The sequence below is a fragment of the Rhododendron vialii genome, chromosome 6a (assembly GCF_030253575.1).
Source record: "Rhododendron vialii isolate Sample 1 chromosome 6a, ASM3025357v1".
Taxonomy (NCBI): domain Eukaryota; kingdom Viridiplantae; phylum Streptophyta; class Magnoliopsida; order Ericales; family Ericaceae; genus Rhododendron; species Rhododendron vialii.
The window spans coordinates 37,411,712-37,552,803 of NC_080562.1; the positions used below are offsets into that span (position 1 = coordinate 37,411,712).

General features: G+C 38.6%; 10 protein-coding genes, 2 long non-coding RNA genes, 2 other non-coding genes and 1 pseudogene across 38 annotated transcripts; 9 read left to right on the forward strand and 6 right to left on the reverse strand.

Moving 5' to 3' along the window:
- Positions 1-5,596: 5,596 nt before the first annotated feature.
- Positions 5,597-45,342, forward strand: LOC131331506 (anaphase-promoting complex subunit 6). 3 transcript variants are annotated; one of them, XM_058365494.1, is made up of 16 exons: positions 5,597-5,969; positions 7,353-7,487; positions 8,187-8,260; positions 8,839-8,878; positions 9,491-9,536; positions 9,796-9,875; positions 10,064-10,233; positions 10,328-10,453; positions 10,738-10,812; positions 11,823-11,948; positions 13,521-13,590; positions 14,525-14,607; positions 43,210-43,323; positions 44,091-44,190; positions 44,617-44,652; positions 45,022-45,342. In XM_058365494.1, the coding sequence occupies exons 1-16, from the start codon at positions 5,724-5,726 to the stop codon at positions 45,046-45,048; spliced, it is 1,548 nt and encodes a 515-aa protein (XP_058221477.1). In that variant the 5' UTR covers positions 5,597-5,723; the 3' UTR covers positions 45,049-45,342. The 3 variants fall into 3 exon arrangements, with proteins under 3 accessions (XP_058221477.1, XP_058221476.1, XP_058221478.1); XM_058365493.1 differs by lacking the exons at positions 43,210-43,323; positions 44,091-44,190; positions 44,617-44,652; positions 45,022-45,342 and adding exons at positions 15,152-15,265; positions 16,066-16,165; positions 16,783-16,818; positions 17,173-17,549; XM_058365495.1 differs by lacking the exons at positions 43,210-43,323; positions 44,091-44,190; positions 44,617-44,652; positions 45,022-45,342 and adding exons at positions 15,152-15,265; positions 28,315-28,973.
- LOC131331510 (uncharacterized) lies at positions 17,755-24,036 on the reverse strand (annotated as a pseudogene).
- On the reverse strand, positions 30,151-36,569 carry LOC131331508 (uncharacterized). 7 transcript variants are annotated; one of them, XM_058365498.1, is made up of 9 exons: positions 36,403-36,561; positions 34,202-34,318; positions 33,350-33,414; positions 33,221-33,265; positions 33,009-33,114; positions 32,267-32,414; positions 31,956-32,125; positions 30,796-30,962; positions 30,151-30,719 (listed from the first exon to the last, which is right to left on the reverse strand). In XM_058365498.1, the coding sequence occupies exons 1-9, from the start codon at positions 36,461-36,463 to the stop codon at positions 30,426-30,428; spliced, it is 1,173 nt and encodes a 390-aa protein (XP_058221481.1). In that variant the 5' UTR covers positions 36,464-36,561; the 3' UTR covers positions 30,151-30,425. The 7 variants fall into 7 exon arrangements, with proteins under 7 accessions (XP_058221481.1, XP_058221480.1, XP_058221479.1 ...); XM_058365497.1 differs by having other exon boundaries at positions 31,989-32,125; positions 33,221-33,414; positions 36,403-36,569; XM_058365496.1 differs by having other exon boundaries at positions 33,221-33,414; positions 36,403-36,565.
- LOC131331511 (uncharacterized) lies at positions 37,125-38,744 on the forward strand. Of its 4 annotated transcripts, none has more exons than XR_009201398.1 (3): positions 37,163-37,319; positions 37,446-37,586; positions 38,726-38,744. It is a non-coding gene; the product is annotated as an uncharacterized LOC131331511 (long non-coding RNA). The 4 variants fall into 4 exon arrangements; XR_009201399.1 differs by lacking the exon at positions 38,726-38,744 and adding an exon at positions 38,029-38,047; XR_009201397.1 differs by lacking the exon at positions 38,726-38,744 and adding an exon at positions 37,864-37,921.
- A 218-nt stretch (positions 45,343-45,560) lies between the features above and the next one.
- On the reverse strand, positions 45,561-53,956 carry LOC131331509 (uncharacterized). 3 transcript variants are annotated; one of them, XM_058365505.1, is made up of 7 exons: positions 53,833-53,956; positions 50,940-51,133; positions 50,754-50,859; positions 47,748-47,895; positions 47,436-47,605; positions 47,253-47,298; positions 46,414-46,553 (listed from the first exon to the last, which is right to left on the reverse strand). In XM_058365505.1, the coding sequence occupies exons 1-7, from the start codon at positions 53,891-53,893 to the stop codon at positions 46,544-46,546; spliced, it is 735 nt and encodes a 244-aa protein (XP_058221488.1). In that variant the 5' UTR covers positions 53,894-53,956; the 3' UTR covers positions 46,414-46,543. The 3 variants fall into 3 exon arrangements, with proteins under 3 accessions (XP_058221487.1, XP_058221488.1, XP_058221489.1); XM_058365504.1 differs by lacking the exon at positions 47,253-47,298 and having other exon boundaries at positions 45,561-46,553; XM_058365506.1 differs by lacking the exons at positions 46,414-46,553; positions 47,253-47,298; positions 47,436-47,605; positions 47,748-47,895 and adding an exon at positions 49,766-50,329.
- Positions 53,957-59,071: 5,115 nt separating this feature from the next.
- Positions 59,072-59,994, forward strand: LOC131331513 (uncharacterized). The gene is made up of 2 exons (XR_009201400.1): positions 59,072-59,223; positions 59,706-59,994. It is a non-coding gene; the product is annotated as an uncharacterized LOC131331513 (long non-coding RNA).
- A 1,667-nt stretch (positions 59,995-61,661) lies between these two features.
- Positions 61,662-62,900, forward strand: LOC131331514 (protein DOG1-like 4). The gene is made up of 2 exons (XM_058365507.1): positions 61,662-62,146; positions 62,478-62,900. Exons 1-2 carry the CDS (start codon positions 61,694-61,696, stop codon positions 62,706-62,708), a joined length of 684 nt encoding a protein of 227 aa, XP_058221490.1. The 5' UTR covers positions 61,662-61,693; the 3' UTR covers positions 62,709-62,900.
- Positions 62,901-67,707: 4,807 nt separating this feature from the next.
- On the forward strand, positions 67,708-73,332 carry LOC131331515 (tubby-like F-box protein 7). The gene is made up of 4 exons (XM_058365509.1): positions 67,708-68,183; positions 70,549-70,636; positions 71,810-71,939; positions 72,533-73,332. The coding sequence occupies exons 1-4, from the start codon at positions 67,830-67,832 to the stop codon at positions 73,107-73,109; spliced, it is 1,149 nt and encodes a 382-aa protein (XP_058221492.1). The 5' UTR covers positions 67,708-67,829; the 3' UTR covers positions 73,110-73,332.
- Positions 73,333-74,885: 1,553 nt separating this feature from the next.
- On the reverse strand, positions 74,886-78,286 carry LOC131331516 (multiprotein-bridging factor 1b). The gene is made up of 4 exons (XM_058365510.1): positions 78,035-78,286; positions 76,745-76,828; positions 75,269-75,351; positions 74,886-75,189 (listed from the first exon to the last, which is right to left on the reverse strand). The coding sequence occupies exons 1-4, from the start codon at positions 78,174-78,176 to the stop codon at positions 75,070-75,072; spliced, it is 429 nt and encodes a 142-aa protein (XP_058221493.1). The 5' UTR covers positions 78,177-78,286; the 3' UTR covers positions 74,886-75,069.
- Positions 78,287-80,586: 2,300 nt separating this feature from the next.
- LOC131331517 (uncharacterized) lies at positions 80,587-83,527 on the reverse strand. 2 transcript variants are annotated; one of them, XM_058365512.1, is made up of 5 exons: positions 82,609-83,500; positions 82,278-82,475; positions 82,063-82,164; positions 81,625-81,726; positions 80,587-81,123 (listed from the first exon to the last, which is right to left on the reverse strand). In XM_058365512.1, the coding sequence occupies exons 1-5, from the start codon at positions 83,377-83,379 to the stop codon at positions 81,082-81,084; spliced, it is 1,215 nt and encodes a 404-aa protein (XP_058221495.1). In that variant the 5' UTR covers positions 83,380-83,500; the 3' UTR covers positions 80,587-81,081. The 2 variants fall into 2 exon arrangements, with proteins under 2 accessions (XP_058221495.1, XP_058221494.1); XM_058365511.1 differs by having other exon boundaries at positions 80,587-82,164; positions 82,609-83,527.
- Positions 83,528-90,308: 6,781 nt separating this feature from the next.
- Positions 90,309-105,027, forward strand: LOC131331519 (polynucleotide 3'-phosphatase ZDP). Of its 4 annotated transcripts, none has more exons than XM_058365515.1 (18): positions 90,312-90,807; positions 91,653-91,712; positions 92,620-92,649; positions 92,736-92,804; positions 93,968-94,030; positions 94,710-94,781; positions 94,939-95,145; positions 95,962-96,021; positions 99,825-99,887; positions 99,967-100,029; positions 101,776-101,847; positions 102,022-102,078; positions 102,431-102,507; positions 103,049-103,130; positions 103,320-103,436; positions 103,870-103,997; positions 104,151-104,220; positions 104,854-105,027. In XM_058365515.1, the coding sequence occupies exons 1-18, from the start codon at positions 90,478-90,480 to the stop codon at positions 104,899-104,901; spliced, it is 1,668 nt and encodes a 555-aa protein (XP_058221498.1). In that variant the 5' UTR covers positions 90,312-90,477; the 3' UTR covers positions 104,902-105,027. The 4 variants fall into 4 exon arrangements, with proteins under 4 accessions (XP_058221499.1, XP_058221500.1, XP_058221498.1 ...); XM_058365514.1 differs by lacking the exons at positions 94,710-94,781; positions 94,939-95,145; positions 95,962-96,021 and adding exons at positions 97,739-97,810; positions 97,955-98,161; positions 99,017-99,076; XM_058365516.1 differs by lacking the exons at positions 94,710-94,781; positions 94,939-95,145; positions 95,962-96,021; positions 99,967-100,029 and adding exons at positions 97,739-97,810; positions 97,955-98,161; positions 99,017-99,076 and having other exon boundaries at positions 90,309-90,807.
- A 66-nt stretch (positions 105,028-105,093) lies between these two features.
- LOC131331518 (uncharacterized) lies at positions 105,094-107,238 on the reverse strand. The gene has a single exon (XM_058365513.1). The coding sequence runs from the start codon at positions 107,173-107,175 to the stop codon at positions 105,415-105,417; it is 1,761 nt and encodes a 586-aa protein (XP_058221496.1). The 5' UTR covers positions 107,176-107,238; the 3' UTR covers positions 105,094-105,414.
- A 1,394-nt stretch (positions 107,239-108,632) lies between these two features.
- Positions 108,633-113,967, forward strand: LOC131331520 (vacuolar protein sorting-associated protein 25-like). Of its 8 annotated transcripts, none has more exons than XM_058365519.1 (7): positions 108,633-108,675; positions 109,042-109,142; positions 111,102-111,238; positions 111,981-112,034; positions 112,147-112,235; positions 112,340-112,415; positions 113,603-113,967. In XM_058365519.1, exons 2-7 carry the CDS (start codon positions 109,084-109,086, stop codon positions 113,722-113,724), a joined length of 537 nt encoding a protein of 178 aa, XP_058221502.1. In that variant the 5' UTR covers positions 108,633-108,675; positions 109,042-109,083; the 3' UTR covers positions 113,725-113,967. The 8 variants fall into 8 exon arrangements, with proteins under 8 accessions (XP_058221502.1, XP_058221505.1, XP_058221504.1 ...); XM_058365522.1 differs by lacking the exon at positions 108,633-108,675 and adding an exon at positions 113,318-113,390 and having other exon boundaries at positions 108,724-109,142; positions 113,603-113,752; XM_058365521.1 differs by lacking the exons at positions 108,633-108,675; positions 113,603-113,967 and adding exons at positions 113,318-113,390; positions 113,496-113,581 and having other exon boundaries at positions 108,724-109,142.
- An 8,226-nt stretch (positions 113,968-122,193) lies between these two features.
- On the forward strand, positions 122,194-122,301 carry LOC131331615 (small nucleolar RNA snoR100). The gene has a single exon (XR_009201426.1). It is a non-coding gene; the product is annotated as a small nucleolar RNA snoR100 (small nucleolar RNA).
- Positions 122,302-132,097: 9,796 nt separating this feature from the next.
- LOC131331616 (small nucleolar RNA snoR100) lies at positions 132,098-132,205 on the forward strand. The gene has a single exon (XR_009201427.1). It is a non-coding gene; the product is annotated as a small nucleolar RNA snoR100 (small nucleolar RNA).
- The last annotated feature ends 8,887 nt before the right edge of the window (positions 132,206-141,092 follow it).

Genomic DNA, 141,092 nt, shown 5'->3' on the forward strand with positions numbered 1-141,092 from the left:
GAGCGGCTTCGATCATCTTTGTGAGACCCGAGATGGGCACAAAAGCCATCTCTATGCAGCCGCTGCTCTGGTCATATAAATCTTCATGACCAACCATTTAGCTCACGAGTAATGCAACACACCCAACAAAAATGCACAGATTTATTGTAGGACCCATTACAGGTTTCACACAAACAATTTAAGCCGTTCATTAAATGTAAAATATTTTCTCAAGGGTTTCCGCGAGAAATAAGTTCAATCCAATGGTGAATCATCCAGGTTCATGTCCAAACTCAAGGTTTTTCTACATAGAAATCGCCATAGAATCGAATTTTGTCGGATTTCAAATCTCAATTTCATCAATTTTGAATCAACATCCTAGTTTATAGCATCTCATGGGGAAAAAAAATCCACCGTGGGGGATGGGGTCCGGAGGATATCCCTTTCTGTTGTTCCTGAACTGCTCCGATGCTTATAGGTGCTCGATTTAATCATGAATAATGAATAATGAAAAGTTAGATGATTGAATCGAGCATAGGTATCGGATTGAGCTGATCTTTTGCAATGGCCCTTGAAAAAATATTTTGCATTTAATAAACGGCTCGAATCATTTGTATGAGATCCAGAGTGGACCCTACACACGGACCTGTGAGCAATCTTTGTGGAAAAAACTATTAACGTGATAAGACACAAATATGTTACATGTTTGTGAATTTTATAGAGCATTCATGAAACTTTAGGACACTATATATGTTTGTCTGGTCGTTAGCTATTTCCAAATTATTGAGGCATGTGTAAATTAATCTGAATATACAACTGTTAAAAATTCAAGTGATAAGTGAGAGAAAATAAAAAAGCTTGGATTTAGAACCTTTTGCGTCCACCTAATGAGAGCATCATTCAAAGCTCAAAGAATGTGACTCGAATTGTTCACTTTGAAAAGCTTGATGGCTAGAATAGTAACTAAGTCAATTAGATATGTGTAAGAGCATCCATAGTGGAATAATTAAAAGTCAATAATTAAAAGTTGCTATATCATCTTTTGGTTATACATTTAAGGAATTGCTAAAGTTAGCAATATAGAGGTCCACATGCCACATCCCCTTTTCAATTTATAAAAATCTAAAAATTGTGAACATAGAAAATAATTTTTTAAAAATAGGTTATTAGAAAAAGAGAAGATATTTTTTTGACAATTTTGATTTAAAAAAAAAAGTTTTCAGGAAAAAGTTAAAAAAAAAAAACAGTTTTCGAATTAAAAAAAATTTGAATTTTTTTTAAAAGAACAGTTTTTGAAAAAAAAATTAATAAAACAACAGTTTTTGCAAAAAAAATAGAAACATTTTTTAAAAGTATTTTTCTTAGAAATATGTTGAAATGGAAAAAGAGAGAAGGTTTTTGTGTTATGACGGTGTACTTTATTGATAAAATGTGGGAACAACTAAGTTTGATTATTGGCAAAAAGTTGCTAGTTTTGATTATCCAAGAGTCAAAATTTGATGAGTTGCTAAGAGATTGCTAACTTTAATTATTCCACTGTGAGCTTTTTTTTGAGCAAATATTGCTAACCTTAACAACATTTTAATTTTAATTATACCACTGTAGCTCTAACCAAGTGAACAAATCGCTCATGTACATGGATGTTATCGATGCCCAAAAACGTGATTCATTCGTTGGGTTAATGACGTCTGATTGATTTGAATACACACGCTATTGTCCTATGCGTCCATCGCTACCAAGTGAACAATTCGAATCAAGTTTTTGGGTACGGGACAATGCCCCATTTAGTCGCACAATTTTCTCGCTTCAGCGAATGGAACATCAACAAGTGTGTAACAACTAACCTACCCATGTTAGTAAATAGATAAACGGCCTGTTTGGCTGTAGTATATGAGAGGCGGATATGGGACTTAGCCTGACAGAGAAATTTTGGTCGAGTATATCCTATGTCTGTGTGTTTCTTTTCGCCCCGGATATGATATCCTCGGAATTACATATCTCTTTGCAGGGGGATAAATTTTAGACACCCCTAAGGTTGTGTTTGGATGACAGGTATCTTAGGAGGGAAATGGAAATATGATTCCGAAACTCTAACATTCCTATGTTTGTGAAGATTGAGAATGAGATTACTGATCTCCTAATTCAGGAGGATTACTGAATATAGTAAGAATATGATCTCTCCTATTTCCCATGGGAATTTTGTATTCCTGACTCAATTAATATAAAAAAGGAAACGTTTGATTTTAGAATATTTCCAAAATAAATGATTCGTAGAAAAGATTACTTAATTAATCCAAATTGAGCCTAGTGGTGACCAAAACATATCTGAGTTTACCGAAACACCCCTAAGGTCATTCTTTAATCGTTGTCGTCCTCTTTGTTCTCTTCACCTCCTACAACATATTTTATTTGTGAAAATTTCTCTACAGAGGAACGCATCACTTTGGTAACACTAATAGTTGTTTCCGAATGCGTGAAAAAACAATGTGGTTATTTTCATGTTAAAGAAAGAGTTTTTAAACTGCGCTTGGAAATTGAAGTCGAAGAAGACTGCTACCAGTGATAACAGCTGGCCTGATAATTCGCTGAGAGAAACAGAAACACTACAGTCACCGACCGGGAGGGTTGGTGACCGGCCACCGATCCCGTGTGGGGTCCATTCCGGACCCCGCACGAATGATCCGAGCCGCTCAATAATTTAAAAAAAAAAAACTAAGTGGGCCGTGTGAGAAGTAAGCTCAATCCGATGTGTGTACGTACTCGATCCGAGCCGTTCCAAAATCAGATGATCCGAGCCATTCAAAAATAAAAGTTTGGAACGAGCACGTACACACATCGGATTGAGCTTATTTCCTTCACGGCCCACTCGGTTTTGTTTTTTTTAAATTATTGAACGGCTCGGATCATTCGTGCGGGGTCCGGAGTGGACCCCACATGGAGTCGGTGGCCGGTCACCGACCCCCGGTCAGTGACTGTAGCACTGCTGAGAGAGTTTTCAGAGGTCACTTTCGATTGGGATCACATCGATTCCGACAGCGCAGAAGGGGCGGCGAGGCTAGTTATCAAAAAAACGGTTGTGTTTGGTTGGAAGTTTAGTTTAGGGTAAATTTCACTGACCTCCCCTGAGGTTTCTGACATGAACAGAAACCTCAAGGGAGGTTTCTGAAATGACACTGCCCTCCCCTCCTTAACCTGACAATACTAAGGGACCTCCCGTCGTTACCTGTCCGTTAGAAAATGGATGGAGAAGATGATGTCATTGTACTATACTTTTTACAATACATATACTACTCTCACCAGACTCTTTACCTCTCTTATTTATAAAATATAAAATACAAACATCTCTACACTTTGTGTTTGTTTCACTTTGAGATTTTATCCTTATTTAAAAGGATTCATATTTGTTAATTTTCTGTCAAACTCTTGTGAATTATTGGTTCGTCTTGATAAGAGGAATTGAAAAAAGTAAAAAATTAAGACTTTTACCAAATATTTTGAGAAATTCAATATTTTAGGTAAAAGTAATAATTTTATACTCTTTTGATTCCTCTCGTTGAGACAAATCAATAATCCACAAAAACTTAACGCAAAACTAGCAAATACGAAAAAAATTCAAATATGAACAAAAATCAAAAAGCCTAAAAAATCCCACAAACAAGCCCGCACGAAAAAAAAATTTGTGGGTTTGTTTGTGAGATTTTTAGGCTTTTTAGTTTTTGTTCATATTCAATTTTTTCATGCAGGCTTGTTTATGAGATTTTTAGGCTTTTTGATTTTTGTTCATATTTGAATTTTTTTCGTTTTTGCTAGTTTTGCGTTAAATTTTATGGTTTATTAGTTTGTCTCAATGAGAGGAATCAAAAGAGTATAAAATTATTACTTTTACCCAAAATATTTGGTAAAGTCATTTTTTACTTTTTTTCAATTCCTCTTGTCGAGACGAATCAATAATTCACAAGAGTTTGACAGAAAATTAACAAATATGAATCCTTTTAAATAAGGACAAAATTTCAAAGTGAAACGAGCACAAAGTGTAGAGATGTTTGTATTTTATATTTTATAAATGAAAGGGGTAAAGAGTCTGGTGATGGTAGTATAAGTATTGTAAAAAGTATAGTACAATGACATCACCTTCTCCATTCATTTTCTAACGGGCAGGTAACGGGGGGGGGGTCCCTGGTATTGTCAAGTAAAGGAGGTTTCTGTTCGTGTCATTTCAGAAACCTCATGGGACTGAGGTTTCTGTTCGTGTCAGAAACCTTAGGGGAGGTCAGTGAAAATTGCCCTTTAGTTTAGTTTAATTTTGATAGTGAGTGGAGAGAGAAATAGAGTAATAATTGAAAATATGGGTAATGATTAGAGAGAGATAGAGAGAGATGAGAAAGTAATAATTAAAAAATAGGATAATAATTAAAAATATAGGATAATAATTAAAGAAAGAAATAGGGTAATGATTGAAAACAAAACAAAAACAAAAACTAAACGGTTAACCGAACAAAGCAAACTGTTGCTTAGTTTTCTAGTGTTTTGTAACTCAATAACTAGGAGAGGGTGGGAAAATGGAAAATTAGGGTTTGTTTGGGGACAAAATAGAAAATTTTACACTATCGCACTCTATCTATTGACTCATATCAACTACAAAACAAAACACGTAGCTTTTAATCTCCCTTTTGAAATAATACCATCTTCAATGATATCCACCTTGTTATCCATATATACCCCTTAGGCCTCATTTCTAAAAGGGAAATAAGTACTTATTTTTTATGAAAATAATTTCAAGCTCAAAAATTATGTGTTTACGTAAATAATTTTTCTATCAATACGGATCTTATTTGATAAATCTCATTGGGATCTTTTATACGGTACAAAAAAAATTGAACAAATATTTTTTATTTACATTATTTTTAAATTTGAAAATGTAAAATAAATACTTATTTTTTAAGAAGGTGTTCTAGAATAGAGCCTTATACATGTTAAAATTTTAACCTCAAACAAAAGAGCCGAAAGAGTGGCCACACATAGGGCTGCAAACGAACCGAGCCGCTCGCGTGACTCGGCTCGCTAACGGCTCGTTCGAGCTCAGTTCATCAAACAAATGAACGAGCTCGAGCCAACATTTTCAGCTCGTTTCATAAACGAGCCGAGCTCGAGCCACTTGATGCTCGGCTCGTTGAGCTTGCGAGCTGCCATATACAATACATACATATACCAAATGAGCCATTCGAGCCGAGCTCGAGCTTACATATACATACATATACCAATACCCATACATGTACCGAACGAGCCATTCGAGCCGAGCTCGAGCTTTTGAATATATGTTCGAGCCGAGTTCGAGCCCACATATTTCAGCTCGATTCAAGCTCGAGCTGAGGAAAACTAAGGCGAGCCGAGCTCGAGTAAGGCAAAACTCGGCTCGTTTGCAGCCCTAGCCACACATAGCAAAATAAGGCCGGAGAAATGGGAATGGGCTTTTCTTTGGGAAAAATGGATGGGCCTAGGAATGGGTTTTTTTCGGACAAATGGATGGGCCTAACCAGGAGACGTTTAAACCAGGCCCACATGTTTTGGCCGTCATTTTCCCATTTCCAATTGTTGCCTCTCTTTCCTCTACTTCACTTCTCCCCAATCTCCGTCTCTCTCCTCCAAAATTCAAAAACCCCGCAAAACCCCTCTCTCTCTCTCTCTCTCTCTCTCTCTCTCTCTATTACACTCTCACTTCCAAGCCTCCCAGTCCGACCGGAAGAATGAGGGAAGAAGAGATAGAGAAGCTGAGAGGAGTGGTTAGGGATTGCGTGAGCAAGCACCTCTACTCCTCGGCGATCTTCTTCGCCGACAAGGTCGCCGCGTTCACCTCCGACCCCGCCGACATCTACATGCAGGCCCAAGCGCTGTTCCTCGGCCGCCACTACCGCCGCGCCTTCCACCTCCTCAACGCCTCCCAGATCGTCCTCCGCGATCTCCGCTTCCGCTACCTCGCTGCCAAGTGTCTGGTTCGCCCTCAATTTCATCTGTCTTGTTTTCTTGTTCTTGTTTGTAGGGGCAATAAACGAGCCAACCAAGCCGAGCAGTTAATTGTTCAAGCTCCGTTTGAAAATTTATATGTTCTTGAGTAAATTTAGCTTGTTAATGAGACGAGCCGATCTCGATTACTTTCTGTTTATGATAACTTTCAAATTTTTTTGGCAAGATATTAGATATCAACGAGTTTTTTTAATTTTTGAAAAAAAGTTCAAATTTTTCTGGAAAAATATATTCTTTTAAAGTTCTTATTTTGCTGACCGGATATTCTTTTTGGGACGTGGGAGGACATCATGACTCATGAGCAGAGTTAGTTTGTTTGAGCTTGGTTTGAAAGCTTTACGAGCTTCATAAAAATGTTCAAGCTTGTTTATTTATGTAACAAACTGACCTTAGAAAGAACTTTTAACAAACAAATATGAGAGCGAACTCGAGTAGCTTGGTTGGTCCGTTTATCAGCCTTAATTGTTTGTGGAATTTTTATTGTTATGTCTCTGGCTTGCAATACTCTGTTTAATTGTCGCAGAGTAGCGTTCTTATTTCCTGTAATTTAAGATGTCCCAAAGATTTGCATCTCATTCTCATAAACTCACACCTACTTCATTCAGGTAAAAGAAATGTATTTGTTATGAGTTCAATCAATGATGCATTAGCTTATCCACAAATCAGCTCATTTGTTTTATTTTTCAGAGAGAACTTGAAATCATAATAAAATCCGTAATATATTTTTCCTGAAAGAAGTAGGTGTGAGTCTGTGACTTGTATCTAAAATGCACAACTTTGTGACATCTTGGCCTCTTGAGTTAAGTCAAGTCAGTTTTAAACAAATTAATATTTGAAGCTAATTGTCACCTCCCAGATTAATATGCTAAGTTAGAGCTAATAGGAAAATTGCAATTGATGCCAATTTTCACTGTTTTGTCATGTTGTAACATTGGCGTTACAGCTACAGAAGAAAGTTCCCTTCATTATAGTGGGCTGTTTACACTCACTCATCTTAAGTGCTCACACTCCCTTTCTTTGTCTCTCAAACTATCACAACGCATTGATCTTTGTACGCTAAAGTGTGCAAACATCCTATCCCTCTACGCAAGTATAAGCAAGAGGAGTGTGAATATCATTTCTCTTCGGTAAAATATTTCTATACAGAGTGTATGAAGTACCGCAGGCAATCCCGACCTGTATGTGTGGCATTTGGAACTCTGCTTGTTAGTGTTTTCTTTTTGTACTTATGCTGTCATGCAGTCTTGTCCTAGGTTTAGTAGTCGGGTGTTGTGTTTCCTGTGATTTTGTTCATTTATCTGTTTTTGTAGACGATGTCCTCTGTCCTCACATTCTTCCCCATGAACATGCAGGAGGAGTTGAAGGAGTGGGACCAATGTCTATTAATGCTTGGTGATGCTAAAGTAGATGAACATGGGAATGTGAATATCACGAAGGATTGCAGCGTCATGTACTTAGATAAAGACGGAGAAGATCGTGAGATCAATGTAATTTTCTTTCTTTATGCTACTTGTAAGAGGCTGCAATTTTTTATTCCTTCTATTGCATCTCTGTCGTTTCCCTGCTAGCTATTTATCAATGACAGAATTGGAATTCATAGCACTAAAATTCCTACTTCATAAATATCTACTTGGCATACAGTTTTTGTGTCTTGGAAAGGTAGAATACAATATTTTGTTTTGTCATATTGGCTAGAGAATAAGGGATTGCTTATGGCATAGTATTCTGTTGGAAGCTAGCATCTGACTAAAGGCACTGTAGAATTTTTTAGAATTCGAATGAGTATTCTGTTTTGCTGCTTTTGTTTTTCACCATCTTTGTGTTTGTGTGTGTGTGTGTGTGTGACTGCAAACCACTGACGCCTGCTGTGTGCATGTCGCATTTTCTCAATTTGGTATGTACAGCACAAGATTATTTGGCCACCCTGTTTATCAGGAGATGGTTATATCAAAAGAAGGAAATATGCTCTTTCACTTGGTCAATTTTAATATTCGTGTGATCGTTCACCTAGCTGCCTATTTGCTTGCCTCAAGAGTTTTTGAAGCTTTTGTTCTCCATCATTGGCTGCCAAATTGTTGTCAATACAACAAGTTCTGATTTTCTTGCTTTTGTAATGGGACCTAATGGCTGCCAACGAGTCTTGACTCTTGATATATGATTGTATGTTTGCATAAGTTTTTTTACAGATTTCATCCGCAATATGCTTTTTAAGAGGCAAGGCATATGAAGCTCTGGAAAATCGTGCCCAGGCTCGGCAATGGTGAGTGTCTTAGATATAACATAGGATGATCATGCAATATTGACACTCACTTTATGGTTTAGACTTTAAAGGTATAAAGATGCATTGATCATTCTTAATGCTTGAAATTAATGAAGTAGTAAAGCATAATGGATCGTTTGAAACTTCAATTATTATGCTTGGAATGAATGAAGCGCATGATATGTTCAGGAGGTCCATCTGGAAGTATCTTAAGGCTTGCTTTGGAAACACCACGAGAAGTTATAGCAATTTACTTTTGATGATATGGGATAATGGGTGACAATGATATGAATGGAATTTATCTGATTTTTTGATAACTTCCTATTATGGAACCATTTAGCATCTTAGGATGAAATGTGGGTCTATATTGCTATGTTTGGGTAGGATTGGTTGGAGGGTATGATCGGCTTTAAGGATTTTATCATGCCTATAAATAGGTTTCTTTGGGGGAGAAGAGTAGTGCATCTGGACATGGTGGAGAAGATTATAAATAGAAATAAAATTGATAGAAATTTACCTTTTATTCTTCGTTGTCTTTCCTAGCTCATCTCCATGTTTACTCTTCGTTATGCTTTAAGGTACAAAGCTGCTGTCAAAGCTGATCCTCTGTGTTATGAGGTATGGGTATCTGCTTGAAAATACTGCACATATTCTTTTGTTTGCTATGTTCATGTATTCAAAGTGAGGTTACTTTCTTATTGAGCTTTGGAGCAGGGAATGCTACTTAATGAAAAAACAAACCCGACCAATATAAAGTGGAGATTGAAGTGCTCTGATACTTTTGTCTTAGACCTTCTATGGTCACCTACTCACTATCATATGCAACCACTTCCAGTAAAATGTATTTGAGATTACCCTAAGGGGTTAGCTTGATGGTGAAGGCCTAGGACTTAGAGGTTTGCTTACTCCCTTGTAATGTCTTAGGTTCAACTCCCCTTGCTATCAACTCTTGATGCCACCTCACCCGCACATGTAAGCATTTTAGTGACTGTTGGGAGGAGTTGTAGTGACTTGTGGTGCGCCCAAGGACCAGAGACACCCTGCATTACCCCTAAAATAATGTATTGCAATACTGTTGCAATTGTGTGTAACCTTTTTCACTTTAATCCTGTTGGAAATGACATCACAGTTGGGCGCAACTACTTTTGAGAAGCATTTTCATTTTCTATAGATTTTCTTATGATTGTTTCTTTCATTGCATAAGTTTTTGCTATCTTGCTCCTTGTGCAGGCACTAGAGCGTCTAATTGAAAATCATATGCTTACATGCGAAGAAGGTGAGTTTTTTGATTACTTGGTCATGGATATATGTGGTATTTGAGATTGAAGAAGAACTTACGGTACTGAATATCTAATGCACGGCTTGTTTTTCTTGCTACCTTTTGTATTTCATAAAGTGCTTCAGAATCATCCGCCAAATTTTCTTGATTTTGCCCCTTATTATTTCAAATGCATCAGTTTTCCAGTAGGAAAACCTTTATGCATTGTGTACTTCAGTTGATTGTTTTGTAACTTAGTTCTGCCATAAAATCCCAGAAACAAGTCTACTTTCTTCATTGCAATTTGCTCCTGAAGACGGATGGATCTCGTCATTCTATTCATGTTTGATAAAGAAGGTAAGCATGTGTAATGGAATTTCATGTAATGAGGTCATATTTGATTTTCAGGTGGTCCGTGTCAAACATGGTATATCTATCAACTTCCCTCTTTGATCTTTCGCTTATGTTCCATTCTGTCTATTGCGTCACTCCTATGCCGTGTTTGCTTTTATGTCCAATTTATTTCTCTTTCTTGTAATACGCAGTATGATAAGGAAAATGTCGTAGAAGCCAAATTCAGAGAACTGGAACAAGAGGGTTGTAACATTAAATCCTCAGAGCAGTCCTTAGCAAACAACACTGACCTTTTGGCCTGCAAAGCAGAATACTACCATCAATGTGGTGAATATCAAAAATGCTTTGAGCTAACTTCCGTGTGAGTGCTTTGGTGAAGTGAATGATAATTTTTTTATTCTTAGTAATATACTTGCTTGACTGGAGCTTGTTTTCTGTCACACTATGTAATCCAGATTGCTTGAAAAGGATCCCTTCCATTTGAAATGTACGCTTGTGCATTTAGCAGCTGCTATGGAGCTTGGGCATTCAAATGAACTCTATCTTATGGCCTGCAACTTAGTAAAGGATTATCCTCAAAAGTGAGCATGCTTTTTGTTGTTTTACCTAGAATTCAGTTGCAGTGATGAACTTGTTAGTTGGAAGTTAGAATCTAGTTGTTGTTTTATCGGCAAATCTAGTTGTTCTTGGTGTATTTCCACTTTAATTTGTAAAAATTAATACATCTTATTCGTCTTGCTATTTATTTATGTCATGATGAAGCTGAAATGCAACCTAGATAGGGTTTTCTTCCCGTTCTTTCACCTGTACATTAAATCTTTTACATTGCATATTATGTTGTTTCTCATTGAGAATGGTCTTTTAGGGCTTTGTCTTGGTTTGCGGTTGGTTGCTACTACTATTGTATAAAAAAGTTTGATCAAGCACGACGGTACTTCAGGTAATTATTATCCACTTTTAATTGAATTCTATTTTTAATACTGCTGAATGCTGATATGGTTTATTTTAGGACTTAAATTTTCTGCTGTAGTAGTTAAATAGGTAGTTGGAAGTCAATATTTGTATTCTTAGAAGGTAAAAGTTTATTATGCTTTGAATCTAAACATTTATAAACTCCATGTTGAAATGAGCACAAGAGTTTCTGTTGTGGTTGTTTTTTGCATAAAGTTGCTGAAGAAATTCTTGAGAGAAGGAAAACTATCAAGCAGAGACTCGAGATGAAGCCATTTAGCATGTCAAGTCCGTTGAGCATGTGACTCGAGATGAAGCCATTTAGCATGTCATAATCAATTGAGCATGTTACAATGTGTAAATAAGGGCAACAGTTACTGCAGAAGTTTGGGATTCTTTTCAGCATCAGATTGGTATTGTCTCCAATAGGAAAGAGACGGTACTGCAATTATGATTGAGTAAACACTGTAGTATCAAGAGGGAGGATGTTGAAGTTTGTGATGGATTGATTCATCATCAGAATTTTTTGTGAAGAATGTACCGGGTAGTGGGTTCTACAAGGATTGCGTGAATGGTTTCTTTGGAGGAGAATGGGTAGAATTGGAGCTAATAGGAAAACGTAACACACCTTGTTCTCTTGCTCTATCCATGCACTAGTTTTTGGAAACATATAAAGGCTTCGCAATGGGACTGAGATTTTGTGGACTTTGGGGCAGTGCTTCCTATACGTTAGCCAGTCTCATTTTGGACTCCCGTTGATTTGGAAGTTACTAGGCGAACTGTTTCAGCTACTGCCGTATCTTATGATATTTCTTATTTCCTTTTTCTTTTTTCGTAGTTTTGAGTTTTGCATAAAATCCTGTTTTTCATGGATTACTTAGGTTAAGAAACATGTTAGGGATGGAAAACATGATATTCCAAATTTGTCCCCACTGTATTCATATTTCATATACATTGTGTAGTTCTGATTTGATTTATCATTCTTATCTGAATTGGCAGCAAGGCTACAAATCTAGACGGGACATTTCCGCCAGCTTGGATTGGTTACGGTAATGCTTATGCAGCTCAAGAAGAAGGCGACCAAGCAATGTCAGCTTATCGCACTGCTGCTCGTTTGTTTCCTGGGTATTGTTTTATTTTATCCTGCTGAAATCATTCACCAGTCTGGTAGGTAGATGGATTTTTCTTGTTTCTCACCTGACTGCTGACTGCTGAGTGAGTTTTTGTGTTTCCTTGTGTTTGTTGACATCATATGCTATTTCATAACTTCATCTACAGCTTGATTTTTTTTGTTTGGATAAGCAAGTTGTTTGCTTAACTTTGCACAGGAACATAGTTTGTGGGTAGGGATGGATATCGTGTCGTGTCGGTTTGGAGTCGTGTCATTTCGGGTTTGTGTGAAAACACCTATTACCTTAATCGTGTCATGTATCTTGACGCTAACCTGGCATGCTTGAACTCGCTGTGTGTTTGGGTTTACATTGTTGACCCCTTAAGTTAAAAATCTATAAAAGATGTACGTAAAATTATACACGCATCAATGTTCTATGTGAGCGTGTTTAATCTATAATAAAAATGAAGACATTTTCAATACCATCGTAATCACATAAATTATAAAACCAACAGAAAAATAACCAACATTTAACCAAATCATGGCGTATGGTTGGTGACGCCGCGTTGTGCCCTTTCATGTTCGACTCGTATAACTTTGGGTTAACGGGTCGGCACATAAAATTGACTCCAACCTGTATTCATCCCATTTAATTTTTGTGTTGTCGGGTCTTCTTTTATTCGTGTTCATGTCAAAAAGGAGTCGTCTAAACCCTCTAACTTCGTGTTGGGTTCTAGTTGTGTTAACGGGTTGTATCCGAAATTCCACCCCTGTTTGTGGGGGTCGTGTGACTCGTGTGTTTATGAGCATATTCTGGTGTCCCATAGTAGTACTTTCAACTTTTTTTGTGCATATTTTCGCACATTAATTCAACTTGTTTGGAGTCCATAACTTGGGCAGCTGATGAGGGTCTATGGGGAAAGCTTCTCCTCAATCTCCAACAAGGATTCTTCACACGCAGTCTCTCTCTCTCCCACCTCCAATGGGCCCTCAGAACTCAATTACACTTTGATGGAAAGCCATGTCTACCCACCTCTCGGTCTACTACGTAGACTTTCTATGATTTGCAGACAAAAAGGCACAATACAGCCAATGCAATTGTTAGAGTACTTCATTATACTGTCCAAGTTGTGTGTATTTAAGAATCTTCATTGTGTCAATGTAGCGGAGGGGTTAAGGGAAGGAAATGCTGCAATTCGCCGGAGTGTACTATAGAGGATATTGTACAATATGTTAAAGTTAAACAACAAATGGCAAGTTTGTTTACTTCCACACATTGTCCATTTTCAAAGTTTCATTGTTAGTTATCCGGTTATCCCTGTGTTTTGTTGTTGGTTGGTTCACTATTGCGAAGGTTTTGAGTCGTAGTGTGTCACTGCACCTCCCCTCCCTTGATGAAAACTGATATTGGGTATGTGTTGTTTGCAAGGTCAGGAATATATGATTGTAATTAGATGACCACTTCTAAATTTCTTTGTCAGAACTAGGCAGAAATTTAGTTTATTGGTCATTTGTTTAGCATGCATAGTGGAAATCCTCTTTACTTATGAATTGTCTTTTACAGGTTGATTATTCTCTTGTTCCAGGTGCCATTTACCAGCTCTATATATTGGGATGGAATACATGCGAACCCACAGCTTCAAACTTGCTGAGCAGGTAATATAGATGTCAACTTGTGAAAGTAACTTCATGAAGTTCTGGGTTTTGGTGGATTTGCTTACTTTAAAAGAATGGACAAGGAAAAGAAAAATATTGAAACACTCATCTCTGCATTTTGTTATCCAAATGCCGAGTTGTTGACAACTGCTTTTATTGATGGAGCAGTCAAAATTGATGTTCGATTGATAGTTGTTTGAGCATCCTGTTAGGTTGTTTTCGAGTGTAGAGTTGTATGACTTCATTCTGCATTTTTTGATAACAAACAAATGAAACAACATACCATCCTTGTAGCTTGGAGGTACGCTGCCCCCACTGCAAAAGCATGGGCCATCTTAGCTGAAGTAAAACGAGTGGGCTCTTAGGGTATCGCGAAGTGCTGTTTTATATTGAACGGTATAAAGTTGATGAGCATTTTAGAAAAGCATCTCAGACCCATTACCAAACTATATCAATTTGCTAACCAATTTTATCACCTTTCGAGTAATGTCAGGGGTGCAATGAATTGTTGACTCTTTTGTTCTGTCAGTTTATCTAAATGCTATTTTCTTTTCTCATAGGTGGAGTTTTAGAACCCATCTTGTGGCATGTTCCGTCACATTATTCTGATAAATAAATTGACCTGTCAAAATTGATAAATTTTAATACTAGCAGCTCATATAGCGTACAAAATGATAGGGTCAGCATGTTAACGGAGGATAAAATTATTAATGTCACTGTCTTTTTCAAGTATCATTCTTGCATTTCATGCTATACCTAGGCTGGTTTCTACAGTGACAGAAAATTTGTTGGAAATAGATGTATACTATCTTTGTTTTACGAGAACTACTTGTATTACTCCATTTTCTCTGTGTGCTTTTCCTTTTCGCTGCTTTACATTGACGTTCTGGTGGCCTTTTTTATGTTCAGTTTTGTGATAGGATTTTTGTTTCAGTTTTTCATGCAGGCAAAGACAGTATGTCCCTCGGATCCACATGTGTATAACGAACTTGGAGTTGTTGCTCATCATATGAAGGAGTAAGCAAAGTTTCTTTTCATGAAATTTTTACGATTGATATAGTTGGTGGGATGCATGTATCAAAAAGAGCCATGATTTTGTAGTTGCTGAAGTATTGTCAAAACAAATGAATCAGGCGGTCTGAACTGGTATTTTTTCATGTTCCATCATTTGTTTTGTCAATAGATCCTAATCTACACCAATGATAAGTGTGATTAACCACTAATGTTCTGGGAGAATCAGATAAAATCTTCGAACTCTCCTCTCTCTAATGTTCTTCTCCGCTGTTTCCGTCCTTTCACACCTGCTGGTGCTGCTTCAATCAGTGTGTTTTACTTACCAAAATACAATGTGCATCTAAGTAGCATTCTCAGTTGAACTTGTTATTTTGCTGGAGATATTGCTATTGCTAGTATAATATGGACATTTTTCTTCTGTTAGTTTTTCTCATGGAATGTGACGCATATCTTGGGTAGCTCTTCACAAAAATGTCCTCTGCATTTGTTTTGTTGATATTTAAGCAGCTGCTTTCATTATCATAATTGCCATTTAATGCTATTGCAGGTATAAAAAAGCAGTGCGGTGGTTTGAGAAGACTTTGGCTCACATTCCGTCATCGTTAAGTGAAATGTGGGAACCAACCGTGGTTAATCTGGCCCATTCATTGAGAAAATTAAAGTGCGTCTAATTGGCTTCCAATACCTATCAGAATCTGTATTCCATTGTGGTTCCCTTAAATTTATGCTTACTCTTTGAAACTAATAGGGTGTTGGATTGGTAGCAATACCAGCCAGCATTTTCTTCTTAACATTTATTGTGTGATGTTGGCCCATGAGGGAGCTCTTTCAGATGACACAATTCACCTGACTTGTTTTGTATTATCATCTTATAATCAAAAGTTTAGCTGGCTATAGATTACATTCTGGTTAGGTTTTGGCAACTCCATTCCTATTTAGTATTTACCTAGCCATGCTTTTTTTTAGACCAATTTATGTCCAAATATGTGATGGTTGTGCACATTGTCGTTTTGGTTTCACAACAGAAAAGGTAGTGAGAGTGGAGGGAGTTAACTGATTGCCTGCAAACTCTAGTGTGATGGTGGTTACAATGGTGAGGACGAGAGACAAAATTGCATCAGCAAAGAACTTTCTAGTTTGCTGAGGAAAAAAGAAAAAAGTACTTACTAGCGAAATTGTTTTGAAAATTTGGAGTTTGTGGGAGTCTGAAGATGTTGAGGATGCTGAGAACAATATGTCAGATCATTCCTTGACTTCTCTTTGTAACGTGTGATTTTTTTGGACATATTTGAAGATTAGGGATATTGAATAGCTTGAGTTTGAGCTTAAGCTAGAGCAAATTGATCATACTCATCCAGTTCTTTATTCTTCTTTATTTTGACAAAGTAGATGGCCTCTTCATGACATTCATGCTTTTGATGTCTTCTTCCAAGTTCGTTTACATAGTACTACTGTATTCAGGAGGTACCATGAGGCAATTACGTACTATGAGAAAGCACTTGCACTATCAACCAGAAGTTTGAGCACCTATGCAGGTCTTGCCTACACTTACCATTTGCAGGTACATATTATTTGCGCAGATTCTAATTATTTTTCGCATCTGGTGTTAATATGATACTGAAGAGGAAGTTCCACAAAAATATATCCTTGTGATATTCTGCAATTGACTTGATCAATTGCGTCAAGGAAACTAGTGTTTTTCGACAGGAAAGTACCCTTTTTCTTTCTATGGAAACTGAGAATCACCTGTTTCGTTGTTAACTAGAACAAAATGTTAGTTTTTGGCATGTTGTGAATCTGCATTTTATATTTCAGTGCTCTATGAGGGTTGTACATGTGACTTGTTTGGTTAGTTTGTTTCCAGGATGATCTGCTCTAGAGTGAAGTGATAAAAATCATATGGCCTGAAATAAATATGATGTTTCAATTACCAAATGAAAAAAAAAGGGTTATTCCCAGACTTTTTAGTCTTGGACTAATGTGGTTTGCTGTCTCTTAATGCATTGGATAATTCAGCTCTAAGTAACTTGTTTGGTTGGCTAAATGAGCTTTTAAGGGAATGCTAAGGTTTCATGTGAGAAGTGACCAAACTAGCCCGCCACCTCTATATTAAAGTCCTGGCTTTGTCTCCGCTTTTGTGATGAATTTGTCTTGCTGATGATTTCTGTGCCTCCGCAGGAAAATTTTACTGCAGCAATTACATACTATCACAAGGTTTGTTACTCCTAACTTGTTTGCTGGAATGATATACATCACATATTAAAATATTCTCTCCGTCCCATTTTGTGTCCTTTTTGGAAAAAAAATTATATGGTTTTCCCTTCTTCCCCTCCTCTCTTGACCCTTCAATTGAAGTGACAAGTCCAACTTGAATTGAAGGGCTTTTTGGAAAGTTCAAGTTTGTAAAGTGCAATAAGTTTTCTCAGCAGTCAGCATTAGCAAACACATTAGCATTTTGCAGGAAGATTTTTTTCCATAGTTTCCAATCTCAAAAGACGTCCCAACATAAAAGCACCCTATTATCTGTTAACGCATTCTAAATGTCCTGTTATCCTTTCTATTTATCAGGCTTTATGGCTGAAACCAGATGATGAGTTCTGCACAGAAATGTTGACATTAGCTCTGGTGGACGAATGCCGCCATGGTGTAGAGCCCAAAATGGATACTCATCAAAATGATTTATTTTTATATTGAGAACATGAAAATTACTGCCCATGTTGTATTTTATGTAGCCAATATATAAATTAGACATGATGAACTAGGTATATTTTTTTGTTGTACCAGTAGAAGAAATATCTGGCATTTTACTCGTTTTTTTTATTTTGAAACCTATTGGCATGTATTGAAGCCTTTGAACTGAATATTTTTCATCACCTTTGATTTATACAATGATCCTCTTAATCATATTTCATCACCTTTGATTTATACAATGATCCTCTTTCTCATATACTAGTAGTATTCTTTCCCCCAAAAGTTCTGGGATCTTTGTATTGGGTTGGCTGGTGATGGTTTGTGCAGCTTTTCTACAATCACACAGTTTTTTCTCTCTGCTTTAACATGAAATATGTTTCCGTTGTTGGGCACATATGCCATTGGTGGGGTTAAAGAGGAGAGAAAAACCATCACATGTTTTTGAGACCGAAACCGGTAGAATGATAAACGAACTTGGAATTACATGTAAACTAGTTGAGTTTGCAAAGCCACTTCTCGATTCAAGTGGTTAGGCTGGTAATTCTCTATCAGTTCACTAGCTTAATAAAGAAGATTTCAGAATACCAAGGAAAATGAGGAGCAATTCAGCGTTCTAAATTGAAGTGATGAATTGGTTCCAAACTTTCATCCAAACATTACCACCCCAAAAATGCTAGACACCCGGATGAAGAGAGGCCCACTGCAACAACCCACTAGCCATAGAGTACAACCTTACTTTCCGTTTTACCATAACCATGACACCCTATCTGCAAAATATATATTTTCCATGTAGTTTTCGATGTCTCAATCCTCCTTTTCCCGGGCTATATCAAGAAGAATTTGGTTCAGACGCTGGCCAAAAATCTTGGTAGAAAATGACTCAACAACATGTTGTCGAGCTTCAGAACCCATTCTCTCTGCCATTTGGGGGTCCCCTACGAACTTTTCCATCGCTGAAGAGAACTCACGAGGGCTAGGATCACAAAGGAACCCTGTCACATCATTCTTAATCGTCTCCACAGGACCCCCACTGTTGCATGCAATTACAGGTTTATAGGCTGCCATTGCCTCCAATGGAACGATTCCGAAATGTTCATCCTACAATCATTAAGCATTATTAGGCGACTTTGTTTCAAAATTACAATTTTGACAAGTAGGAGACTTCTTGTCAGTCGTACAGAATGGATCTGAGGATGATATTGGACTTTCACACACCTTTGGTGTATAAAGAACGCAGAGGCATTGCAAAAGCAACATATTTCTTTCAGCTGTTGAGCAAGAGGTCATGAACTTAAGTAACCATGTGAGACACCCCTTTCCTGTCTGCTAAGCTTTTCAGTTCCTCCAAATATTTGACATTCTCTCTTAGCCGTTTATCAAAGCCACCTGAAGAAAATACATAAGGTGGTCAAATTACTGAAAACATGTACCAAATTCTACATCTGAATGGGCAAAAGCATATCTTGCACGCACAGCAAAAAGTGTTCCCCCATCGCTCTGAAACATAAGCTGAATTATTTATGCAAGGTGTGATTAAGCACAATCTAGCATTGGTTCCTCGTGTAAATAGGTGGGGGCAAATGCTTTCTCAGATTGCCAAATGGCCCAAATCTGGTGTGATTAAGCACAATCTAACATTGGTTCCTAGAGTAAATAGGGGGGGAAGGGGAAATGCTTTTCCAGATTGCAAAATCCACCAACTACAGACAATTTGCAGAAAGAGTCAAATTATACTTTGCAGCCGGCAATAACTCCCAAATTAGAAAAGTTAAAAAAAAAAATCACAAGCAGTCCTTTTATGCTGCATCAAACAATAATGTCAAAGGAAGAAGAATAATCACAATGCAGGATACAAATTGAACCAAGATAATAGTGCATACTGCATACTCTTGATTGCTCATCAAACTGCTATTTATGTTGCATGGACTCTTCTAATTCCGTCAAGTGTGTGTATGCACTCTACATGTCTAGTTGGCCATAGTACCATCAAGCTGTCTAGTACTCCAAGCTTACCACATAATTGCACATGTAAAAAACACCACCGTTGACGCTTTTGATTCTTTCCTTGTTTTTTCATAAGTTCCAAGATTGATGCTTATGTTACATGAAAATATCTTTCATCTCAGGAAAAATAAAACAAAAATAGATCAAAAATGAATTTCCATCTGTACCCTAGAGTCCCTTGAACTTGTGTAATATATGATTCCAGCGCTAACACTGTACGCCAATGCAAGAAATATGGCACACAACTGATGAAGGAAGACGCATTTTGTGCAAGAGACAGATGGGGTAATGATACACAATTAAGAACTAGAAAGGATATATCTAAAACCAAGATGAATCAGTAACTGTACGTCTGTACTCAAGCTGGAAGTAGATAGACTTGCCTACAACTGTCAACGTAGCATCAGCAACATTAAGACCTTGGACATCACCTCCAAGGGTTTGCAGCAAGGTAAAAACACATATTGCTAATTCAACATTCTTTTTCCTTTCAAAGCGGTTGACAAAGAGAAAATTAAACCTGCAACAGATTATCCAAATAAACTCTTATCATCAATACGGAAAAGGGCAAGGGATAAAAACTGCTAAGCATAAACCATGCCCAAAACTAGAAAGATACCAAGAACAAGGATGTTTGTTAATTAAAAGCATGGGGTTTATCAAACTGCTCCACATTCACCGCAGGGTAAAGCACGACTGGTTTGATTCCTCTTGCATGAAGATGCTTAAATGTACCCGCAAAAGTAGATGCAGTAAATCTGCTGTTAACCATAATCAAATCCGCCACACCTGTAAATCCATAGGTCAGGTCAATTCATTAAGCTTGTTAAAAGCACATTACATTAATTCAACAAAGGCATAGAAGAGGTATGGAGGATGATTGAATCACATGTTTTTACATTGTCGTTTGGCATCACCTATTCAGATCATAGGATATTTGTTGGGTGGCATCACCTTCTTTCGCAAATTGCTTTTGGGTGATACTACCGAGTTTTTGAAACAAAAAAAGAGAAATGATTATAGTACTGTATCTTATTTTTACTTTGTTGGGCTATTTGATTTGGAAGTGGCTGCAAGAGGACAAGTTCGACAACATCGCTCATTATTAGCATAAAGTGTGCCGTTTGTCATCTTTGGGCCTCATGTTCTCTTCCGTTTAGGGACTCCTCTCTTTCTTTCTTTTTCCCTCAGATATTTGAGAGCAATGTGTGATTTGTAGTTTGTCTTTGATTAACCTTCTCCTTTGCACTTTATTTAAGTGGACATGTGTCCTCCTTTCTTGTATTTGGTTCATTTTTAGAGTAGACTTTCCGGTGGTGTGATGGAAAAGAAAAAATATGGAAGACAATTTACAGGACAATCACAAAGCCAGGATCCAGAGAGGTACCAATCGTTACTTCTTCTATAAAGTCTATGGGTTTCCGATGTATCTGCCGAAGAATGGTTGTGTTGAGCCAGCAACAAATCCGGAAAGTGGCAATAGAATACAACCTGGACAGGAAGCAGACAACGTGAGCCATCCATAAACCGCTAATGGTGAAATTTTTCTAAAATAAAGATAAGAATCACCTTAGTTGATTTCTTTAGTTTCATCACAGGAATGACTACATAGACTTGATCAGCGAGCACAACATCAAATGATGGCCACCTGAACAACACACAGATAGCGGCAAAAATGCACTTGAGATAGATACATACAGCATGTAGATGGTGGAAAGTATGCTAGGGTAGGAAAGCACCATATACAGTTATTCGAAAGGTTCCTGCACATTGCATTTACGTTAATGTCACATGTTGATCTATTACAAGGAAGAATAGATGTAGAGTACCAAAACAAAATTGTTTAAAGGGGAAAAAAAACATCCAGTAGCTATCACATGCAGATATTCAGAGAAGCTACAAAGAAGTTCTTTTTCAAGGCTTACACAAATGGAGGTGATTTTACACATGGGTTACTAATGAAACAGAATTGAGAAGAGTGAAGAGCCGGTTTAATTACTAAGTAGCCACTTCTCCTTTTGTTTCACAAGGACGGTAAACGTAGAATTTAGTATTGAACCAGTCCATCATCTTGGAAATTACCAATCATCAATACTGTACCAAAACTCACTTATATTTTGCCATGTCCTCGTGTGAAAATGCTTTTCACTAACCATTTCTGCAGTGGAACAGCATGGTTATACGAAATTTCTTCAGATTGTGTTACAGCCTATTTTACCTGGAGTTACAATTGTTCTAGTGCAAGTAAAATAAACTAGAACCTGGTCTAAAAATGCCACCGTTAAAATCTAAGGCACTTCCAAGCATGGAAGTAATTTTTTTTTTTTTGGGGGGGGGGGGGGGGGGGGGGGGGGGGGGGGGGCGGGGTGTGGTGGTTAAAATCCATCATTAACACCCATCAACCAAAGTATTTCAGGGAAACCATTTTTCCTTGGCTTAGATAGGGAAATGTGGCAACCTTATGCAACTCTCCGAGATATGATACAAATGTACGTGTGATAAACATTATACATGTAACCAGACCAAGTCAAGAAAAACATCTCAAAAACATAGCACTTCTTTTAATCTGAAAACCGCACGCAAGTTCAACCAAACAATACTAATTGATAGAGCAGTCCCATTGAACAACACATTAGATAAAAACAATACGAATTCCTCACCGGCAAGGGTCTCCTCAAAACATCGAGTTCTGTCAGGGTGAGCCGTAAAAATATGAACCTTGTGACCAAAGGATGCAAGTTCCGCGGCAGCATCAACAATTAATCGTTCAGCTCCCCCTATACATAACACAAGCCATGGTTTAGTTAGGGGTTTTAGAAAATTTGCATATAGTCCTACATATCTTAGAGTGCAGTAGCCTTTTTCTTTTAATTTTGCATTGTTTGCAAGGTACTAATACTTCTGCTTCTTTTCTTTCTTTCTTTTTTTACTGCTTGAAAGGTAAGACTCAATAAGTCCCCATTTCTATCTGTAATTTGTTTTTCGGAAAAAATTGTTTTTAATTATGAGGGTACACTCTTATCATCGGCCCAAATAAGTCCATTCCACCTAGACCGAAGCCATCACCTTTCACCTCCATCATCAATTTCTGGAGCAAAAATCATAGAAGTCAAAATATTGAAAAGTAGAATGTTAATTATATCCGAAGTCCTAAGCTCATAGCTGCACATCAACTAATAAGGTTTAAAAACTCAGTGCTACCCATTATCAAGAAACCTCATGAAATTAAATAAGCAATAATCACCCAAAAAACTGTCTCATCCAAAGATCAACCAATGTATAAAATTACACACCAAACCTCCAGAGATCTTCCCCATCAACCCCTATTCAAATCTAACTCAACAATTTCTTCACAAAAGCAGCTTCCAAAAGGTGGGTTGATTTCTAAACTAAAACAGACTTTTTGAAACAGAAAATTTGTCTTCTTAAGACCATTTTGTCAATGAAACTCTTCAAAAGCAAATGTAATGATTAGTTTCAGAGCACTTGAATTTCATGTATTCCTCTTAAAAAACCATCTTCTCGGAATGTCGTAAGAATTATAGATTCATCCTCTTGAGTCTTGATAGATTCAAACAGAAACAACAACAGAATGACAGAAAAGTTCAATCAAGATACCTCAAGAAAGTGAACGGCGTTAATGGAAAAAAAATCTCATTGAAGAAACAACCCATATATATGAAATTACACTCCAAACCTTCGAAGATCTTCCCCATCAACCCCGATTCAAATCCAAGCAAACAAATTCTTTACAGATGCAACACCCAAAAGGGTTGATCTCTAAACTAACACTAGACTTTTAATCAGATACTTTGTCATCTTAACATAACATCATTTTCACAATGAATCTCTTCAAAAGTGAATGCAATAACTAATTCTCAGAGCACTTGAATTTTATTCATTGCTTCAAAGAAAAAAAAAATCTTCACGGAATGCTGTTGTAAGAATTATAGATTCATCCTCTTGAGTATTGATACAATATGACCGAAACAAAAATAGAATGACGTGTTGGGATTTCACGGAAGTTGCCCACAACTCATATTGAGATCCAATACTTAATAAGTATTGTCACAAAGAAAAACAAGGTGACACGAGACATTTACGTGGTTCAACCCAAAACCGGCTTACTCCATGGGAGATAGATACTCCACTATATGAACAATATAGAGCTTTACAACACCAATACCCGAGCCCTGAAGTTATACACACTTCCCCGCTCACCCGATGTCCATGAGCCCCAAATCTCACGGGTTACCCGCTCATTAGTATTATTTCTTTACCCTCGCAGTGTATCCCCCACAGTACCAAAGGGTGCTGCCCCATCTCTCTAAATCTCCATCTCTATAGTACACAGTCTACACTGATTTTCCTCTCTCATTCATTCACACATACACATACACGAAATGGAAGGGCGAAAAACAAGACAACCATTAATGGTAATCATACTCCTTCGATTTTCCAGATTTGGGTCAAACAAGGCTGCCAACTTGTTTCCTTTCACAGATGGGCTGATTTCCAACATGACAGACAAGCGCGCACACACTGACACAAGAGAGGTATGGATTAAAAAGTAGTTACCGATTCCGTGATCAAGATGAATGAGGGCGATGTTGAGACCAGAGCTTCCCTTCTTCTCCATCCCTTTGTCGCCTCTTCTCTTTCTCTCTCTCGCTTCAGAAGAGTATTCTCTCTCCCTTTACGATCAATCAATCAGTTCATTGCTGTGGCCAAATTTAAAAAAAAAAAACTGGTAGTGAAGTCGTGTCGCCAGGATGCGAGACGGCAGCGCGTGGGTAGCATTATTCGGTTTGATCCTCTGTGACCAAATCTATTTTCGTGAAAATAATTTCACACAAATCATCTCCGATTACAAACTAATCAGAATTCAATTAATACGATAATCAACATGGTACATTTTCTTGACACGATCAACAACTTCAACAGTTTAGATCATAAAAATAAACCGGAATGAGTTCACAATTTACAAATTACATATTGCCAGAGAATCATAGTGATATTGGATTTGATCCAGTGAGGCCAAATCTATTTTATTAAAAATAAATTCATACAAATCAACTCCGATTATAAACTAATCAATATTCGATTAACGTAATCTTTATTAAGGTATATCTTATTGACAAGATCTACAACTTGAACAGTTTCGATTATGTAAATAAACCAGATTGAGTTCACAATTTACCAATTACGAAGTCTCAACATACTTCTCATGTTTAACCTGAGAAGTCTTAATGAACCCGGGCGACGTCGTTTTTATTGACCTCGCGTCTACTAAACGCGAGTTCGTGGCCTTCAGAAATGCAGGCCTTAATTATCTTCTGTTTCATTCCCCAAAAAATAGCGAGGAGAGAGAGAGAGAGATGACCGGAGAAGAGGTGGTGGGCCCCGCTGGCCCAAAGGTCGTTCGCCTGCTCTACTTCGTCGGCGCCGGATGTAATAATCTTCTTCTTCTTTAGCCACTACCATCGATCAATTCGTATTGATTTTTGTGTGTGTGGTTGGATTATGCTCATAGTATTCAGCATTGTTGTAATTAGAAACCCTTTTGGGCGATTTTGTTTCAGTCATGCACGGCGGCGACACGTTCAATTACCGGAGAAGCCGTCCATTGCGGTACTGAAAGCAGTCGAATAACAATCAATCGCCTCGTGTTTTAGGGTTTCGTCAAAGCTCAGTGAGTAATTAATACATGATTCAGTGGCTTCTTTGCTGCAGAAATTTGTATTTGGAGATTGAAATGCCAAGTAGTTTTTTTGTAGACAATTAGTGATCCAATGCAATTAAAGTCTGGACTTTTTTCTGGGATTTATACTTATCAGAAAAAAAAAAAGTCTGGCCTCTTTTCGATGCGCATATGTATATATATTTGCTCAAATTTTCAAAATGTTGATGAGGGTCGGAGAAAGTTAGTTTAGTTGGTGTGGATTTGGATGTTTCGATGATGTTTAGGTTATGTAAATCTAATGAGAACGAGGGAAGCGGTTGAATGTGAAGAATTTTGTGATGAAGTTGTGGAATTATGCTTGGTGACTACCTTGCGATGCTACTTATGGTTAGAATGACCCTAATTATTTGCTGAAATTATTAGGTGAGACTAACCAAAATAAAAATTTAGGCTTCGTTTTGATGGATCATGGATGGATGGATAGATGTGGAATTGTGGACCTATAGGTGGCTTGTGTGAAACAGTGGAAGATGGACTAGTGGTAGAAGTGGCGTATTTTATCGAAATCTTATGTAACTGCAATCCTTGTTTTTGTTTTGTTCTCAACATCACTGCAATCCTTAGCATGAATGGTTTTAATTCGCTCCTATTTGGTGGTCATTTCAAATCCAGATTCCAGAGCGATAAAGCTCCAAAACTCAATCTCTAATTGTCATTTTGAGCTATTCATACTGTCAAATCCCTCCAGTTGAAATCCACATTTATCAGAACAAGCCTTAAACTACATAATCTAGATCATTCTAACAAACGTGGATGTGCTCTCCACTACGGTCTTTTGTTCTTTTGGAGCTTGGGTTAGACTCACTTGTAACTTAGGCTTGAGGTGGAAGTGATTCCAAGACCTCTGGTGTCACCCTGGGGAAGCCCACCAAAGCTGTATCATATTTTGGGCACGGGTGGGAAATGCCTGAGTTAGTTCATGCGATGATTGATATCCTTTCGGTTCAATAGGGAAATGGACCCTTTTTTGTTGTTGCCCTTATAATATGATGTGTGCTAGAGCTATGTTCTTGTGCCAATATGAAATTTCAAATGTGGACTCCTAAATGTGTATGTATAGTGTAGTGTGTGATTGTGTGAGCATGCGTGAATGTGCACGCTTAGCTGGCTGTTCTCTAATGCGAGTCCAGATGAAAGAGAGATTCTTTGGAAATGTAATGCATACCAAGAACATATATGTATTGAGCAGAAAAATACCAGGATTACGAGATTCCTGTACAACTAAGATATGGCTTCATATACCATAGGAAAGACAAGACCATGAAAAATGGCTTCCCCATGAGTGCAATGTAAGTAAATATGTACACTTGCAGTCTTTTTTCATGAATCCCTCCTCTCTTAGGGTAATTTCCATAGAGCTAGATGAAGAGACTTCATTGTTTTGAAAACAAAGCTGCGTCTGACTCCACCAATAATTACCACAGCACTTGCACATCTTCACATGAGCATGATTTCACATCCTCATACAGAATACTCGGTCTCGAACTGAAAAAGAATTGATCAGACAGGAGGACGTATTCGGGTGCTACTCAAAAATTGCAATGGAAGGGAGAACCTATTTGAAATCACAACGCCAAGAATAAAATGTGTGGACGAATTATGCCACAACTCATGACTCCCTCTTTTTCGTTTGGTCTAGAACAACTTTTGCTTTCTGTTTATACACAGGAAACAACTTAAAGAGCTGAAAAAGCTTATTTTCGAGATGCTCCATTTAGATTCTTTTTTGCTTATAGTTTTGAATAATCAAGTAGAAGGAGACCTCTATGAGAAGACCTTTGGAGAAACAGATAGAAGAAATGATATCCAAAGGTCAAACAAAATCCAGCAAGGTCAAGCAATGTAGATGAAATAAGACAGAAGAGGTTTTGTGTCGCGTAAAACCAAAAGACAGACGATCCGAATCAACATGCACAGCATCGTTTGCTTGAATGCAGAGTAGGTGGTCTGCAAAAGGCAACATAATTGCTATTTAAGGCAAACTCGCCATCTCCTGGAATCAAGTAGTGAAATAAAGAGTTGAAAAAATCCCCAAAAAATCATAGCACTGTGACAAGTGTAGTACCTATATTTTTCCTCGCACAACTGGCAACTTAGCAATGCAGAGCCAGTTGCATCGCCACTCTGACATGTATTCCCACCAACCATGCCGCAAAACTTGCAAGAAGTCACCGGATGGAAACTTTTGCAATTCCCTTAAATTTATTCTTACTCTTTGAAACTAATTCGGTGTTGGACTGGTAGCAATACCAGCGAGCATTTTCTCCTTGACTTTTATTATGTGATGTTGGTCCATGAGGGAGCTCTTTCAGATGACACAATTCACCCGACTTATTTTGTATTAGCATCTTATAATCAAAAGTTTAGCTGGCTATAGATTACATTCTGGTTAGGTTTTGGCAACTCCGTTCCTATTTAGTATTTATCTGGCCATGTTTTTTTAGACCAATTTATGTCCAAATATGTGTGATGGTTGTGCACATTGTCGTTTTGGTTTCACAACAGAAAAGGTAGTGAGAGTGGAGGGAGTTATCTGAATGCCTGCAAACTCTAGTGTGATGGTGGTTGCATTGTTGAGATCGAGAGACAAAATTGCATAAGCAAAGAACTTTCTAGTTTGCTGAGAAAAAAGAAAAAAGTACTTGCGAAAGTGTTTCAAAAATTTGGAGTTCGTGGGAGTCTGAAGATGTTGAGGATGTTGAGAACACCATGTTCAGATCATTCCTTGACATAGTTGTCAAAGGCGCGCCAAGGCCCAAGGCGAGGCACACCCCCAGCGCCTTGCTAACCACCAGGTGAGGCGACTTGAAAAAGGCGAGCAAAAAGCGCAAAAAAGCGACAAGGTGAGAAAAGCGACCAGGCGCAAAAAAGCGTGCTTTATTCAGAAAAGCGCACAAAAAGCGAGCTTTTTTCAAAAAAAGCGCACATAACACAATTATTTTCAGAAATAATTATTTTTTTCATAGGTGCGCCTCTCTTCAAAACAGCGCTCACCTCTCCTTGCGCCTCCCGCCTCAGGCCAACAAAACTTTGCGCCTTTCGCCCTTGACAACTATGCCTTGACTTCTCTCTGTAACGTGTGATTTTTTTGGACATATTTGGAGATTAGGGATATTGAATAGCTTGAGTTTGAGCTTAAGCAAGAGCAAATTGATCATACTCATCCAGTTCTTCATTCTTCTTTATTTTGACAAAGTAGATGGCCTCTTCACGACGTTCATGCTTTTGATGTCTTCTTCCAAGTTCGTTTACATAGTACTACTGTATTTCAGGAGGTACCATGAGGCGATTACGTACTATGAGAAAGCACTTGCACTATCAACCAGAAGTTTGAGCACCTATGCAGGTCTTGCCTACACTTACCATTTGCAGGTACATATTATTTGCGCAGATTTTAATTATTTTCCGCATCTGGTGTTAATATGACACTGAAGAGGAAGTTCCACATAAATATATCCTTGTGATCTTCTGCAATTGGCTTTATCAATTGGATCAAGGAAACTAGTGTTTTTCAACAGGAAAGTACCCTTTTCTTTCTATGGGAACTGAGAATCACCTGTTTCATTGTTAACTAGAACAAAATTTTAGTTTTTGGCATGTTGTGAATCTGCATTTTATATTGCATTGCTCTATGAGGGTAATGCATGTGACTTGTTTGGTTAGTTTGTTTCCAGGATGATCTACACCAGAGTGAAGTGAGAAAAATCATATGGCCTGAAATAAATATGATGTTTCAATTACCAAATGAAAAAAAAAAGAGGTTATTCCCAGACTTTTTAGTCTTGGACTGACATGGTTTGTTGTCTCTTAATGCATGGGATAATTCAGCTCTAAGTAACTTGTATGTTTGGCTAAACGAGCTTTTAAGGGAATGCCAAGGTTTCAGAAAGTGACCAAACTATTAAGGCCCGCCAACTCTAGATTAAAGTCCTGGCTTTGTCTCTGCTTGCCTTTTGTGATTAATTAGTCTTGCTGATGATTTCTGTGCTTCTGCAGGATAATTTAACTGCAGCAATTACATCCTATCACAAGGTATGTTACTCCTAACTTGAGTGTCGGAATGAAAGACATCACATATTAAAACCTTCTATCCGTTCCATTTTGTGTCCTTTTTGGAAAAAAAATTATATGGTTTTGCCATCTTCCCCTCCTCTCTTGACCCTTCAATTGAAGTGACAAGTCCAACTTGGATTGAAGGGCTTTTTGGAAGTTCAAGTTTGTAAAGTGCAATAAGTTTTCTTAGCAGTCAGCATTAGCAAACACATTAGCATTTTGCAGGAAGATTTTTTTTCTGTAGTTTCCAATCTCAAAAGACGTCCCAACATAAAAGCACCCTATTATCTGTTGACGCATTCTAAATGTCCTGTTATCCTTTCTATTTATCAGGCTTTATGGCTGAAAGCAGATGATCAGTTCTACACAGAAATGTTGACATTAGCTCTGGTAGATGAATGCCGCCATGGTGTAGAGTCCAAAACGGATTCCCGTCAAAACAATTTTTTTATATATTGAGAACATGAAAATTACTGCCCATGTTGTATTTTATGTAGCCAATATATAAATTAGACACGATGAACTAGGTATATTTTCTGTTGTACCAGTAGAAGAAATATCTGGCATTTTACTCGTTTATTTATTTGCAACCTACTGGCATCACCATTGTTACAATGAATCCTCTTATTATATAGATTCTTTCCCCCAAAATTTATGGGATCTTTGTATTGGGTTGGCTGGTGATGGTTTGTGCAGCTCTTCTACAATAGATAGTTGGAATTTTAAGGCTGAACTTTATACAGTTGGAATTGTTCCATTGCCGCCTTAATGTAGCAGTATAAATGGTTATGACATGCAATTGCTAAATGTTCTATTAGTTGGAAATGAAAGAAACAGTGAATAAAGTTGCCCTCTTTTGAATTTTTTTTTCCTCCCAAAATGGTACGATAGTTTTATTGATACAAAAAAAGCCAATACATCAAAAAAGATGGCTAAAACATAAACTAAACATAGTATGGCAATGAGCCAGTTTCACGCTTTTTACTCAAAAAGGACAACGGACAAGTTAATCCAATCTTTGAACACTATCTTTAACGCAATGAAAAAATGCAATATTGACACTGTAACCATTTGTTGTATTGCCGTTGAGTTTCAGAACCTCGCAACTAATAGCAAAGCTCCACTACTGCTAGATAACTTAAAAAATATAGTATTATGGGTATAACTCGCTGATGGGGTAAAATCTCACGTAGGTTGTGTAATTTACCAGACTGCTATTCTAAAATAGTCAAAGGCAACACAACATACAAACACTGTAAGAATTGCATTTTTGCCATAACCATGACACCCTAACAGCAGAATACATATTTTCCATGTAGTTTTCGATGTCTCAATCCTCCTTCCCCCGAGCTATATCAAGAAGAATTTGGTTCAGATGCTGGCCAAAAATCTTGGTAGAAAATGACTCAACGACATGTTGTCGAGCTTCAGAACCCATTCTCTCTGCCATTTGCGGGTCCCTTATGAACTTTTCCATCGCTGAAGAGAACTCTTGAGGGCTAGGACCACAAAGGAACCCTGTCACGCCATTCTTAATCGTCTCCACAGGACCCCCACTATTGCATGCAATTACAGGTTTATAGGCTGCCATTGCCTCCAATGGAACGATTCCGAAATGTTCATCCTACAATTGTTAAGCATTATTAGGTGACTTTGTTTAAAAATTACAATTTTGAGGATGACATTGGATTTTCACACACCTTTGGTGTATAAAGAACACAGAGGCATTGCGAAAGTAGCATATTTCTTTCGGCTGTTGAGCAAGAGGTCATGAACTTAACCTTGTGAGACACCCCTTTCCGGTCTGCTAAGCCTTTCAATTCCTCCAAATATTCAACATTCTCTCTTAGCCGTTTATCAAAGCCACCTGAAGAAAATACATAAGGTGGTCAAATTACTGAAACATGTACCAAATTCTACATCCAAATGGGCAAAAGCATATCATGCATGTGCAGCAAAAAGTGTAACCCCATTGCTCTGAAACATAAGCTGAAGATTAAAAACATTCTAGCATGGTCCCTCGTGCAAACAGGTGGGGGCAAATGCTTTCTCAGATTGCCAAATTTGGTGTGATTAAGCACAATCTAACGTTGGTTCCTAGTTTGGGGGGGGGGGGGGGAGGGGGGAGGGGGGGGTGGTGGCGGCGGCGGCGGCGGGCAATGCTTTTCCAGATTGCCAAAAAAGCCAACTACAGACAATTGCAGAAAGAGTCAAAATTATACTCGCAGCCGGCGATTACTCCCAAATTAGAAGAGTTAACAAGGGAGGCACAAGCAGCCCTTTTATGCTGCATCAAACAATAATGTCAAAGGAAGAAGAATAATCACCATTCGCATTGACAATGCAAGATACAAATGGAACATAGATAATAGTGCATACTGCATACTGCATACTCCTGATTGCTCATCAAACTGCTATTTATGTTGCATGGACTCTTCTAAATCTGTCAAGTGTGTATATGCACTCTACGTGTCTAGTTGGCCATAGTACCATCAAGCTGTCTAGTACTCCAAGCTTACCACATAATTGCACATGTAAAAAACACCACCGTTGACGCTTTTGATTCTTTCCTTGTTTTTTCATAAGTTCCAAGATTGATGCTTATGTTACATGAAAATATCTTTCATCTCAGGAAAAATAAAACAAAAATAGATCAAAAATGAATTTCCATCTGTACCCTAGAGTCCCTTGAACTTGTGTAATATATGATTCCAGCGCTAACATTGTACGCCAATGCAAGAAATATGGCACACAACTGATGAAGGAAGACGCATTTTGTACAAGAGACAGACTGGGTAATGATATACAACTAAGAACTAGAAAGGATATATCTAAAACCAAGATGAATCAATGACTGTACATCTGTACTCAAGCTGGAAAGAGATAGACTTGCCTACAACTGTCAACGTAGCGTCGGCAACATTAAGACCTTGGACATCACCTCCAAGGGTTTGCAGCAAGGAAAAAGCACATATTGCTAATTCAACATTCTTTTTCCTTTCAAAGCGGTTGACAGAGAGAAAATTAAACCTGCAACAGATTAACCAAATAAACTCTTAACATCAGTGCGTGGAAGGGCAAGGGTAAAAACTGCTAAGCATATGTTTAAACACAAAAATTCTAAACCATGCCCAAAACTAGAAAGATACCAAGAACAAGGATGTTCGTTACTTAAAAGCATGGGGTTTATCAAACTGCTGTACATTCACCGCAGGGTAAAGCACGGCTGGTTTGATTCCTCTCGCATGAAGATGCTTAAATGTACCCGCAAAAGTAGATGCAGTAAATCTGCTGTTAACCAGAATCAAATCCGCCATACCTGTAAATCCATAGGTCAATCCATTAAGCTTGTGAAAAGCACATTACGTTAATTCAACAAAGGCATAGAAGAGGTATGGAGGATGATTGGATCACTTGTTCTTACATTGTCGTTTGGCATCACCTATTCAGATCATAGGATATTTGTTGGGTGGCATCACCTTCATTTGCAAAATTGCTTTTGATTGATACTATCAATTTTTTTGCAACAAAAAAGAGAGATGATTGTAGTACTGTATCTTATTTTCACTTTCTTGGGCTATTTGGTTTGGAAGTGGCTACTAGAGGACAAGTTCGACAACATCGTTCATTATTAGCATAAATCGTGCCGCTTGTCATCTTTGGGCCTCATGTTCTCTTCCGTTTAAGGAGTCCTCTCTTTCTTTCTTTTTCCCTCAGAATTTTTAGAGCAATGTGTGATTTGTAGTTTGTCTTTGATTAACCTTCTCCTTTACACTTTATTTAAGCGGACATGTGTCCTCCTTTCTTGTATTTGGCTGATTTTTAAAATAGAATTTCCTGTGGTGTGATGGAAAAGAAAAGATATGGAAGACAATTTACAGGACAATCACAAAGCTGGGATCCAGACAGGTACCAGTCGTTACTTCTTCTATAAAGTCTATGGGTTTCCGATATATCTGCCGAAGAATGGTTGTGTGTTGAGCCAGCAACAAATCCGGAAAGTGGCAATAGAATACAACCTGGACAGGAAGCAGACAACGTGAGATATCCATAAACCGCTAATGGTGAATTTTCTTTCTAAAATAAAGAAATGATTTTTTTTTCTAAAATAAAGGAAAGAATCACCTTAGTTGATTTCTTTAGTTTCATCAACGGAACGACTACAGAGACCTGATCAGCTAGCACAACATCGAATGATGGCCACATGAACAACACACAGACAGCAACAAAAATGCACCTGAGATAGGCACATACAGCATGTAGATGGTAGAAAATATGACGGGGTAGGAAAGCACCATATACAGTTACTTGAAAGGTTCCTGCACATTGTGTTTGCATTAATGTCACATATCGTTGATAGTTGATACATTACAAGGAAGAATAGATGCAGAGTACCAAAACAAAATTGTTTAAAGGGGAAGAAAAACATCTAGTAGCTATCACATGCAGATATTCAGAGAAGCTACAAAGAAGTTATTTTCAAGGCTTACACAAATGGAGGTGATTTTACACATGGGTTACTAATGAAACAGAATTGAGAAGAGTGAAGAGCCGGTTTAATTACTAAGTCGCCACTTCTTTTGTTTCATAAGGACAGCAAACATAGAAATTAGTATTCAACCAGCCCATCATCTTGGAAATTACCAATCATCAATACTGTACCAAAACTCACTTTTATTTTGCCATGTGCTCATGTGAAAATGCTTTTAACTAACCAATTCTGCAGTGAAACGGCATGGTTATACAAAATTTCTTCAGATTGTGTTACAGCCTATATTACCTGGGATTACAATTGTTCTAGTGCAAGTAAAATAAATCAGAACCTGGTCTATAAATGTCACTGTGCAAGTTTTAGGGAAACCTTTTTTGCCTTGGCTTAGACAGGGAAATGTGGCAACCTTATGCAACTCTCCAAGATATGATACAAATGTAAGTGTGATAAACATTATACATGTAAGTAACCAGACCAAGTCAAGAAAAACATCTCAAAAAGATACGACAGTTTCTTTAATCTGAAAAATGCATGCAAGTTCAACCAAAAAGTACTAATTGATAGAGCAGCCCAGTTGACCAACATATTAGATAAAAACAATACGAATTCCTCACCGGCAAGAGTCTCCTCAAAACATCGAGTTCTGTCGTGGTGAGCTGTAAAAATATGAACCTTGTGACCATGGGATGCAAGTCCCGCGGCAGCATCAACAATTAATCTTTCAGCTCCCCCTATACATAACACCAGCCATGGTTTAGTTAGGGGTTTTAGCAAATTTGCATTTAGTCCTACGTATCTTAGAGTGCAGTAGCCTTTTTCTTTTAATTTTGCATCGCTTGCAAGGTACTAATATTTTCTGCACGAATGCATTTTCTTTTCTTTTTTTTCCTGCTTGAAACGTAAGAGTCGTAAGACTCAATAAGTTCCCATCTCTATCTGTAATTTGTTTAGTGGAAAAATTTGTTGTTAATTAGGAGGGTACACTCTTATCATCAGCCCAAATAACTCCATTCCACCTAGACCGAAGCCATCACCTTTCACCTCCATCATCAATTTCTGGAGCCAAAATCATACGAGTCAAAAGATAGAAAAGTAAAATCTCAATTATACCCGAAGTCCTAAGCTCATAGCTGCACATCAACTAATAAAGGTGTTGGAGTTTGTCCCACATCGGTTAATTATCTCCTCCAAAATTAGTATATGAGCCTGTGCGGCCTCTCCACTCTCTGCCAATTAGTTTGGAGTTAGATGCTTTAACATGGTATCAGAGCTAGAGTTTCGGAGGTTTTTCCCCTTTGTTTGTGCCATAGTTGCACTTTCTTTTGTTGTGATCCGTGTGTTCCGAATCCTTTGTTTACCTCTCCACGTGCGATCGGGGGTCGCACGTGCGGGGGAGTGTTGGAGTTTGTCCCACATCGGTTAATGATCTCCTCCAAAACTAGTATATGAGCCTGGACGGCCTCTCCACTCTTTGCCAATTGGTTTGGAGTTGGATACTTTAACAAAAGGTTTAAAAACTCAGTGCTACCCATTATCAATAAACCTCATGAAATTGAATAAGCAATAATCACCCGAAAAATGTCTCATCCAAAGATCAACCGACGTATAAAATTACACTCCAAACCTCCAAAGATCTTCCCCATCAACCCCTATTCAAATCCAACTCAACAATTTCTTCACAAATGCAGCTTCCAAAAGGTGGGTTGATTTCTAAACTAAAAACAAACTCTTTCAAACAGAAAACTTGTCTTCTTAAGACCATTCTGTCAATGAAACTCTTCAAAAGCAAATGTAATGATTAATTCCAGAGCACTTGAATTTCATGTATTCCTCATAAAAAACCATCTTCTCAGAATGTCGTAAGATTCACCCTCTTCAGTCTTGATACATTCAAACAGAAACAACAATAGAATGACGGAAAAGTACAATCAATAAACCTCAAGAAAGTGAATGGCGTTAATGGAAAAAAAAAAATCTCTTCAAAAAAAAAAAAACCCATATGCACGAAATTACACTCCAAACCTTTGGAGATCTTCCCCATCAACCCCAATTCAAATCCAAGCAAACAAATTCTTCACAGATGCAGCATCCAAAAGGATTGATCTCTAAAATAAAATTAGACTTTTAAACAGATAATTTGGCATCTTAACACCATTTCAACAATGAAGCTCTTCAAAAGTGAATGCAATAACTAATTCTCAGAGCACTTGAATTTTATTCATTCCTTCAAAGGAAAAAAAAAAAACCCATATTCATGGAATGTTGTTGTAAAAATTATAGATTCATCCTCCTGAGTCTTGATACAATATGACCGAAACAAAAATAGAATCACATGTTGGGATTCCATTTCGCGGAAGTTTGCTGACAACCCACAAACACACTCATATTGAGATCCAATACTTAATAGGTGTTGTCACAAAGAGAAGCAAGAGTGACATGCAACCTACTCCACGGAGAGAGATACTCCACTATATGAACAATATAGAGCTTTACAACACCAATACCCATGCCCTGAAGTTACACACACTTCCCCGCTCACCCAGTGTCCATTATCCCAAAATCTCATGGGTTGCCCGCTCATTAGTATTTTTATCTTTGCCCTCACAGTGTATCACCACAGCACCAAAGGGTGCTGCCCCATCTCTCTAAATCTCCATCTCTATACTACATAGTCTACACTGGAATTCCTCTCTCATTCGTTCACATATACATACACGAAACGAAAGAGCAAAACACAAGGCTGCACAAATTGTTTGATTTCCAACATGACAGACAATTACACAAACAAGAGAGGTAAGTATAAAATAGTAGTTACCGATTCCGAGATCAGGATGAATGAGGGCGATGTTGAGACTGGAGCTTCCCTTCTTCTCCATCCCTTTGTCGTCTCCTCTCTCTCTCTCTCTCTCTCTCTCTTCAGTGTCGAAACCCCTCTCTCTCTCTCTCTCCCTCTCCAGAAGAGTATTCTTTCTTCCTTTACGATCAATCAATCAGTTTATGGCTGTGGCCAATTTTAAAGAACCCTGGTAGTTTAGGTCGTGTTCCCAGGATGCGAGACGGCGGTTGGTGGGTAACAATATTGGGTTTGATCCTCTGTGACCAAATCTATTTTCGTGAAAATAATTTCACACAAATCATCTCCGATTACAAACTAATCAGAGTTTGATTAATACGATAATATACATGGTACATTTTCTTGACACGATCAAAACTTCAACAGTTTAGATCATAAAAATAAACCTAAATGAGTTCACAATTTACAAATTACACATTGCTAGAGAACCATAGTGATATTGGGTTTGATCCAGTAAGGCCAAATCTATTTTATTAAAAATAAATTCATACAAATCAACTCCGATTATAAACTAATCAATATTCGATTAACTTAATCTTTATCGAGGTATATCTTATTGACAAGATCTACAACTTGAACAGTTTCGATTATGTAAATAAACCAGATTGAGTTCACAATTTACCAATTAGCAAATTTCAACATACTTCTCCTGTTCAACCTGAGAAGTCCTAATGAATCCGGGCGACGTCGTTTTATGTACCTCGCGTCTGATAAACACGAGTTCGTGTTGACTTCCTTGTCCTCGAAAAATGTAGGCCTTAATTATCTTCTGTTTTATTTCCCAAAAAATAGCGAGGAGAGAGAGATGACCGGAGAAGAGGTGGTGGGCCCCGCTGGCCCAAAGGTCGTTCGCCTGCTCTACTTCGTCGGCGCCGGATGTAATAATCTTCTTCTTCTTTAGCCACTACTATCGATCAATTCGTATAGATTTTTGTGTGTGTGGTTGGATTATGTTGATAGTATTCAGCATTGTTGTAATTAGAATTTGGGCAATTTTGTTTCAGTCATATGCACGGCGGCGATCAACAAGTGGAGAGATATTCAACGGAAGTCCGTTCAATTACCGGAGAAGCCGTCCAATGCGGTACAGAAAGCAGTCGAATGATAATCAATCGCCTCGTGTTTTAGGGTTCCATCAAAGCTCAGTGAGTAATTAATACATGATTCAGTGGCTTCTTTGCTGCAGAAATTTGTATTTGGAGATTGAAATACCTAGTAGTTTTTTTTTTTGTAGACATTTCGTGATCCAATGCAATTAAAGTCTGGACTTTTTTTCTGTGATTTATACTTATCAAAAAAAAAAAGTCTGGCCTTTTCAATGCGCATATGTATGTATATTTGCTCGAATTTTCAAAATGTTGATGAGGGTCAGGGGGAAGTTAGTTTAGTTGGTGTGGATTTTGATGTTTCGATGATGTTTAGGTAATGTAAATCTAATGAAACGAGGGAAGCGGTTGAATGTGAAGAATTTTGTCATGAAGTTGTGGAATTATGCTTGGTGTCCGCCTTGCGATGCTACTTATGGTTAGAATGACCCTAATTATCTGGTGAAATTATTAGGTGAGACTAACCAAAATAAACATATAGGCTTCGTTTTGATGGATCATGGATGGATGTGGAATTGTGGACCTATAGGTGGCTTGTGAGAAACAGTGGAAGATGGACTAGAGGTAGAAGTGGCGATAATTTATCAAAATCTTATGTAACTGCGATCCCTGTGTTTGTTTTGTTCAACATCACTGCAATCCTTAACATGAACGGTTTTAATTCACTCCTATTTGGTGGTCATTTCAAATCCAGATTACAGAGCGATAAAGCTCCAAAACTCAATCTCTAATTGTCAATTTGAGCTATTCATAATGTCAAATCCCTCCAGTTGAAATCCACATTTATCAAAACAAGCCTTAAACTACATAATCTAGATCATTCTAACAAACGTAGATGTGCTCTCCACTACGGTCTTTTGTTCATTTGGAGCTTGGGTTAGACTCACTTGTAACTTAGGCTTGAGGTGGAAGTGATTCCAAGACCTCTGGTGTCACCCTGGGGAAGCCCACCAAAGCTATATCATATTTTGGGCATGGGTGGGAAAATGCCTGAGTTAGTTCATGCGATGATTGATATCCTTTCGGTTGAATGGGGAAATGTATCCTTTTTCTGCTGCCCTTATAGATATGATGTGTGCAAGAGTTATGTTCTTGTGGGCCAAAATAAAACTTCAAATGTGGACTCCTAAATGTGTATGTATAGTGTAGTGCTTGATTGTGTGAGCATGCTTGCTTAGCTGGCTGTTCTCAAATGCGAGTCCGGATGAAAGAGAGATTCTTTGGGAATGTAATGCATACCAGGAACTTATATGTATTGAGCTGAAAAATACCAGGATTACCAGAGGAAAGACAAGACAAGACCATGAAAAATGGCTTCCCCATGAGTGTAATGCAAGTAAATATTTACACTTGCAGTCTTTTTTTCATGAATCCCTCCTCTCTTAGGGTAATTTCCATAGAGCTAGATGAAGAGACTTCTTGAAAACAAAGCTGCATCTGACTCCACCAGTAATTACCACAGCACTTGCACATCTTCACATGAGCATGATTTTACATCCTCATACAGAATATTTGGTCTCGAACTGAAAAAGAATTCATCAGACAGGATAAAATGTATTTGAAATGGAAGGGAGAACCTATTTGGAATCACAACGCCAAGATAAAATGTATGGATGAATTAAGCCGCAACTCATGGCTCCCTCTTTATCGTTTGGTCTAGAACAACTTTTGCTTTCTGTTTATATGCAGGAAACAACTTAAAGAGCTGAAAAAGCTTATTTTCGAGATGCTCCATTTAGAATCTTAGATGTTTTTTTCCCTATAATTTTGAATAATCAAGTACAAGGAGACCTCTATGAGAAGACCTTTGGAGAAACAGATGAAAGAAATGATATCCACAGGTCGAAAAAGAAGAAGAAGAAGAAGATTTCCTGCAAGGGCAAGCGATACAGATAAAATAAGACAGAAGAGGATTTGTGTCGAGTAAAGCCAAAAGACGGACGATCCGAATTTTCTGCAGAGTAGGTGGTCTGCAAAAGGCAACATAATCTGTATTTAAGATAAACCAGCCATCTCCTGGAATCAAATAGTGAAATACAGAGTTGAAAAAATCCCGAAATAATCATAGCACTGTGATAAGTGTAGTGCCTACATTTTTCCTCGGACATCCGGCAACTTAGCACTGCAGAGCCAGTTGCATCGCCAGTCTGACATGTATTCCCACCAACCATGCCACAAAACTTGCAATAAGTCACCGGAAGGGAACTTCTGCAATGCAAAGGAAAGAATGGTTATCAAAGGAAAGAATGGTTATCGCGTTGGCCGATAGAGAACCCTTGCACTTAAAGATTTTGATACATGCTAATCGAAATGAAATTTCTCTATCCGCACAGCAGCAGAGACATTACTTTGCCAAACAAGCACTTCAAAAACATTACATAAGTGAAACTGAACTGCTTTTTAGACAAAATTTGATTTGGATGCCCAGAAAAACTTTATCTGGAAACCTGTCTCCATAACATGGTCCAACACATTTCGTACATATTTTTTTAGTCTGCCGCCTGGAAGCTTTGGATTATTCGCGTTGGACTGCCTACAAATGAATAAGCCTAAGATTGCTACTGCGTAGAACACACAGACACGAATTTGTTGCATGTATCATCATTTGGATCTTCTTCTTTTTTATCGGCATCATCATTTGGATCACCGCCATCAACTTCGACAGGATGGGCTCGAGCGCATTCAGACCCATCATGTTTGCTCCACGAGTCTACTAGACACTGGAAAAGGGAACTTACCGGACTTGAGATAAACATTCTCAAATGGTTGTGTGGCTTTACTTCCAACATGAGAGACTCAAATTCTGCGAGAGCAAGGGTTTCTTTGCAGCAGTCGCATCGAATGCCATCTTTGGTTATCCTGCCCTTAAGCAATACTTGAGTCCTTCTATGGTTCATATATTACAAAGCCTTCACTGTCTGGATCCAATCCCTTTTCCGAGTGACGTCCCACCAGAGCATATCTCTTTTCATGTTCTCTCTCCCTCCGACATGATCTTTGCATTCCCCTCCGAGATGTATTAGCTGGAATGTCTTTCACTGTCTGACGATTTCTGTTTTGTTCCTCTGCCGGCATTGTTCTTTTTAAACTTCTTCTTTTGAGTAACTCCTTTGTGTTTCTTATTTGCACCCTCTGTTTCTCCCGTCAATCCCTTTTTGTAGTCCCATTTTCTTCTTTGTTGCTCTGAATAATTTGCTTAATTCCTCTTCTGGTATCGGAGTAATCAATTGTCCAGCCTGCACTCGTAAGCATATTATTCGATCTCTCAATACCTGCTTTTCTGTACTTCTTATGTGAACTCCCCCTTCCTTTTGCTTGCTCCCTTTTGACTGTTTTACAATGAATTTCTGGCCCGAACAACGTAACTTACGAGCTAACGACCTGGTGTGCCATTATCCAGGAACTTGGAACCACTAGTGACCTTTTTGGACTTCAGTAGATTGCCATTTTCCCTGAATCCCACCAACTTCTTTTGCTTTCTGTTTATACGCAAGGAACAACTTAAAGAGATGGAAAAGCTTATTTTCGAGAAGCTCCATTTGATGCTTTTTTTGCTTATAATACTCAAGTGCAGGGAGACCTCTATGAGAAAACATTTGGAAAAACATATGAAGGAAATGATATCCAAAAGTCGAAAAAGAAAAGATTTCCAGCAAGGGCAAGCAACGCAGATGAAAGAAGACAGAAGAGTCGAGTAAAACCAACTTGTCAGTATATGGCCATCGATGCAGAGAGATGATAACTCAAGGGGGGGCGGGCGGGGGGGAAATGAGAACATAGACTGAGAAAGTGCGTTTTCGGGGAGCCAAGTGCAGCTGATTCCAAAGCTTCTTCAAGGGGAATAAGAGGGATTGCAGCCATCCCATTAGGAGAAGTAGAGTGAATTTGGTCCAAGGTAGGTGAAAGGTTGGAAGGAAATTATAAAGGGTGGGTGTTGAATGACTTCTTTTGGCAGGGTTTTCATTATAATAGCCTTTGAACCCAAAAAAAAAAAAAAAATGGCCAAGTCTCCTTCGATACATAGTGAAAACTTGGTTGTTCATTGGATGTACTCAATTACTCGGTTGGAGAACCACGTAAAAGACTCTGTGTCTTGCGTTCTTTGTTTCTTTTCTTGATTGTTCTTCACGCGTTGTGTGTTTGTGGTATGGTCAATTTGTCAACACATGATTCAATCTGGAAAAAGAAGATCTAAGATAAGATATATCATCTGCATCTGTTGCGGGCTGGTAGCAATCTAATTCATGACATGTTCTCAAGGCATAGATTTTGCATTCTTGCGATCGTAAAATGCAAAAAAAAAGAGTAACTTCAAACTTTTGATAACTTCCCTGAAACAGAAAACATAAATTTCTATCTCAGACTTCTACAAGAACAAACCGCAGCTCATGCAATTATCAGACAACATTGGAAGAACAATGAAAGCTATATGAAATGAATTAAGGAAGAAACAGTTATGCTTAGTTAGGCAGGAGAGGGTAGAGAAAGAGCTGACTTCGAGCATTCTTCTGCCTTCAATGCTTAGTTGGAACTCAACGAGACTAAAAGTAAAAAATTACGATGAAAAACAAGAAAAAAAAAAACCTATCAATTGAATTTCTTTTATCTACAGTACCATCTTACATATATTTTTTAAACTTTGATCCATATATATATTTTTTTTTTTCGATTTCTCCCGTCGAACGAACAATTTATCCCAACAATTACAACGAAAAGTCAGCCTTGTTCCTCTGAAAGCTTTAGGGGCTTTTTGAGTTTTGTTTTTATTCAAAAAAAATTCGCATTGGTTAATTTTGTGTCAATCTTTTGTGGAGTATTTTTTTCGCATTGTTTCTAAAAATATTAGGGTAAAGGTAATTTTTTTAACTTTTTGGATTTCACTCTTGAGACCAATCAATAATTCACAAAAGTTTTGTGTGAAACTAATAAATGCGAAAAAAATTTGAATAAAAACAAAACTCAAAAAGTCCAAAAAGCCTCTAAAGCTCTTAGAGGAACAGAGCTGGCCGTAAAGAATTACTCTTAGCCACGAAGAATTACTCCTGTCCACAAAGAATTACCCTTGGCCGTGAAAAATTAATCTTGGCCGCAAAAAATTACTCTTGGCCATGAAGAAATACTCTTGGCCGCAAAAAATTACTTTTGGCCGCAATTCTTTGCGGCCAAGAGTAATTATTTGCGGCTAGAAGTAATTAGTCGCGGCCAAAAGTAATTCTTCACGGCCAAGAGTAATTCTTTTCGGCGAAGATTAATTCTTTGCGGCCAAGCGTAATTCTTTACGAGAGCAATTATAGTGTGATTAACCCCTAATGTTCTGGGAGAATCAGATAAAATCATCAAACTCTCCTCTCTCTCTCTCTCTCTAATGTTCTTCTCTGCTGTTTCCGTCCTTTCACACCTGCTGGTGCTGCTTCAATCAGTGTGTTTTACTTACCAAAATACAATGTGCATCGATCTAAGTAGCATTCTCAGTTGAACTTGTTATTTTGCTGGATATGTTGCTATTGCTAGTATAATATTGACATTTTTCTTCTTTTAGTTTTTCTCATGGAATGTGACGCATATCTTGGGTAGCTCTTCACAAAAATGTCCTCTGCATTTGTTCTGTTGATATTTTAGCAGCTGCTTTCATTATCACAATTGCCATTCAATGCTATTGCAGGTATAAAAAAGCCGTGCGGTGGTTTGAGAAGATTTTGGCTCACATTCCGTCATCTTTAAGTGAAATGTGGGAACCAACCGTGGTTAATCTGGTCCATTCATTGAGAAAATTAAAGTACGTTTATTTGGCTTCCAATACCTATCAGAATCAGTATTCCATTGTGGTTCCCTTAAATTTATGCTTACTCTTTGAAACTAATAGGCTGTTGGATTGGTAGCAATACCAGCCAGCATTTTCTTCTTAACTTTTGTTGTGTGATGTTGGTCCATGAGGGAGCTCTTTCAGATGACACAATTCACCCGACTTGTTTTGTATTATCATCTTATAATCAAAAGTTTAGCTGGCTATGGATAACATTCTGGTTTGGTTTTGGCAACTCCGTTCCTATTTAGTATTTACCTAACCATGCTTCTTCTTTTTTAGACCAATTTATGTCCAAATATGTGTGATGGTTGTGCACATTGTCGTTTTGGTTCACAACACAAACTCTAGTGTGATGGTGGTTACATTGGTGAGGATGAGAGACAAAATTGCATTAGCAAAGAACTTTCTAGTTTGCTGAGAAAAAAAGAAAAAAGTACTTACTAGCGAAATTGTTTCGAAAATTTGGAGTTCGTGGGAGTTTGAAGATGTTGAGGATGCTGAGAACACTATGTTCAGATCATTCCTTGACTTCTCTTTGTAACGTGTGATTTTTTTGGACATATTTGGAGATTAGGGATGTTGAATAGCTTGAGTTTGAGCTTAAGCTAGAGCAAATTGATCATACTCATCCAGTTCTTCATTCTTCTTTATTTTGACAAAGTAGATGGCCTATTCGCGACGTTCATGCTTTTGATGTCTTCTTCCAAGTTCGTTTACATAGTACTACTGTATTTCAGGAGGTACCATGAGGCGATTACGTACTATGAGAAAGCACTTGCACTGTCAACCAGAAGTTTGAGCACCTATGCAGGTCTTGCCTACACTTACCATTTGCAGGTACATATTATTTGCGCAGATTTTAATTATTTTTCGCATCTGGTGTTAATATGATGCTACTGAAGAGGAAGTTCCACATAAATATATCCTTGTGATCTTCTGCAATCGACTTGATCAATTGCATCAAGGAAAGTAGTGTTTTACGATAGGAAAGTACGCTTTTTCTTTCTATGGGAACTGAGAAAGAAAAAGGGTTATTCCTAGACTTTTTAGTCTACTAACGTGGTTTGAAGTCTCTTTATGCATTGGATAATTCAGCTCTAAGTAACTTGTATGGTCGGCTAAACGAGCTTTTAAGGGAATGCTAAGGTTTCATGCGAGAAAGTGACCAAACTAGCCTGCCACCTCTATATTAAAGTCCCGGCTTTGTCTCCGCTTGCCTTTTGTGATAAATTTGTCTTGCTGATGATTTCTATGCTTCTGCAGGATAATTTTATTGCCGCAATTACATACTATCACAAGGTATGTCACTCCTAACTTGAGTGCTGGAATGAAATACATCACATATTAAAACATTCTCTCTGTCCCATTTTGTGTCCTTTTTGGAAAAAAAAAATTATATGGTTTTCCCATCTTCCCCTCCTCTCTTGACCCTTCAAATGAAGTGACAAGTCCAACTTGAAATGAAGGGCTTTTTGGAAAGTTCAAGTTTGTAAAGTACAATAAGTTTAGCAGTCAACATTAGCTAACACATTAGCATTTTGCACGAAGATTTTTTTCCTTAGTTTCCAATCTCGAAAGACGTCCCAACTTAAAAGCACCCTATTATCTGTTGACGCATTCTAAATGCCTGTTATTCTTTCTATTTATCAGGCTTATGGCTGAAACCAGATGATAAGTTCTGCACAGAAATGTTGACATTAGCTCTGGTGGATGAATGCCGCCATGGTGTAGAGCCCAAAACGGATACTCGTCAAAACGATTTATTTATATATTGAGAACATGAAAATTACTGCCCATGTTGTATTTTATGTAGCCAATGTATAAATTAGACATGATGAACTAGGTATATTTTTTGTTGTACCAGTAGAAGAAATATCTGGCATTTTACTCTTTTATTTATTTTGAAACATGCTGGCATGTATTGAAGCCTTTGAACTGAATATTTTTCATCACCTTTGATTTATACAATGATCCTCTTTCTCATATACTAGTAGTCTTTCCCCCAAAAGTTATGGGATCTTTGTATTGGGTTGGCTGGTTATGGTTTGTGCAGCTCTTCTAGAATCGCACAGTTTTTACTCTCTCTGCTTTAACATGAAATATGTTTCTGTTGTTGGGCACATATGCGACCTTGGAATTACATGTAAACTGTTTGAGTTCGCAAAGCCACTTCTTAAATCTCGATTCAAGTGGTTAGGTGCATAACTTATATATGAACTTAGAATTACATGTAAACTGGTTGAGTTTGCAAAGCCACTTCTCGATTCAAGTGGTTAGGTTCGTAACTGATATATGAACTTGAAATTGCATGTAGACTGGTTGAGTTCTCAATGCCACTTCTCGATTCAAGTGGTTAGGTTGGTAATTCTCTATTTGCTAGCTTAATAAAGAAGATTCAGAATACCAAGGAAAATGAGGAGCAATTCAGCGTTCTAAACCGAAGTACTGAATTGGTTCCTAACTTTCATCCAAACATTACCACCCAGAAAATGCTAGACACCCGATCGAAGAGAGGCCCACTGTAACAATCTACTAGCAATAGAGCAGAACCTTACTTTCCGTTTTGCCATAACCATGACACCCTATCTGCAAAATGCATATTTTCCATGTAGTTTTCGATGTCTCAATCCTCCTTTCCTCGGGCTATATCAAGAAGAATTTGGTTCAGATGCTGGCCAAATATCTTAGTAGAAAATGACTCGACGACATGTTGTCGAGCTTCAGAACCCATTCTCTCTGCCATTTGGGGGTCCCTTATGAACTTTTCAATCGCGGAAGAGAACTCTTGAGGGCTAGGATCACAAAGGAACCCTGTCACACCATTCTTAATCATCTCCATAGGACCCCCACTGTTGCATGCAATTACAGGTTTATAGGCTGCCATTGCCACCAATGGAACGATTCCGAAATGTTCATCTTACAATCATTAACCATTATTAGGCGACTTTGTTTCAAAATTACAACTTTGATAAGTAGGAGACTTCTTGTCAGTTGTACAGAATGGACCTGAGGATGATATTGGACTTTTACACCCCTTTGGTGTATAAAGAACGCAGAGCATTGCGAAAGCAACATATTTCTTTCAGCTGTTGAGCAAGAGGTCATGAGTTTAACCTTGTGAGACACCCCTTTCCTGTCTGCTAAGCTTTTCAATTCTTCCAAATATTCAACATTCTCTCTTAGCCATTTATCAAAGCCACCTGAAGAAAATACATAAGGTGGTCAAATTACTGAAAACATGTACCAAATTCTACATCTGAATGGGCAAAAGCATATCTTGCACGTGCAGCAAAAAGTGTTCCCCCATCGCTCATAAACATAAGCTGAATTATTAATGAAGAGTGTGATTAAGCACCATCTAGCATTGGTTCCTCGTGTAAATAGGTGGGGGCAAATGCTTTCTCAGATTGCCAAATCCACCAACTACAGACAATTTGTAGAAAGAGTCAAAATTATACTTTCCAGCCGGCTATTACTCCCAAATTAGAAAAGTTAAAAAAGAGAGGCCCAAGCAGCCCTTTTATGCTACATCAAACAATAATGTCAAAGGAAGAAGAATAATCACCATTCACACTGACAATGCAGGATACAAATTGAACCAAGATAATAGTGCATATTGCGTACTCCTGATTGCTCATCAAACTGCTATTTATGTTGCATGGACTCTTCTAAATCTGTCAAGTGTGTGTATGCACTCTACATGTCTAGTTGGCCATAGTACCATCAAGCTGTCTAGTACTCCAAGTTTACCACATAATTGCACATGTAAAAAACACCACCGTTGACGCTTTTGATTCTTTCCTTGTTTTTTCGTAAGTTCCAAGATTGATGTTTATGAATATCTTTTATCTCAGGAAAAAAGAAACAAAAATAGATGAAAAATGAACTTCCATCTGTACGCTAGAGTCCCTTGAACTTGTGTAATAGATGATTCCAATGCTAACACTGTACGCCAAGGCAAGAAATATAGCAGACAACTGATGAAGGAAGACGCATTTTGTACAAGAGACAAACGGGGTAATGATGCACAATTAAGAACTAGAAAGGATATATCTAAAACCAAGATGAATCGGTAACTGTACGTCTGTACTCAAGCTGGAAGTAGATAGACTTGCCTACGCCTGTCAACGTAGCGTCAGCAACATTAAGACCTTGGACATCACCTCCAAGGGTTTGCAGCAAGGAAAAAGCACATATTGCTAACTCAACAGTCTTTTTCCTTTCAAAGTGGTTGACAGAGAGAAAATTAAACCTACAAAAGATTAACCAAATAAACTCTTAACATCAGTGCGGGAAAGGACAAGGGATTAAAACTGCTAAGCATATGTTTAAACACAAGAATTCTAAACCATGCCCAAAACTAGAAAGATACCAAGAACAAGGATGTTTGTTACTTAAAAGCATGGTGTTTATCAAACTGCTCTACATTCACCACAGGGTAAAGCACGGCTGGTTTGATTCCTCTTGCATGAAGATGCTTAAATGTACCCGCAAAAGTAGATGCAGTAAATCTGCTGTTAACCATAATCAAATCCCCCATACCTGTAAATCCATAGGTCAGGTCAATTCATTAAGCTTGTTAAAAGCACATTACATTAATTCAACGAAGGCATAGAAGAGGTACGGAGGATCATTGGATCACAAGTTCTTACATTGTAATTTGGCATCACCTATTCAAATCATAGGATATTTGTTGCATGGCATCGCCTTCTTTCGCAAAATTGCTTTTGTTGATACTATCGATTTTTTTGCAACAAAAAAGAGAATATATTATATTATTGTATCTTGTTTTTACTTTGTTGGGCTACTTGGTTTGGAAGTGGCTGCTAGAGGACAAGTTCGACAACATCGCTCATTATTAGCATAAAGTGTGCCGTTTGTCATCTTTGGGCCTCACGTTCTCTTCCGTTTAGGGAGTCCTCTCTTTCTTTCTTTTTCCCTCAGAAATTTGAGAGCAATGTGTGATTTGTAGTTTGTCTTTGATTAACCTTCTCCTTGGTACTTTATTTAAGTGGACATGTGTCCTCCTTTCTTGTATTTGGCAGGAGTAGGGAACTCCATATTGATCAATGCTCCACATTATTGTAATACAACTCCATTGCTTCAGTTTCTTAGCTCTTCAAACAAGCCAAGAAAGTAGCAGCTAAAAGTTACTGACTGTTGAAAGTCCTTCCTTCCACGAGTTCACGAGTCTGATAAACTTCAACGAAGAGCCGATCTCCACCACAATTTTCAGCGGGAAAGAGGCCATAACTACACGTGTATTATTCCTACTGTCTTGATCAAATGGCTCACAGTGTAACCATGCCACCATGCTACTGTCAAATATATCCATGGAATTCAGCAGAAAGAAAAATCAACAAAGTTTAAAAGGGGCAAACAAAAGACTGCCACGAAAACAAGCAAAAACACAGTAAAGAGTAGAGAACCTGAGCAGCGAACAGTGACCCCAGTGGGGATATGGGTGATTCGGACAGCATTTTCAACTTTATTCACATTCTGACCTCCTTTCCCACCTGCCCTTGAAAAACTGATGTCTAGGCCTTCTTCAGGTATTTCGACAACCATTGACTCATCAGGAAGAAGAGGCACAATTTCAACACCAGAAAAGCTTGTCTGTTGCAATTCAACATTCAAATATGCAGTTATATGAAGATCAGAAGAGAGTTTATTCAAAATAGAGCCTCAAGAACAGTAATTTGGTATAGTATATTGTACCCATATTCATGGCATATCTTCCATGTTGTGGGTAACATACTAATCTAGTGTTTCATACTGTTTCCACGTTCACGTCATATAACACTGTGTTCCTCGAACAAACAACTTCAAATGAAATTCCTCTTCTTTTTCTGGCATGTTAACTATTCATCCTCTCACCACATTTTTTATGGTTAGTCTATAAACAGAATTGGAAATGGGGAATGCTGAGTCTCCAAGACATCTGATCATCATTTATTTATATAAATAATAAATTTATTGAAAATACATCAAGGGGATGCCACCCATTTATAGAAGAAAACGAAGAACGAAATGCCAAAAAGCCATCAATAGAACATATCTGATCATCATTGTCATTGTTATTTTTAGTTTGCCAAAATGATCATCAGTACCTAAAAGGCTAAACCATATTCAACCAAACAATGGGAAAATAATCCAGGAATGAGAATGGACAAGGTTTTCCCTATTCCCCAGGCAAGCTCCCTGATTTCTATGTACGCGTTCTTAAAGAACAAAGATAGGCTCACCTTATTTTTGTTTGAACATCAGAAAAGCTCAAATCACTACAGTTTCTTCAGAATAACATTGTGCCATCACGAGGTTGTCCATAGTACCATTTCTATGATGGAAATTCGTCAAAAAGGGCGGGGTAAAAAACATACAGAAAAAATGTTGGATGCTTAATTAAAACTCATTTTCATGCTAGGTGAGTCCAACATGGATATGTCATGTCATCTTTAAGTCTAGATGAAACATAGCTGTGACACATACACATAGAACACCAGCAAAATATATGGACCAAATTCATCACAGACGACCAATCAAGTTGTTTGTCCAACTGGATCCATCTCTTAACAATTCATGGTCTCACCTTTTATGGAAACTTTCAGAATATGAAGAGACATGATTTCAGCCTCACCATCTCAAATCTTATAACTCCAAAAATCTAAGGCTTTCCTTTTAGACATCCAGGTACCAACCAATGAAACAGAAGAAGAAAAGGAAAGGAAAGGAAAGGGATAGCTTGGTGAAGTTTCCTGCCGAAGACCTTTGGCATTAAAAGGAGATAGTCGCATAATGTGGTGTGTTCCTTTCTCTCCAGAAAAATACCCATAGGCATATCGACCTTCAACTTCAACCGTTGCTGACTTAATCCCAGCTTCTTCTCCCGAGGACATTTCAACCACTTTTGTTTTGTATCGCTGCTTCTCTCCCCATCTCACATACATTCTGAGAAGCATGTCAGCCCAAACCTGCACTGGAAATTAGCGAACAATATTATATAAAGCAAGTAGATAATCACATGGACTTTGCAGTTCACCTTAGATATCTAGCAAGAAGTTTAGTTACAATATGAATGCAAGGCACGAGACTGTTGAACAGGACTGAGGGCATACAAATGCAACCAAGTTAACTCTTATCACAGAATCCACCCGGCATCCATAAGAGAGAATGAAACCAAGATAACAAGAAGCTCTAATGGAACATTCCTGGTAAACATTAACCTTTATGTTTGGAGGGCGAGGGTGAGTGTGTTTGGAGGGGGAGGTTGAAAAAGGGTGTGTGGATAGTCCCTTCTCGGTTAACTCTCTTAGAGTAGAATTTCCTGTGGTGTGATGGAAAAGAAAAGATATGGAAGACAGTTTAATGGACAATCACAAAGCAAGGATCCAGAGAGGTACCAGTTGTTACTTCTTCTATAAAGTCTATGGGTTTCCGATATATCTGCCGAAGAATGGTTGTGTGTTGAGCCAGCAACAAATCTGGAAAGTGGCAATAGAATCCAACCTGGACAGAAAGCAAACAACGTGAGCTATCCATAAACCGCTAATGGTGAATTTTTTTTCTAAAATAAAGAAAAGAATCACCTTAGTTGATTTCTTTAGTTTCATCAAAGGAATGACTGCAGAGACTTGATCAGCGAGCACAACATCGAATGATGGCCACATGAACAACACACAGACAGCGACAAAAATGCACCTGAGATAGGCACATACAGCATGTAGATGGTAGAAAATATGCCGGGGTAGGAAAGCACCATATACAGTTACTTGAAAGGTTCCTTCACATAGTGTTTACGTTAATGTCACATATTGATATATTACAAGGAAGAATAGATGCAGAGTACCAAAACAAAATTGTTTAAAGGGGGAAAAAAACATCCATAGGTACAAAGAAGTTCTTTTTCAAGGCTTACACAAATTACTAAGTCACCACTTCTCCTTTTGTTTCATCAGGACGGAAAACATAGAATTTAGTATTCAACCAGCCCATCATCTTGGAAATTACCAATCATCAATACTGTACCAAAACTCACTTTTATTTTGCCATGTCCTCATGTGAAAATGCTTTTAACTAACCATTTACGCAGTGAAACAGCATGGTTACACAAAATTCCTTAGAGTGTGTTACGGCCTATATTACCTGGAATTACAATTGTTCCAGTGCAAGTAAAATAAACCAGAACCTGGTCTATAAATGACACTGTTAAAATCTAAGGCATAACATTAAAGAAATTTTATGGGGGGGTGGGGGGGTGTTTGTGGTGGAGAGAGATTTAGAATCCATCAACAAAAGTAGCAAGTTTTAGGGAAACCTTTTTTCCTTGGCTTAGACAGGGAAATGTGGCAACCTTATGCAACTCTCCAAGAAATGATACAAATGTAAGTGAGATAAACATTATACATGTAACCAGACCAAGTCAAGAAAAACATCTCAAAAAACATACGACAGTTTTTTTAATCCGAAAAACGCACACAAGTTCAACCAAACAATACTAATTGATAGAGCAGCCCCATCGAACAACATATTAGATAAAAACAATATGAATTCCTCAGCGGCAAGAGTCTCCTCAAAACATCGAGTTTTGTCGTGGTGAGCTGTAAGAATATGAACCTTGTGACCATGGGATGCAAGTTCTGCGGCAGCATCAACAATTAATCTTCAGCTCCCCCTATACCAAACACCAGCCATTGTTTAGTTAGGCGTTTTAGCAAATTTGCATATAGTCCTACATTTCTTAGAGTGCTTCTTTTTCTTTTCATTTTGCATCACTTGCAAGGGACTAATATTTTCTGCATGAATCCATTTTCTTTTCTTTTTTTTCCTGCTTGAAAGGTAAGACTCAATAAGTCCCCATCTATATCTGTAATTTGTTTTGCAGAAAAATTTGTTGTTAATTATGAAGGTACACCGTACACTCTTATCATCAGCCCAAATAACTCCATTCCATCTAGACCAAAGCCATCACCTTTCACCTCCATTATCAATTTCTGGAGCCAAAATCATACAAGTCAAAAGATTGGAAAGTAAAATGTCAATTATATGCGAAGTCCTAAGCTCATAGCTGCACATCAACTAATAAGGTTTAACAACTCAGGGATACCCATTATCAAGAAACCTCATGAAATTGAATAAGCACACCCAAAAAAACGTCTCATCCAAAGATCAACCAATGTATAAAATCACACTCCAAACCTCCGGAGATCTTCCCCATCAACCCCTATTCAAATCCAACTCAACAATTTCTCACAAATGCAGCTTCCAAAAGGTGGGTTGATTTCTAAACTAAAACAGACTTTTTGAAACAGAAAATTTGTCTTCTTAAGACCATTTTGTCAATGAAACTCTTCAAAAGCAAATGTAATGATTAATTCCAGAGCACTTGAATTTCATGTACTCCTCTTACAAAACCATCTTCTCAGAATGTCGTAAGAATTATAGATTCATCCTCTTGAGTCTTGATACATTCAAACAGAAACAACAATAGAATGACAGGAAAAGTACAATCAAGAAAGTGAATGGCATTAATGGGAAAAAAATCTCATCGAAAAAAAATCCATATGAAATTACACTCCAAACCTCCGGAGATCTTCCCCATCAACCCCAATTCAACTCCAAGCAAACAAATTCTTCACAGATGTAGCATCCAAAAGGGTTGATCTCTAAACTAAAATTAGACTTTTACACAGATAATTTGTCATCTTAACACCATTTCGACAATGAATCTCTTCAAAAGTGAATGAAATAACTAATTCTCAGAACACTTGAATTTTATTCATTACTTCAAAGATGAAAAAAACCATCTTCACGGAATGTTGTTGTAAGAATTATAGATTCATCCTCTTGAGTCTTTATACAATGTGACCAAAACAAAAATAGAATGACAAGTTGGGATTTCGCAGAAGTTTGGTGATACCCACACTACACACATCTTGAGATCCATTACTTAATAAGTATTATCACAAAGAAAAACAAGAGTGAACACAAGAGATTTACGTGGTTCGACCCAAAACCGGCCTACTCCACAGGAGAGAGATACCCCACTATATGAACAATAGAGCTTTGCAACACCAATACCAGAGCCCTGAAGTTATACACACTTCCCCGCTCACCCGGTGTCCATGAGCATCAAATCTCAAGGGTTACCCGCTCATTGGTATTTTTTCTTTACCCTCACAGTGTATCCCCACAGCACCAAAGGGTGCTGCTCCATCTCTCTAAATCTCCATCTCTACACTACACAGTCTACACTGATTTTCCTCTCCCATTCATTCACACACACATACACGAAATGAAAGAGGAAAAAACAAGACAACCATTAATGGTAATCATCCCTGAGATTTTCCAGGTTTGGGCGTGGCTTCTTGGGTCAAACAAGGCTGTCAACTTGTTTCTTTTTAACAGATGGGCTGATTTCCAACATGACAGACAAGTGCACACGCTGACACAAGAGAGGTAAGTATTGTAAAAAGTAGTTACCGATTCCGAGATCAGGATGAATGAGGGCGATGTTGAGACCGGAGCTTCCCTTCTTCTCCATCCCTTTGTCGCCTCTTCTCTCTCTCTTTCTCTCTCCCTCTCAGAAGAGTATTCTTTCTCCCCTACAATCAATCGGTTTATTGGCTGCGGCCAATTTTAAAAAAAGAACTGGTAGTTAAGTCGTGTTCCCAGGATACGAGACGACGGCGCGTGGATACCAATATTGGGTTTGATCCTCTGTGTCCAAATCTATTTTCGTAAAAATAATTTTACACAAATCATCTCCGATTATAAATTAATCAGCATTCGATTAATATGATGTTCGATATGGTTTGTCTTCTTGACACGCTCTATAACTTGTACAGTTTTGATCTTGAAAATAAACCAGAATGAATTCACAATTTACAAATTACACATTGGAAAAACACTATATTGATATTGGATTTCATCAGGTGAGGCTAATTCTATTTTACCAAAATTAAATTCACCCAAATCATCTCCGATTATCAAAAAATCATTATTAGATTAACATAATTTTTATCATGGCATATATTATTGACAAGATCTGCAGCTTGAACAGTTTCGATTATATAAATAAACAAGATTGAGTTCGCAATTTACTAATTACAGAGTTTCAAGTGACTTCTCATGTTCCACCTGCGAAGTCTGAACGAACCCGGGCGACGTCGTTTTAAAACACCTAGCATTTTCAACTTACGAAGTATTAATAAGGACGACGTCGTTTTTTCAACCTCGCGTCTGTCAAAGGCGAGTTCGTGTTGACTTCCTTGTCCTCCAACAACGCAGGACAAAGTTCATTTCCCAAAAAATAGCGAGAGAGAGATGACCGGAGAAGAGTTGGTGGGCCCCGCCGGCCCAAAGCTCGTTCGCCTGCTCTACTTCGTCGGCGCCGGATGTAATGATCTTCTTCCTCTTCTTCCCCCTTACGCCTCTACTATCGATCAATTCGTATTGATTTTTGTGTGTGTGGTTGGATTATGTTGATGGTATTCAGCATTGTTGTAATTGGAAACCCTTTTGGGCGATTTTGTTTCAGTCATATGCACGGCGGCGATCAACAAGTGGAGAGATATTCAACGGAAGTCCTTTCAATTACCGGAGAAGCCGTCAAATGCGGTTCAGAAAGCAGTCGAATAACAATCAATCGCCTCGTGTTTTAGGGTTTCATCAAAGCTCAGTAAGTAATCAATACATGATTCAGTGGCTTCTTTGCTGCAGAAATTTGTATTTGGAGATTGAAATACCTAGAAGTTTTTTTTTAGACAATTCGTGATCTAATGCAACTAAAGTCTGGACTTTTTTTGTGATTTATACTTATCAAAAAAAAAAAAGTCTGACCTTTTTGATGCGCATATGTATATATATTTGCTCAAATTTTCAAAATGTCGATGAGGGTCGGGGGAAGTTAGTTTAGTTGGTGTGGATTTGGATTTGGATTTGGATTTTGGATGTTTCAATGAGGTTTAGGTAATGTAAATCTAATGAGAACAAGGGACGCGGTTGAATGTGAAGAATTTTGCGATGAAGTTGTGGAATTATCCTGCCCTCAAGCAATACTTGAGTCCTTCTATGGTTCATATATTTAACCACCCCACTAAGAGGGACAGTTCCCAAGTCGATCATCCATGAAAGAAGACTGCGCTTCCCTGTCATATAGTACAAAGCCTTCACTGTCTGGATCCAACCCCTTCTTCGGGTGACGACCCACCAGAGCATATGTCTTTCCGTGTTCTCTCTCCCTCCAATGTGATCGTTGCATTCCCCTCTGTGATGTATCAGCTGGAACATCTTGTTCACTGTCTGATGATTTCTGTTTTGTTCCTCTGCTGGCATTGTTCTTTTTAAACTTCTTCTTTTGAGTAAATCCTTTGTGTTTCTTATTTGCACCCTCTGTTTCTCCCTTCAATCCCTTTTTGTAGTCCCATTTTCTTCTTTGTTGTCCTGAATAATTTGCTTATTTCTTCTTCTGGTATAAGAGTAAATGCAGCAAGCGCCCCTACTATCAGCCTTGCCACTTTCAACTTGTTCTCTAAGAACATCGCAAGCCAAGGTAACTGACCGCGAACCATGTCCTGTGGGACTAACATATACTGCATCAAAGTACCTTCTGCCTATCTCTCTGCCTGACCTGTGCCTATAATCAATTGTCCAGCCTGCACTCGTTAGCGTAGCCATTATTTGATTTCTCGATATCTGCTTTTCTGTACTGCTTTTGTGAACTCCCCCGTCCTATTGCTTGCTCCCTTTTTACTGTTCTACAATGAATTTCTGGCCCGAACGACGTAATTTACTGGAACTTGGAACCCCGAGTGACCTTTTTGGACTTCAGTTGATCGCCATTTTCCCTGAATCCCACCAACTTCTTTTGCTCTCTGTTTATACGCAAGAAACATTTAAAGAGATGGAAATGCTTATTTTTGAGGAGCTCCATTTGATGCTTTTTTGCTTATAATACTCAAGTACTGGGAGAGTGAGACCTCTATGAGAAAGACTTTGAAGAAACATATGAAAGAAATGATATCCAAAAGTCGAAAAAGAAAAGATTTCCAGCAACGGCAAGCAACGCAGATGAAAGAAGACAGCAGAGGTTTTCGTGTTGAGTAAAACCAACTTGTCAGCAGTATATGGCCGTCGATGCAGAGAGATGATAACTCAAGGGGGGGAAAAAATGAGAACATAGACTGGCAAACTACGTTTTCGGGGAGCCAAGTGCGGCCAATTCCAAAGCTTCTTCAAGGGGAAGAAGAGGGATTGAAGCCATCCCATTAGGAGAAGTAGTGAATCTGGTCCAAGGTAGGTGAAAGGCTGGAAGGAAATTATAAAGGGTGGGTGTTGAATGACTTCTTTAGCAGGGTTTTCATTATAATAGCCTTTGAACCCCAAAAAAAATGGCCAAGTCTCCTTCGATACATAGTGAAAACTTGGCTGTTCGTTGGATGTACTCTATTACTCAGTTGGAGAACCATGTAAAAGACTCCGTGTCTTGCTTTCTTTGTTTCTTTTTCTCGATTGTTCTTCACGCGTTGTGTGTTTGTGGGACGGTTAATCTGTCAACACGTGATTCAATCTGGAAAAAGAAGATCGAAGATAAGACAAGACATATCATCTGCATCTGTTACAGGCTGGTGGCAATCTAGTTCGTGACATGTTCTCATGGTAGGGATTTGCATTCTCACTATTCGATCTAAACAATACAAAAGTGTAACTTCAAACTTTTGATAGCTTCTCTGAAACAGAAATTGACCGACTTAGAAATGATCAAAACAGCGGCAGTAACTTCAAACTTTTGCGTTCTTTGACAAGAAGGGCCCTCTTACAATGCAGTCCTGGAAATGATCAAAACAGCGGCAGTAACAGTAGAGTTGGCAACCTGCAGAGAAAGATCTCATCATCAAGAACTTTCATAGCAAAAACTCTGGGGATCCTTGGATGCACTCAATTACGCAATTGGGGGAGGGGGGGAGAACCACGTAAAAAAAACTCTATATCTTGCGTTCTTTGTTTCTTTTTTCAATTGTTTTCACTCGTTGTGTGTTTGTGGTAATCGATTTCTCAACACAATGCAACCACGAAAAAGAAGATTTAAGATGAGATATATCATCTGCATCTTTTACGGGGGCTGGTAGCAATCTAGTTCATGACATGTTCTCAAGGTTTAGATTGTTGGCTTCTTGCCAACTTTGGTTTGTTTTTCCCTCCCTTTGGGTCCTTATCGGCATATGATTGCTAGAGTTTGTTGTTTCCCCATGTGGGTTTTCTTTTTCTCCGACTTGATGCTGTTTAGGGTCCTTTTAATCTTTGTAATTTGTTTCCAAAGATTAATAAATTTTTTCGCCTTTCAAAAAAAAAATGCAAAAGAAAAGCGTAACTTCAAACTTTTGATACTTTCCCTGAAACAGAAAATCGATTGACCTAGGAAATTTCTATTTTAGACTTTTACAAGAACAAACCACAGCTCATGCAATTATCAGACAACATTGGAAGAACAATGAAAGCTATATATATGAAGTGATAGATGCTTCAAAGCTTGTGTTGTCCAATGGCTTCCGCTTGTCGTGCTTCGTAATTCACCATCAATTGGAGAAAAAAAACTTTTTATACTCAAGTTGGAACTGGATGAGACTAAAAGTAAAAAATTACGATGAAAAACAATAAAAAAGTTTAGTGCGAAACTAATAAATGTGAAAAAAAATTGAATAAAAAACAAAACTCAAAAAGTCCAAAAAGCCTCTAAAGCTCTTAGAGGAACAAGGCTAGCCGCAAAGAATTACTCTTGGCCGTGTATAATTACTCTTGGCCGCGAAAAATTACTCTTAGCCGCAAAGAATTACCCTTTGCCGCAAAGTATTACTCTTGGCCGCCAAAAATTTTGAATTGCAGCCAAGAGTAATTCTTCGCGGCCAAGAGTAATTTGTTACGGTAATTTGTTACGGCCAAGAGTAATTCTTTGCAGGAAAGATTAATTTTTGCGGCCAAGAGTAATTCTTTGCAGTTGGGAGTAATTTTTCGCGGCCAAGAGTATTTCTTTGCGGCCAGCCAGCTTTAGGGGCTTTTTGAGTTTTGTTTATATTCAAAAAAAAATCGCATTTATTAGTTTTGCACTAAAGTTTTGTGAATTATTGATTGGTTTCGACAAGTGAAAATCCAAAAAGTTGGGCACCTGATAAATTGTTCAAGAAAAGAAGACCTTTGGATATAAAAGATGAGCGTGGCCTTAGACTCCTTATGATACCCTCTTAAGTCCGGATATCTTGGATTAATGGTGGGTTAAGTTCTGGGAACCGAAACTCACCAAAAATCTTTGTCAACCAAAAAAAAAAAACTGTTTTGTGTTGAAACAGTTCAGTTACATGTGATTATGGATAGTTTTTCTCAATTGGGTGATCTTGAAAAAGAAACATTGGAATAGAGTACAACCTGACTACTAATGATTTCTGTGCATACATCAGGAATTTTGGTTATTGTTCGTCAGGGAGATCGAGTTTACTTCGACTACCGTCCACGTTACTAGACTTCTGATTTTCACCTGCCCCTGCATTCTCGATCTTTCCCGAGTTTCCAACGATATTTCTGCTCAAATCGGAACGTGTTCTGCTATATCAAATTGGATTAAACTCTCCCTTTCCTTTTCGTTTTGTTCATTATACGGCCCAATTATGCCTTTTCGATGTGCTTGTTTTATCATTTGACTTGAATTCTTTCGTCGGGTGCCAACCAGGGTCAATAACCCTGACAGGAAGGCCATTACAATTAATGGCGAAGAGGTCGGTGGCTGCCTAACGGAGGGCTAGCCAATTAAGGAGTCTTCCTCACTCCGTTCTGTATCTGCTAGTCAATCTCGATACGAGTAGTAGCAATTGCCTCTAGCTGGTAATTTTGCATTCGGCACTACAGTTGTTGTCTCTCTTATTTGTGCATGGTGGTACATCTTTTTGGTACGAACAGTCTCTTTGTTGTCTCTGCCTCTTTATATTTCTGAGTGCCGAATATGCTTGCATTGTTGTTTTATTTGATTCATTTTCAGAATGTAGGAAGAAATTTGAAGGGGTACTACTTCCCGATTTATCTTGGTAGAGGAGAAGTCCTTGAGAAGTCATACATCAAGTAGAGGAACACCCCCCCTAAAACGCGTGCCATCTATTTCTTCTTCTTTCTCCATGATAACTTTAAGACATGGAACCGGAGAAGAAACAGTCCGCCAGAGTAGTTTAAAAAATGCGATAGTCCTTCTGGGAAACAACTGAGTAATGGAGTTTCCAGGCTCTTTTCATCCAGTAGTGAATGCTATAAGCAAATGAGAAGCAAGCAGACAAGGCTCTGACTATTACTTCGGCTTTTGTTTTCTCTTCCAGGTTTATTTTGAGAGTGTATCCGGCATGAGTCATGACTTGGGGAAATGGCAATTGTACATAGTTTGCAATTTGCATACGCTAAATTCAGACCGATTGGTGTGACGGTGGCGTTTTTCAAATACAAACCACAACGGTGAACATTTTGATTCCCCATGTAGATATGTGAACAGTTTTTTTGTGAAAACCTTGATCGGGTAGGATTTGTTTGACTTGGTTAGTATAGCTGGTACGGATAGAGTTCGATCGACAATGTTCTAAACATCAGTAATGGGCTGTTTTGGGTTTTGTACAAGTTTTTTTCACTTCCTTCTGCAGAGAACATAAAGCGGCACCATTCTGATTACTTATACCATCAAGGATGGCTCCAATTCCTTCTTTCCAGCACCCAATGGATGCTGTTACGCGCCAACATTTACACGACGGCATTGGGCTGTTTTGGGTTTTGTACAAGTTTTTTTCACTTCCTTCTGCAGAGAACATAAAGCGGCACCATTCTGATTACTTATACCATCAATGATGGCTCCAATTCCTTCTTTCCAGCGCCCAATGGATGCTGTTACGCGCCAACATTTACACGACGGCATTCCATTTCTCGCCGTTTTCCTAATGCTTGATATTGAAATTACGACTTTTGCTCTCAATCTACATTAGAGCTATTTGTCTCCATTGGCAAGTTGAGTATTGCTAAATTGCATATAGGAGTTCGTTCATACTCTTTTGCCCGTATTTCTATCATGAACAGTTTTACTTGTGTTAGGATCAAGCACTTACCATCTTACCAAAACCCGCAGGTAGTGGTAAATGCGCAACTCTATTTCCTTATACTAAAGCGTAGTAAGCTCCAAGTATCACAGTTCGACCCGCGTAGGCCCGTGACCAACAACTTGCATTTATGATTCCCCTGGAAAACAACTCTCCCCTCTCACAACTCAGTGGCTGCACTTGCCAGTAGTTTTTGTTAAACTGTTGCTAGTATAGTTCTCGACTTCTTTAGTACTTTTTGACTTCACCGCAGTCGATTTGCTGTTCGGATCGTCCACGGTCCCAAATCAAAAAATCCTTTGAGCAAACCATATCTCATAATTTTCTAATATTTGAATAGGACCATTAATCCTAGATCGGGACTACAATGTATGGTTCGAATCGATCTGGTTTCGCAGTTCACCAGATTTTGTAACCCTAGTATGCAGACCCAAACAACACCGATTATAAAAAAAGAAAGAAGAGTTAACATTACGGTGCAGGTTTTCACAAATAAAAGTTGCCAAACATGGAAAACTACAATGCATAAGAGGGGTGCCTTGCACAAGATATGTCTTTTATGTTCTGAAGTTTTTGGCATTATAAAAATAGTTTTGGTATTATCACTCAAATGGGAATGCTGCCAAGCAGCACTCACAAAGCGGTGCAGAGCGGTCGTTCATTTCAGCAATCGACGGCTTGGATCTTAATCGAGCAATAAACGATTCAGATTTATATGCAATTTGTATGAGCTCAAATTTGATCTAATCTGTCCACGTTGAGATGAATGACCGAATCGATCGCTCTATATCCACTCGACAGGTAGCTCCTCAGCACATTCCGGGCATTATCACCACCCTAATTTCTACGTGGAAAGAATTTAGGCTCTGTTTGGAACTCAAGGAAAAGAAAGGAAAAGAAATGAAAATTAAAGAATTTTCCCTCCTATTGTTTGGTTGTAGAGAAAGAGAGAAGAAAATAAAGATTTTGAGTGTCGTTAACAGTAAATTTTTCCTCTCATTTTCGTCTCTTTTTTTTTCCTTTCCTTTTTTTTTCCTTTTCATGAGTTCCAAACATAGCCTTAAAGTCTAAACTGAAGAGGTGTCCTCTCCTATTCTCCCAAGTCTTCAGCACAAGCGCCTCTCACTCACCCCAGCTGTCCCTTTCCAAACCACCTCTCCTCTATAAAACCCACATAACTCTCTCTCTCTCTCTCTCTCTCTCTCTCTCTCTCCAGAGTCCAAACCATGGGCTTCCACCGCTTCTACGAAACCTGGTTCGACCACCTCCGCCTCCTGGTAGACCAACTCTCCCAAGCCCCGAAACCCCCCACCACCCAGGACCACCACCACGCCCTCCACCACCTGGTCCAGAAGGCCATGGCCCACTACGCCGAGTACTACCGCGTCAAGTCCCTCGCCGCCAAGCACGACGTCCTCTCCGTCTTCGCCGCCCCCTGGTCCACCTCCCTCGAGCGCTCCCTGCTCTGGATCGGCGGCTGGAGGCCCACCACCGTCTTCCACCTCATCTACACCGAGTCCAGTATAATGTTCGGGTCGCAGATTGTGGATATCCTGCGTGGGCTCCGGACCGGTGACCTTGGGGACCTTTCGCCGGCGCAGTTTCGACGGGTGAGTGAGTTGCAGTGTGATACTGTTCGCGAGGAGAATGCCATCACCGACGAGTTGTCTGAGTGGCAGGTATATATACATGCATGTATTTTAGGACGCGACAAAACTTATTCCCTCCATCCAATTTTGTTTGTTCATTTTCGTTTTTTGTGTCATTTTAAACGCTTTAAAAAATATTTATATGTCCCAATTTATAATATTTGTTATAGTTACGCCAAGGGGTCTTTTTCCTCGACGGTAATAAAGAGGTCAGGAGTTCAACCCCTCCCCCAATGTGCTAATCTAACTATTCCAATGCAAATTGACTTTCGCTAAAAAAAATGAATCAATTACCACGTCTCTTTCGTGATCTTTTCCGTTGTTTGATGGTTGTAACGCATTGGGTGGCATGCATGTATAGGATGGTTCAGGTGATATGCTGGGGCTGGTATGCGGAAATACAAATGGGAAAATGGAACGGCTTGGGAGGGTTCTGGAGAAGGCGGATGATCTAAGGCTGAGGACGGTGCGGAACGTGGTTGAAATGCTGACGCCGCAGCAAGCTGTCCAGTTCCTCACTGCGGCCGCCGAGTTGCAGTTCGGGGTCCACATTTGGGGTTTGAACCACGACCGTCGTCGCTCCGACAAATAATCAGTGACCGATCGGGATCCCTCTCTCCTATGCACCCTCAGTTTTGTTTTGTGTTTTTCATAACCGGATGTCCAGAACCGGATGTTCAGATCAAGTTGCGGACACCTCAACTAATTTCGGAGTCATAAAATTAACAATGCGACAATCCCTCCAATGGAATGTTTGGCCTCATAGAATTCAAATATGTGATTCCATAGAGGGCACGTAGTTACGAGCTTTTTCCCTTTCAGTTTTGTTTAGAGGTTGGTTTACGTGGCATTTGGACATTTCTACGAATTTTACAAATCTTATCTTTCTCGCAGTAGAAGATTTGCGTTGTGTTTGGAACTTGAAACTTTGAGGAAAGTGGAAGAAAATAAAATGGGAGGTTGAAACAATGAAACATGAGAGAGAAATAAGATTGTGCACAATTTTAGAATTTTTTTTTTATTTCTCTCCTAATCAAATAATGAGAGGGAATATTTTTTTTTTAAATTTTTCATTCATTTCTCTTTCTTTTTCACAGGTTCCAGTTTTTTGGTTCCGTCTAGGTGTCCACTCTCTTGGGCAATGGGCATCACATTTTGTCAAGAGTAAAGAAAAAAGAAAAAGACTAATAAATACAAAACCAGAGCGCATAGATTTTGAGAGTGATTTTGGCACTTTTCAAATTGATAACCGCACTTCTAAAAGGGAGTGTCAAAATCAATTTCTGGCTCTCCGTGGTTATCAATTTAGAAAGCGTCAAAATCAAAATCAATTTCTTAGATTATTAGATGTTTTCGGTGGGTTTTTTTTGTTTTTTGGGGTAAACGGGACTACGTGTCAGCTAAACTGCATGGGAACACCTGTCTCTTCGTAGGGCACGTGTCTTAGTGTAACCAATATGGATTGGAGTTTTAATTTTCTTCTATGCAAATGGAACCAAGTCCATAGTCAGTTTAAGGTCTATTATGTGTGTCATCATTTCCTGAAAAACAATGCCAAGAAGAGAAACAAAAGTTTATTGCCAAAAAGAGAAGAAGTACAAGTCCAAAACACAAATAGCCTTTTCTCATCTCAAAAAGTCTAGAACCACGTTCAAAACACGCTCAAATGCACAAGCACTTACATAAATGTGTACCCAACGAGGGTTGTTTTCGCTAGCCGCTTCTCACTATTTTCTGTGGGTATTGGTTCCCTGCGGTTGACTCTAATTGAAATATTAGTCTCATTCCGTTTGGCTATTGGAATACATCATGTGTTATCAAAAAAAAAAAACATAAATGTGTGGGACACACACTACACCACCGGTGCATGTGGTCCGCACATTTATTTGAATGTGCGTTTTTTGATATGATTGTTTAATTGTTATATCCAATCTTCTCTCGTTTTCTCCATAAGTATGATTTCTCTTCTTCCACACAAAAGAAAGGCCCAAAAAGTTAGAATTTGCATAATACAATAGAGAAAAAGTTCTCTTCGAATGATCCGAACAACCCCCATTGTTCGAAAACCAATGCGTAGCCGCCACATCATCTTTTTCTTCAGAAGTTGTCGGTTGCACAATACTAACAGTCCCTTTTAGACTAACAGTCCCTTTTAGTGTTGTACAACCGACAACTTCTGAAGAAAAAGATGACGTGGCAACTGTGGATTAATTTTCCGGACAATGAGGGTTGCTCGGCTCATCCGGAGAGAACCCTTTCTCATTACAATAACTGAAAGAAAACAGTACACTAGTAATTTGAAGAAAAACAGCAAAATCATATCTCATGTTGTCAGGGCTAACTCTCTGGGATTATTTTCCTTTAAAAGATACAGATAATTAAAAAGAACATACCCACAAATAATGCAGTTGTCCCTCATCAAACCAATCCTCGAAACTATTAGCCTTATAAAACGAAAATGCTACTCAACGTACGGAACACAACTCTGAACACAACATGCTGACGTTATCATGACGTCAGCAGAAACGACGTCATTTCGCTGAGAAACCCAGCGCGAGCCGTTTCAGAAAAAAAGACCCAACCTTTTTCCTTGTTTCCTCCATTTTTTTCTCTTTCCCATCTGTGAAGACTAAAATCACCCAGGTCCCTCCTTTTCCTCCATTTCCCACCGATTCATCTCAAGATTTACAGCAATCCCAATATCCCTTCTGCCTTCCTCCTCTGTACTAAAGGTATGTGTAAGTGTGTGTGATTTTTGTGGGTTTGTTTTGATTTGGGTAACATCTGTGTGGTTTGGATCTGAATTTGTGGGTTTTATGGCAGGGACGAAGGAGTAGAGAGAGGGAGTTAAAACGATGGCGCATAAGGTAGATCACGACTACGACTATTTGTTCAATATCGTGCTGATCGGGGACAGGGATGGTTGAGAAATCCAACACTCTCTCGAGGTTTACCCATAATGAGTTCTACTTGGAGTCCAAATCCACTGTCGGAGTTGAGTTTGCTACCAAAACTCTTTAGAGTTCTTTGCAATTCGCCGGTGGTGGCGGATGGGAGGCCCCTCTCTCTCTATCTCTTCTCTATATTTTAATCGTGAAAGTGGAGAAAACCTGTTTCTCGCGTTGTTCTTTTCATTTTTTTCTCTTCTTGGCAAAACTTTAACCGTGAAAGTGGAGACAACCTGTTTCTCGCGTTGTTCTTTTCATTTTTTTCTCTTCTTCTTGGCAAAACGACGACGTTTTCACGCTGACGTTATGATAACGTCAACACATTGTGTTCCTAGTCGTTGTGTTCCGTACGTTGTGCGAGTAGCATTTTCGTTTATAAAACTCATTTGACTTTTTAAGTTTTTATTTCTATTTCTGGGATTTTATATTCGACAGAGGTTCTTAGAATCTTCACTGTAGGAACGCTATTTTGGCAACGTAGTCCATAGGGCAAATCGGCTGTGTTTCTCACGTCAATTTCAAGACTTTAGTGAAAGTGACTTTGACATTTTTGTATTTTTTGCAGGGTCAAACATGCCAACATTAACACTCATTCAAAATACTACTACAATTTTTTTTTTCAGAGGAGTAGATGGGGTCAAATGAATGTACGCCCACTTGACCGGCTTATTCGTTTGGGGGTTTCGAAATTTATGGACACGATCTCTAATAAAAATTTTTTGTTTATCGCTCTTCACTCATACTCTCAAAAACCTTCCCCAAACGAACAGGGACATGCATGGCTTCGGACAAGTTTGTAAAGTTTATTAAAGATGGCTACAATTAGAGCTACAAACGATCTGAGCTGCTCATGAGTAGTTTGAGGCTCGACTCTTTTAGTAATCGAGCGAGTTGGAGCTCGAGTTTTAGGTTTGTTTAATTAAACAAATCGAGCTCGAAACTCAAAATCTTTTCTCGGCTCACAAAAACTTGGCACGTCTAAAGAGGCTCGTTTACAAAGAAGTTGAGCTTAAGTTTTAGGCTCGTTTAGTAAACAAGCCGAGCTTGATCACTACAAAGCTTGGCTTGGCTCGGCTCAACTCATGTACACCCTTAGCTACAATCAGCTTCCTTGTATTCTTTGACTTGTTACACCCTACGAGATCCAATGATGCTGCCAAGCACTCTACCGAGTACATCCGGGCCGTCCATCTCGGCAATCAATTGTCCTAATTGAAAACAAATTCTTTCAGGAAAGAGTTTAATTCTTTCCTAGAAGGATTCGTTTTTTAATCCGGACCGCTAAAAATACTTTTGAACGGTCCGAATGTGCCCTACACTCACTCGACAGGGTGCTTGATGGGGACCGCTTGGCAACGTTCTCGGATCCCACACTGCGTATGATGGTTCAATGGGTACTAATTTGTAATTCTCTCTCAATATTTGGGTTCAATTAAGGGTCATCATCAGGCCGGGCCGAGCCAGCCTGCCAAGTCGTTGCCCAAGCCCGCTCACGGGCCGGGTCGACCGGGCTTTTTCTTTTTGACGGGCTAGGCTACCTATCATAAATTGAAAGGAAAATGACGGCACAGGACGTGTTTTGATAATTAATACCCGCCAAGGACATGCTGAGAACATTTGGTAATGCTAAAAATGTCCTTGGCGGGTATTAATTAGCAAACACGTCCTTGGCCATCATTTTCCCTAAATTGAAGCCCAAACCTGGCCCACGGGCTAGCCCAATTGGCGGGCCGGCGGGCCAAAAACCAGGCGGGGCAACAGGTGGGTTTAAATTTCTTTGGGCAAAACTAAATCAAGGGAAAAAAAAAAGGGTTTTGTGGGATTTTGGGCTAATTGGCGGGCTTTTGGGCTGGCTCACGGGTCGGGCCTACTGGAGGGCAAAGTAAAAATTCATAGGCCTGAGCCCGCCCATTACAAACTAAGGGTCGGGCTAGCCCGCCCGTTTTACGGGCTCCGGCCGGGTAAAAGTCCGGCAGGCCGATCGGGCTTTGGACGGGCCGCACGCCTTCGGGCAAAATGATGAACCTTAGGTTCAATACACGCAAAAAAAAAAAAACTTAGTTCAAGTCTATGTATCCACTTTAGTGGAGTTAAAAATAAAAATATTGTTATTTAATTCTCATATCACGCGGTTATACTTTGATTAATTCTTCCCTTGGTTCCATGCGATTCTATCCCTTGAAACGGCTATACGGTAGTTAAAAATACAAAAAATGCTACTTGCAGCTCTTTAAAAAAAAAAATCCTACCCCCAAATCGACATCCCTGCAAAGCAATGCCAAGTTGTCAATCTGATCGTTTATCTCTGCACGAACGGCTTGAATTAAATCGGAGCGCATTTAAATCTGAACAGTATATTACTCAACAAAGATCAGAACTGTTAATTGATCTGCACCCGCTTTGAGGGGATGCTGCGTGCCCCCCAATCACTGCTATTTCCTTTTTTTCTTTATAAATTAAAGTTTGTAGACCCAGTCAAAAAAAGTAGGACGAGTCCTCTCTGTCTTTGTTGCTTTCTTTTGCCCAAAAATAAAAAAACAAAACAAACTGAACCGTAAAAAGCCCACCGTTCCCGTCACACACCGACACGTGTCCAAACATCAACCTCAGCAAGACAGCAACATTTTCAAATTCCCACACAGCCCGTCACTCTATCACCTCTCCCGTTCCCAACATTTTCCCGAGGAAAATTTTCTCTCTCATTCTCTCGCTCGATCCCCTTTCCCTCTCTCTATCTCTCTCTAGATGAGACCTCACCAATAACGATGTCCGCAACGAGACGATCCTACCTCTCGCGCAGGATCAGCAGCCGCTCATTCCTCTCCAAATCGTTCAAGGAATCCAGAACCCGAGAAACCGAATCGAAACGGGATGGCGACGGTAAAGAAGACGGCGCCGTTTCGGGCGAAACCGGAGGAGGCTCGTCGTGGTCGACGATGCTGCCCGAGTTGCTCGGGGAGATCATACAGCGGGTCGAGGCGAGCGAGGACCGGTGGCCCGTCCGGCAAAACGTCGTCGCTTGCGCCTGCGTGTGCAAGAGATGGAGAGAGATGACGAGGGAGATCGTTAGGGGTTTGCCTCAGAGCGGGAAGATCACATTCCCGTCTTCGCTTAAACAGGTCTGATCTTTGAATGCTAATTCTTGAATTTCTTTTATTTAATGCGGGGTGTCCCAGTTTGCGTGCTCCTCGGGCTAATCCCTACAGCCCCTCCCACAGCCGTTTCACACGCTTTCGTGTGGGGTGAGGTGGCCCAAGAGTTGTTGGCAATGAGAATCGAACTTAGGATGGAGCAAGCAGTCCTAAGTCAAGAACACCATAATTTGATTTGCATACGTAATTAGGGTTTGGGATCTTTAATGGTAATTGTATAGTTTGTTTTTTGTCATGATTTGAATTGCATAAGTAAATTAGGGTTTGGGTAGGTAAAAGGTCTGATCTTTAATGGTAATTCTTTAATTTGGTTTGGTTGATAAATTGATTTGCACAAGTAATTAGGGTTTGGGTTTCCTTTTCTATGATTTGTCTAATTGGAAGGTTTAGGGAGAATTGTGTAATTTGAGTTTTTGATTGGTTCTGTTGTGTGTGTTCTAATTTATTTCGTTTAAAGGTTTGTAATTTTCGTTTATGATGCATAATGCGCTAGTGTTAATAATTTTGGGGAGTCTTGTTTAATTTGAGTTATGATTGGTTCTGTTGTATTTTTAATTTATTTCATTTGGAAGTTTGTAATTTTCGTTTATGATGCATCGTGAGCTTGTGTTATTATTTGAAGAATTTGTGGGTATTTCTGCATAATGAGACTTCGATTTTTTTCTTTCTTGATAAGTAAACAGTTGTAGTGTCGAGATGTAGCTCACATAAGCAATTAGCGGTTACCAACAATGGACACCCCCAAGATATTTTTCAACCTCTTTCGTTCCTTTGCTGGACATTCAACGGTTTGCAATGAGACTTGTATGCGGATCAGATAACTCAGGATTCAATGTTTAAGATTTTTACAGGTGTGAAAGAAAAACCCACCAATGATGCTATGAAAGAAGTACTGCATTTGCCTTTCTGATTAGTTTATTTTGTTGTTTTGAGGTGGGTGGGTGTTGTGGGATGATTAGGAAGGCGGCTGTTCAGAAATCGGAGAGGTGAATGTCATCTCTTTGTGGGAAACTATGTGAGATCTGTCTTTTAGCTGGTTGGGTAATGCTTTGAGACTTTTTTCTCTCTTTTTGAGCGTTGTGTGATTGTGAATAGTGGAGGGTGAACAGGCTGTTTGGAGAAAGAGAGAGGAGAGAAAGACGAGTAGCAGTAATGGTGGTTTTGGAGTCGAATTAGAAACTCCAAGGTAGTTACTGGAGAGTATGAAGGCGGAGGACATAAGGTAGTGGGAGAGGCAGTCTCTTAAGCAGGTGGAGGTTATGCATGGAGGGGATATGCCGTGGAGGTGGGTGCTTCATCTTGGCTTAGCATCTCTTAGTGGAGCTAGTCTAGCAGCCTAACAGGTAATGGGTATGTTATTCTGAAGACTCAGATTCAGATATTAACTGGCATCTTCATTGCCATGGAAAAGAGTAGAGCATGCCCTATGCCTTCGTCTTGGCTTGGAGCTGCAATCTGTGTCTAAGATTGGTGGTTTCCTGTCACAGGGTAACACCCAAGTTACCCATGAATACATTTGGACCCATGAGGATGTTATAGGCCTTACTACCAAGCTAGACTGCTGTCATGAGATGTGGGCAAGGCAGTCTCCTAGGAGATGGAGGAGGCCACTATACAAGTAGGGGTAGGCCATGGAGGTCAGTTCAGGTCAGCTTTGGCATGCCGCATGCCGAAGCCATTGTTCAAGTAGTGAAGTAGGTGGCAAGGAGGTGGGTGATTCATCCTCACTTGATGTCCTGTGAGTGAATAGCTCGTCGAACAGGTAGGGTGAATGGTATCCTCTGAAGACTCAGTTTTGAGTGATAGTTTGGCATCTCCTTAGGCAGGGAAGAGTATTTTTGTTTGCTTATGTTATCTTAGACAGGGAAGAGTGTATAGCATGCCACGTGCCTTTGTCTTATTTTGGAGTTGCCATCTGGTTGTGATATATCTCTTAGATTGGTAGAAATATTTGTCTCCTAAGAGAGGATGGGAAGAGTACTTTGACAACCCTTAAATCTCGGCATCTAGTAGCCCCTCATAGATCTTGCACGAGGGTCACATGGTAACCCTCAAGTGGCCCATGACCGCAATAACACACATAAGTTTGTTCATAGGCCTTGAATAAAGCTTGCTTTCAAGAGGTTGCTTTGGTTGCTGTTCAGACCATGGAAGGTGAATTCTGGGTCGGCCATTTATTGTCACAGTGGAAGGTGGAAAGTTTTTTGAGTGGATGGTTCTTAGCTGTTCATTTGACATTTTGTCCTTGACTTATATGCAGAGGGTATCGTTGTTTTATCATCATGGTTGCTGGTCTAACTTTTTCTTTCTTTTTTCCTTTCTTTTTTTGCAGCCGGGTCCACGTGAGTCTCCTCTTCAGTGTCTTATAAGACGGGACAAGAAGAGTTCGACTTTTTACTTATATCTTGGTCTTACCCCAAGTAAGCAGCTTACAGAATGTTATATTGGATATCAGCTTTGATATGTAAAGTGATTACATTTTTAGATGTTTCAAAATTTGCTTGTTCAGGTGCTGAAATAGCTGCCTGGATAAAACTTGATGCGTAATTTGCAAAAGATATTGTTAAAAGAACATTCATCTCTTTTTGAATCTCTTTATCATTATTTTCTTACCTTAATTTTCTTTGAGGACACAACCATGGATGTTTTCTTAGTTGAAGTATCTGAATTTGACAGTCTACTGACTGAGTATGCAAAATGATTCATTTACATGTTTAACATGGGATTTACTACTTCAATGTCTTGCATGATAATGTTGGCTGTTTCACAATTCGAAGTGATATGTGGTAGGTTTGGTTTGTTTCATGTTCGTAGACTTTCTTTAAGCATTATTGCTGTGTAAAACCTCTAGAGATCCTCCATAGTAGCCACATATTATTTTGACGTTTTTTATGCAAGACATTTAAGAGTTTTTGGTCAAGGTGTATGAATTTGTTAGAAAGGTGTGTTTTGCGAAGAATAAACCTCTTACGAAATTTGAGGTGCCAATTGTTTTGTTTTCCAGTCATGAAGTGTATTTTTCTTTGATATTTACCAAATTGGGAAACATGATATAGACCCGCTTGTGGTGATTAATGGATGGATTTGTTTATGCTTGAAGTGCATCTTTGATAGGAAATATCCTCTGGTAACGCTGATAGGCTGCCTTTCATTACGACATGTACAGAGATGCAGTTTCTCGTGTGTGTATTAAGGGATCCCTCATTTTGTTAAAATGTGGACTTCCCATTTCCGGGTCATATTATGATGATCCAAACTGTTCAAGTTGACCGGAAAATGCTTGATCCAAACAATTTTTCGTAAAGCTTGACAGAAACTGGTCTATGTAAAAAATGTTTGGATCAAGCACTTTCCAGTTATATTTTGAGCCAATTTTTCGCGGGTACCCTTAAAAACATGTTTTAAACAAGTTGAACGGTTTGGATCATCAAAATATGATTCAGAAGATTCCAAACTATGAGGTCTGCATTTAGCTAGCAAAATAAAAATTTGCCAATAATAGTCGCATTAAACTGTATATGGTTTAAGCATATCTCAAGTCATTTGATCATCTGAAGCTCCCGACTACTAAGATTGTGACATATTTGTTGTAGCATTTACGGACAAGGGAAAGTTTCTCCTAGCAGCACGAAGGTGTAGACATAATGCTCATACCGAGTACATTATTTCCCTTGATGCGGATGACCTCTCCCAAGGAAGTAATGCCTATGTTGGAAAGCTAAGGTAAGGCATCATCCCTGTGGAACAACTAAATAAAATAAAAGAACAGAAGTACTAAATTTGATACAGGTGAACCAGTGTCCTTTCTTTTGTTTGAACACAGCTAATGGTAGAATTCATGTGATTCATAAAACCTCTCTCTAGTGATGTCATATTACACATCATGAGAAATTAAAACCGTGCCTCTTATTTGGTTTAGGAACAATTTTAGACTGTATTGACTCGTAAAGGGCTAAATGCTTGTTAAGTTGCTGGTTGTTCTTAAGGTGTGAACATAGTTTTTTCTGTAGAAGTTATGAGAGAGTGGTTAGTTTGTGATTTTTTTATTTTATTATTATTATTAGATGCGAGTATTTTGAGTTTCTTAGGACTTATTATTTTCTCAAAAGGAATCAAAATACTTTTCTGGTTAATTGCTTCACTTCATACATGGACACAAGTGCTGACATATCTCCACAGACCTATACGTGATCTACTGAAGATATCATCGGCTGAACGGTTTTGATGGGTCCCATCAATGTCATTTGATCAATGACTTCTCAATTCTATCTTTGTTTGTGCTACTATGTTCAACTACAAAATCCTGTCCTTTGCAGTTCGGATTTCCTTGGCACCAAATTCACAATATACGATAGCCAACCCCCACACAGCGGTGCCAAACCCTCCAGCAGCAGAAGCGGCCGCCGCTTCGCAAGCAAGCAAATAAGTCCCCAGGTTCCAGCAGGCAACTTTGAGGTTGGACAGGTCTCCTACAAGTTCAACCTCTTAAAATCAAGAGGTCCAAGGAGGATGATATGTTCATTAAAATGCCCCTGGTCTGCGGAAACCCAACCTGATAAACCTCAGGACGATTCTGGGACTAAAAGTCCCGAGTCATCTTCCTATGGATACACAATTTTGAGGAACAAAGCTCCAAGGTGGCACGATCACTTACAGTGCTGGTGCTTGAATTTCCATGGTCGGGTGACAGTAGCATCTGTGAAAAATTTCCAACTGGTTGCGACACTGGATCAGAGCCAGCCAGGAGGAAAAGGTGATGAGGAAACAGTTCTCCTCCAGTTTGGAAAAGTGGGAGATGATACTTTCACCATGGATTTTAGGCAGCCCTTGTCGGCGTTCCAGGCATTTGCCATTTGTCTCACGAGCTTTGGTACGAAACTGGCGTGCGAGTAAAATAAATTTTTCTGTTGATCTCTCTGTTCCTCTTCTTCTTCTTCTTCTTTTTTTCTTTCCGAAACCGCTCTGTTCAAGTAACTGGTGTTCTGGTATATGTTTTTCATTTATGGTTTCTCCCTCTGGGATTGAGGAATTATATTATGTATATGTGGCTGTTGTACTATGATATTTGTATGAATTCGGCTTTGATTTATTCGAACACAATCTCTTTTAACAGCAAGTGCATTTGACCGGGTGCTTATCTAAACGTGGATAAAAATAAAAGTAATGCTGGTAACACATATTCACCACCCCAACCCCTATCCCCGGAAGTCATGACTTATAAGCTTTATCGTAGTTTGTAAGCTTCATATGCCGAGCTCCTGTTTGGTTGGCAATTTCTTGACACAACACACAAATGTTTTCCCCTTTTACTGAGTTGTACTTTCTTTTTGATATTCTTTAGGGTGTCTGTATAGGTTTGTGGAATGGAATTAATATATTTTGTAATGAGCAAATGAGAGTAGGTGTTGACCAAGAGATTTGACAATCAAAGGCAAGTGTGCAAGTTTTCCAGAAAGTGGCTCGAGCCACTGTCTGGCTCATCATGTCAAGCCCACGGTTCTAATTAGCAAGTGGCACGATGATTGGCTCAAACTATTGCTGTGCGATTCTGCAAACCCTATTTAAAGAACGATTAGGTCAGAACGTCTAAAAGCAATAGAGAGCAGCTGCACTTTGGCTTTGGGAGAAAAGAAACTTTTGAGAGGATCTCTTGCTTTGAATCTTGGAGTATCTATGCAATCTTTGGATCATTGAAGTTTCAATCTAACTCCGAGAGGTGTCTACAACTTTGTTTCAATAAGTTTCAACTTATTTCAAGTTGTTCTTCGGTGGATTTTTGAAGGGTTTTGGAAGGCTTGTGAATTCAAAACGGTGGCGGTCAAACATTTGGTGCAGTGAATGAGGAGTCGACAAATTAGTCTCGGGTCAATAGGCGAGGAGTCAATATTGTTTTAGGGAGGTCGTTTTATAATCACACAACGGGCATTATTAGTATTTGATTCTTTTCCGTAGTTTTTACCCATCTAAGGGTTTTCTACGTATATCTTGTAGTTCTCTGCTTGTTGCTGCTTTCTGCTCCTTGTTTAGTTTGATGCTTACAATTTTGATTGGTGGGTTGATTGTTAGAAGAGGTTCAAATCACGTAAATTTATATCTCTAGGCGAAGTAGGGCTTTTTCATAATTTTATGCCAGACATTGAGATGCTTTATCGAAGTCATAGTATGGTTCCATAAGAATACACTCCATCGGGACTTTGAGCTTCAATTAAATACGTACCTAATCGGAGGTTCACTGGGAGAGATTTTCGGTCCTAGCTTCATGCGCCTCGTGCTAACCTAACTTGCCAAGCTACTAATATGACACCGTTACATTCCTTCTGTTGCAATGCATTTACATAATCCCCAATAGAGACATACAGACCTGCCTAAGGCAATGAGAGAGTCTTTTGACTTCCTCCGGGCCGTGTGAAGCTTAGCTTTCTTCACTGGAACCATGCAGTGTGATTGGATCCCTCCACCTATGCGCAGCTTAGCTTTCTTCACCGGAACCATGCAGTGTGATTGGATCCCTCCACCTATGCGCGTTAAGTATGCGAAAGTCTAATAGAGCAAGCATCAGCACGAGACAAGGATGTACACGTATTGTCTTCTCACCATCACATATAAGCTGGAAGTTAAAACATTTTTGTAAGTATAAGCTGCAAGTTAACCATTCTCAGAAAACAAAAATAAGGGACACGAGACAAAGGGAATCCGCATTCATCAGCCAGAGTTTCTTACAGAGGAGCCATGACAATGGTTTAATTTCAAAAGGGGAAAAAAAAAGAAGGGTTCATGTACACCACCACAACTAAGACTCAAAGACACTGACGGCATTACAAGTTGACTTTCCATTGGTCGCTATGCTCTTTCTCTACTTCTTCCCTCGCAGCTTTGCACCGAGAGCCCTCTCCAATTTCCCGATTATCTGCTGATTTGGAATGGCTTTTCCAGATTCATACTCTTGTATCACTTGTGGTTTCTCATTGATCAGCTGAAAAACAAACAAAGCCAGTCAATACTATTGCACCTTAAAATGTGTATGTAGTCATGAGACAGAGAGAGAGAGAGACTTGAGCAAGTTGAGCCTGTGTGAGTTTCTTATCCTGCCGAGCTTGCATGATGGCTTTCTTCAGTTCAGTTGGCACCCTATCATCTGAAAAGAATAAAAACCAATATCACAACTGGTCAAGCATCATAACCAATGGCAAACCCAGTTCAAACAATCGAGACTGAAGACATTAAAACTTTTCGCAAGAAACCAACAATATCGCTACTTCCCCCATGTAGTTTTTGTCGTTTCTTCCCCAAACCCAAATTCCTCCCAGTGGGTCATGATACAAACTAGGGCACCAATGTGTCAACTCAGTATTCTAGTAAGAAAAGTTGTGGCACGCAACCCAGCTAGGGACCAATAAATACATTGAGTACTAGTCTGTATCATAACGGACTTGAATGGTTGGTTCCAATTTCGACACAAAGCATTTCAGCATTGTTGAGAAAGGAAACAGAAACTCACATGTTACTATGCATAATTCCACGATTGAATTTGAGTCATTGATTCATAAATATGAATCTGAGAAGATAAAACAATTATTTCCAGACTCAAACTAAGTGGATGATGAAAAGTTCAGTGATGGTTATACTTCGGATGAGAACAGAACATACTTAGGCTTTTTAACAAGATCAAGCATGTGAAAGAATGGAGAAAGAAAAAGTAACAAAATGTCTTATGGTGTAGGAAGTTCAGTCATTTTATCTGGATAAACAAAACTTCATGTATTTACTCCAAATAAAAGAATCTGCAAAAATAGTACAGAAATGTTTGAAGGGATTTATTCCACTGAACACCCAAATAAAAAATACTGTTCATCCACCTTCTCTAGTATCACATAGGAAATTGCTTGCACATGACGCTAAAATATAAGAAATGTCAGTAGCGAGAACTACGCCGCTAAGGGCAAGCTGATTGTATCGACATCCAACATTGAAACCAAGTTCCATTCAGTGCACATGAAAGACACCACTAAAGGAAGAGGACCACACCAGAATCTTATGATCCTACCTGGCACACCCTCAAATCAACGATTCCACGGGACCTGGAAGTGATATCACAGTTCAAGGTGCATAAACAGACATCCCTTAATAGTCACAAGTCACATTTTGAATACTACCATTGGCATTTTTGCCTCAAGTACGTCAATGTGGATGTTATCAAACTTATCCTATTGATGCAGACAAATAGTGTGAAAAATCAGCAGAACCATCACCTCGAAAAAGAAAAAGAAAAATAAAAATGGTGCTGCTCCTAGGAAAGCTTAAACATAAACATAAGTATGAATACAAGCTCTATGTGTAGTTACAAAAAGTCCTAAATAATGAAGGCGAAAAAACTCATACCACTGAACCCCCAAAAAAAAAAGTTGAAGCGGTAGCCTAAAAAATTTCATCTCCATGTGGAGATAAGTTCAAGTGAGTTTGACCAAAAGAGTACAACAATTTCCAGGAAAGTAAGATAATATGCAATTGGATATAAAACATGAACTTACGAGAAAGATTCTCCGTCTCTTCGTCAAGCTTCCTAGTGTTCAAAGAAGTGCTGCTAGAGGCAGCTTTGTTTGAGCCCCCAGTCGCTGTAGGACAAAGTATAATAAGCACAGGCAGTTCAAACAACTAACAATAATACAACAGTAAACATGAAATGAGAAGTCATAAGCCATGTAAATTCATATAACATACCATCAAGAGAACTAGAGAAGTCACAAGCAATGAGAAGTTCTATTGAAGAAAAAGATATACATCAAAACACTATCAGTTAGGGCATCTCTCAGCCCTTACCCAAATCATGAATCAAATTTAAATTTGAGTTGGGAAAAAAAAGAACCTCAAATCCCACTCCACTCTTTACTCAAACTCGTAAAACTCAGATTTACCAAATCAAGGATGACTGGATGACTTTCTTCTATCTCGAGTTTTCCAAGGCAATTTAGTCATGTTTACCACTCTACCATTAATAAACTTATACTCAGACTTCTTCAATCAATATTTGACTGGAGTGTTTCACCTCAAATGAGGTTTTTAGTTTTTACTCACTTTTGAGTTACCGTTTTGAGTAAAGGACTCAATAGTCATACAAACGATTTCCGGAAAGTCCTATAGACAAAAAATAAACAGCAAACTTCCAATCCTAATGGATTAGAGTGGGCAGAGTTAGGAATGACAAACGAGCAGAACAAGTTGAGCGGTTGGTTGATCAAGGTTGGTTTCAAAATTTAACGAGCTTCATAAATATTTTCAACCCTGGCTTGATAATGAGATGAGATGATCTCAATGAGCTTTAATCGAGTCGATCTGAAATAGCCTGAATTCTTTTATACATAATAAACTGAACAAGCCGAGTAGTATTTCGTTCAGACACTTCAACGAGCTTTGAAAAGGTGTTCAAGTTTGACTTGTTTATGTAACCAACTGACCTTGAACTAGCTTTTGACGAGAGAACAGGAGCTCAAACTCTTGGTTCGTTTAGCAGCCCTAGGTAGAGTTTCAAACGGAAACCCTAAACTAAAATCGTTTCAAAAGACAATCCACACTTCACAGCACATATCCAAAACGTGGATAACACTACGAGGTTAAAATACGATTATCGTATTTCACTCGATTACACGTGAAGTGAGATAAACAAAATAATAGAGCATATAACACGCAAAATCAAATCGCTTATCAGGAATAATCGCATATAAGAGCCAAGGGATCAAAGATAAATGAACTAAACGACGATACGAAGCAATCAGAAACCCTAATCACGGAAAAAGTAGGAAGAAAGAGAGAGAGAGATTGACATTTTTTGATGGTTTCGATCTCAGCTCCAGCGCGGCGGGCGGCGTTGACGGCTTTCTCATCTTTCCGGGCGGCGGCGGTCGGAGCCTTCTTCCGGATCACCACGGGCTCCCAGTCTTGTGAGATCGGACCAATTCCTGCCATTCTTCTCTCTCGCTCTTTTCTCTCTCCCTGTGTGGAAAAATATCTACCCTGTTTGCCGTGTGTCTTGATTCATCATTTTCTGACAGCCTATTTACACATAGGGTTTTGGGCGGTGTTTGGATGCAGAGTTATTTTATCCAAAATGATTAGTACTTGGGGAATTGATTTGGGAACTCCATTTTGTTACATCCACACTCTTATTTTTGTTTTTTAGTAAAAAAATGCATACACTTTCAACATAAAAAGGACAAAAAAGAGAGTGTAGATATAAAAAGAGAGTGTGAAAATTAATTCTCTTTGTGTTGTTTCTCTTAGTTTTTTTTAGGAGCTTTTTGAGTTTTTCTTTTAATCTAATTCATGTTTGTTATCTCATGTCAAAATTTTATTGGTTCGTCTCTACCCAAATATTTTTGAAAATGTCCAAGATACAACCCAACAACTTCGGGTGCAAAAAACTTCTTAATTTTTTTATTCCTTTCATTAAGACGAATTAATAACCCGTAAAAATTTGGCGCAAAACTAATGAACGCAATTTTTTTTCAATAACGACAAAATGCCAAAAAAACCCAAAAAGCTAAGAGAAATAACACCTTTATCTGATTTTTTTTTTTTTTAAAGAAGAACACCTTTATCTGTTTGGCAATTTTGGAAAGAAAAGAAGGGAAAATAATTAAGAAAAAAAAGGCAGAGAAAGTTAAGAGGGAAATTAACTATTTGCTCTTCCCTACATTTTCACGTTTCTTCTCTCTTTCCACTGTCGACTAAAAGAGAAGGAATCCTTCTTTTTAGCTTCCCCTTTTTTTTTTTCCAGGAGTAATTGTTGGATGACAAGGAGAGCACTAGGACAAACGACCGGATCCGGAGGCTCTGCTGCCCAAGGGCACAGGAGTCCCTACCCACACGACTAAAAGGGCAACGTTTTGGTTAAAAAAAAAATTTATCATAAATTTACAATTTTATGGAGCAGAAACGTGATTATAAGAGTTTTAGAGACAAAATTTGATTATATCTCTTTAGAATACTATGATCAGAATAATAAAATCTTCACATCAGTTCAAACGGATTAAAAATTAGATCACTTAATTTTTTAACCATATTTTTTAATATATAAACGGTCTCAAAAAATTAAGTGCTCAAGTTTTCACTCTATTTGAATCGGTACACAGATCTTGTTATTCTTATCATATTATTCTAAAGGGTCGTAATTTATTTTTATCTCTAGGGCTTTCATATTAAGTATATATTCTTTATTTAGGACCCTATGAAGCAGAAATGTGATTATGAGAGCCCTATAAATAAAAATTAATTATGACCCTTTAGAATACTATGATGAGAATAACAAGATATTTGTACTGATTTAAACGGAGTGAAAATTTTGGGCATTTAATTCTTTGAGACCATTTATATATTAAAAATATGGTTAAAAAATTAAGTGTTTCAATTTTTAATCCGTTTGAACGGGTGTGAAGATCTTATTATTCTGATCATATTATTCTGAAGAGACATAGTCAAATTTTGTCTCTAAAGCTTTCATAATCACGTTTCTGCTCCATAGAATTACAAATTGATGATAAGTATATTTTTTTAACCAAAACGTTGCCGTTTTAGTCGTGTGGGCAGGGGCTGCTGTGCCCTTTGGGCAGCAGAGCCCCCGGTCCCAAACGACCGTATTGCTGTACAAGTCTCGTGGCAAATTAAACCACAAATTTGTTAGAGAATCAAGGTTAGTTTTGAAGCATTGGAGCTCGAGTCGTTCAAAATTAGTTTAGCTCAAGCTTAGCTCGTTTGGTGGTCAAGGTGCTTTAGTTCGGATTATTTACTAAACGAGCTATCATAAACGAGCCGAGCTGAGCTGAATTTTTACAAACAAGTCGAGCTACAACTAACTTGAACTCGACTAATTTACTAAATGAATTTAAAACTCGAGTTTGAGCCGAATTTTTACAAACAAGTCGAGCTCGACTAGTTTACTAAATGAATTTAAAATTCGAGTTTAAGCTTGACTAATTCACCGACGAGCCGAACCTTACCCGTAAGAACAAAGCCTCAAGCTACTCACAAACCCCCAGAGATATTCTATCAAATCCGTTCATCAGTAGTCCCGATAAGCAAAGGAGCATACGTTTATCTTGACAAATTTGCAAGTAACCCATAGTGGAAACCAATAAGTATGGCTCAACTAACCTGTTTGGAAAATCCCTTTTCTAACCTGGAAGTTGGAGAGAGAGAGAGAGAGGGCTCAACTAACCTGTTTGGAAAATCCCTTTTCTATCCTGGAAGTTGGAGAGAGAGAGAGAGAGAGAGAGAGAGAGAGAGAGAGAGAGAGAGAGAGAGATGCTTACATCAATTATGCAACAAAATACAACCACAGAACAAAATTTTCAACATGCCGAAAGAAAAAGAACACATAGGAACACCAACTCAGTACAGTTACTTGCAGAAATGAACTTGGTTAAGTATACATTAGTACAAGCGTTAGAATGACCTCAACATGAGAATTCTGAAGTTAGCACATTTACAACCAGTTATTCTACGACTACACCGATAAACACGGGAAGTAATCACTGTACATATGCATTCCAACAGCATTTGTGAAGATGTTCCGCCCGTACCGTACCCAATCTGTTTCCAAGCAGAAATTGTAAATCCTTTTTGAAGATCAAAGAATGACCATCAATGATCACAACTACCAAATGGTTCCACACATTGTCAGTGACAATATCGAAAAACCAGACGATCAACAATCTGTAGACAAGAAGGATCATCTCAACAAGCAAACCATTGCGTGGAGTACTTCTTAGTAATACTTGCCAGTTGCCACCATCTCTACAACTTTATCGTCGATTCTGATTCTCGGTATTGCTTGACAGATCATTATGAACTACAATCCCCATCGGATTGTTCTTCATGTTGCGTCCAAGACCACTGTCCTTGAAAGGCTCCTACACTGCATTATAGAGGGAAAAACTGTAATGGAAAGAGAAAACTTATTAATCATGTACGGAAAATATTAGATTTCCCACCAAAGATAAAATAACTTTCAGAAGTTCTCCGGTTGGCACACAGTTATGCCTTTTATAATTTCTATCCAACAAGAAAGAAAATGCAAACACGTGTTATTATGTGTTGTGAATATAATTATTCCAAGACATGACAGACAACTTGACAATTTCCCATAGAATTATGATTGGACATGATTCTACAGAATAGCATTAGAACTATTTTTTAGAAAATATCAGATCACATGTAGAAAGAATTACCGAAGTGCCACCATGGAACCGACTTGTACATCAACAAATTGCTGTTGTTAGCCATCACAATGTAAAAATCAAATAGCTTCAGATTACTAGCTCTCATTAGCAGCCATAAGAGGTCGACTCTTATAAACTTGAAACTACCAAAAAAGGGAAAAACAATTGAAAAGACATACTCAGACCACAAATCTTACCAGGCAATTAACCAGTCCCTCTGTCTTCCCATCTGCCATAGTCAAATCCTCACAGTCATGATTTTCCATACACATATTGGCATCCCCAACCTTCAAGTAACTCTAAAGCTCAGAAAAGAAGGGACAATTGAAGCATACATTGTTTCAAATTACCGTACAAAAAACAAGACCTACATTTACACCTAAAAATCAAGAAAATAGATAACCAACTGAGCAATGCAAAAGAAAAACAAGCTAGTAGTTAAACGAGCTATCGAGTTAACACCATGGCACCAATTGGTTCATCAAATAGAGGTCAGGAATCCTTGAAAAAGATAAAAAATGAAGTAGAGAAGATTTTGGTAGTTTTGGTTCATTCTTGCTTTTTGTGATATTATCTTTGTAATGCCTTCGGGCTTGGAAAATAAAAAAGAAATTGTACCAGAACAGAAATCTCACCAGGCAATTGACCACTACCTCTGTCTTCCCATCCATGGTACTCAAATACCCACTGTCAAGATTTTCCATACACGTATCGGCATCATCACAATTCAAATGACTCTGCAAAACAATATGTATGCATAAATAGCATTTCGATTGAACTATCAATATTATTAGCCCAAATCTCCATATATACTCCTAGAGGATAGAAATCATGAGAAAAGCTAACTGACCTCGATAAACATCACATACTGCTCAGCACCAATTGACACAGCAGGAACAGTTGAAATCCGTAACTCCTTCTGATCAACATTCTCCTTCTGATCAACATTTGAAACCTCCTTCAAAACCATGCCAGCATTAATACCGTTTTCCATCACCGGATTTTGATTAAGCATGTTCATTCCCTCCATACCAACCTCAGCACTGCCCTGTATGTCACAAATTAAGTGGATAAACAAACTTTAAACACGACTATTACCAAATGTCAACCAACCAAATACTAGCTAGTTTTTCATAACTCGGCATCCTGCCCAACAGAAGGACAAACAAAAGGCTAGTTACCTGACACTCGCCGGATTTAGCTGATGACAAACCACTAGTGGGCAGCCTATCAATATCCCAACCAAGAACTTTACAAACCACCTGAGCAAAAGCTCTATGAGCTCTCCTCTTCTTCGTCTTTGCAATCCCGTTTGAATGCTGAACCAAAGCCACACAACCCTTAAACCTCTTCCCCACCTTCTTCCCAATCCCACCACAAACCAAGCAACAAAATTCCCCACTCTCACAATTCCTCTCATAAAAACCCCTCAGCTCCCCATCCTCCTCAAAAACTTTCACAAAAAACTTGTACTCTTCGCTCTCATCTTCTTCGTCCATGAAATCATCTTCATCATCATCGCTACCACCACCACCACCATCACAATCATCATCATCGCTCCCACTGTCTACAAAAAACTCTTGGGCAGCTCTCAAGGCCTTTTGCTGGACTTGGGTCGCGGCGAACCGGGCTTGCTCTTCCGCCGTGGGCAGCCGGGTTGCCGGAGCTGGGTTGAGCTTCAGGACGGGCCATTCGAAGGCCGACGACGGCGGGTCGGGAAAACTGGGGCAGGGCCATTCGGGGCCCGAATCCAGAGGTGGGTCGGGTTGGGGCGAGATCTTCTTGAGTTTTTTGGGCTTGGGCCTCTTTTTCTTCTGTTTCTTGAATTTTGTGGGGTTGGGTTTGGGAGTTTGGAGCAGGGTTGGTGGGTTGTGGGTAGGTTTTGTGTGGTGCCAGTGGGAGTGGACGTAGATTACCTCGTCTCTTAGTATGTGTTCGTAATGTGGATCCATCGAATTTAGGGTTCTGGAAATGAAAGAAACAAGAGTTGGAGACGATGATGGCGATGTGGGTTTGAGCAACTGAAAATAGGGGGTGATTCTATTTTATTTTATTTTGATCAGAGGGGGTGATTCTATTTGCACGCGAGTTTTGTCTTCGTAGACCCACAAATCCACAATGGATCTTTCCCATATAGTTTGTGGACTTCTGTATGGATAATGGTGTAACGGATTCGGGTAAGCAATCCACTTTCGAGTTTATTCCTCATTGTTTCCATGTCGAAGATGTTTCCCATAGAGTTTTGTGGACCTTCTGTATGGATAGTGAGTGTAACAGATTCGGACAAACAATCTACTTTCGAGTTTATGTCCGAACATCTACATCTACGACACTGCTATAATTATATCTGTTGATGACGTTATCAAAATAATTTCATTGTTTTCATGTCAAACTTTAGGTTCTGTTCGGAACTTATAGAAAAAAAAAATGAAAGGAAAAGAAAAATGGAAAATAGGAAAGAAAATTCACTATTTATTGAACTTAAAATTTTTATTTTCTTCTATTTTTCTCTTCCAACCAAACAATAAAAGGGAAATTTTTTTAATTTTCTTTTCCTTTCCTTTCCTTTTCTTTCCATAAGTTTCAAACATAGCGTTAATCTCGAATTGCTGTAACCATCTTTCACCAATTCCCTTTGCCTGCCACACCACCTCCAACCCCTTGCCACACTGTGCCTCAAATTCGTTCTCTATTTTGCTCATTGTGGCCGCATCTCCGCCACCCCCAACAACTTCGCTCATCCTGTGGAGCCACCAATTAATCTCTAGCCCAACCCTTTAAACCATAGCCACTCCCCCATGCCCCAGCTCTTCAAAGCACCATTTGTATATGGATGCGAGATTCTCGTCTTGGGATGCCAAGTAAGATGACGTGCATTTTATCTTTTAGAATAATGGATATTACGTTTGTTTAGAACAACAACGAACTCACAATTTGAAACAATCTATTTTACTGCTACTATTAGTGGAGGACTTATTGGATGCTGGGAGCGTGCTGTGCGGCCGCTGGTGCCGCCTTGCCGGCATCGGCCCGATGATCGGAGACGTCCACTGCGTAGAGCTCGTCGAGTACTACAAGTGTACCAAAAATCAACCCGATCAAATATAGTTAAATACCTCATCGGAACACATATAATTTGAAAAGAATGGATTCAGTGGTTTTGATCCAGTGTTTTGTATCCATTAGGATTCATTTTTTTCCAAGTTATATGTATTCCGATGAAGTATTTAACGATATTTGATCGGGTTGATTTTTGGTATACTTGTAATACTTGACGAGCTCTATGCAGTAGACGTTTCCGATCGTCGGGCCGATGCCGGCAAGGCGGCACTGGCAGCCGCGCAGCACGCTCCTAGCATCCGGACTTATTGCTTCTACTAATCCTCTTTTCCATCATCAGTAATCTCTAAATCACAGCCTCTATAAGATTAGGATTTTCGAATGTTCAACAAAACGCATTATTGGGGGAAAAAAATGGAACTTAGTCAAGATAAATCAACGTTATCCTCAAATTTCAATGGTGTACACTAAAATTCTCGGACGCGGGGGGACAGCAGCGTGCTGCTGTGCCCATTTATGGGCTCACTCCGGTCTCGCTCCGATGATCGAAATCGTTCACTTTGTAGAACTCGTCGAGTAGAACAATTATGCAAAAAATCAGCTTAATTGGATATCATTAAATGCTTGATCGGAGCCCATATAACTCCCAGTCCATGGGTTACAGTGGATTTGATCCAGTGTTTCGGATCCATTATTTTCAAAATAAAAAGGTTCCGATCAGGTACTTAATGATATCCAATTACGCTTATTTTTTGCATAATTGTTCTACTTAACGAGCTCTACAAAAGTGAACGATTCCAATCATCGGAGCGAGACCGGAGTGGGCCCATAAATGGGCACAGCAGCCCCCGCTTCCAAAATTCTCCTAGATTGAGTGATTTTTAGTAAGAAAGTAAAAGAAATGACTATGCTTTTCACGAAATCACTCATTAGGTCCGAGAGATTTAGTAAAAAATGGAGAGAAAAATACAAATATACTAACACATTTTTTGATCTACTACATATCCAACAAAAATGGTGAAATTTGATAAGAAATGACTCCATTTTCTTATCATACTTTTTTTCACCGTCCAAAGGGCTAAACGTGAACGAAGGCGTATTTATTCAGAATTGTGGATCCTGTAGGGTGAGCTGCATTACAGGGTTATAGGGCGACCGATCCAGCCGTTTATTTCGACAATGAACGACTCAGATTTTAATCGAAGCAATGGACGGAGCTCAGATTAAAATTCGAGCCGTCGGCATCAGAATGGACAACTGAATCAGTTGCCCTGTAGTGCCTGCACTACATGAATTGGAACCGGAAATTCTGTAGGGCAGGCTGGCGTAGGGCCATTTTGGCAATGTGTGCAAATAGGCTCCGGCTCCCATGCCCCAATCCGGTTTTGGGGCATCATGCCCCCCTTTGTTTTCAATCTCAGCCCTTGATCAATTCCCCCCTCTCTCTCTCCTCTTAACCTTCTAAACCAGTTACTCCTCTGACTCTCACTCTCTCTCTATCTTCTGCGTCTTCTCTTCTTTTCACGCCCACAGCATCTCTTCTCACGCCAGAGCAGGACTCCGCCATAACAGTCCCTCCACAACAACTCCTCCACAGCATTTTCGGACGCTTCTCCACAACATCACTCAAGGTACCTGCCCTCTCCCTCTCTCTGGCCAAAACACACACACGGCACACACACATTGTGCCCGCCCCCCCTTTCTCTCTCTGCCGAACACACACATGGCGTGGGTTGCTTGGGAAAATGGGGGAAGATTTAGGATTTTGTGAAAATCAGGGCAGATTTGGGGTTTTCTGAAAATCAGGACAGATTTAGGGTTTTGTGAAAATAGAAACTTTTGGGGCATTCTCAATACCCAACAACTAGCAAATCGTGAATCCAAGTTCGGCATTGAATACCCAACAGCTACAGGGTTCTGTAGTTGGTTCTGTAGTTTTATTTTGTGCAAGTAGTCTCGGCATTAAAGCCTTTGTGCCCAGTAAATGGTTATCAAATCAATGATTGTCATTTTTATTGTAAGGTTTCAGGGCTGGACTGTGCGTGCATTTGTTAATTTGTTGGTTGAGAAATTTCCTTAACTTGGAAAGAAAGTTGAGTTTCTTTATTTGGAAATTTTTTGAAAAGGAGTCAGGTAGTGATAAGTTCATATAGTGATCAATAAGTAACTCTCTAATGTGATCTGAACAAAAGAAAAATCACTTTGGTCTCTAGTGAATGATGCGCTTGCATTGGTCTGAAGCAAAAGAAAAATCACTTTGTTCTCTTTTACAGTTTTATATTTTTTGTGCAATCATTTGTATTGTTTTGTAGTGTTGTGGCTCCACCAAAAAAGAAAACTAAGGGGAATGTGGTAGCTGTAGATTGCTGTAATGAAGTGTTGAAAGAAATGGATGAAAAATGCCATAATGAAGTTCCGAAGCACCCTCGTAATGCATGGATTGTGGCGTGCACACCGCCAAGTATTTTAATTTGGAGCAATTTATTTAAGATGAATTGATTATGGTAAGAAACTAGTTTTACATATAATGTCATTTCTATCGGTTTATATACTCAACACTTGTTCCTAATTTTTGATTTAATTTCTTAATTGTAGCTGAAGTTCAGTTCTGCAGAAGGTAGGATTGGCTTAGTTTTGGACTTGATCATGTTTGACGGGAACAATGTGAAAGAAAAGATTATGGAGAAGGCTAAAAAGAAATATCCCAACCCTAAAGGGAAAAACTGATGATATTGTGGAGGAAAAATTGACCATATTGATGCTGACTGTGTAGTGTTTTGGATGTAAATGCAGCTGTTTTTTTGTTAGTTAACATAGCTGCTGCCTTTTGGATGTATATTATGGCTCATGTAGATTTTTGACTTTTTTATAGTTAACATACAGCTGCCTTTTTGTTTGTTAACATAGCTGCTGACTGATGATATTGTGGTTGCCTTTTGTTATTTAGAATAGCTAAAAATTTATGATATGTATTCAATGATATCGAAGTCTTTCCTTGTTTTGATAAATGTTGAGAAATTTTATGCCTGCTTGTGGTGAATGAAGGGATACCCTACCATTTTAGTGGCCATGTCATCAAACTGGAGGTGCTTACCATGTCAAATAACGTACTTACCATGAATATAAGATGTACATAACTAAACTGGACATTCTTACCACAGATTTTGGAAGGAAAAAAACTCTACCGAAGGTGCTTACCATGACAAATAACACACTTACCATGACAAAGAACACACTTACCACGAATACAAGATGTACTTAACTAAAATTGGACATTCTTACCACAGATTTTGGAAGGAAAAATAGTGATTGGAAGTACTTATCATGAAAAAGAACATACTTACCACGAATACAGGATGTACTTAACTAAAGCTGGACATTCTTACCACAGATTTTGAAAGGGAAAAACATTACCACAGATTTTGGAAGGAAAAAATAGTGACTGGAGGAGCTTACCATGAAAAAGAAAGTACTTACCACGAATACAGAATGTACTTAACTAAAGCTGGACATTCTTACCACAGATTTTGATGGGAAAAATATTACCACAGATTTTGGAAGGAAAAAATAGTGTCTGGAGGTACTTACCATGAAACATAACTAAAACTGGATATTCTTACCACAGATTTTGGAAGGAAAAAAACTCTACTGAAGGTACTTACTATGAAAAAGAACCTACTTGCCACGAATGAAAGATGTTTATAACTAAAAACTGGACATTGTTTCCACGAATATTGGATGTTTTTACGATTACAAATGAAAGACATTACATGAAACAAAGGTTACGATTACATTTTCAAAATGCATACTACATTTTCAAACTGCATGCGATTACATTTACCCTTCAAAACCGTTGCCGGGAATTGTTGACCATCCTCCAAAGTTGCTGCCTAGAATCTGAGCCTGAACACTATTTGGATTTGTTGACCATCCAGCAGCCTGTATAGTTTAAAAGTTATAATAATTAGTGAATGGACAAATGGATATTAGTTTAAAAGTTATAATAAATTATGTTCAATATCTTAGAATAACAACTAAATAAAGACTACAGAATGAGGATAAACTTACTTGGTCAAATTTTTCAATTTATTGTTCTTGAAAGTTAGAGAGGTTCTTCAATATTCATTTCCTGAGACAAGAAGGAATATGTGTGAAAAAGTGAAAAATCAGATGGATAAATTTGAGGAGTTTAAGGTAGGTAGGGAGGAATTTCGTATCTTTAATGACATAATGTGGGGTAGGTAAGCATTTATTTCACAAGTTTGACAATAAGTGAATCATTTTCAAAAGTAAGTAAAGCCTTTAAATAAGGTAAGTACCAGCAAAAATTGTGGTATGTACACATATACCGTGAACAACCGAATATTGTCATGGTAACTAAATCCAGCCGTGGTGGTATAAATAGCCTAATTTTGTGGCAAGTATGACATTAATGACAGGTTTGTGCAAATTTATGTAACATAACTAATGCACCATAATGAGGGTAGTTAATACGGTAACTACCACAATAAAATGTGATGTTAGTTAGTTCTACTTAATTTGTATTACCTTATAATTAAAGCATAATACCTTAATGATTAATAAAACTAAATGACGTATTGAATGGGTCATTAGAGATCAATAGTTAGTGGTTACTCTTACATTAGCCAATTGTATCAATCACTTATTGATTGCAACTAAGACTACTGTTTACTACTACTTCTACTAATAACATTGATCACTATTAACCTACATTAACCAATTCATTTTAGCCAAGTATATTAATGCTCAATCATCACAATATCATCACTTATTGAATATGATCAATCAATTAAGCTTTCAGTCAAATGATTTTGACTACTATAGTAGATTATAGAGATTAATCGCTACCCTATCACTAATTGAATAGTCTAATGTCAATTATAACTACTAATTGTTATAATATCACGTTAAACGATTGCTTACATCATTTCAAATAAATTATTTAAATTTAATTAGGATATTATTACAATTATATGGTTTATATTTATTATTTTTTAAAATTTGTTATAAGAAACATATAAACACAAAGTAAAATTTTAATAGAATATATTAACAACATTAATTGTAAGTTATTCAAAACAACAAATGAATAAATATTTTCTCAATAATATTTGTAAAGTACTTTTTAATTAAAAATAATTTAATGAAATATATTAACAACATGAATCTAAAATCAAGGCAATTTTTTGGCTTAAATATCTAGTTTGAAAATTTGTTATAAAAAATTTGTTTACAAATTAAGTATTATTAAAAATTCATATTTTCACCCAATATTTGATAATCTATTACACAAATGATTAGAAAAATGACAAAAGATAGGGTAAATAGGACAAAAGTGGTGTGAACTTATAAATTTTCAATAATTAAAAAAATTCTTGCAAAAAGATACATTTTTCTGCCAATTTTTTTTTTCCGCCAAAAACCGGCTACCTAGAGAACAAGTTAGAGAGAGAAAAGGCAAAAACGTTGAAGTGTAGTCTTTTGTTGTGGTATGTATACAATATTTTGTGGTAAGTGTCAACATAAACTGTGGTAAGTAGAATCAGTGTTCATGGTAAGTATAATAACGTTTTTTCTGAAAAAATGGGCAAAACCACCCTACTCTTTGGGAGTGGTTTTCATCCAACGGCTGAGATTCATCCAAAATGTAATCTAAAGACCCAGATTAAATGGGGGCATGATGCCCCAATACCACATTGGGGCATCATAGAAAATTTGGTGCAAATAAGCTCCCTCCCAAGTTACTGTACTGTACCAAGCGGATAAAAAAAAAAAAAAAAGTTACTGTACCAAATTGACAAATAACTTGTGTGCACGCGCTCACAGATCACAATTCACAACCTACATCTCTCCGGTCTCTACTGCACCAAAAAATGGCGGGAAAACGGTGACCCTTCTGTCCGTCCCATTCCACCCAAAACCCTTCAGAAAAACCCTAAAAAATCCTCCACCAGTACCATGACCCACTCATGCAAATAATCCCCAATTTCAGAATTCTCCTCATAAACCCCACCCTTTCGAACCTATTCCTCGTCTGTCAAAACCCTAGCTTCTTACTCCGTCTGGCGTCTTTGATAATGGAACCTTCGAAGGTCGTCGCGGAGTACGCGAAATCGGCGCGGTCCTCATGCAAGAAATGCGACAAGAAGATCGACGCCAACGCTCTGAGGTTGGGTTCGGTGACCAAAGACAAAAGGCGAGGGTTTGATATGACCAAATGGCACCACTTGGACTGCTTTCCTATGGATTCGGAGTCGGTTGCTTCGGCTGAGGATATCGACGGGTTCTCGTCGCTGAAGGTAAACTTGGGTTGGTTTTCGATAAGAAAGGGAAGCCCTTTCTCATCTTTGGTGAGATTTGATAAGAAAGAGGAAGGGCCAATCAAAAACTTCCTTTTGTACTTTTTTCCCTCCATTTGTCACCAAAATGCAGTCCAAATGAGTGTTTTCACAAGAAACCATATCCCTGTCCTTTCCTCGTGAAACCCCTCCATCCAAAGGGGTTCGTCTTTTTGTTAGTCAGACTCAAAATTTGAGTGTAAAAGTCCCCTTAAACTCACTATACACTCTTTGACACACGCTTACTTCAAATTTTGTTTTACTCAAATTTTTACGCAAATCAAGGAAGACTCAATTTTTTACCCAAATTTGTAGGGCTGTTTTTCCATCATAAATTTACAACAAAGCCATTAATGAAGCTCATACTCACATTTGTGCTTAGCTTGGGGTTGCTCATTGGAGTGATTCATACTAGATGAAGCTTTTACTCCAATCTTTAAAAAATGAGTAAGAGTACGAGTAAGGGCTGATGAGATCATCTCCGGTCCTTTACTCAAACTCTTACTAGATTTGGGTAAAAGCTATTTTTGCATTGAAGTGCTCAATGGGTAAACTCAAAGCTAATAGAAAGTTTGAATAAAAGCTTCATTAATGGCGTAGTTATAAATTCTGAAAGTCACGGATAGTCTTGCACAATGTGGATGGACTTTTCAAGATTCGCCATTCGGTATAGGTTTGACTTCTGAGTCAAGAAGTGGGGTTAGTTTCAAGGCATTTTACTCAATTTGGAGTGTGAGTGAGAAAAGAGTAAGGGCTGGAGATGTTCTAAAAGACCCCATTTTACTTGTTGTTTGTGACTTTTGCAGAGTAGTGATCAAGAAACTTTGACGAAATTGCTCGACGAAAGTGGTCGTCCTGGAGAAAAGGTTTGTGATATTATTCTGCATTGCTTTGCTGCACATTGGTGAGGAACAGTTGAATTTGAAGTTTCACCTGGGAATAAATGGAACTGTGACTTTTGGAGGGGAGAGAATTATGTTCGTGGCTAAGAATTACTGCTAAACAGATACCTCTGCTCTGTGTTTGTAAAATTGATTTTCTTGAATTGTCAGAGTAAGTCTTGATTCACAAACCTTGATTTTCTTGAACTGTACACCAACTTTTTCCACAAAAATAGGAAACGGAGAATTTGAATTTTGAACCTCAATTCTTCAATTTCTATGCTTATACCATCAAGAATAAAAGTTCATTGTGGCCTATTCTATATTGGGATTCATAAACTATCTATCTATCTATCAATATCCTATAGAAATGTATTGAGCCCTCAATAACCTCCAAACCCCATTCCTTATTTCCTGAATTTTCTATTTTTTTAAACAGTAAAAAAGCCACCACTCTACATGTGTCCCACCCAAAGGCAAAACAATTAAAAACAAAAACAAAAACAAAAACAAAAACAAAAACATAAACAAAAACAAAAATAACCCCACGTCCTATCCCACCCATTGGCTAAACGGGAAAAACCCCACGTCCACGTTCAAATACTCAGAGGACAGTTATGAACGGAAAAACCCGGAAACAAAACATAAACAAAAAACCAACCACCCACGTCCACACTTTCCCCACTTCCTCATTCTCCCCACTTTTTCTCTTCTTCCACTATTTAATGTTTTAAACTCTTCTCATGCACCTTCTCCTCACTTTTCCTCTTCTCCCATAATTTTAATCCTCATAATTGTTATCGTAATTGTGTTCAATGTTCACATAGGTACTGGGTGAATATTAATTCTGCATTTTCTGTCTTTTGTTAACATCTAGATTTGATTTTCTCAGGAATCAAAGGATAACCTTGTAGATTCTGATGTAAGCTTATGGACTTATCACCTTAGTAATTTTTTTAATTTGTTTGTTTCAGTTGAGTCCTTATTTTGTGGTAAACTGTTTTCCAGGCTGAGGATGCTGATGCTGACGATGATGATGATGTTGATGACACGAAGGATGCCGATGAGGCTGCACATGTTAGGATTCTCCCTACTTAAGTTGTTTTGATTCAATTCTGTATTATAGATCAATGATTTTAATTTCTGTCCACGGGTAGTTTAATGCACCATAAAAAATGGTTTTTGAATAGGGCATATTCGGTTTAGGAAAAATCCATACAGCTTCTTTTTTTGGGTGACACCAAAGGGTGCTCTCCCTTTATTAGAATCCGTTTTTGAAATGGTTTTTGAATATGGCATTTTTGGTATAGGAAAAATCCATACAGCTTCATTTTTTGGGTGACACTAAAGGGTGCTCTCCCTTTACTTATCAGAATCTGTTTTTGTTCCACTAGCATTACCAAAGTGCTTTCCCCAAGTGCTTTCCTTTCCTTACACTTACTTATCTGACTATACCAGAATTGCTTTTATTGTTTTTTGTTTAGTGAACCAATGCTACTCTTTGAAGATTGTAAAAATTAGTGTTTTAATAAATAAAAAAGATAAATAAAACTATACTTTTTTTGTTTTTGTTTGTTTAATTCATAACAGTAGATATAAGTGTCCCGTGCATACATCGAACACGCGATATCAACTAGCGTTGGGCCCGTTCGATACACGGAGTAGGAAAAAACACCAATGCAATCATTTTTTGTCCCGTGCATCGAACGGGCACAACGCTAGTTCAAAGTATTACAATGGTTATAATTGGTAGAGCTGAAATTATTAAATCTAGTTATGATTTATTGCTAAGGTTATCTTGGTAATGTGTGTACTAGTTAGCACTTAAGTGATTGAGCTCTAAACTTTACTATTAGGGGCCAGAGAACCACACACGGAAACCACTGGATATGAGAACCACTTGATTCTAATAGCTTTGCTAGCAAATTTTATTTTATTTACTTCGCACTGGTACATTATAGGTATAGGAGGATGCCTTGGAAAATCAATATCATGGAATTGTTAGACAATCTATGTCTTCAGTTTTGTGAGCACCTGTAACTATAATGATGTTGCTAGTTCATCAGAATCCATATAAACGCAAACTTGTCACGATGCAGGGTGCTATTGGAGATGAAGATGCTGTTAAAGGAACCGAAGAGAGAATTACTAAGAGATCGAAGGCAAACACTAGTCAATACCAAGCTATTAACTGTGTATTTAATTCGGTATGTTGATATCTGTACATTATCCATTAACAGGTCAGAGAAAAGGTTGATGATGGAAATAATGACCTGGAGGATAGGAAGTCAAAGAAAGGAAAGGTACGCAGGCACTTGTGCCTTGGCTTAAGAATTTGGTTGATAAGGCTTGAAGTATGGTGCTGGCTAGATGCGATTACGTGATATTCAGCGTCCAAACAGAGGATAACACTACTAAATTTCATGGAAGTTTGTTATGTTTATTCCTTGAAGAGACACCTTAGTTGTGGGGTAGTTGGGCTTTGGATCCACCTGTGTTTTGTTTGTGGTAAGTTCTTGGATCCCTACCGGACAATTAAACTACTAGTGAAGATTGATAGGATAATGGGGACATTTAAGTGTTGTTTTTGAAACTCCAAATAGTAAACACGCTGCGAAAGTGTAAATCCGTTACATGCACTGTTTCTATTTTGACAAACCATAAATTGTGGTGATTTATAGATTACTCTGTGGTGGTGTTATAATGCATAGCCTTCCTGTTCATTGTTCCATTATTTAAATAATGGCCTCATTTGCCTGGGATGCTACATTATGCTTCAGGATTTGAACTCACGAATCCCCATGACCAGCATTTTGTCCAGTAGTTTAGCTTTTGGTGAAACGGTTCTCTCTATATTACGGCCATGTCATACATTGCGCAGTATTCTCAATGTCCTTAGTGAACCATTTTACTATCATGTTTGACCTATAGTTGCTTAACTTTTTATTTTTTATTTTTTATTTCGCATTTAATTGTACCTAGTTGTCTACAACTGCTGAAGGAGCCGAGCTAGACGTATCATTTTCAACTTCTGATATCCAGTTAAAGTATAAGGTATACACATCCTGCAACAATTTTTGTCTTAATCTCTATGATAGTATCACATGTGTTGGCATTTGTTATCAAAGTAAAATTCCAAAACAGTAGTGCAACACATTGACGCTATTGACTTTGTCATAGCACCCTTATACTCGTCTCTCTTTACTTACAGGTTGTCGCGGAGTACGCAAAATCGGCACGGTCCTCGTGCAAGAAATGCGACAAGAAGATTGAAAACGCCGCCTTGAGGTTGGGTTCAGTGACCAGAGACGAAAGGCGAGGGTTTGATGTGACCAAATGGCATCACTTGGACTGCTTTCCTATGGATTTGGAGTCAGTTGCTTCGGCTGAGGATATCGGCGGGTTCTCGTCACTGAAGGTAACTTGGGTTGGTTTTCGACAAGAAAGGGGAGAAGAAAAGGGAAGAGCCAATAAAAAACTTCCTTTTTTGTACCTTTTTTTCTCCATTTGTCACCAAAATGCACAGTTCAAATGAGTGATTTCACAAGAAAGCATAACCCTTTTCTTCTTTGCTCAGGAAACCCCTCCATTCAAAGGGGTTTGTCTTTTTGTTAGTCAAACTCAAAATTTGAGAGTAAAAGTCCCCTAAAACTCACAAGACACTCATTGACTAACACTTGTATCAAATTGAGTTTTACTCAAATTTTTACGCAAATCAAGAAGACGCAATTTTTTACGCAAATTTGTAGGGCTGTTTTTCCATCATAAATTGACAACATGGCATTAATGAAGCTCATACTCAAATTTGTGCTTAGCTTGGGTTTGCTCGCTGGAGTTATTCATTGTAGATGAAGCTTTTACTCCAATTTAAAAAAATGAGTACGAGTAAGAGTAAGGGCCGGAGATGAGTCATCTCCGGTCTGTTACTCAAACTCTTACATAGATTTGGGTAAAAGCTTTTTTTGCATTGAAGTGCTCAATGGGTAAACTCAAAGCTAATAGAAAGTTTGAATAAAAGCTTCATTAATGGCGTAGTTATAAATTTTGAAAGTCACCAATAGTCTTCAACAATGTGGATGGACTTTTCTAGATTCGGTATAGGTTTGACTTTTGAGTAAAGAAGTGGGGTTAGTTTGAAGGCATTTTACTCAATTTGGAGTGTGTGTGAGAAAAGAGTAAGGGCTGGAGATGTTCTAAAAGACCCCTTTTTACTTATTGTTTGTGACTTTTGCAGATTAGTGATCAAGAAACTTTGTCGAAATTGCTTGACGAAAGTGGTCGTCCTGGAGAAAAGGTTCGTGATATTATTCTGCATTGCTTTGCTGCACATTGGTGAAGAACAGTTGAATTTGATGTTTCACCTGTGGATAACTGGAACTTTGACTTGTGGAGGGTAGAAAATTGTGTAGGTGTGCATGGCTAAGAATTACTGCTAAATAGATACCTCTGCCGTGTTTATAAAATTGATTTTCTTGATTTGTACGAATTAGTCTTGATTCAAAAACCATGATTTTCTTCAACTGTACAACTTTTTCCACAAAAACCAGAAACTGAGAATTTGAACCTCAATTCTTCAATTTCTATTTCTATGCTTATACCATCAAGAATAAAAGTTGATCGTGTCCTATTCTATATTGGGATTCATAAACTATTCAAAGTATTACTATGGTTATAATTGGTAGATCTGAAATTATTAAATCTAGTTATGATTTAATGCTAAGGTTATCTTATGATAATTGGTAGATCTGAAATTATTAAATCTAGTTATGATTTAATGCTAAGGTTATCTTATGATTTAATGCTAAGGTTATCTTATGATTTAATGCTAAGGTTATCTTGGTAATGTGTGTACTAGTTAGCACTTAAGTCATTAAGCTCTAAACTTTACTGTTAGGGGCCAGAGAACCACTCACCGAAACCACTGGATATGAGAACCACTTGATTCTAATAGCTTTGCTAGCAAATTTTATTTTATTTACGTCGCACTGGTACATGATAGGTATAGGAGGATGCCTTGGAAAATCAATATCATGGAATTGTTAGACAAACTATGTCTTCAGTTTTGCGAGCACCTGTAACTATAATGATGTTGCTAGTTCATCAGAATCCATATAAACGCAAACTTGTCACGATGCAGGGTGCTATTGGAGATGAAGATGCTGTTAAAGGAACCGAAGAGAGAATTACTAAGAGATCGAAGGCAAACACTAGTCAATACCAAGCTATTAACTGTGTATTTAATTCGGTATGTTGATATCTGTACATTATCCATTAACAGGTCAGAGAAAAGGTTGATGATGGAAATAATGACCTGGAGGATAGGAAGTCAAAGAAAGGAAAGGTACGCAGGCACTTGTGCCTTGGCTTAAGAATTTGGTTGATAAGGCTTGAAGTATGGTGCTGGCTAGATGCGATTACGTGATATTCAGCGTTCAAACAGAGGATAACACTACTAAATTTCATGGAAGTTTGTTATGTTTATTCCTTGAAGAGACACCTTAGTTGTGGGGTAGTTTGGCTTTGGATCCACCTGTGTTTTGTTTGTGGTAAGTTCTTGGATCCCTACCGGACAATTAAACTACTAGTGAAGATTGATAGGATAATGGGGACATTTAAGTGTTGTTTTTGAAACTCCAAATAGTAAACACGCTGCGAAAGTGTAAATCCGTTACATGCACTGTTTCTATTTTGACAAACCATAAATTGTGGTGATTTATAGATTACTCTGTGGTGGTGTTATAATGCATAGCCTTCCTGTTCATTGTTCCATTATTTAAATAATGGCCTCATTTGCCTGGGATGCTACATTATGCTTCAGGATTTGAACTCACGAATCCCCATGACCAGCATTTTGTCCAGTAGTTTAGCTTTAGGTGAAATGATTCTCTCTATATCACGGTCATGTCATGCATTGTGCAGTATTTCTCAATGTCCTTAGTGAACCATTTTACTATCAGGTTTGACCTATAGTTGCTTAACTTCTTTTTTATTTCGCATTTAATTGTTCCTAGCTGTCTACAACTACTGAAGGAGCCAAGCTAGACGCATCCTTTTCAACTTCTGATATCCAGTTAAAGTATAAGGTATGCCTATCCTGCAACAATTTTTGTCCTAATCTCTGAGTATCACATGTATTGGCATTTGTTATCAAAGTAAATTTCCAAAACGGTAGTGCGACACATTGACTTTCTCATTGAACCCTTATATTCGTCACTCTTTACTTACAGGTCATCGCAGAGTACGCTAAATCGGCGCGGTCCTCGTGCAAGAAATGTGACAAGAAGATTGACGCCAACGTCTTGAGGTTGGGTTCGGTGACCAGAGACAAAAGGCGAGGGTTTGATATGACCAAATGGCATCACTTGGACTGCTTTCCTATGGATTCGGAGGTGGTTGCTTCGGCTGAGGATATCGGCGGGTTCTCGTCGCTGAAGGTAACTTGGGTTGGTTTTCGATAAGAAATGGGAGCCCTTTCTCATTTTTGGTGAGATTTGATGAGAAAAGGGAGGGGCCAATCAAAAACTTCCTTTTTTGTACTTTTTTTTTTTCTCCATTTGTCACCAAAATGCAGAGTCCAAATGAGTGCTTTCACAAGAAACCATAACCCTTTCCTTCTTTCCTCATGAAACCTCTCCATCCAAAGGGGTTTGTCTTTTTGTTAGTCAAACCCAAAAATTGAGTGTAAAAGTCCCCTATAACTCACAAGACACTCTTTGACTCACACTTGTATCAAATTGATTTTTACTCAAATTTTTACGCAAATCAAGGAAGACTTAATTTTTTACCCAAATTTGTAGGGCTGTTTTTCCATCATAAATTGACAACAATGCCATTAATGAAGCTCATACTCAAATTTGTGCGTAGCTTGGGTTTGCTCATTAGAGTGATTCATACTAGATGAAGCTTTTACTCCAATTTAAAAAATTGAGTACGAGTACGAATAAGAGTAAGGGCCGGAGATGAGTCATCTCCAGTCTTTTACTCAAACTCTTACATAGATTTGGGTAAAAGCTTTTTTTGCATTGAAGTGCTCAATGGGTAAACTCAAAGCTAATAGAAAGTTTGAATAAAAGCTTCATTAATGGCGTAGTTATAAATTTTGAAAGTCACCAATAGTCTTCAACAATGTGGATGGACTTTTCTAGATTCGGTATAGGTTTGACTTTTGAGTAAAGAAGTGGGGTTAGTTTGAAGGCATTTTACTCAATTTGGAGTGTGAGTGAGAAAAGAGTAAGGGCTGGAGATGTTCTAAAAGACCCCTTTTTACTTATTGTTTGTGACTTTTGCAGATTAGTGATCAAGAAAGTTTGGCGAAATTGCTTGACGAAAGTGCTTGTCCTGGAGAAAAGGTTCGTGATATTATTCTGCATTGCTTTGCTGCACATTGGTGAGGAACGGTTCAATTTTAAGTTTCACCTGTGGATAACTGGAACTTTGACTTGTGGAGGGTAGAAAATTGTGTAGGTGTGCATGGCTAAGAATTACTGCTAAATAGATACCTCTGCTGTGTTTATAAAATTGATTTTCTTGATTTGTACGAATTAGTCTTGATTCAAAAACCTTGATTTTCTTGAACTGCACCAACTTTTTCCACAAAAACCGGAAATTGAGAATTTGGACCTCAATTCTTCAATTTCTATTTTCTATGCTTATACCATGAAGAATAAAAGTTTATTGTGGCCTATTCTATATTGGGATTCAATAAACTATTTGAAGTATTACTATGGTTATAATTGGTAGAGCTTAAATTATTAAATCTAGTTATAATTTATTGCTAAGGTTAGCTTGGTAATGTGTATACTAGTTAGCACTTAGTGATTAAGCGCTAAACTTTACTACTAGGGGCTAGAAGAACCACACACGGAAACCACTGGATATGAGAACCACTTGATTCTAATAGCTTTGCTAGCAAATTTTATTTGATTTGCTTCGAACCGGTACAGGATAGGTATAGAAGGATGCCTTGGAAAAGCAATATCTTGGAATTGTTAGACAAACTGTGTCTTCAGTTAAGGTTTTATATGCAAGCACCTGTAACTATAATGATGTTGTCTAGTTCATCAGAATCCATATAAAAACAAACTTGTCATGATGCAGGGTGCTATTGGAGACAAAGATGCAGTTAAAGGAACCAAAGAGAGAATTCCTAAGAGATCGAAGGTAAAAACTAGTCAATACCAATCTATTAACTATGTATTTATTTGGGTTATGTTGATAGCTGTGCATTATCCATTAACAGGTCAGAGAAAAGGATCATGATAAAAATAATGACCTGGAGGATAGGAATTCAAAGAAAGGAAAGGTGTGCAGGCACTTGTGTCTTGGCTTAAGAATTTGGTTGATAAGGCTTGATGTATGGTGCTGGCTAGATGCGTCTCCATGATATTCAGTGTCTAAACAGAGGATAACACAACTAAATTTCATGGAAGTTTGTTATGTTTATTCCTTGGAGAGACACCTTAATTGTGGGGTAGTTTGGCTTTGGATCCATGTTGTGAAATTTTAATGTACTTGCAAGTGCACAAATCGTATCGAAGTATAGTTATGCAAGTGCAAGGTCGAACCCACAGGGACTTGTGTATTTTTCTAGGAAAACTAAATAAACTTAAACCCTAAACTAGTTGACAAAAGTTGTGATTTGTATTTTAACTATGAACTAAAAATAACAATAGTGAAAACAAACACATAAGTTGACGATTGAATGAACTTGATGAAAGGAAAGTGACTAAGGTTTCAGAATCCACACTCACGTATTCATAGAAGTTACTAACAAACTCTTATTTATTTCCCTCCTTTCTTCATAGTAAATTGGTAGCTAAACTCTATTACCGTGGAAAATATCATCATTACTACTTTTTAGAAAAACAACTTATGTACGCTCTTCCTCGCCTTAATTTTCAAGACAAAAAATCATATGTATCCATTCGAAAACAAATCACAAAAGCTATCCTGTGCTGGAAATCAAGAGTTGCATAACAGGGCTAAATAATTAGTTAGCAATCCCAAATCATGGAAAAAACGTGATTGAATCCATATCCAAAATTACTAACTTAATTAAAATGAGATAAGATTGATTATTCATAGAGGATTTTTCTCTTTTTCCACCCATGGCCTTTGTTCTCGGAATGGTGTTGTGCGTGGTGATCAAGCTGTCAATCCTCCCAAACTCTTCTTCCTTTGCCATTTATAAAGCTGGCTGAGGTTCCTTAATAGGAAAACAAATCCTTTGTTGATTGTGCTTCCCTAATAATGTCAACCACTACCCCAATAAAAATTTGTACATTTCCTAATTGTATAATATTATTAGGTATATATGGTGGTGATCAAACTCTAGTATCTAGTCCTAGCACACAAGTGCAATCCGTCCAAACATTAGCTGCCTTTCATACTTCCTTCCAAAACCCAACTCAAAATCCTCTTTTTAAGTCTCGGACGAAGCCTTTTTTGCGACAAGTCCAAAATACCCACAAAACATGAATAAATAATAATAAGTCATCAATAACTATTAAGTGTTGACTAAAAATGAGAGTCTTTTTAATACTATATTTTGTGTTCAACAATCTACCTGTGTTTTGTGTGTGGTAAGTTCTTGAATCCCTACTGTGCAATTAAACTACTAGTGCAGATTGATAGGATAATGGGGACATTTAAGTGTTGTTTTTGAAACTCCAAATAGTAAACACGCTATGGAAGTGTAAATCTGTTACATGCATTGTTCTATTTTGACAAAGCATAAATCTTGGTGATTTATAAATTACTCTGAACTTGCAGTGGTGGAGTTATAATGGATAGCCTTCCTGTTCATTGTTCCATTATTTTCATGAAGTCCTCATTTGCCTGGGAGGCTACATCATGCTTTAGGATTTGAACTCACGAATCCCATGACCAGCATTTTGTCCAGTAGTTTAGCTTTTGGTCAAAAGGTGTTATCTATATTACAGCCATGTCATACATTGTGCAGTATTTCTCAATGTCCTTAGTGAACCATTTTATTGTCAGGTTTGACATATAGTCGCTTAACTTTTATTTCGCATTTAATTGTATGTAGTTATCTACAACTACTGAAGGAGCCGAGCTAGACGTATCCTTTTCAATTTCTGATATCCAGTTAAAGTATAAGGTATGCATATCCTGGAACAATTTTTGTCCTGATTTCTATGATAGTATCACATGTATTGGCATTTGTTATCAAAGTAAAATTCCAAAATGGCAGTGCCACACATTGACTTTGTGATAGCACCCTTATATTCATTGCTCTTTACTTACACGTCTGTACAAATCTTTCTTGATCCAGGATGCTACACTATTACCGAAATGGAAGGCATTTCGCACAGTGATATTCCTTGAACAGGTGAGATGTATAACAAATGAATGGTACCTCACGCTTCAGGTTGTTATTGGACTAGTCAAGCATAAGGTTTAGAAGTGCATCTTGTTTTGCGAACAATATCATAACGGTATGATTTTGGGCAAAAAGCCAAGAATCCTGACGAGAACCCAAATTTTGCATCCTGATTGATACTGTTGATGACTCAAGCTACCGTGTTGATAACATCATAAGGGCTTTTCAGCTTCATAGTATTGTTGACACATATCACATAATTCTCGTATGTGTGTTGATGGGAAGTTCATATGGTAATGTTCGCTACTGACATGACATTTGACATTGGTTGCGGGTTGTTGATATGTTTTACTTCATGCAGGATGAGGGCCTTCAAGATTCCGGAAAAATTGCTGCGTTTGATTTTGATGGGTGTCTTGTGAATACAAATGTGAAGAAGTATGACAGTTTGTACTAATACCTTAGTTGCTCAAATATACCATGTATATGAATTGATAGTGCGTAGAAAATATCAAGCATTTTAGAAGGCTGGTTTTCAGATGGGCATCTTAGGTGATATGAAATTGAACCAAGTAAAGAAGAAGGTTGATACTGTTCTCATTTTTATCTTTGATTACCCCTAATTTAACATCAAATTATTAGTGTGAACTAAAATTGGCAAGGGAAGATGTTTTTTCTCACTTTAGTATTAGTTGGATTTTTTTATATTTTTTGGGGTAATTAGTTGGAAAACTTATTTACTTTTATACAAGAAACTATGATATGAGATAACAACACAGCTACATTATTTTTCACATGGTTGATACAATGATACATATTGCTAATACCTTGTCGTGCCTGTTTCCCTATGTGAACCATCCACTGAAAATGATTGAAATTTTCTGTTTTGCTGTAATTCCAGTGCGGGAATATTTTCTAGTCATTTGAGCAGCGCGCTACTAGAAAAATTTACTGATGATTGTTTTTACTTTAAATTCAGAGTTGGTCCAGATGCTTGGTCCCTGATGTATCCTTCAATCCCAGAGAAGCTCCAGAGCTTATACAATGAAGGCTACAAGCTGGTAGACTCTTGTTTCTCATAAATAGTCTCTGGGAATTTATAGTGGCTATAAGAAAAAGAGGATTGTGACTTGTTATTAGGTGTTGTGGTCCTTTAGTTGCTTGTATAGTGCAAGTATGTTTTGCTTGTATAGATATTTTTATTTCGTGTTTCTCTTGGTCATACTCATCATCGTTGTTGTGATTAATAGGTGATCTTTACCAATGAATCCAACATTGATCGCTGGAAGAATAAGAGACAGGTAGCAGTGGACTCGAAAATTGGACGCCTTACCAATTTCATTAAGCATGTGAACGTCCCAATGCAGGTGGGTCAATTCAGGCACTATATTATGCCTTTTTGATGGAACAGTACTTTAACAGGTTTTGTTGACTTTAAGGACTTGTATAATCATGTATACCCCATCCATCTTTCAAAGAAACTCTACATGAATCCTGGATTGATTAGATCATTCAGGCAAGGACCATCTAGTCAATGGTGTTTGTTACTTTTCCTTGCTAATGGGATTACATCATGCATCATTTTTGCTCACATGAAGGCAATACCTGTTAGGGCAAGATTACAATTAGTACCATACGCAGTTTTTCCAGTTAGTCGAGGTTGTAAACTTTTGGAGTTATTTCGAAGTTTGTTGAATTCAATTCAAATGCTTCTGAAGTATTTTCTCCTTTGGCTCTATGGATTTCCCCTCATATATCTCTATGCCATCTAAATTGACTGGATTATACATTCTTGTGCAGGTTTTCATAGCTTGTGGAATAGGCAAATCTGGTGGCCAAACTGAGGATCCCTTCAGAAAACCTAATCCTGGGATGTGGCATCTTATGGATTGGCACTTCAACTCTGGCATTTCAATCGATATGGATCAGTTATTTTCTTTCTCTCTGCTAATTGATGTTTATGCTATTATCCCTGTTTAAGACATTTTTCTACTACTTCCTCGAACATATATTACCTACCATGGAAGATGGAAAAGATGGGTTCAGTCTTCTGCTATAAACTCTCCGTCTTTACCTTTCAGATCTTTCTATGTCGGTGATGCGGCTGGGAGAGAAAATGATCATAGCGATGCTGACATCAAATTTGCAGAGGTATTACTAAAATCCTTCTTAAGGTCATATTACAATATGTATCCTTGATATGAGTACAGTTTTGGGAGGAGGTTGAAATAAGGGTCATAGAATGACAATAGTTCATGTTACAAGATTGTTTTCGTACTTTTATGGAAGACCTCATTGCTTAAAATCAGTACAAGTATGAACATGCATTCTCTGGGATATAGATAGCTTCTAAGCGTAAATGAGGCTGGTCTAACTTTGTTTATTCTAGAGCATCTGATCAGCACTGACTAAGATTTCTCTGTCCTTGTCCTGAATAAGGATGACAAAGATCAACATGACACAGCGGTGAAACTATCACTTGGTTTTGAGTAGAACTCAACCACAACCTAAAAAGCTAGCTACCCTCACTTCAATATATTTCATGTTACTTAGGTAACTTAGAAATGTCGGACTTTGTGCATTGGCTTTTTTTTTTTTTGAAACGGTAAATTTTTTATTAAGCTTTGTGCATTGCCTTTGCTTCACAGAAACATCTTCCTTTGTTTATTGGCGACACTATTTTCTTTGACTTGTTCTATTGATGTTGAAATTCAAGTCTTATTGCTATTATCTTTATCAGGTCCAACAAATAGTGATGACTAAACAATTCTTTTCTGGTTTCAGGCCGTTGGGTTGAAGTTCTACGTTCCTGAGGAATACTTCGAAGTGTAGAGCATCTGGTTCCTGGATTCTAGTTCATGAAATTCCAGTCCAATTTAAGTAATGCTCATTTAGGAGGGATGTAATTCAGATACATTGGTGGTTTTGGGAATCAATGGAAAACCTAAAGCTTGCACATACTCGTTTATTCAACTCATCTGCATCAACATTTCAAAAATTGAAGAGAAATTTTGGAACACAAGAGAAGAAAAAACTAGTATATTTCAGCTACCGTCCATATGAAGCTGGGAAAATCATTACATTGAACTCATAGCCAGTTATTTGTTGTTGCCAGTTGGCACAAGTTCAAAACTTCTGCAACAAAACAGGTTTACAATTGAAGAGGGAGCTGAGACTGGAAAGCTGGGAGTCATCCGCATCAAATACGAAATGTCCTCACCTACATTGCATTTCAGCATACAGGCTTAACATTTGGCACATTTTTTTATGGCCCCATGGTGCAAATAAGATGATCAGGGTGCAAATGCACTCATAGCAAGCCAGGTTCTGCACCCAAAAGATGCATCATTTCTTCCCACGAATCTCACCCTCCAATATTGCGTGTCTCATCAAAACAATCTCCTTTACAAGATTTCGGTAAGTAAACGGTCTCACAGCCGCTCGCAGGAACAGCTCAGGAGGGATTCTACTCTTCTTGATCCTCCTCCTGAATGGACCATACCCAACACGTCGCCATTCTTCTGGAGTCACTTTTGCCCTAACACCCCTCATTGCCAATTCATCCCCATCATCATTTCCCCTTTCTCTTCCCTTTTCTGTAATCCCCAATTGCTGCCTGTACAACTTGTTAGACGCTTCCATACTTTGTTTTGCAATATTTTCCATTGCTTCGTTGCTACTCAGTGCCTTCTTGAACTCCTCATCCCAATCCTTCTCATCCTCATCTGAACTCAAGTCCTCCTCGTCGTCTGCATTAGCCAATTCATCATCTCCATCCCCATCCATGTCCATGACAACATCATCAGCACCGTCATCATCCCCATCATCCTCTATCCAATCAACGACCTCCTCACCCACATCGCCACCACCACGATCATCATCATCAGGAGCATCACAACCTAACTCCATCTCCTCTAGCTTAGCCTTCCACTCCTTTGTATACGGATGCAACAGCTCCACCGGATGATTACCCAGCAAAAACTCCAAACACTTGGACTTCTTCTCATCACTCAACTTCTCAAACCCCTTGACAACATCATCCACAAACGCCTTGGGATTCACCTTCACAATCTTACACAATCCACCAAAATAAGTATACAACTCAACCCTCCCATCATCATCTTCCAATTCACACAAGAAATCTCTTTCAGTATCCGGATCGAGCAACGGTGTCAACCCTTTGAAGAACTCATCTTGAGGCTCAAACCTACACTGGTAAACCGGCCTCTTCACATATATCAAATCCGGTCTCCTCCACGCCGCGCACTGTGTAATCAATGCCCTCGTTTTGTTCCCAAGCCTACCCATCAAGTTCCACTTATCCAACCTCTGTTTTCCTGCCTCAACCACAACTTCACAAACCAGAGTCCACTGCTGCCACGGCAAATCCGAAATTCTCCACTTCGGATGCCTAACAAAAACCCAGAAATACTTCAACCCCACATCCCTATTCAATGTGCTCAACCTATTGTTAAAATCTTGAACCATTTCAAACTGCTCAATCCTTTCCCACTCCTCGTGGTCCTTAACTTCCCCGATAATGGTCACACGCTCGTCGGTGAAATCGCCTCGGATGGGTTCCCCCAAAACCACTCCCCGCCACGAGTACGGCCCGAACTGGCCGTACTTGTACCAGTCGTGTGGGTGGCGGAGGTTAGGATCGTCTTTCTCCATGAACCTGACCATTCTATCGTACCCTAAACCGATAGTCTGGAGCTCTTCTTCGGTGAAATTATCTGGGTAGTTCTTACTATTAGGGTTTTTCAGCCTGTAGAAGAGGTTCTCGGCCATTCGCCGGCTCCGTTTACGGGCGTTGCGCTTTGCCTCGCGGCGGACCTCGGCGTTTCCTTCGAGACGACCGGAGGAGCGGCTGCCTCCGGCGGGATCCTTCTTGCTCCGGCCAGCGAAGGAGCGGAAGTCTCGAGCATTTTGGCGGGGAAATGGAGGTGTGGGGTTTTGAGATTGACAGCGAATGGGGAAGGGTTTAGAGTAGCTTCTTGAGGAGATATGAATTTGGGTTAGGGATCTGTGGAGAAGAGGTGGGAATTGGAAAGGGGAGAGAGAAGGGTTTAGGGTTTTAGAGAGAGAAGGGTTTTGAGTCGGCATTTGGAGAGACAGTGTGGAGGCGAAAGAACGGTTGCAATTTGGAGAAAGATAACGAAGTAAACACTTCTGACCCTTAAAAAGTCGTATTTTTGGTTGAATGATAATAAATTCTTTATACTGCCGATATAAATATATATTTTTTCAAATCAATTATATTGCATCATATTATAAAATAGTGGTTTCAATCAATAAAATATAATGATGTGGTACAATATAATTGATTTGAAAAAAATAAATATTTACACTGACAGTGTAAAGAATTTAATTTATATTTGAATTTCGCCCTTAAACAATTAATACTAATTTCATTTATCGTCATTGAATTTGTTTTTGGTGGAAGGGCAATGAATTCATTAATACTACCTCCATCTCCGTTCTTTTGTTTCTTTTGATTTTTAGGAGTTTGTGCCACTTTTTAATTGATTATATCTTGCAATCTATAATATTTTAAGTGATTTTGAAAATATCATTTAAAAGAATTCATTGAGACCTATTAAACAAGACTTATATTGCATATTAACGGTATTATCAATTAAAAGTTTTAATTAATTTTTTATCCAGTCAGGATTGGACAAGGGACAATAGAATGAGGATGGAGGGAGTAACAACTACTCCGTATTACTCTCATTCGTCCCCATTTTTTAGTCCTTTATTCCATCCTAACTGGATTTTAAATTGGTTATATTATCCGTTGATAATACTTTTTATATACACTATGGATCTTGGTTGATAGCTCTCAACTTGTACTATAACAAAGTTTTCAAAATCAGCTAAAATATTATACTAGATTGTAAGATATACTCCCTCCGTCCTAATTTAATAGTCCATTTTGAAAGTTCGGGTCATTTTTTAATTGATTATATCTTGTAATTTATAATGTCTTAAGTGATTTTAAAAATATTGAATTATAGAATTAATCGAGATCTATCAAATAAAATCCATTTTGAATATAAAATTTATTACCAATTTAAATATGTAACTAGTTTTTTTATTCGATTAGAATAGAACGAGTGATTATTAAATTGATATGGAATGAGTAAATAATTGAAACACAGACTCTTAAAAAAGATTAGTTTTAAAAAAAGACTAAATAATTAGAACAGAGAGTACACCCACTGTGTACATTTAATAGAATTGATAAAAGATGTATTGCACACGAGTGAGATATAAAACATCCAAATGGGTTCGTTCAAATCTAGGCGTAGTTTCGAAACAAGTTAATGATTCAGTAAGGCATGGCTGTAAATATTCGGGGAAAAAATTGTCTTCCAAATTTGAGTTAGAATTTATAGGTGTTCCTTAATTTGGTTAAAATTTTAATTAAAACATAATTTGATACTGTACTAATGAATTTTTTGAGTAAAGAATTGAACATTTTAATTAGATTTTGTTTCGGAGTTAAAAAGTAAACTCCTACTCCGTATAAGATGGTTAGAGCCCTGTTTGATAATCAATCCGAAGACTCAAAAACCCACCCGCGAAATTAATCTCAGCCGACAGGTTCTCTCTCTCTCTCTCTCTCTCTCTCTCTCTCTCCTTGTTGTTCATGGCTAATTTAGATGCTTAAATATAACATTTTGTGGGAGCTAGAAATAAAACTATAAACCATCTAGGTGCCCTTCCTCCAAGCATTTTTGTGGGGGGCCTAAACTGGCGGCGGCTTCTGCCCTGGGCCGGCCCTGATTGTAGTTACAGTTTGATCACATCTGAGTGTAGTTACAGACTTACAGTTTGATTACATGAGCTAGTAATGAATTCAGATTCGAAACTGGTTCTAGGGGTATTTTGACTGCTGTGAAGAATTGTGCGGCTGTTTCTTTGTTTGCCAAATTCTTTGCCCTCAAACTTTTATCTTGTGTTGGGCAGCTGCAATTTTAGGTAACTCAAACAAACAAGTGGTAGAGAGAGATGCAGAAATTGGGAGAATTCAAGCTGCCCAACTTCTTCAACTACCTGCCATACTTCACGTAATTTGTTGCTCTCTTTGGCTTGATAGGTCATTGATTTTTTTTTTTTTAGTTCGAGATACCTGCCGCACCCTGCATACTTATGGGCAATTAGGTACATGAAAGACCCACCGGAGCCGTGCATTGTAGGATCGACATCAGTGCATATTTTTGTAGAGACGGGTTTATTTCTGTATGTTATGTTAATTGCTCACTGGAAAAGCCAAAAATAAAGGGTGTGTTGGAAATTGTCTGAATTTGAATCACGATTTGTTATTTATAACGAATGTTAGTTTGTATATGGTATTGCCTTCATCTAGAGACGATATAGCTTGTACCCTGTGGCACTTAGTTCCTAAGCATTTTCTTGTTCTTCCCCCTGGTGGTAGGGGTGTTTTCATACTGCTGAGAGCATCTTCAATGGAATCACAGAACTTGACTCCTAAAATGATAAAGGTTGGCCTAATATTTTGTGTTGCGTGTGTGCTAATTAAGTGCATGGATGAGTGATCTAATGGAATAGCTTTAGTGTTTGTTGAGATATACGCAAATACAGAACAAATGTATTATATACATAAAGTAAAGTTGTCCCGACTCTCTTTCTCTCTTCCATGCTCCCTCTCTTCTTCTCTCCCTCCCTTTTGGCTTTTGAATAGATTGCTAGATTTAATAAACCACTTTGGAGCCAAACTTGAGTGCCTACCTAAGGAGTCAATTTAGAGAGCCCATTGGAGCAGTAAAAAAAAAGTGCTTTTCGCAAACGATTGATGGGAGCCTCATTTAGGAGCCGTTTTATGATTTCATTGGAGATGCTCTGATTGGAGAGGACCAATCCATGTAGTCGGCCCCAGGTTCATGGGATTTGGGCGTGTTGAGTTCAAAAGGGTGTGGTTCAATTAGAATCAGCTTGTTTGAATCAATGTTGATAGATATCTAGTTGATATTTTGCGGTTCTTTCTACTTGTTACGAGGAAAGCTTTAATCTTTTGCACTTTTGACCAAGTTCCTTCAAGAATGTGCCTTTTTTGGCCTTGGCTGGGTGAATTTAATGAATCAATTTCCAAAGCTATCATCCTTACTAAGCTTGCCCTATGATTCTTCACGATGAGGGAAAGATATGAACTCTCTTGGTATGGCAAGAATCCGAGTTTCATCCTTCTAGATTGAAAGTGGCTACGTAGCAATTATTTCTTTTTTTACCAAGTGACCAGTGAATTTATCCAAGGCTGGAAACCAAGCCTAATAACCCAACCTATTGAATTGAGTATGTTCATATCCTTTTGTAAATCAATAGTCCGTTGGGGAGTATTCAAACATTAATTTCATTCTTGTTCACATAATAAGCTGGAAGAATTGGAGCTGCATTGTGATGTTTTCATGCAAATTCATGGTCCTGTGCCATAAAAGCGGTCAGAACAGTTTATGCCAGAAAAGCGACGTTCTTGGCTTGTTGGCTCTTCAAGAATTTTGAGGAGCCACCAGATTTCATTCCCATGATTTGAGGTAAGCTGTGTCAATATGAACGAAGAGAAATGCCAAACCAGCAAAACCAACTTATTATGTGCATATATGATGCCAATTGTCAAGTCTGTCAGTATCCCTTTTGTACTTCAATACTAAGCAAGAAGTGCCATAATTTCATTGCCGTGAGAGTGGATACGTGACCTAGAGCTGTAGAGCATCCATTTCTTATAAAATGGATATGTTTGGGTAGTGTAGATAAACGTATCTTTGGGTATTCTAAAACTGAGGAGTATTGGTCTCAGATACCTTTACAACTCCATATATTGTTGGCTTGTTAGATATTCATTTCCATCTGCACTGTGAGTTTGCATACATACTCATATAATTGTCTCATGAAGTTTACTCATTTGGAAATTTTCCCTCTTGGAACCTTTCATAATGAAAATTTGTTACTTATCAAAAAAAAAAAAATAATGAAAATTGGTCATTTGCATTCCTTCTTCTGTCTTTGTGTAGCTTGCAGCCAGTAAAGGACACACGGGAGAAGCAGATTCAACTTTGGAAGGGGCTGATACTTGATTACTGTAAAACCCAAAAGGTTTTTATAGTTGAACCAGAAGGATTTCCTCTGTTTACAAATTCTGGAATTGAAAGTAACCCTTTCTCCTTGTTACTATTTCTACTTTCTCTTCTTTGGTTTACCTGCTTATTTCATGCAATCATAACATATTTCCGATTGTTCTCTAAACGCAAATGAGTTCCGTTTTATACCCCGAGTATAATACCACTGCACGGGGCTTTTCAAGGCAAATTACAAGTGTAAAACGGAGATATTTCTTTGTCGCCATCTATCTGGCATGGAGAGAACTTAATTGAGAAGTTATTATGCATGAACATGGGTGGTTATTTTAATATTCCACCCCATTCCTTGATGGAGTCCTCAGGATTCTGCTCAGCTCAACTGTTGTGGGGATTGTGGTGTACTAGGTTGGTTTCAGATGATAGGTATAATATCTTCTTCACGTGTCCAGGCTTGTTCTGAAGCTGCAAGTTTTGTCAAATTTAAGATACATAAAAAGGTGTATATGTTGGCCATTTATCTACTTACTATGGAGAGGTAAAAACTGAAAGAGTTGTACTGTTAAATCACTAGGAAGACAGGACGATAACATTCAATCATTTAGGTAAAATGAAGTTTTATAGTACAAATAACATTCTGAAGGTGAATAGTTTTAACTACACATTGCATTCCTGTGCTAAACGATTCTGTTTTCTCTACCATTCAAATTTCAAGAGTAGTTGGATTAATGTGTGCATTTTGGTTTGTAAATTACACGAGGAAAAACTATGTTTCCTCACCTGCTGCTGAATTTTGACTTCGTTGTGGCAATTCAGGGTCTCTAAGCCATGAAGCTAGGGAAGTATTTCTCTCAACCTTAGTTTCCGAAGGTTTGTTCATGTCCCCAAGATTTCCTATTTTAGTGCCTTATTGAAGTTGACCATCCTCCTCTTGCATGTAAACGTAGGGTTTTGTTTGTTAAATTTCAGTTTGACTTTACAGGACGTGCAGAATGGATGGACAAGGGACATAGGAAATGTCTTATCCTCTGGCACCGCATTCAAGAATGGGCTGATTTAATTTTACGCTTTGTGAGTAGCTTTGTGATCTTGATTAGAACCTGTTTTTCATTCATGTGTACTTGCTACATCAGTGATTTGCTTATTATTAATGTTACTTGATAGCACTGGATTAGGTGAAAGATAATGGCTTGGAAGATAGCGTAATGACAATTGAGGAAATTCGTTCAGGGACTGAATCCCGTGGCACAGGTGAGCTGTAAACCTAAACTTTCCTCTTAAACCCCTGTTTGCTTACTATTGCTGTGAAGTTAATACAGCCCCTATTAATATGAGTTAATCATCAGCTGTCCGAAAATAACATCCCAGAAGAACACCAAAAAGAAAAATGACGAGAATCTTTGTTTCAGTCACAATCCACTTGGAAATAAGATTCTGAATGCTGATAATACATTCAGGCTGCCTTTTGGATTTTCGATTGAAGGAGTGATTTGTAGAGGCAAAGAAAAGAGTGGAAGAAGGTTTTCACACAAACCAGATATTGATACAAAAGGAAAAACTTGTGTCAATAAGAATGGGAGGACTTCTTGTGGTGCATCCATAAAAACTTGTTGGTCAAACAGACCAAATTTGATCGAAAAGGAAAACTTGTGCCAATAAGAATGGGAGGACTTCTTGTGGTGCATCCATAAAAACATGTAGGTTATGACCAATCAAATCATTTTCCATTTTGTTTCTGGCTCTATACGCGTCTCTGAACTGCCATATTTCACTAAAAGAGATATGCTGACTGCAATATTTCTTTTAGCGATGCACTTATGCCCAATTTAATATAGATAGAGTTAAGCAAAAAAATTCTAGATTATTGTAAGTGATGCACTTTGCCGTAGTCCCCCAAGAGGATAAATTGCTTTAATTGTCATAAGATAATTTACGATGATTACTCTAATCATCTCATGAAAATGGCCCTTTACACATGATTACTCATGAAGTGTATGGCTTTATTTTGAGCTGGCAGCTGTTGGCTTCTCGTTGACCAAAATTTCATACCTTATCTTTGGCCTAATAATCGGATCTTAATTAGTGTTTATTAATTAGGTATTCCTCATCATTGATGCCATCTCTCTCTCTCTCACACACACACACACACACAGAGTTAAGAGGGGTTTGGCGGACGTGGAGTCCGAGCATGGAGTTTCATTTTCCTGAGTATATCTACAACAAAAGGTTTGTATTAAGCATGTCAAATATATCAAAGAAAACTCTTAACTCAACTAGAGTAGGGAAAGTATTAGACTAATCATTCTTCATTGGCCTTGGTACCTTTCTCAGATATATCTCTCTTCATTAAATTCATTGGAAAAAGATTGTGGTACTCCATTGTGCTTTCAATGGTGTACTAATCTCTGGCTCTCTCTATCTATTGTGATGTGCATTAGATCTTCATGGGATTGACCGCATAGTACTACTGCGAGCTTTGAAGCTATTAGAACACAAGGGGAAGCTCGCAATCTTCAAAGGAACTTCAGCTGATGATGAGGGCGTGAAATTTTCCATCTAGTGTTCTCCTTCGTTTCGGTTCAAGTAGCGTTTGATTAATGTTTGCTCTATGTATACAATTGTAATTTTTTTGTTGATTATCAGGAGTAATAAACGACCTGAATGAGCCAATTAGTAGGTGGTTGGTCATACCAAGTTTGAAATACTCCACAAGTTTCAAAAATATGTTAGAGGTTAGGTTATTTGTAAGACGATTCGATCTTAAATGGGTTTTAATCGATCCAATCTCGAGTAGTTTGATTTTTTATGCATCATTAGTCAAACCAGCCGAGTATCTCAGGCTGATTTGAAAGCTGAACGAGCTAGCTTCACAAAAATGTTGAAAATTTGCTTGCTTATGTAACACATTAATTTTGAACGAACTTTAGCTGTGGTATCCGGGTTGTGGCAATTTTAACTGGAACTGGGGATTCTGTAGGGTGGGTTGTTCTACAAGGCTGTAGGGCGATTTGGCAGTCCATTTCGGCCATGGATGGCTCAGATCAATAAAAATTCAAATTTAAATCCCAGTTGTCACCATCAAAATGGACGGCTGGATTGGTCGTCCTACAGCCCTGAAGTGCAGGGATTTCCAAATTCCTTTTTAAGTACTCCCACCATTTTGTTTTCAAGTTATCCGTTCAACTCTCAACCTATATGAATCCTCTTTTTTTTTTTTTTCTTTTCCTTTTTCATTTGTTACTGTTATGTATAATTTGATTTTTTGGATTCAATGTCAAATCGATCATCTTCACTTCCACACAAAACAGTAACAGAAGGTCATAAGGAGGAATTTGACACAAAACAATAACAGACGGTCATAAGGAGGAATTTGATAACGAGAGACGCAGACAACCACACTACCGACCGCTATTCGTCACGAAATGCAATATACATCTCATCGGTTTTACTACACTTGGGGCTGCAAATGAACCGAGCACTTTGTGAACCGTTTGAGGCTCGATTCTGTGAAGGCTCGATCGAGTTCGACCTAAACCCAGGAAAGCTTGGCTCAAGCTTAGCTTGTCAAACAACTCGAATTCGCTTAAGAACTTAACGAACGAAGCTGAACATCCTAAAGTTCAACTCGGTTCATCTCGTTTGCAGCCCTAGCTAAGTCGACACTTAACTCTCTTTTTCTGACCTTCCACATGTTACGGCCCAAGACTCTCACACGGTCACATTCCACATTAATTGATTCATTGTTAAAGGGAGAGTTAAGAACCTGATGGATTCATATGCCAAATAAATTTGGTATTTGTGTTTTTCAAAAGATAATTCTACTGCAAATGCACATTAATGAACACAGCCTAGCAATTAAGCTACTAAAGTTGATGAGCCATGCATAAAGGTACATGGTGCACGAATAGACCAAAATGGGAACTGACCAAATAATAGACCAGCCCCATAAGCTTGACCTCCACAAATATTATTTACCATAGTTTGAGGAATGAAATTGACTTGCTCTATGGTTGATCCCCTAGTATATAGTTTATCATCTTTAGAGTGGGGAAAGCAAATTGTGTTTGGGTATTTGTATACTATGGTCTAATTATTCAATAGTCCGGAGGCACTGTCACGTGATATTCTGTATCACTTTAGAACCACCACGCATTCTTGTGGGACCCATGACTAAGTGTACAGCTCCCAAGTAAATGTGTGGTGGGTTCTAGAGTGATTTGGAGCATCACACGACGGTGCTTCCGGACTAGTACTATACTACGCGGTTCGACTTAAGTTAGAAACAAGTTGACATCCTAGCATATATTCTTTTTTTTTTTTCTTCCTTGTGAATGTGACGTGTGACAAACTCTAGAGAAATAGAATAGAAAGCCTAATTCCAAACTTCATGTACATCTTTCGTGGTTGGAAAGCTCTTTAGGAAGTTTCTTTAAATCGGTTTGCTTTCACAATGGCTCTGATCATCTTTAAATCGGTCTGCTTCCGACGAACTTTTCATAAATGAAACTTTATTCTTTTCATTATTCATTTCCGTCACGCTTTAGGACTTTGAAAATCATATTCACCAACATAGAATTGGCCTTGATCTGATTTAGAATGAGGGGATCGGAATACGAGGATTTTATCCAAATGATGTGTTTTTCGACTCATTGAGGGGTTGGTTATGTCTTCTGAATTACAAACAATTTTGGACCAAAACCACTTCAATTAGAAAATAGATTTAACAAGCTTTTTAACGGTTCTAACCACGGGCAAAATCGAATTTTGGGAGTGTCCGTAGCATGCGTGCAAAGTTTGGCTTATTCGGCAATTTCGAGGACTGCGCCTGGGGCACACAGACACACGCCTGGGGCGCATTAAATTGCGCTCGAGGCGCATGGCGCATCAAAGCTGTAGAACAAGTCAAATTTTTGCAAACTTGCTTCGGACACTCCTGAACTTTTTTTTTATGGTTGGTTTGAACCGTTATAAAGCTTATTGAATTTATTTTCTAACCCACGTGGTTTCGATTCAAAATTATTTATAAATCAGAAGAAGTAAACATTTTATCCTTAGTGGATCAAAAAACAATTCATTCCGGTAAAACACTCGCATCTCTCTCATTTTAAATCGGATCAAGACATATTTTATATAGATAAATAGGGTTTTAAAAGTATTAAAAGATTGTGGAATCTGACTATAAAAATATTTAGGTTTCATTCATGAAAAATGGGTAGAAAGCATACCACTATAGAAATCGTCTGAGCCACTAAGCCAAAAGCACATTTTAAGTTTCATTCAATGCTCAAATCCCGTATTCTTTTGTTTTTCTTCATTTCTTAAGTGTTCCACAGAGTTTATAGACCATCAACATTTCATGGAAGCATACGGAAAACCATTTCATCATCGAGATTTGTTCAAAGAAATGCTTAAACGTTTACATGCAATTTTGGTCATGTCTTTTGAATTACAAACAATTTTCGACCAAATATAATTTCGATTCAAAAGAAATTTATCAAGCTTTTTAACGGTTCTAACCACACGCAAATAGGATTTCGTGAGTTTCCGTAGCATGCACGTGAAGTTTGGCTTGTTCGGCAATTTTGAGGACTGCGCCCGGGCCGCACCAAATGGCGCCTGAGGCGCATCAAAGCTATAGAACAAGTCAATCTTTACGGGCTTGCCCGGGACACTCCCAAACTCTGTTTCACGGGTGGTTTGAACCGTTACAAAGCTTGTTGAATTTACTTTCTAACCCAAGTGGTTTCGATTCAAAATTATTTAATAATTATTCTTGGCCGTAAAAAATTACTCATGACTGCATATAATTACTCTTGGTTGCAAAGAATTACTTATGGCCGCATAGAGTTACTCTTGGCCGTGAAAATGCTCTTGGCCGCGAAGAATTACTCTTGGCCGCAAAAATGTTTCGCGGCCAAGAGTAATTCTTCGCGGCCATGAGTAATTTTTCGCGGCCAAGAGTAATTTTTTGCAACCAGGAATAATTCTTTGCGGCCAAGAGTAATTATTGAAGGGTTTCTGCACAATGGTTGTCTACATGACATCTATATTATAAAACATAGCGGTTTTTGTCTACACATACAAACATGAGCACCTCTACAGCCGTTGATCGCCTTCAAGCTAAGATCGTAGCCGTCCAATTAGGAGAATGTTTCCTTAAGTTATACTTTGATCTGTTTTGTTAATCTATAATACATTCTCCTTTCCAATTTATGACCTTTTGATTTTTTTCATTTTAAGTTGATATTATTTCAAAAGGGTTGGTAATTAACCTGTAAATTATTGCCTTTTATTTATTCTCTCTACTTTGGCATGAACCTCTTTTTTTTTTTTTTTTGGTCAAATAGAAATTCGGCATGAGCTTTTTAAAGTGAGGCTGAGAGTGAGTAGGTTATATTAGACGGCTAGAGTAGACGGGTAGAGCAAACAAGTTAGGACGTATTTTGTTTGGACGTGCCTTAGGCACGGGCATCCGCTAGTGATTATATATGCTTGAAGGCGTTTCAATGAGACATTTCGGTTTGGGATTTGTAAAATATATTCTCATCTAGCTTTGTTTTCGATGTAAGTGGACCAACATCTAGCTCCAGTAATCATTTTATCAGCGACAGTTACACGGAATAGCAAAAGTGTATGATTAGATAAGGTCATTGACAGTGCAAGCAAGGTAAATTTTTATGGAGGGCAATGAATATCTTGATCATGTTACACTTATTTTAGAACTGTAATAATTTTGATTCTTTGTGTTGCTTCGCTCACATGTACTCCAGTTGAAATAGTCCGACAGTCTTGAGAGTTGGTTATTATGTCCAAGGAAGCTGGGCTTGTTACAATATGCACCAAGGACAACAAATGCTTATGGCTGCACACAACTGCCAGTTGATATCTGAGTTTGATTTGAAATCTTTGCCGCAACAACAGCTGCAAAGCTATTAAGGGTTCATCTGTTTTCTTTCTCTTCTACGTTGAATGGTAGAAGATTATATCTGTTTTTGAACTGAAATATCTACCTTAGTTCACAAGCTGCCTCTCTACCACTCCGTCTCTTGCTCACTTGCTCCCTTCTCCTTCATATTAGCAACGAGCACACATGCACATGACCTATGTACTTTAAAGCTATTTTGATCTTAACTAAATTCCTCCTTTTTGCTTGAAGGTCGACTTAGCCTAAATGAAAGATTTATAAAAGCAATGTTTCTAAAGAAGGTGGGGAGGTACTTCTTGGAGAAGAATCGGATTAGAAGGCCACCTTTGGGCCTAGCTCAGGAAGTTGAATGGTTTAGTTCCTAAACTTTCTTTTGCTGCTGGTTAAACCACATATGGGGTTAAACAATGCTAGGATTGTCGAGCACAAATCCAATGGTGAAGAAGGGGTTATTGCCAGAATCACTTTGGATATCGATACTAAATTAGCTCTTGGAGAAACATAAAGAAATCTTATGCAAATAGGCTATTATGAAAGGGACTGCAGATTCATGCTAGAGTGTTTACCAAGCATGTGCAGGTTCATGCTAGGTTGTTCTGATGTTTGTTTGTACTTGGAAGGATTTGGTTGCTTTGTTAGGTTTTTCGAGTTGATCTGAATGCCCCTTGGCACTAGTACTTTGTTTGGTTCAATAAAACTAACCAACCAAAAAAGAAAACGTTTTGTTAATTCTGACGAACTACAATGTACATCAGGCATACAGTTTTTAGCCATACACTTAAAACCATCTCAATACCAGCTTGTGGTTGAAAATTAGGGGGTGGGGACAAATGAACAGTGGAAGCCATAGCTTCCAAGTTGGAAAGTGTTTTCTACTTCATCGAGCTCTGTTGCAAGAGAATCGACAACCACAGCCAAAGATTCACCATATCAGGTTTTTTGATAACTTAGGTGTTTGGGCCAGCTAATGCGCACCTCAACTAATCCTGGGACCCAATCCTACCGTCCACTTGCGAGGAGCCTTATTAAAGCCCTTAGGACTAGCATAGAAGAAATGACTTTGTCACTTCTTGGACTTCATTCGTTGGTTGGAGAAAATCTCTGTATGGATTGGCTCCAAAGAAGTTGATAACACCTGAGAAGTTTTGAATCCGAGACCTTAGGAGGGAGCAAACCTTTGAGTCTCAAGTCCCAGGTCTTGACCAGCAGGCTAACCCCCCGAGGTATCCACCATATAAATTAGGTAACATGAAACGAAGAAATCGAAAGCTTGATTTGAATTGTATATAATTTGGATATAAATTGCGCTTTTGTCGGAATCAGTTACCAGATAAATGTGGACAACGACCGATGATCTTCCTCACTTTGGGGGCATCGGACCGGCACACATTACAAACTCTCATTTAACAGAGGCGACGTTTAGCAAAAAGACGTCGAGTGGTTTTTTCTATAATTGAAACTGTTCAAGTTGTAGAACTTGTATAGATAATAAACCGTCTTCTTCCTCTTCCTCGAAGAAGTATATAACACCTTCCCCATCAACGAATAGAAGCCCGTTGACACACGGAATAGGGACACCCCCATTTCCTTTTGAAACAACCTAAAATTCATGCCCGAGAATTTGAAGCTCACTTGTACAATGTTGAGAGCCCAATGCCTAACGCATCATTTCGATAATTGCCCATCCTTCTCTTTCAAATCCTCTGTGTTTTTTCCATATTGAACAATTCCGGACAATCCACTACTCAATGAACCCTCATTCAATTAAAAGAAGAAGATTATTAACTTGTTTAATAAGTTAATAAATAATCAAGCATAGTAACCAGGGTCTTACTCAGGTCCCTGAAGCTGGATTGGAAGTGGTGCAAGAAATTCTTAGTTAAAATCCCACAAAATCATTTTCATCCATAGAGTAAAATGAGGGAAATAGTTGAAGGAAATCGAATGATGAAGAAGTTGAAATGAGGAAAATGCTTGGCCACAGAATTTGACACCTGGTAGCGGAATTTGACTCCTGGCCCCTTAATTTTACAATGGCGCCGTTTGGATTAATGAGACCTCGCATTCCAGGAATAAGAGTTCTATGCGCACATGGGCGCGAGTTAGTTCACTTCCTAGCGGGTAGTGACGATGCCGCTTTCGACCTCGAACTACTTCAGCAGATCAAGAACAAATGATATACCTCCGGTATGAATTAGTTCGATCAGGAACGTATATATCCATGAAGCTTTAGGAAGTCTTTTGATCTACAAACAATTTTTCACTGAAACCACTTCGATTAGAAAGTAGATTTAACAAGCTTTTTAACGGTTCTAACCACGTGCAATCGGATTTCGGGAGTGTCCGTAGCATGCGCGCGAAGTTTGACTTGTTTGGAAATTTTGAGGACTGCGCACAGACATGCGCCTGGGGTGCATGAAATTGCGCCTGAGGCGCATCGAAGCTGTCGAACAAGTCAATCTTTGCGGGTTTGTCAAGGACACTCCCGAACTCCGTTTTACCAGTGGTTTGAACCGTTACAAAGCTTGTTAAATAAACTTTCTAACCCAAGTGTTTTCGATTGAAAATTATTTATACATCAGAAGAAGTGACCATTTTACCCTCGGTGGATCAAAAAACAATTCATTTTGGTAAAACACTCGCATCTCTCTCATTTTAAATCGGATCAAGACCTATTTTATATAGATAAATAGGGTTTTAAAAGTATTAAAAGATGGTGGGTTCTGACTATAAAAATATTTTGGTTTCGTTCATGGAAAAAGGGTAGAAAGCATACCATTGTAGAAATCATCGGAGCCACTAAGCCAAGAACACATTTTTAAGTTTCATTCAAAGCTCAAATCCCTTATTCTTAAGTTTTTTTTTTCATTGGTTAAGTGTTCCACAGAGTTTATAGACCATCCACATTTCATGGAAGCGTACCGAAAGTCATTTCATCATTGAGATTCGTTCAAAGCAAGGCTTAAACGTTTACGAACAATTTTGGTCATGTCTTTTGAAATTGAACCAAAACCACTTCGATTAGAAAATAGATTTAACAAGCTTTTTAACGGTTCTAATCATGCGCAAATCAAATTTCGGGAGCGTCCGTAGCAAGCACGCAAAATTTGGATTGTTTGGCAATTTTGAGGATTGCGCCCGGGGCACACAGACATGCGCTTGGGGCGCATGAAAAAATTGCGCCTGAGGCGCATCAAAGCTGTAGAACAAGTCAATCTTTGCCGGCTTGCCCCAAACACTCCATGGTCATTGACAGTGCAAACAAGGTAAATTTTTATGGGGGCCGGGGCAATGAATATCTTAATCCTGTTCACTGATTTCAAAATTGTAATTGTTCAAGCTTAGTTATGGGCTTAACGAACTTGAAATTATCTTTCTCATGCTCGGGCTGCTTAGCTTGTTAACCAAATGAGACAAACGAAGACCACCTTTAATCGAACCAATCTCGAGTTGCTTAAACATTTTAGATATCATAAACCAAAAGAGTCGAGTTTTAACTTGTTCAAGCTTGATTTGAAAGCTTAATGAGCTTTAATATTCCAGCTTTGGTTTGTTTACGTAACAACCGATCTTAAACGAGCTTTCGTCGAGTGGAAACGGAACAAGTGTTATGGAGTGTGGCTTGTGGCCACATTATTCGGAAAGCGTGAAACGGAACCCCGCTTCTGTTTTAACATTGGCCGCACACTTTTACTCTTGGCCGCACTATTTACTCTTGGACGTGCAATTTTACTCGTGGCCCTCTTAATTTTGCAACGATGCCGTGGCCACATTATTCGGAAAGTGTGAAACGGAACCCCGCTTCTATTTTAACAATGGTGCGCCACACGTTTTTACTCTTGGCCGCGCTATTTTGCCGCACGTCAACCAAACTCGCATCTTTGGAATGCGATTTACGTACGACCTTGAATTACTTCATCAGTGCCCTCTCCTTTCCAACTCACCGTCTGTCAAGTTTTTAATTTTTGTTTTAAATTTTAACTGTTGGGGGCTAATCTGAAGTAGGCTATGTTTGGAATGTTCATAATCTTGGGTGAATTAGGATTTGATTACAGTAACGGATGATATACCTGCGGTATTGTGCATACCAATATTTTGGACTATCAATGAAGGAAGAATGGTAATGTGCACATAAATTGAATTGGGTCTCTAGGTCTGCCCTCTCTGATGCTATTTGGATTTGATTTGGGGGCATGGTTGTGCAGCAAAATAGGTATAGGGCCCACTGTTTCAGTGGTATTCTGAGAGCAACCAATTTGTGCATATTGCCAACGGTTAGGTCTGTCTCCAATCCTCCTCCACCCATACCTCCAATGATTGGGGACTATATGGGTTCTATTATTGTTGTTGTATGAATTATTTCAGAAATCAGGATCACGAACATATCCATGAAGCTTTAGGAAATCTTTAAAGTTCAACATTTCTTCTTTACGGGCTTATTTTCGCGCTACCAAACCTGTTAGGCAAGAAGCCGTTAGAGGTTACCGACAAATAGAACTCGACCGATGGATGGTGTTAACAAGGGGAATTTTAAATAATAGGGATACGGACACGGCGGAAGACACGAGCAAAAATATGTCAAAATTAGTTTGTCCATACTCCTACTACTTTTTCCTTCTATTTTTGGAATATCGTAACCCCAAGAGAAGTTTGCAATACTATGGATCTATCCTTACAATATTTCCATCCGTGTTCAAATTTGAGAAACGAGTTCTTAAAGTGTCCCCCGCTTAAAAATAATTAAATTTATTTGACATGTCACATGACGTGTTCCATACGTGTCCCGTGTGTCTCCCGAGTGTCATTGCGTGTCTTCGAAGTGTCCGATATGGATACAGCAGGAAGGTAGGAATGTCAGTGCTTATCTAAAACTGAGGACGGTTGATCTTGCAGTGGCCAGGACAAGGAATGGCCAATTATGCATGTACTCATCATTTTTTTTCCTATTCGTCAATCTCATTCAGTCGTTTTGGCATAGTCTCTGAGACTACTAAACAGCTGACATTGTTATAATGTCTATGTCCTAGTTATCATTAATTCGATTGGGTCATTGAAGGGGACCAATGGAGTTGACACAACTGAAGTGTTCTTGGGGTGCTACGATCGACATTCGATTAACACATTAATTTGGTGAAGGCCCGTTCGATTTCGACTTAAACCTAGGAAAGCTCAGCTCAAGCTTAGCGCGTCAAATAGCTTGAGTTTGCTTAAAAATTAACTTAACGAACGAAGCTGAACATCCTAAAGCTCAACTCGGTTCATCTCGTTTGCAGCCCTAAGCCACACTTTAACTCTCTTTTTCTGACCTTTCACATGTTACGGCCCAAAACTCTCACTAGACGGTCACATTCCACAATAATTGATTCATTGTTAAAGGGAGTTAAGAACCTGATGGATTCATATGCCTAGCTAATAAAATTTGGTATTTGTGTTTTTCAAAAGATAATTCTACTGCAAATGCACATTAATAAACACAGCATAGCAATTAAGCTACTAAAGTTGATGAGCCATGCATAAAGGTACATGGTGCACGAATAGACCAAAATGGGAACTGACCAAATAATAGACCAGCCCTATAATCTTGAACTCCACAAATATTACTACTTACTGCTCACCATAGTTTGAGTATATAGTTTATCATCTTTAGAGGGGGAAAGCAAATTGTGTTTGGGTATTAATATACTATGGTATAATTATTCAACTGCCAGATTGAGGCACCGCCACGTGATACTTTGTATTGCTTTAGAACCATCATGCATTCTTGTGGGACCCATGACTGAGTGTACGGCTCCCACGTAAATGTTCGGTGAGTTCTAGAGTGATCTGGAGCAGCACGCGACGGTGCTTCCGGACTAGTACTATACTATGCGGTTCGACTTAAGTTAGAAACAAGTTGACATCCTAGCATATATTCTAATTTTTTTCTTCCTTGTGAATGTGAGGTCTGACAAACCCCAGAGAAATAGAATAGAAAGCCTAATTCCAAACTTCATGTACATCTTTCGTGGTTGGAAAACTCTTTAGGAAGTTTCTTTAAATCTAATTGCTTTCATAGTGGCTCTGATCATTTTTAAAACGGTCTGCTTCCGCGCGACTAACTTTTCATAAATGAAACTTTATTATTTTCATTATTCATTTCCATTGTACTTTAGGACTTTGAAAGTCCTATTCATCAACATAGAATTGGTCTTGATCCGATCGATTTAGAATGAGGGGAATACAAGCCTTTTATCCAAATGATGTGTTTTTCGACTCATTGAGGGTAAAATGATCATGTCTTTTGAATTACAAATAATGTTGGACCAAAACCACTTCGATTAGAAGGTAGATTTAACAAGCTTTTTAACGGTTCTAACCACTCGCAAATCGGATTTTGGGAGTGTCCGTAGCATGCGCGCGAAGTTTGGCTTGTTCGAAAATTTTGAGAACTGCGCCCGGGGCGCACAGAGATGCGCTTGGGGCGAATGAAACTGCGCCTGAGGCGCATCAAAGCTGTCAAACAAGTCAATCTTTGCGGGCTTGTCCCGGACACTCCCGAACTCCGTTTTACGAGTGGTTGAAACCGTTACAAAGCTTGTTAAATTTTTTTTCTAACCCAAGTGGTTTCCATTGAACATTATTTATACATCAGAAGAAGTGACCATTTGACCCTCAGTGGATCAAAAAATAATTCATTTCGGTAAAACACTCGCATCTCTCTCATTTTAAATCGGATCAAGACCTATTTTATATAGATAAATGGGGTTTTAAAAGTATTAAAAGATGGTGGGATCCGACTATAAAAATATTTTTGTTTCATTCATGGAAAAGGGTAGAAAGCATACCACTGTAGAAATCGTCGGAGCCACTAAGCAAAGAACATATTTTTAAGTTTCATTCAAAGTTCAAATCCCTTATTCTTAAGTTTTTTTTTTCATTGGTTAAGTGTACCACAAAGAGTTTATAGACCATCCACATTTCATGGAAGCGTACGGAAAGTCATTTCATCATCGAGACTCGTTCAAAGCAAGGCTTAAAAGTTTACAAACAATTTTGGTCATGTCTTTTGAATTACAAACAATTTTGGACTAAAACCACTTCGATTAGAAAATAAATTTAACAAGCTTTTTAACGGTTCTAATCACGCACAAATCAAATTTCGGGAGTGTCTGTAGCATGCGCATGAAATTTGGCTTCTTTGGCTATTTTGAGGACTCCGCTCGGGGCACACAGGCATGCGCCTAAGGCGCATCAAAGCTGTTGAACATCTTCAACCTGTTTACTTATTTCAGAACTCTAATAACTTTGATTCCTTGTGTTGCTTCCCTCACATGTACTCCAGTTGAAACAATCCGACAGTCGAGAGAGTTGGTTATTATGTCCAAGGAAGCTAGCTAGGCTTGTTACAATATGCACCAAGGACAACAAATGCTTATGGCTGCACACAACCGCCAGTTGATATCATAGTTTGATTTGAAATCTTTGCTGCAATAATAGCTGCAAAGCTACAATGACTGGATTGTACTCAAGGTACAAGACTGCTCAAAACTTCACTATTGAATTCCAATTACATGGAAATTCTTCATACTTTTGCTACTATTGCTCATCCAGTCACTCTTGCCAATGAAAGTTTTCAGATTAGGATTGCAAATGTTGCCGGGTAGTCACTGGGGTTGCAAAGTTGAGAACAATCTATGCATCTACTTTCTAACCTGAGAAGCACCGAAATGACTGTTGACCTTGTGTATCCATGTCCCGCGCAAGACTTGCTTTGGATATTTAGCTCAAAATCTTAACATATAGGGTTAAGTGTTCATCACGACCGGCTATTGTAAATTACTCTTGTTGAATACCTTAGGATTGACAAGCACCATTATCTTACTATGGCAAAGAAGCATACAAACATCATAAATTGTTGAAGGTTACCAGTTGAGAATTTCAGAACATCAAACACCTACCTAACAGCAAGATTTCATAAAATTAAAAAAAAAAAAACTAGCAGAATACTTGATTAAACATCAGTGTCTTTGGTCTAAGAAGCTGCCACCTGATTCTTCTTGGAATTTAATTTGAGAAGCACTGGCCTTGAGTTTTTTAAGCACATTGTTTAAATGGGCAGGGGACTCGATTATTTACCTGAAAGTAAGGAGATTCCTCCCATTCCAGAATCGCAACTATACTATAATGCAACCATTCAATGCTTTAGGACTTTGAAAATCATATTCATCAACATAGAATTGGTCTTGATCCGATCGATTTAGAATGAGGGGAATACAAGCCTTTTATCCGAATGATGTGTTTTTCAACTCATTGAGGGTAAATTGGTCATGTCTTTTGAATTACAAATAATATTGGACCAAAACCACTTCAATTAGAAGGTAGATTTAACAAGCTTTTTAACGGTTCAAACTACCCGCAAATCGGATTTTGGGAGTGTCCGTAGCATGCTTGCGAAGTTTGGCTTGTTAGGAAATTTTGAGGACTGCGGCCGGGGCGCACAGACATGCGCCTGGGGCGCATGAAACTGCGCCTGAGGCGCAGCAAAGCTGTCGAACAAGTCAATCTTTGCGGGCTTGTCCCAGACACTCCCGAACTCCGTTTTTCGAGTGGTTTGAACCATTACAAAGCTTGTTAAATTTATTTTCTAACCCAAGTGGTTTCAATTGAAAATTATTCATACATCAGAAGAAGTGACCATTTTACCCTCTGTGGATCAAAAAACAATTCATTTTGGTAAAACACTCGCATCTCTCTCATTTTAAATCGGATCAAGACCTATTTTATATAGATAAATAGGGTTTTAAAAGTATTAAAAGATGGTGGGATCCGACTATAAAAATATTTTGGTTTCGTTCATGGAAAAAGGGTAGAAAGCATACCACTGTAGAAATCGTCGGAGCCACCAAGCCAAGAACACATTTTTAAGTTTCATTCAAAGCTCAAATCCCTTATTCTTAAGTTTTTTTTCATTGGTTAAGTGTTCCACAGAGATTATAGACCATCCACATTTCATGGAAGCGTACGGAAAGTCATTTCATCATCGAGATTCGTTCAAAGCAAGGCTTAAAAGTTTAAGAACAATTTTGGTCATGTCTTTTGAATTACAAACAATTTTGGACCAAAACCATTTTGATTAGAAAATAGATTTAACAAGCTTTTTAACGGTTAATCACGTGCAAATCAAATTTCGGGAGCGTCCGTAGCATGTGCGCAAAATTTGGCTTGTTTGGCAATTTTGAGGACTCCGCCCGGGGCACACAGGCATGCGCCTAGGGCGCATCAAATCTGTAGAACATCTTGATCCTGTTCACTGATTTCAGAACTGTAATAATTTTGATTCTTTGTGTTGCTTCCCTCACATGTACTCCAGTTGAAACAGTCCGACAGTCGCGAGAGTTGGTTATTATGTCCAAGGAAGCTAGCTAGGCTTGTTACAATATGCACCAAGGACCACAAATGCTTATGGCTGCACACAACCGGCAGTTGATATCCTAGTTTGATTTGAAATCTTTGCTGCAATAACAGCTTCAAAGCTATAAGAGTTCAGCTGGCGATCCGGGTTGTTTCTGTTTCCACGGTGAAGCTTATGTTTCCATTGTTTCACTCTCTGCCCTTGATTAAAGTTAAACAATGACTGGGTTGTACTCAAGGTACAAGACTGCTCAAAACTTCACTATTGAATTCCAATTACAGGGAAATTTGCGATGATATTAGGAATTTCACCGTTTTATTCTTCGTTGAAGGTTACTAGTTGAGAATTTCAGAACATCAAACACCTACCTAACAGCAAGATTTCATAAAATTTAAAAAAAAAAACCTAGCAGAATACCCACTATAAGATTGTTTTCCCTACTGAACAATTCCAGTGGAAGAACAATCCACTACTCAATGAACCCTCATTCAATTAAAAGAAGAAGATAATTAACTTGTATGAGTTAATAAATAATCAATCATAGTAATCAGGCTCTTACCTAGATAACATCCCCGAAGTTGGACTGGAAGTGGTGCAAGAAATTCTTAGTTAAAATCCCACAAAATCATCTTCATCCACTGAGCAAAATGAGGGAAATAGTTGAAGGAATTATGCTGCAAAAGAGGGAAATAGAATGATGAAGAAGCTGAAATGAGGGAAATTCTTTGGATCACGAGGAATTATGGTGTTCTGCTGCCCTGATCAGATGATTGAGATTTTCTACGCAAGTTTCGTTGGAAGCCCCGTGTATTCATGTGAGAGGAAGATGCGTGGATCACGAACACGTTTACTAGTATTATAGAGTGTGGCTTGTGGCGACATTATTCGGAAAACGTGAAACGGAACCACGCTTCTATTGTAAACAATGGCCGCGTGCTTTTACTTTTGGCCGCACTATTTTACTCTTGGCCACGTTATTCGGAAAGCGTGAAACGGAACCACGCTTCTATTATAAACAATGGCCGCGCGCTTTTACCATTGGCCACACTCTGTTACTCTTGGCCGCGGAATTGGACCCCTGGCCGCTTACTTTTGCAATGGCACCGTCAAGGTGAAACTATCCTTTGAGCTTTCTTGTGGAAAGGAACTGTCTAAATACTTCAAGGGCAAAAGAATGCCGGATTTCTGTTTCAACCCTAGAAAAAGAACGGGGGGTTGGATTCTGGAGTTTTTAAGCACATTGTTTGAATGGGCAGGGGAGTTTTTTAGACGGTTATATATTAAAAAATATGGTTAAAAAATTAAGTACTTCAATATTCACTCCGTTTGAACCGGTACAAAGATCTTATTATTCTGATCATATTATTCTAAAGAGTTATAATTAAATTTGCCTTTAAAGCTCTCATAATCACGTTTCTGCTCCTTAGGATTGCAAATAGAAAGTTTTGATTTTTTTTTCATCGAAACGGCGACGTGTTGGGTATTGGGTAGGGGCTGCTGCGCCTCCTGGGCAGCAGAGCCCCCGGGTCCTGACCAGCAGGCTAACCCCTCGAGGTATCCACCATATAAATTAGGTAACATGAAACAAAGAAATCGAAAGCTTGATTTGAATCGTATATAATCCGTAGAAAAATTGAGCTTTTGTCGGAATCAGTTACCAGATAAATGTGGACAACGACCGATGATCTTCCTCACTTTGGGGGCGTCGGGCTGCCACACATTACAAACTTGCGTTTAACAAAGGCGAGGTTCAGCAAAATGACGTCGAGCAAGTTTCCTCAATATTTTGCATTTTGAGCATGTGAGGTTTTTTCTATAATCGAAACTGTTCAAGTTGTCGAACTTGTATAGATAATAAACCGTCTTCTTCCTCTTTCTCGAAGAAGTATATAACACCTTCCTCATCAACGGTTAGAAGCCCGTTGAAACACGGAATAGGGACAACCCCATTTCCTTTTGAAACAACCTAAAATTCATGCCATAGAATTTGAAGTTCACTTGTACAATGTTGAGAGCTCAATGCCGCCTAACACATCATTTCGATAATTGCACTGAACAATTCCGGACAATCCACTACTCAATGAACCCTCATTCAATTAAAAGAAGAAGATTATTAACTTGTTATAATCAAGCATAGTAATCATGCTCTTACCCAGGTCCCTGAAGCTGGACTGGAAGTGGTGCAAAAAATTCTTAGTTAAAATTCCACAAAATCATTTTCATCCACAGAGTAAAATGAGGGAAATAGTTGAAGGAAATCGAATGATGAAGAAGTTGAAATGAGGAAAATGCTTTGGATCATGAGGAATTATGGTGTTCTTCTGCTGCCCTGATTAGATGATCGAGAATTTCTACGCAAGTTTCGTTGGAAGCCCCGCGTATTCGTGTGAGAAGAAGATGCGTGGATCATGAACATGTTCACTAGCATTATAGAGTGTGGCTTGTGGCGACATTATTCGGAAAGCGTGAAATGGAACCACGGTTCTATTTTAAACAATGGCCCCGCGCTTTAACTCTTGGCCACAGAATTTGACACCTGGTAGCGGAATTTGATTCCTGGCCCTTTAATTTTACAATGGCGCCGTTTGGATTAATGAGAACTCGCATTTCAGGAATATGAGTTCTATGCGCACATGGGCGCGAGTTAGTTCACTTCCTAGCGGGTAGTGACGATGCCGCTTTCGACCTCGAACTACTTCAGCAGATCAAGAACAAATGATATACCTCCAATATGAATTAGTTCGATCAGGAACGTACATATCCATGAAGCTTTAGGAAGTCTTTTGATCTACAAACAATTTTTCACCAAAACCACTTTGATTAGAAAGTAGATTTAACAAGCTTTTTAACGGTTCTAACCATGTGCAAATCGGATTTCGGGAGGGTCCGTAGCATGCGCGCGAAGTTTGACTTGTTTGGAAATTTTGAGGACTGCGCACAGACATGCGCCTGGGGCTCATGAAATTGCGCCTGAGGCGCATCAAAGCTGTCGAACAAGTCAATCTTTGCGGGTTTTTCAAGGACACTCCCGAACTCCGTTTTACCAGTGGTTTGAACCGTTACAAAGCTTGTTAAATAAACTTTCTAACCCAAGTGTTTTCGATTGAAAATTATTTATACATCAGAAGAAGTGACCATTTTACCCTCGGTGGATCAAAAAACAATTCATTTCGGTAAAACACTCGCATCTCTCTCATTTTAAATCGGATCAAGACCTATTTTATATAGATAAATAGGGTTTTAAAAGTATTAAAAGATGGTGGGTTCTGACTATAAAAATATTTTGGTTTCGTTCATGGAAAAAGGGTAGAAAGCATACCATTGTAGAAATCGTAGGAGCCACCAAGCCAAGAACACATTTTAAAGTTTCATTCAAAGCTCAAATCCCTTATTCTTAAGTTTTTTTTTTTCATTGGTTAAGTGTTCCACAGAGTTTATAGACCATCCACATTTCATGGAAGCGTACGGAAAGTCATTTCATCATCGAGATTCGTTCAAAGCAAGGCTTAAACGTTTACAAACAATTTTGGTCATGTCTTTTGAAATTGAACCAAAACCACTTCGATTAGAAAATAGACTTAACAAGCTTTTTAACGGTTCTAATCATGCGCAAATCAAATTTCGGGAGAGTCCGTAGCAAGCACGCGAAATTTGGATTGTTTGGCAATTTTGAGGATTGCGCCCGGGGCGCACAGACATGCGCTTGGGGCGCATGAAAAAATTGTGCCTGAGGCGCATCAAAGTTGTAGAACAAGTCAATCTTTGCGAGCTTGCCCCAAACACTCCATGGTCATTGACAGTGCAAACAAGGTAAATTTTTATGGGGGCCGGGGCAATGAATATCTTAATCCTGTTCACTGATTTCAAAATTGTAATTGTTCAAGCTTAGTTATGAGCTTAACGAACTTGAAAATTATCTTGCTCATGCTCAGGCTGCTTGGCTTGTTAACCAAATGAGACAAACGAAGACCACCTTTAACCGAACCGATCTCGAGTTGCTTAAACATTTTAGATATCATAAACCAAAAGAGTCGAGTTTTAACTTGTTCAAGCTTGATTTGAAAGCTTAATGAGCTTTAATATTCCAGCTTTGGTTTGTTTACGTAACAACCGATCTTAAACGAGCTTTCATCGAGTGGAAACAGAACAAGAGTTATGGAGTGTGGCTTGTGGCCACATTATTCGGAAAGCGTGAAACGGAATCCCGCTTCTATTTTAACATTGGCCACACACTTTTTACTCTTGGACGTGCAATTTTATTGGTGGCCGCTTAATTTTGCAACGATGCCATGGCCACATTATTCGGAAAGTGTGAAACGGAACCCCGCTTCTATTTTTACAATGGCGCGCCACACGTTTTTACTCTTGGCCGCGCTATTTTGCAGCACATCAACCAAACTCGCATCTTTGGAATGCGATTTACGTACGACCTCGAATTACTTCATCAATGCCCTCTCCTCTCCAACTCACCGTCTGTCAAGTTTTTAATTTTAAATTTTGGGGGCTAATCTGAAGTAGGCTATGTTTGGAATGTTCATAATCTTGGGTGAATTAGGATTTGACTACAGTAACGGATGATATACCTGCGGTATTGTGCATACCAATGTTCTGGACTATCAATGAAGGAAGAATGGTAATGTGCACATAAATTGAATTGGGTCTCTAGGTCTGCCCTCTCTGATGCTATTTGGATTTGATTTGGGGGCATGGTTGTGCAGCAAAATAGGTATAGGGCTCACTTTTTCAGTGATATTCTGAGAGCAACCAATTTGTGCATATTGCCAACGGTTAGGTCTGTCTCCAAGCCTCCTCCGTCCATACCTCCAATGATTGGGGACTATATGGGTTCTATTATTGTTGTTGTATGAATTATTTCAGAAATCAGGATCACGAACATATCCATGAAGCTTTAGGAAATCTTTAAAGTTCAACATTTCTTCTTTACGGGCTTATTTTTGCGCTACCAAACCTGTTAGGCAAGAAGCCGTTAGAGGTTACCGACAAATAGAACTCGACCGATGGATGGTGTTAACAAGGGGAATTTTAAATAATAGGGATACGGACACGGCGGAAGACACGAGCAAAAATATGTCAAAATTAGTTTGTCCATACTCCTACTACTTTTTCCTTCTATTTTTGGAATATCGTAACCCCAAGAGAAGTTTGCAATACTATGGATCTATCCTTACAATATTTCCATCCGTGTTCAAATTTGAGAAACGAGTTCTTAAAGTGTCCCCCACTTAAAAATAAAAGTTTATTTGACATGTCACATGACGTGTTCCATACGTGTCCCGTGTGTCTCCCGAGTGTCATTGCGTGTCTTCGAAGTGTCCGATATGGATACAGCAGGAAGGTAGGAATGTCAGTGCTTATCTAAAACTGAGGCCGGTTGATCTTGCAGTGGCCAGGACAAGGAATGGCCAATTATGCATGTACTCATCATTTTTTTTCCTATTCGTCAATCTCATTAAGTCGTTTTGGCATAGTCTCTAAGACTACTAAATAGCTGACATTGTTATAATGTCTTTGTCCTAGTTATCATTAATTCGATTGGGTCATTGAAGGGGACCAATGGAGTAGACACAACTGAAGTGTTCTTGGGGTGCTACGATCGACATTCGATTAACACATTAATTCGGTGAAGGCCCGTTCGATTTCGACTTAAACCTAGGAAAGCTCAGCTCAAGCTTAGCGCGTCAAATAGCTCGAGTTTGCTTAAAAATTAACTTAACAAACGAAGCTGAACATCCTAAAGCTCAACGCGGTTCATCTCGTTTGCAGCCCTAAGCCACACTTTAACTCTCTTTTTCTGACCTTTTACATGTTACGGCCCAAGACTCTCACTAGACGATCACATTCCACAATAATTGATTCATTGTTAAAGGGAGTTAAGAACCTGATGGATTCATATGCCTAGCTAATAAAATTTGGTATTTGTGTTTTTCAAAAGATAATTCTACTGCAAATGCACATTAATAAACACAGCATAGCAATTAAGCTACTAAAGTTGATGAGCCATGCATAAAGGTACATGGTGCACGAATAGACCAAAATGGGAACTGACCAAATAATAGACCAGCCCTATAATCTTGAACTCCACAAATATTACTACTTACTGCTCACCATAGTTTGAGTATATAGTTTATCATCTTTAGAGGGGGAAAGCAAATTGTGTTTGGGTATTAATATATACTATGGTATAATTATTCAGCTGCCAGGTCGAGGCACCGCCACGTGATACTTTGTATTGCTTTAGAACCATCATGCATTCTTGTGGGACCCATGACTAAGTGTACGGCTCCCACGTAAATGTTCGGTGAGTTCTAGAGTGATCTGGAGCATCACGCGATGGTGCTTCCGGACTAGTACTATACTATGCGGTTCGACTTAAGTTAGAAACAAGTTGACATCCTAGCATATATTCTAATTTTTTTCTTCCTTGTGAATGTGAGGTGTGACAAACCCCAGAGAAATAGAATAGAAAGCCTAATTCTAAACTTCATGTACATCTTTCGTGGTTGGAAAGCTCTTTAGGAAGTTTCTTTAAATCTAATTGCTTTCATAGTGGCTCTGATTATTTTTAAAACGGCCTGCTTCCGCGCGACTAACTTTTCATAAATGAAACTTTATTATTTTCATTATTCATTTCCATTGTGCTTTAGGACTTTGAAAGTCCTATTCATCAACATAGAATTGGTCTTGATCCGATCAATTTAGAATGAGGGGAATACAAGCCTTTTATCCAAATGATGTGTTTTTCGACTCATTGAGGGTAAAATGGTCATGTCTTTTGAATTACAAATAATGTTGGACCAAAACCACTTCGATTAGAAGGTAGATTTAACAAGCTTTTTAACGGTTCTAACCACTCGCAAATCGGATTTTGGGAGTGTCCGTAGCATGCGCGCGAAGTTTGGCTTGTTTGAAAATTTTGAGGACTGCGCCCGGGGCGCACAGACATGCGCCTGGGGCGAATGACACTGCGCCTGAGGCGCATCAAAGATGTCAAACAAGTCAATCTTTGCAGGCTTGTCCCGGACACTCCCGAACTCCGTTTTACGAGTGGTTTAAACCGTTACAAAGCTTGTTAAATTTATTTTCTAACCCAAGTGGTTTCCATTGAACATTATTTATACATCAAAAGAAGTGACCATTTGACCCTCAGTGGATCAAAAAATAATTCATTTCAGTAAAACACTCGCATCTCTCTCATTTTAAATCGGATCAAGACCTATTTTATATAGATAAAAATTGGGTTTTAAAAGTATTAAAAGATGGTGGTATCCGACTATAAAAATATTTTGGTTTCGTTCATGGAAAAAGGGTAGAAAGCATACCACTGTAGAAATCGTCGGAGCCACTAAGCAAAGAACATATTTTTAAGTTTCATTCAAAGTTCAAATCCCTTATTCTTAAGTATTTTTTTCATTGGTTAAGTGTACCACACAGAGTTTATAGACCATCCACATTTCATGGAAGCGTACAGAAAGTCTTTTCATCATCGAGACTCGTTCAAAGCAAGGCTTAAAAGTTTACAAACAATTTTGGTCATGTCTTTTGAATTACAAACAACTTTGGACTAAAACCACTTCGATTAGAAAATAGATTTAACAAGCTTTTTAACGGTTCTAATTACACACAAATCAAATTTCGGGAGTGTCTGTAGCATGCGCATGAAATTTGGCTTCTTTGGCTATTTTGAGGACTCTGCCCGGGGCACACAGGCATGCGCCTAAGGTGCATCAAAGCTGTTGAACATCTTCAACCTGTTTACTTATTTTAGAACTCTTATAACTTAGATTCCTTGTGTTGCTTCCCTCACATGTACTTCAGTTGAAACTGTTGGGTGGGTCCCTCCTAGTTGATGGGTCCACAAGGGGGCTTATTAATTAAGTCCAAAATGTTATGGGGTTATCTTGTTATTCTTTGAATGATAAAGGGAGAACTTGTAATTTCCACCATGGGATTACAAAAGAAAGTCAGGAGACTTGTCTCATTTTGACTGCTGCTGGTTTCGAGAGATACAGAGAGTTCCAGAGAGCTGCCGAAAAAGTGAGGGTTTTGCTTCTTAGTTCAAGCCAAGATCGAACCATCGTTGCTACTCCGATTTTGATGAGATTTTGGTATGTTCTTCGCGTCGATGAGCTTTACGCACTGATTGGAGCAGATTGGCAAGGTTCTCTCGGGTTCTAGGAGTTTAGGAAATTCACTTGGTGAGACCTAAACTTGTACTCTTTGTTGATTGTTAAAATCTACCTTTGGGTAATGTTTGTATGCCTCTAGTAGCTTGCTAGAGAAGAACTCTTGTAACCCCATTATCATTAGAGGAAGATTTGGTAGCGATTACGCTCCCATGGACGTACCTCTAATTTAGGGGGAACTACGTAAAAATTCCGGTGTCTCGTGGTTTGCTTGTTGTTGCTTATTTTACTTTCGGCTCCTAGATTGCTTGTTGTTGGTTATTGTGGTTGCGATAATTTAGCCTATTCTCTATTTGCACAAGGAGGGAAAAATATTCGTAGTGTTTCGGGTAGTTTTTCCCAACAAGTGGTATCAGAGCTACTGGTTTGGGGGTATGCTCGTCAGATTCTTGTGTGAATTTAGAATGGAGGAAAATTCGGGGGCCATGATTAAATTGACTTCTGCAAATTATGCTATATGGAAACCATGAATGGAGGATGTCCTTTACACTAAGGACTTGTATTTTCCGATCTTTGGTGATACAAAGAAACCGCAGGGTACAAGCGATGAGGATTGGAAGATAACGAATAGAAAAGCCGTTGCCTTAATTCGTACTTGGGTTGATCAAAGCGTGTTCCATCATGTGGCTCAAGAAACCAATGCGTATGAGTTGTGGACGAAACTTGAGGCTATGTATGAGAGGAAAAAGGCACAAAACAAAGCTTCTTTGATTCGAGGGCTTGTTAATTTGAAGTACAAAGATGGTCGCAGTGTTGCGGAGCACATGAGTGACTTCCAAGGGTTGATAAACCAGTTGACTACGATGAAACTAGTGCTAGATGAGGAGTTGCAAGCACTGTTGTTGTTGAGCTCTTTGCCTGATAGTTGGGAAACGTTGGTTGTGACAATCAGCAATTCGGCTCCAACTGGGATGGTAACCATGGACATGGTGAAAGATGGCATGTTCAATAAAGAGGCAAGAAGAAAAGAGCAAGGTACTTCAGTTGACACTGAGGCTCTTGTTGTTCAGAATAGGGGCAGAAGCAGAACTAGAAATTCTGGTGGTGACCGTAACAAGTCTAAAGATCGATCAAGAAGCAAGTCAAGAGGAACATCTAAGCCGAGGAGTGAAATCGAATGCTTCCATTATCATAAAATGGGGCATATGAGAAAGGAGTGTCGAATACTTCAAAAGGAGCTAAAGAAAGGGAAAGGTGTCGAAAGTAGTGGTACAAAGGATATAGCCGCAGTTGCCTCCGATGGAGAAGTTATCATTGTTTGCGATGATGGTTTTGTTAGGCTCACGGGGCAAGACTTGAGTTGGGTGATTGACTCCGGTGCTTCCTTCCATGTTACTTCACAAAGGGACTTTTTCGCATCTTATACACATGGAGACTTTGGCCATGTCCGGATGGGTAATGAAGGTGTGTCCAAGATTGTGGGGATGGGAGATGTTTGCTTAGAGACCAACACGGGTTGTAAACTTGTGCTCAAGGATGTTCGACATATTCCCAATATTCAGCTCAATTTGATCTCCGCCGGCAAGCTTGATGATGAGGGGTACAAGAACCAATTTGATGATGGAAAATGGAAGCTTTCCAAGGGTTCTTTGGTTGTTGCTAGAGGAAAGAAGAGTTCTACTCTTTATTTGATGCAATCTAAGCTAAGCAAAGGGGAGGTGAATGCAATTGGGGATGAAGCCTCCACCGAGCTATGGCACAAACGGCTCGGTCACATAAGCGAGAAAGGAATGCAAATTCTAGCCCGGAAAGCACTTCTTCCGGAGGTGAAAGGTACATGTTTAAAGCATTGCGTTCATTGCTTAGCTGGTAAACAACATAGAGTTGTATTCAATAGAACTCCTGCATCTAGAAAGCCTAATGTTCTAGATTTGATACATTCCGATGTTTGCGGTCCAATGAAAGTTAGAACACATAGTGGTGCACGTTACTTTGTAACTTTCATTGATGATCATTCTAGAAAAGTTTGGGCTTATGCTTTGAAAACTAAAGATGCTGTGTTGGAAACATTTAAACTTTTTCAGGTGAATGCTGAAAGGGAAACCAGAAGGACTTTGAAATGTATCCGAACTGATAATGGGGGTGAATACAAAGGCCTGTTTCACCGATATTGCATGGAAAACGGCATCAAGCATGAAAGAACCGTTCCCAAGACACCTCGACAAAATGGCGTGGTAGAAAGAATGAATAGAACAATTATGGAAAGAGTGAGATGTATGCTCTCACATGCAAAGCTGCCTAAATCTTTTTGGGGTGAGGCAATGAGGACAGCAGTTGCTCTAATCAATCTTTCTCCTTCAGCTCCACTAAATGGTGATGTGCCGAAAAGGTTTTGGTCAGGAAAGGAAGTTTCCTATGGGCATTTGAGGGTGTTTGGGTGCAGGACATTTGTACATGTTCCAAAGGATGAAAGGTCAAAACTTGATGGCAAGACAAAATAGTGTATTTTTCTGGGGTATGGTGATGAAGAGTTCGGTTACAGATTGTGGGATCCAGTTGACAGGAAACTTGTGAGAAGTAATGATGTCGTCTACTTTGAGGATCAAACCATTGAAGATTTGGACAAAAATGAGAAGCCAACACCATCACATGAGTACCCAATGAATCTTGATCCGATTCCTCCACCCATGGTGCATGATGATTATGGGGGAGATGTACAAAACGATGATGATGTTGAAGATACTCCTGCAGCTAAGGAAACAGAACAAGAAGTGCAACAAGAATAAGTTCTTTCCGAACCACCTGAAGAAGAACAGTTGAGAAGGTCAACTAGAGAAAGGCAACCTTCAAGAAGGTATCCCGTTGATGAGTATGTGATGCTTACAGATTATGGAGAACTTGAGTGCTACGAAGAAGCTCTAACTCACAAGCATAAGGGGGAGTGGATGAAAGCCATGCATGAAGAGTTGAAATCCTTGCATGAGAACCACACTTATGACTTGGTGAAATTACCTAACGGTAAGAGAGCTCTAAAAAACAAGTGGGTGTATCGCTTGAAGACTGAAGAGAAAAGCTCACAGCCACGGTACAAGGCAAGGTTGGTTGTGAAGGGTTTTGGCCAAAAAAAGGGCATTGACTTTGAAGAAATTTTCTCACCGGTGGTGAAGATGCTGTCTATACGGATTGTTCTTGGGTTGGCCGCTAGCTTGAATCTTGAGATTGAGCAGCTTGATGTAAAGACTGCTTTCCTTCATGGTGATTTGGAGGAAGAAATTTACATGAAACAACCTGAGGGGTTCAAAGTCAAAGGCAAGGAGAACTTAGTTTGTAAACTAAAGAAGAGCTTGTATGGGCTAAAGCAAGCACCACGACAATGGTACAAAAAGTTTGATTCGTTCATGGTTGAACATGGGTACAATAGGACTTCTTCGGATCATTGTGTGTTTATGAAGAAATTCTCCGATGGTGACTTCATCATTTTATTGCTCTATGTGGATGATATGTTGATCATTGGCCACGATGCGGGAAAAATTGAGAGGTTGAAAAAGGAGCTTGGCAAATCCTTTGCTATGAAGGATTTGGGTCCCGCGAAGCAAATTCTTGGCATGAAGATCACCCGTGATAGGAAGAATGGCAAGCTTTGGCTATCGCAAGAAAGGTACATTGAGAAGGTGCTTGAAAGGTTTAACATGAGTAAGGCTAAATCGGTTGGCACTCCACTTGCTAAACATTTCAAACTTAGCTCCAATCAAAGTCCGGCAAGTGAGAAGGAAAAAATTGAAATGAAGAATGTTCCATATGCATCGGCGGTTGGCTCGTTGATGTATGCAATGGTATGTACTAGGCCCGACATTGCCTATGCGGTTGGTGTGGTAATTCGATTTCTATCTAATCCGGGAAAGGATCATTGGGCTGCAGTGAAATGGATTTTGCGTTATCTCCGCAGTACTTCCAAAATGTGTATGTTTTGGAAATAGTAAGCCTTTGCTTGAAGGCTATATGGATGCCGATATGGCGGGAGATGTTGAATCTAGAAAATCCACTTTGGGCTACTTACTGACTTATTCAGGGGGAGCCGTATCTTGGCAGTCCAAGTTGCAGAAATGTGTTGCATTATCTACCACCGAGGCCGAGTACATTGTAGTAGCAGAGGGCTCCAAGGATATGCTATGGGTGAAAAAGCTTCTTCAAGAATTGGGCTTTGAACAAGAAAGGTATATTCTCTATTGTGAGAATCAAAGTGCTATTCATTTGAGCAAGAACCCAACTTTTCATTCACGGTCAAAACACATTGATGTGCGTTATCATTGGATTCGTGAGGTGTTGGATGAAAAATTGTTACAGCTTGAGAAAATCCATACGGACAAGAATGGTTCCGATATGACGACTAAATCTTTGCCCAAGGAGAAGCATGTGTTTTGTTGTTCCCAAGTGGGGTTGGTTGAACCCCCCACCTAAGTCGGGAGGGGGAGATTTGTTGGGTGGGTCCCTCTTAGTTGATGGGTCCACAAGGGTGCTTATTAATTAAGTCCAAAATGTTATGGGGTTATCTTGTTATTCTTTGAATGACAAAGGGAGAACTTGTAATTTCCACCATGGGATTACAAAAGAAAGTCAGGAGACTTGTCTCATTTTGACTGCTGCTGGTTTCGAGAGATACAGAGAGTTCCAGAGAGCTGCCGAAAAAGTGAGGGTTTTGCTTTTTAGTTCAAGCTAAGATCGGACCACCGTTGCTACTCCAATTTTGATGAGATTTTGGTATGTTCTTCACGTCGACGAGCTCTACGCACTGATCGGAGCAGATTGGCAAGGTTCTCTCGGGTTCTAGGAGTTTAGGAAACTCACTTGGTGAGACCTAAACTTGTACTCTTTGTTGATTGTTGAAATCTACCTTTGGGTAATGTTTGTATGCCTCTAGTAGCTTGCTAGGGAAGAACTCTTGTAACCCCATTATCATTAGTGGAAGATTTGGTAGCGATTACGCTCCCGTGGACGTACCTCTAATTTAGGGGGAACTACGTAAAAATTTCGGTGTCTCGTGGTTTGCTTGTTGTTGCTTATTTTACATTCGGCTCCTAGATTGCTTGTTGTTGGTTATTGTGGTTGCGATAATTTAGCCTATTCTCTATTTGCACAAGGAGGGAAAAATATTCGTAGTGTTTTGGGTAGTTTTTCCCAACAGAAACAGTCCGACAGTCGCGAGAGTTGGTTATTATGTCCAAGGAAGCTAGCTAGGCTTGTTACAATATGCACCAAGGACAACAAATGCTTATGGCTGCACACAACTGCCAGTTGCTATCTTAGTTTGATTTGAAATCTTTGCTGCAATAATAGTTGCAAAGCTATAAGAGTTCAGCTAGCGATCTGGGTTGTTTCTGTTTCCACGGTGAAGCTTATGTCTCCATCATTTCACTCTCTGTCCTTGATTAAAGTTAAACAATGACTGGATTGTACTCAAGGTACAAGAC

Coding starts and splice junctions, on each gene's coding strand:
- LOC131331506 (XM_058365493.1), top strand. CDS start 5,724: ATGAGGGAAGAAGAGATAGAGAAGCTGAGAGGAGTGGTTAGGGATTGC. Junction 9,537..9,795: donor TATGCTTACATGCGAAGAAG/GTGAGTTTTTTG, acceptor ATAAAATCCCAG/AAACAAGTCTACTTTCTTCA. Junction 10,813..11,822: donor CAAGCACGACGGTACTTCAG/GTAATTATTATC, acceptor CTGAATTGGCAG/CAAGGCTACAAATCTAGACG.
- LOC131331508 (XM_058365496.1), bottom strand. CDS start 36,463: ATGGAGAAGAAGGGAAGCTCCAGTCTCAACATCGCCCTCATTCATCCT. Junction 33,115..33,220: donor AACTAAAGAAATCAACTAAG/GTGATTCTTTCC, acceptor CTTCCTGTCCAG/GTTGTATTCTATTGCCACTT. Junction 30,963..31,955: donor TTTCCAGCTTGAGTACAGAT/GTACAGTCATTG, acceptor TATTTTCTTCAG/GTGGCTTTGATAAACGGCTA.
- LOC131331509 (XM_058365504.1), bottom strand. CDS start 53,893: ATGGAGAAGAAGGGAAGCTCCGGTCTCAACATCGCCCTCATTCATCCT. Junction 50,860..50,939: donor AACTAAAGAAATCAACTAAG/GTGATTCTTTTC, acceptor CTTTCTGTCCAG/GTTGGATTCTATTGCCACTT. Junction 46,554..47,435: donor CTTCCAGCTTGAGTACAGAC/GTACAGTTACCG, acceptor TATTTTCTTCAG/GTGGCTTTGATAAATGGCTA.
- LOC131331514 (XM_058365507.1), top strand. CDS start 61,694: ATGGGCTTCCACCGCTTCTACGAAACCTGGTTCGACCACCTCCGCCTC. Junction 62,147..62,477: donor ACGAGTTGTCTGAGTGGCAG/GTATATATACAT, acceptor ATGCATGTATAG/GATGGTTCAGGTGATATGCT.
- LOC131331515 (XM_058365509.1), top strand. CDS start 67,830: ATGTCCGCAACGAGACGATCCTACCTCTCGCGCAGGATCAGCAGCCGC. Junction 68,184..70,548: donor TCCCGTCTTCGCTTAAACAG/GTCTGATCTTTG, acceptor CTTTTTTTGCAG/CCGGGTCCACGTGAGTCTCC. Junction 70,637..71,809: donor ATATCTTGGTCTTACCCCAA/GTAAGCAGCTTA, acceptor TATTTGTTGTAG/CATTTACGGACAAGGGAAAG.
- LOC131331516 (XM_058365510.1), bottom strand. CDS start 78,176: ATGGCAGGAATTGGTCCGATCTCACAAGACTGGGAGCCCGTGGTGATC. Junction 76,829..78,034: donor GATCGAAACCATCAAAAAAT/GTCAATCTCTCT, acceptor TTTGTCCTACAG/CGACTGGGGGCTCAAACAAA. Junction 75,190..75,268: donor CACAGGCTCAACTTGCTCAA/GTCTCTCTCTCT, acceptor TTTGTTTTTCAG/CTGATCAATGAGAAACCACA.
- LOC131331517 (XM_058365511.1), bottom strand. CDS start 83,379: ATGGATCCACATTACGAACACATACTAAGAGACGAGGTAATCTACGTC. Junction 82,476..82,608: donor CTAAATCCGGCGAGTGTCAG/GTAACTAGCCTT, acceptor TGTGACATACAG/GGCAGTGCTGAGGTTGGTAT. Junction 82,165..82,277: donor AGTATGTGATGTTTATCGAG/GTCAGTTAGCTT, acceptor ATTGTTTTGCAG/AGTCATTTGAATTGTGATGA.
- LOC131331519 (XM_058365515.1), top strand. CDS start 90,478: ATGCAAATAATCCCCAATTTCAGAATTCTCCTCATAAACCCCACCCTT. Junction 92,805..93,967: donor ATGCCGATGAGGCTGCACAT/GTTAGGATTCTC, acceptor ATCCATTAACAG/GTCAGAGAAAAGGTTGATGA. Junction 94,782..94,938: donor ATATCCAGTTAAAGTATAAG/GTATACACATCC, acceptor CTTTACTTACAG/GTTGTCGCGGAGTACGCAAA.
- LOC131331518 (XM_058365513.1), bottom strand. CDS start 107,175: ATGCCGACTCAAAACCCTTCTCTCTCTAAAACCCTAAACCCTTCTCTC.
- LOC131331520 (XM_058365519.1), top strand. CDS start 109,084: ATGCAGAAATTGGGAGAATTCAAGCTGCCCAACTTCTTCAACTACCTG. Junction 109,143..111,101: donor AACTACCTGCCATACTTCAC/GTAATTTGTTGC, acceptor GTCTTTGTGTAG/CTTGCAGCCAGTAAAGGACA. Junction 112,416..113,602: donor GACTGAATCCCGTGGCACAG/GTGAGCTGTAAA, acceptor GATGTGCATTAG/ATCTTCATGGGATTGACCGC.